At 36.7% G+C, this 144,179-nt stretch overlaps 1 protein-coding gene across 2 annotated transcripts; it reads right to left on the reverse strand.

Moving 5' to 3' along the window:
* Positions 1-32,498: 32,498 nt before the first annotated feature.
* On the reverse strand, positions 32,499-117,162 carry SLC71A2 (solute carrier family 71 member 2). Of its 2 annotated transcripts, XM_021004550.2 has the most exons (12): positions 116,522-117,158; positions 89,389-89,484; positions 86,141-86,203; positions 80,437-80,564; positions 78,538-78,652; positions 65,619-65,837; positions 64,668-64,781; positions 60,656-60,727; positions 55,187-55,299; positions 53,114-53,211; positions 45,633-45,790; positions 42,823-44,554 (listed from the first exon to the last, which is right to left on the reverse strand). In XM_021004550.2, the coding sequence occupies exons 1-12, from the start codon at positions 116,684-116,686 to the stop codon at positions 44,351-44,353; spliced, it is 1,545 nt and encodes a 514-aa protein (XP_020860209.1). In that variant the 5' UTR covers positions 116,687-117,158; the 3' UTR covers positions 42,823-44,350. The 2 variants fall into 2 exon arrangements, with proteins under 2 accessions (XP_078009143.1, XP_020860209.1); XM_078153017.1 differs by lacking the exons at positions 42,823-44,554; positions 45,633-45,790 and adding an exon at positions 32,499-32,620 and having other exon boundaries at positions 116,522-117,162.
* Positions 117,163-144,179: the final 27,017 nt, after the last annotated feature.

Below are 144,179 nucleotides of genomic sequence, written 5' to 3' on the forward strand. Positions count from 1 at the left end.
GCAATTGGCATTAAGTGACTTGCCCAGGGTCACACAGCTAGTAAGTGTCCAGTGTTTGGTCTGAGGCCAGATTTGAACTCAGGTCCTCCTGACTTGAGGGCCGGTGCTCTATCCACTGCACCACCTAGCTGCCCCCCCCCTTCTTTTGATTATAGTCAGTTCTAAGGGAATTCCACCTTTCTGTCTTGAACCCTCCTGAGTAATCAAGAAAAACTCAAATGGATTTAGGATATCATCACTTTAGACACTCCTTCTAGCCATGCCTTCTTTACCATGAGGCAGAGGCCACACCCCAGTAAAACATCTCAGCAGAGGGGCTAAACCAGGTTGAGGGTAACTGACAGGCCTCAAACCTGTCAAAGAGTTAGGGTGTGGAAGTATGTGAAGTCTTCTCTCCCAGAATGGGCAGATGAGAACAATTTATTCCAATGGCCATGAAGATGGCTGAAGCAGGAGCCATGGAGCATTTAGAGCTTGGTCAGACACTGCATCCTGGGCTATTGCCAGACTTTTGTGTTGCCACTAGACTTCAGTGACTCAGGAAGAGAGAGTAAGGTGGATGACTTTGTGCAATTCTGCCTCACTTAAATCCAATTCACTCACAAGTCAAGACATCACCCTGGATATCATTGGTCCCCTTTGAAAACGAAGGATGAACAACACCTTCTGCTGTGAAACACTCCCAGCAATTGGAATGCTGGTATTTGTTTTATTCTTTTGTAATTTGTGTATCTGACATACCAGAACGATAATAGTAACAATAATAGCAGGTATTTGTATAGGCTCTAAAAGTTTTAAAAAGAGTTTTACATGTTTATCTCATTCGAAAAACAGAGAACCTGAAAGGGTGTTACTTACTCCTGTATTCTTTGTCATGGTGAGCATCACAACAGTTTTAAGTAGAGCTGACCTAAAATCCTAGACCATCTGATAAAGTTATAGGAGCAGTCATATCACACTAGCTGGAGTGCTAACCCAATCAGTGTTACCAGTAGAACCTAATTCACTAGTATTTCAGGGTTCCTGGAAGGCCTTCGCAGCTACCATAGCAGCCTCAGGGCACACAGTCTGGAGGAAATTCCCCTTCTCTACCACTGAGTTGGTTAGGCTTTAAGGTAATTATTACTGATGTTATTGTCAGTAATTTATTATGATGATTTATTTATTATCAATTATTTAATTATTTATTACTATTAGGAGATTATTATCATCAATAACAATATTACTCTAATCCCATTTATCATATCATTAGTGATTTGTTATTATTGGTAGATTATTTATTGTCATCAATAACAGTGTTATCCCCATCCCATTTATCATATCATCATTAGTATAGGAGGCTGAAATTAGTTTTGCTCTATAATGGTGTTATTAATGCATTGTCATTAGCCTTTAAGGAAGAGTATTACTATATAGAACCCCAAATATAATAGGTTCAATCATTTAAATTTAATATACTCAAACAATATCTACAAAAGATTTTAATAGCTTGCCTACATCAAATCATTTTGAGGCTTAGGATTTGGGGTGTTTAAATACAAATGATTTAGTCCTTGCCGAAGTGCAGGCATAAGAAACTGATCCTATGACCAGTGGGTTTGGATGGGTAGCAGGGGTCTAGTATTATGTCTATATCTGAAATATTATCCTGGGCTCCTGCTACTCCTTCTTAAGAAAATTGAACCAATAGTAGGGACCCACTGGATTTCATTCAGTCTCTCCTTAGCTCCACTAATTTCTTCAACTGTACATTCAAAGCAAAAATTATAGCAGCACCTTTAGTGCAGCAAAGAACTTAAAACAAAGTGAGTGCCCATTAATCGGTTCCCCAATTTGACAAATTGTAGTATACAATACAAGGATGTGTTGGAGCTAGCTCAAATCAACCTGTTGTTAAATTTTTAGTGTGAGCATTTATTCCTCAGAAATTGGTAAGCCCTGCAAATCAAGGCTTGATTGATTGTTTAGGCTTAAGAAAGTGATGGAGAAAACATTAATAATTCAGAATAAACTTAAAGTATGTCTTGCTATACATTTTTTTGGAGAGCCAGTTGCAAAACATTTATCAGCACACCCTATATGTGAATATAATAAGATAGTGTTGCACTGTAGAGACACTTGGGGAAACGTGTAAACTGAAAGAAAGCAAAGTAGGTTAAACCAGAACAGCTTACACAATGACCACAGTAATGCAGAGGGAAACAACACTGAAAGACATCAGAAGCCTGATCTATACGGGGACCAACTGTGGCTTCAGAAGGCTAATGGTGCAACTTGCCCTCCTCTTATTAGAAAGGTTGTAAACCACAGGTTCGAAAGGAAGTATATGTTTTCACACATGGGCAATATGTTGTTTTGCTTAAATGTACTATATCATAAGAGAGGAAAGAGGAGAGAGGAAGGAAGAAGAGTCATCAGGAAATGACAGCAAGGTTTTTTTAAAAAAGGACACAAATAAAACATTTGTTCTTTAAAAAGAATAAATAGAAGTACTTCCTCTGCAATCACAGGATCTAGGGCTTGAAGGGGCCTAATCTAGGCATAGGATCACAGGCATAGAGGTGGAGGAACCTAAGAGACTTCCTAGTACAACCCTTTCTTTTTATAGGAAATTAAGTAAATTACCCAAGGCCATCCAAGTTAGAAGACAACAAAGGCGAAATTTGAACACAGGTCCTCCAACTCTAATCCAACCCCCTCATTTTAAAAAGGAGCAAACTGAGGCCTGGAGAGATGAAGCAGCTTGTACCAATGTCACCCGGGTATTAAGTAGCAAAGTCTATATTTGAACAGAGGCCCCCCTGACTCCTACTTCAGGGCTCTTAGTATTACACCTGTTCCTTCTAAAAGTGTATTACTCTAGGGAGCAGCTAGGTGGTGCAGTGGATAGAGCACCAACCCTGAAGTCAGGAGGACCTGGTTCAAATCTGACCTCAGACCAAATGCTTGACACTTACTAGCTGTGTGACCCTGGGCAAGTCACTTAACCCCAATTGCCTACAACACACACACACACACACACACACACACACACACACACACACACACATGCAAAAAAAAAAAACTTGGGTGGAACAAAAGTGCATTACTCTATATACCACTATACAGTAAAGGCCTTTTCTCTGATGGATGGCTTATTTATCAAGAGACAGCTTTTTTCAGGGTTTTGTTGTTGTTGTTGTTTGCTGTGATGACAATCTGGAGATTCTGCAGCGTCTTCCTTGCATTTGTTTTGCTCATTTCATAGGGGCCAAGCCTACTGATTTGTTTATAGCAATGCTTCCTGCTGTCATCACCATATCAAGGGGGGTAAGATTGACTTGGAAGAGAATGCATCTGAGACTAATCTTAACATGCCATGGTAGTTTATAGCCTTATTCCTCCCACTCTGACTTTGCTGACTGGAAGCAGGTGCTCCCTATTAGACACAAATGATGATGTAGTTCTCACAGGATAAGTTCACCTTGTGGATGTTTCATAACATACTCAAGCCCTTTGCTGCATAGAAACTTTGCTCTATAATGGCTGATTTCATCTGATTCACTGTTTATAGCAAATTCAGTTTAAGGAAAGGAAGAAAACTTGGTGAACAAGAAGATTCATGAGCATGGGGTTTTATTTTTTTAATAGTATTTTATTTTTTCCCAATTACACATAGAGACAATTTTTAACATTCATTTTTTAAAAATTTTGAGTTCCAAATTTTCTCCCTTCCTCCCTCACCTCACCCCTCCCTAAGACAGCAAGCAATTTGATATAGGTTATCTATGTGCAATCATGTAAATCATTTCCATATTAGAGCATTGAATTTCAGTCTACACAGTGCAGGAAACGTTCTCCAATAGCAAATTAGGCATCTGGAGACACATATTCACTGGTTCAGTTCACTAGGGTAGTATTTAGTGTTATTATTATCTTTATTTTACAATTGAAGAAACTGAGGCAGACAGAGGTTAAGTTCTTGCCCAAGGTCACACAGTAAATGTCTGAGACTATATGTGAACTCAGGTCTTCCTGACTCCAGGCCCAGCACTTTATACACTTCACCATCTAACTGACCAATAGTCTGACCCTATTCTAGGGCCTTAGAGATAACAACTCATTTCCATAGCACTGCAAGGTTTACAAGCTATATATCTCCCAACCATCCTGAGATGGAGGTAATGCAAAGGTTATCAAATCTGTTTTACAGATGAGGAAGCTGAAATTCCAAGAAGTAAAGTGACCTATTCCTGTTCATACAGTGTCCCAGCAAGAATTCAAACCCAGATCCTCCTGGTTTCCAATCCACCAGTCTTTTCACTATCTCACACTGGTGTTGAACTGTCATAACATATGAAGTGATACACTAGGGCATGAATGATTAATACAGGTCAAATTCCATTACAATGAAAGCTATTAAATTTGAATCTCTCATACAGTGTAACAAAAATATTTTCAGCAATATTTTCTTAACTCATCAAGTATTCATTGAATGCCTATTTGCTACAACAATACTCCAACATAGTGAAATTCCTTCAGAGTGAAAAATTCCCTTAGAATTTATAGTAATGGGATTTGACCTGTTTCAGAATGTTATATTAATGTTTATCACATTTTGGAGCAATTAAAGCAATCACAATTTATTGTTCTAGAATGCATCAAAATATACTTCCAGTGCTGATGATAATAGAACATGCTTCACACTCATCTTACCCCTTTCCCCCCAAAGCCTCTAAATTGCTACAAGGGAGAGATTTAAGGGAAATTAGACTCTGGTTTTTCAAGCTAATCACTCTGTAAATCTGAGAGAGAAAAAGAAATAACAGGACTCGAGGGCTAGGTCTTTTTTTCCAAGTTGAGAGAAAAAAAATCCATTAGCTAAAGAATAGGGAAAAATCACAGAGTAATTTAGTGTTATGGAATGGAGTGCTTGCCTGAAGCATAGGTTCATCCTATATAATATGTCTTTTGGCTGGCCCCAAAGTTTAGATTTCTTAATTTGAGAATTAGTCTGGCAAACTAGAATGTCAATCTTGAGACACAGCCAGAAATACACCTACATCTCACTGGTTAGACCAAACTAAGCCCTAGTGGGGGAAGCCAGAGTACATAGCACCTGAAATTAAGTGAGGCAACAGTCAATTGCTAGGCCACAAGCATAGATCAAATTCAGGGTCAAGGCAGGTTGCTGGCATGTTCAATCGCTAAAGTCAGAAGAGGCAAGGATGAAGAGTTATAAGGTCAGGCAAAGAGCTGTAGGTTACTGGTTCAGAGGGGAGTCAGTCCTGCAGAAGAAGAATTGCTCCAATATATAGACTTAGGTCTGATGTGAACTTTTACCTTCAAAGTTCCAGGGCGATTCAGTTGTCCTCATCTTCTAGTTTAAGGACTCTTAACCCTTTTGTGTGCCGTGGACCCCATTAGCAGTCTGACACCTATGAACCCCTTCTCAGAATAACATGTTTAATGCATAAAATAAAACCCATAGATTACAAAAGAAACTAATTATACTAAAATACAGTCTATTGACAAGAAATCTGTGATCTAGCAGCTGGTCTAATAACTACAGTAATTTCAAAGTAATGATGAATGCAAACAATATTTCAAGAGAAATGCAACAGCTATAATATGGTATGAAGACATATGTGATTTTTATTGGTGACAAAGTCACAGGTACTGCTAAGATTACTTGTGGTTTATTGCCTGCATACATGATTGAAGGATATGCTCAATTTAAGTTAGAGCTTAGCAAAAATAAAGGTGTCATTTTTCCCATCAAAGTTCATGGAGGCCCTGAAAATGGATCCCAGGTTAAGAACCCCTCTTCCAGATGGATATCTCTAAATGTGGTTGTTAAATAGACCTCACTAGTGTTCTCTGGAGTTAAGGAATCATTCTTACTCCATACCACTCCCCTGTGTTGCTGCCCCCAGGGCTAAAAGAATGATCTCATTCTCAGGCACAGGACCTAGATTTTGAGCTGGAAGACCTCAGAGGTCATCTAGTTCAACACCCTCACTGAGAACCAGAAATGTTAAGTGAGACCTGACCTGAAAGCTTATAAGGATTGGGAAGGAAGTTCATGATGTCATGGGAATTGGGGGAGGGGGGGAACCTTATAGGGTAGAGTCAATATCTGTCAGACTAGTCAGGAGTGGCCGTATTATCTTCATCTGACCTTTGTAGCCCAGGGCCAAGACTCTAAAATTTCCACTTATCTATTTTTAATGCTGAAATATCATAGTTGATCTATGTGTGGACTCACTCATTACTGGCTATAAAGCTATATTAATGTTTTTCAGGAGAGTGCTATACCCTAAGCTAAGTATTATATTATTATCATCAGTACTGAACCATATCCAATTGGAAGGATAACGTATATTCTTTCAAGAAAATGGTCATGAGAACCTAAATGAAGGTGACTTTTTCCCAAAAGTATGACTGTAATTGATGAAATTGCCTGACATCTCACATACCTATTAGTGATAAACTAAATTCTATTTAAAAATGTTTAAAGTTAGAATGCAATACTAAGGAAAAAAATTATTTTTTTAAATAACAATGCTAGGAAATGGATATTAATGTTCTCTTCCCAATCAAAAAAGAATTGAGTGTTTCTCCATTCTTTTACACTAGCCAAGGGATAGTAATATGACAGAATGTTCACAGGCAATTTTGAAATGTAATTCTTTTATTTTGTTGCTGTTATTCTAGATTCTCAGGTTTGTAGCTAGTAATTGGCCAGATGAAGAACTCCACTAAGTAAATTTTTGGCCGCTTGCCATTTTCTAAGTGTGCTGAGTAAAAGAGAGAGCAGAAGATATAAAATCTGATAACTCTCTCATTCCGAAAGAGGGTAATATTTTCTACTATGGGGACAAGAACAGGACAAGAATCACAGAAGCAAGTCTTTTGGGTTAAGGTAGCACTACTTTCTTCCCTTGCTGTAGGAGTTTTTCTGGCATACATGTACTCTGAAATGAAGAATATTAAGCACTAAACTTAGGATGGAACAATGAAAAGCAAAATTAAAAAGCACTACTCAGAAATTTATTTCTTGAGTGTTTTTTGTCTTATTAATAAGCTGCTTGAGAGCCTTAGCATAGAAATATTCAAAAGTACCCAGTCCCACAGAAATTCAATTTCTTCTTCCATTTTAAAAATTAAAGGTCTTCAGCAGCAATAAGGAACTCTTTGCAGGATAGAATCAAGAACAGCTGTATAACATTGCCAGCTAGTGGTCAGTAGACTACGGAACACAGTAACTCAAAACAGCAGGAATTCACTATTTTGAAAATACTTAATGGCTATTTAAGAAATAATAACCATAATCATTAAAGCAAGTCTTGAAAATTAACCTCTAAGCAGAGTGCACATTAATTAACCTATGAAAATAGTAACATTTTAAATACATTTCAACAGTTTAGGATACATTTATCTTTATGGAACAGACATTCTTGAACAACCTAAAAAGAAAAAGACAGCTCATTTAGAGGATACAGATAGCTGCATTATTTTGTTACTGCAGACCATTGGAGAGCCCTGTGTCAGGGGCACAATTTTTGCATGGAATCATGGTTACAAATGATTCAAAAGAAAGACAGTAAAACAGACAAAGATAAAAACCCAAGGAAAGGCTGTGAGGGGGAAGGGATGCTGTCTGAGTAGAAACTTAAGCTGTGAAAGAATTAAAATTAAAGTTATTTTAATTTTTAAGGCAAGAAGGCCTTAGGGATACTCTATCCACACTTCTTTTTATACATGAGAAAGCTAAGGAATAGAAAGAAGTCGTGATTCACCCAAGGTCACAGTCAGGAACAAAACCAAGATAAGAGCATGGTCTCCCAACTCCATGGTCTTCACAGCAGAGCAGCCTGCTACACTCTCAAGTGCAGCTTGAACCAGATGAAAAATTAGGAAATATTTAACAAAATAAAAACAAAACATAGATAATATGCATATGTGGTTCTCTAACTGGCTCCTGTAGAGGGCCGGCTTTGGGGAGTTGGAGGGCTTAGGCCAGCCCGGGTCTTACCTGTAGGTTGTACTAAGCCCAACAGCTGTGAAACTCAGGATGTCTGCTCACCACCCCTCTGTTCCCTCTCTTGAGAACAGGATGCAGGAAGGGAGGAAACAGATAGGCTACAGCATAGGATGCAGGAAAGAAAGTATCAGACAAGGTACAAGTAAGGAAATCATTTAATTAGATTTGTACTTTTCATGGAAAATAATGTTACTATTGCTTGATCCAGTGCTATATAAGCCTGAGCCCTCAGATCAATAAACGAAGTTTGTTCTTCACTGCTCCCACCTGGCCCGTGATTCTTTCTCTCTTCACACTCTGCTGGCATCAGACCACAGACGCAGGCACAGGCGCTTGAGGTAGGCTCCCACTTCCATTTAAGCTTGACATTACTGCTTCCCTGCTACACTGCTGTTTTCTCCTTCACTTTATGCATTTTTCAGGGGTCTAAAATATTTGGGATTGTCATCCTTTAATACTTTAATGGATATCTGATCCCATGGACAAGGTATTCCCTTTCCTGTGTGCACAACACAACCCATCCATGCCTTCTCATCTTATGTGATTTTTGTTGATGTCCTCCCAGAAATCTTCTACAAAGGTTCCCCCCTTCATACTGGATTCTTTTCTCTGTATCTTTTGACATTTTATAGACACTGGAGGAGCACATGACTGTTCATCAGTTATCCCTCAATCTCCCTACCTGATCAGTCTGCTCACTTTTAAAATGACTCATCCCTTTGGTCTTATCTTCTATATGACACTTCTCCTATGCAATGTTTTATTGTTAATAGCTTGCAGTCTATTTATATTCATCATGTACCTCCCCATTGATCTTTAGATAACCCATAATTTTAATTCGATAGATATTGAGATGGTTCCATGACTGTGCATCTACACTGGAAGAATAATATTAATGTTCCAAAAGTTGAGCCATTCCTCAATGGATAAGTGGTCAGAGGATATAAATGGTTCTTAAAAGAAGAATTACAAACTATTCTTATCAGTCTGAAAGACTGTCCCAGACTTCTAATAACAAATGCAAATGATAAGGACTTTTATGTTTCACACCTAGAAAATTTGGAAAAGACAGCAAAAAATATGTCAGCCATGTTGGAATTGTGGAAAGACAGGCACACTAACGCACTACTTGGAGGAGCTGTGAATTGGTCCAACCATTCCAGAAAGCCAGTTAGAATTATGCCAAGAAAGTGACTAAAATGTTGCTACCCTTTGACTCAAAGATCTCACTGCTAAGCATAAATCCTAATAAGGTTAAAGATAGGAAGAGAGATCCAATATCTATAAATATTTATTCTTTTAAAAAAAATTTGCTAGCAGGGCAGCTAGGTGGCCCAGTGGATAGAGCACCGGCCCTGGATTCAGGAGGACCTGAGTTCAAATCCGGCCTCAGACACATAATACTTCCTAGCTGTGTGACTCTGGGCAAGTCACTTAACCCCAATTGCCTCACTTCAAAAAAAAAAAATTTACTAGCAAAGAATTAGAAACAAAATGGAAACAAAACAATTGGGAAATGATCAAACAAATCATAGTACATGAAAGTGATGGAATATCACTGTACTGTTAAGAATTGGTACATATCATGGGAAATTTTATATGAATCAATACAGAGTGAAATAAACATAACAGTAAAATATATTAAAATAATTATTAGAACAATGCAATTTAATGACCAATCTCAACACTAGAGAAAACATATGAGAATGCACATTTCTACCTTCTTTGAAGGAAGAGGGTGACTATGCATATAGAACATAGCACATATGGTCAGACTTGATTAATGTGTTAAGTAGTTTTGCTGAACTTTTTCTTTCCTATTCCCTTCTTACTTTTTGAAATAAGGAGTGGCCCTCTAGATATAGGAGGAAAAATATATACATTTGCAAAATAAGATGACATAAAAACAAAAGATCAACCAAATTATTTTTTGAGTTGGTCCCTTGTTTCAGGTAAAAATTTGGATGTCTTAAAATGCATGAGAGTTTTCTAAATGTAATCCAGCCCAATGTCATCCTTCTATAAAGTTCTGGGCTCAGATTATTGTCTCTCCAAATTATTAAGCAGCCAGCAAGCATTTAGGGTAGCTAGGTGGCATAGTGGATAGAGTGCTGAGCCTGGAGTCAGGAAGACCTGAATTCAAATCCAACCTCAGACCCTTACTAGCTGTGTGACCTTAAGCAAGTCACTTAACCCTGGTGGCCTCAGTTTTCTCATCTGTAAAATGATCTGGAGAAGGAAATGGCAAACCACTCCAGGATCTTTGCCAAGAAAATTCCAAAATGGGGTCACAAAAGAGCTGGACACAACTGAACAATGGCCACAGTAAGCATTTATTAAGTGCTTACTCTATGCCAGGCACTATGTTAAACCCTGAGGATACAAAGAAAAAACCAAATTGTCCAAAATATAAAGACTGACGGATAAACTATATGCTATTTTTTCAACTGCATACCATTGTTTAGAGAAGAGGCATTCTTCATCCATTTGGTTTTTCATATGTGGATAGTTAGGTTGATTTCTGTTGAGTGATGATGAATCTCATTAAGAAGGCACTACAACACTCCAGACTTTCATGCAATCAGTGCCATGTGTAAACTGGTATATCTGGAGGTCCTCACCATCTATAGGGAATCCCTCTTCTGGTATCCTGGTCACCATGCCACTTCCAGCACTTTCTCTGTTGTGACCCTACATGGGGTCTCCCCTTCCCTCCCGACCTTCCCTTTCCAGCATCCCTTTTAGCTCCTGGAGGGCAGGGACTGTCTCCCATATCTTCAGCATTTAGCACAGTGCCTGACACACAGTAAATGCTTAATAAATGCCCTATCTCTCTATCATCTATCTCAAATTTCTTACTCCTGGATCATGTTTTCCAACAAATCTTTCCCATCCTCTTCTGTGACTACCCTTATGTTAAAGTCACTGATATTAAAGGAAATGTTGATTACTTTGTTGGGTTTTATCAAGTTCTTTGTAGAATTTCTCTTCCTCCTTTCCTTCAGCAACTTTTTTTTAACTCTATCTGTGATATTATTGGTATAGGGACTTCATGAGAAAATTTCCTCTTCCAATACAGAGTAACAACAACTTAGCCATTTATAGTCTTAGAGTTGCCTGGGGCCCTAAGAGATTGAATGACTTTGCCAGGATCATTCAGTCAGAAAGCATCAGAGGCAGATCTTGAACCCAAATTTTCCTCCCTCTGAAGTCCACTCTCTTTCCACTATGCCAATCTTTCATGACATTGGCACATAAACTTCAATTATCTTCGTGGTGGTCTCTCTCGTGATATTTATCATGAGCACTGCAAGATGAGAACTACATTTCTTGTTGCCTTTGGATATATGATTAAAAACCAACTTTTTTTTTTACAAAGAGATCCAAAGGGGGGAAAGTAGGAGGAGGAACAGATTAAAAATGCATTAAAAAAAATTTATTTAAAAATTTTTAATTATCTAGTTTTGTAATTTCTCCAATTATTTTAAAGTAAAATAATAAGCCTTCATGATGAATAAATGTAATAACAGGTTTGAAGAGAAAATCCTTTAGAATAGTTTAAACTAGTTCAAGACAATTTAAGTTAAAGAAACAGGAAAACACAAAGTAAAAGACCCAAATCAGAAAGCGTGATCCACTCTGTTGTTCTATTGGATATACAACTACTGTTACTGGTGGAAAGACTGTTGTGTTTGCTTGATATAAGACTTTAACACAGATTGCAAGGAATCTAATAAATCTAATAAATTCAAAATGTATAAGCCTATAAATTTGCAGCTAACGTGTCTCAATGCATAGAGTGCCAGGCCTGGAGTCAGGAAGATCTTAATTCAAATCTGATCTGAGATACTTACTAGCTGTGTGACCCTGGACAAGTCACTCAACTCTGGTTGCTTCAGTTTCCTCATCCATAAAATGAGCTGGAGAAGGAAATAGCAAATCACTCCAGTGTCTTTGCCAAAAAAAACCCCAAATGGGGTCATGAAAAGTTAGACATGACTAAAACAACTGAACAACAACAAAAAAAAAATGGCAAGACAAAATAATTTTTTTCAGAGAAAATTAGATTCTTAATAACCAAAAACTTTTTTTAAAAAGTCTGACATCTTATATCACAAAGAGAACAAAAAAAAGAAAAGGAAAAAGACCCATTTGTACAAAAAGATTTATAGCAGCTCTTTTTGTGGTGGAAAAGACTTGGAAATTGAGAGGATGCCCATCAATTGGGGAATGGCTGGAACAAGTTGTAGTATATGATTGTAATGGAATACTATTCTGTTATAAGAAATGATAAGCAGGCTGATTTCAGAAAACCCTGGAATGACTTACACGAACTGATACAAAGTGAAGTGAGCAGAACCAGGAGAATGCTGTACACCGCAGCAACAATATTACACACTGACCAACTGTGAATGACTTAGCTATTCTCAGCAATACAATGATCCAAGACGATTCCAAAGGACTCATGATGAAAATTACTATCCACCCCCAGAGAAAGAACTGAGTCTACATACATAGCAAAGCATTTTTCACCTTATTTTTTCCATGGTTTTTTTTTTTACTTTTAGTCTGTTTCTTCTTTCACAACATGACTAATATGGAAATAATGTACATGATGGCACATATATAATTCTACATCAAATTGCTTACCATTTAGGGAGGGAGGAGAGAAGAAAATTTGTAACTCAAAAAAAATTTTAATGAATGTTAAAAATTGTTTTTACATGTAATTAGGAAAAAATAAGATGCTATGTCTTTTTAAAAAGTCTATAACATCAAAAGAGCTCTTTGCATTTTACAAGGTTGCTTGCAGAACTGCTGAGGGCCTCCTTTGTAAGAGAAAGAAAGTGTTGTTACCTGCAACTATAGATATAGTCAAAATAATCCTTAAGAAATCATATGCAGGGGCAGCTAGGCGGCGCAGTACATAGAGCACCAGCCCAGGAGGACCTGAGTTCAAATCTGGACTGAGACACATAATATTTAATAGTTGTGCGACCCTGGGCAAGTCATTTAACCACAGTGCCTAGCCAAAAAAAAAAAACAAAACACAAGAAGAAATCATATGCAAAACTGTTTCAAATGGTTCCCCTTGTATATAATGCAGAGGAAAGGAAAATTTTCCATTTATCTTTAGATCTTTGTAATCAACTAATGATAAAATTAAAATCTTGCATTTTAAGTGAGCAAAATACCATGTATAAGTAGATATTCATTTAATTACATTACATACCTTAGAGACAGGGATTGGATTTGTTCTAGGGAACTCCTGGATATAGAAACTCTCTCTGCCATTGCAGTTGTAGACACTTGCCTTGAGCTCTAAAAGATTAAACAGCCTACATGGAATCACACAGCTAGCATACACCAGATGTGGGATCTGAACTCAGCCCTTCTGGTTCTATGACCAGCCATCTTGGCTCATTTTTTAATGATCTCATGCTGTTGAATTGCTGTTAGGAAAAATTCATTTTTCTGAAAACCTAATTATGTTAATCGCACATCAAGAGAAATTTTCAATCTGACAGATGTTGGAATGAAATTATGTAGAATGTGAAAATGGTATTGGATTTTGCACCTGCAAGACTTCATTTGATATTCATATCTAACACAAGCCTACCAGTATTAGTTAAACATATGGCCTCTCACATATTAAAAACTAGAAAAGCATATCAGTGAAACCAATTTGACAAGCAAGGAATAGAAGCAAGTGAAAACAGTAGTCCAATATTCAATAAACCCATGAACACAAACTACTGAGATCAGCTAGGTGGTGCAGTGTTTAGAGCACTGGGTCTGGAGTCAGGAAAACCTAAGTTCAAATCTAGACTCAGGCACTTACTAGCTGTGTGACTGTGGGCAAGCAGCTTGACCTCTGTTTGCCTCAGTATCTTCAACTATAAAATGGGGATAATAATAGCACCTACCTCCTAAGGGTTGTTGTGAGGATCAAATGAGATATTTATAAAGCCTTTAGCACAGTGTTTGACACATAGTAGGCACTATACAAATGCTAGCTATCATTATTATTACTTGGGGAAGAACTCTCTGAAACCAAGTTGGCAGGAACTCCATTTGGACTACCATCTTATACCATATACTATAAGCTCAAAACAAGTAAGCAACCTGAATATTTAAGGTCATGCCATAAAAAAATTAAAGACAAAGAACTCAGGTACTTTTTAAGGACAGTTCCCATCCTTAAGCATGGTAAGCCTGAGTGATTGGGGGTATAGTAGTGCCCTCAACAGAAAAAGAGAAATCTGAAAGACGGGTACATTAGGGGGAAAAGACAGTAAATTCTTTTTGGGGCATGTGTTATAACTTAAAGGGAAGGGTCTGCCAGATGCCAAAGTTTATTATTTATCATATATCTAATTATATCAAAATGCTATACTTAACATTATTGCTCATTTGACCCCAGGCATCTCCTAAGTTAAATGCAATTAATCAATAATTATTTACTAAATATTTAATACGTACAAGAGAACAACATATACAAAGGCAAAGACAAAACGAAAAGAAACAGACTTTAAGATACATAATTACACTCTATTAGATAATTCAAATAATATTTTATATATATAAGTACACAATATAAGGTGATTTTGTTGACAGAAGGGTACTGACAAGTAGAAGAATGAGAAAGTCCTCAGGTAGCAAGTGAAACTTAGGCTGAACCTTGAAGGAAGATGGGGATTCCAATGGACAGAGGACTGGGGAGAAATCATTCTAGGGATGCAAGATAGCTTATGAGTACACAGCGAAAAGAGATGGAATGTCATGTACAAGAGAAGCATGGGCCAGTTTGACTGGAACATAGAATCCATGCTAGGGAGTAATGTGAATCCAGTGTGAAAAGAAAGGCTGGAACCAGACTGAGAAGGGATTTAAAGACCAGAAGAGAAGTCTGTATTTTATGCTAGAGGCAATAAATAAGAAGCCATTCATGCTTCTTCAGAAAGAAGGTGACAATCAGAACCATGCTTTCGGAATATCAATTTGGCAGCTATATGGAGAATAAAATGGAGAAGGTAGAGAACAGATGCAGGAAACCAATTAATTTAGAAGACTATTACAATAGCAGCTTGATGGCACAATGGATAGAGTGCTGGGTAAAGAATCAGGAAGACTGGAATTCAAATCCAGCCTCAGACACTCACTAGCTGTGTGACCCTGAGCAAGTGACTTAACTTCTGTCTGCCTCAATTTCCTCAACTATAACATGGGGATAACAATAGCACTTCCCTCACAGGGTTGTTGTGAGAATCAAATGAGATGTTTGTAAAAGTGCTTAGCACAATGCCTGGCACATAGTAGGAGCTTAATAAATCACTATTCCCTTGCTCCCTAGTCCAGGCAATGGGTGCTGAGGACCTAAATTTGAGTGGAGAGTAGATTTGTGCTTGGGGGAAGAACCCTAACAACTAAAGGAATCAAGAAAGGCTTCCCAAAAAATTATATGTATATTAAGTAGATAGATTGATAGATAGATAGATAGATAGATAGATAGATAGATAGATAGATAGATAGATAGATGGCACAGGGTGAGTTGATATCTGGAGAATAAAATTAAAAGGTGAGAGAGGATTATACTGGGAGAAGGAGAAAGGGAAAGGTAGAATGGGGTAAATTATCTCACATAAAATAGACAAGAAAAGGCTTTTACAGTGGAGGGGAAATGGGGGAAGGTGAGAGGGAATGAGTGAATCTTATTCTCATCAGATTTGGCTTAAGGAGGGAATAACATACACACTCAATTGGGTATGGAAATCTATTTTACCCTACAGGAAAATGGGGGGGGGGGGGAAGGGGACAAGAGAGCTGGAGGATGATAGAGGGAAGGGCAAATTGGGGGAGGGAATAATCAGAAGCAAACACTTCTAAGGAGGGAAAGGGTCAAAAGAGACAGTAGAATAAGGTGGGGGGCGGGATAGGATGAAGGGAAATATACTTTTCCACAACATGACTACTATGGAAGTGTTTTGCATGACTACACATGTATAACCTGTATCGAGCTGCTTGCCTTCTCAATGAGGGTGAGTGGGGAGGGAGGAAGGGAGAAAATTTGGAACCCAAAGTTTTAAAAACAGAAGTTTAAAAAAAGAGCCTGACAGTTCAATAAATTAGACTGTCAAAAAAGAAAAGAAAAGGAAAGAAAAGGAAAGGGGGGGGAGAGAGAGAGAGAGAGAGAGGAGAGAGAGAGAGAGAGAAGAGAGAGAGAGAGAAGAGAGAGAGAAAGAAAGAAAGAAAAAGAAAGAAAGAAAGAAAGAAAGAAAGAAAGAAAGAAAGAAAGAAAGAAAGAAAGAAAGAAAGAAAGAAAGAAAGAAAGAAAGAAAGAAGAAAGAAGGCTTTCCTTAAAATGTAGCACCTGAGGTGAGCCCTGTCGGGAGCTAGAGATTCTAAGGGGTAGAGGGCAAGAGAAGCCCAGAGAAGCCTTGGTAGTCAATGCCATCCAAAAAAATGTACAATACTAGAAATCAAAGTCAAGTTACTAACATTCGAATTCTCTAACCATTAGAACTCTAGTTTTGTCTCAAAAATCAAGTCAACAAGACTTTATTAAGGACCTACTATGTGCCAGCCACTGTTCAAAGTGCTCATAAAATGAAGTATTTTCAGTTGGTTAAGGGATCTCAAGGGTCACATTTGCCTCTATAATGTACCCAGATGGACCATGGATAGTCTAGTAATATAGACTTTATATGTGGCTACCTGACATATTTGCATATTCTTGGGAAATTCTTTAAGATACTATCACTCCAAGACAGCCTTTAAGAAATACATATTTTGGGGGCAGCTAGGTAGCGCAGTGGATACAGCACCAGCCCTGAAGTCAGGAGGACCTGAGTTCAAATCCGGCCTCAGACCAAACACTTGACACTTACTAGCTGTGTGACCCTGGGCAAGTCACTTACCCCCAATTGCCTAAAAAATAAAAGTACATATTTCCCCTCTCTATTCTGGCACTTAAATGACTGAAAAATGATGCAATATGGAAGCAATTGGAGAGAAAGAATGGACTTGAATATCCAATAAATTAAGTAAACAGCTAACATAGAGGTGCAGATGATCCATACACAAATAGACTTAGCAGACTTAAATTCTGTATAAGAGAGAATTTCCTTACAATTACAACTGTCCAAACATGAAATGATTTGCCTCAAAAGGTAGTGAGTTCTTTGTCACTGGAGGTGGATGAGAATAAGCCTATTGACCTGTCAGAGAAGCAGCAGAGGGGTTTCATGCTTCAGCTGGCTATTAGACTGGATGACCTCCAAGTTTCTTCCCACCTTGATTTAACCAAGTGTTGGGCTGACTATATAATAGCTAGTACTGCTTCTAATTCTGAGTTTCAATGGCCTTTAATGGCCTTCAGTATGACACTTCTTTTGATATAAAACTAATTTGGACAAATCTCTATCCTACATATCATTACAGCATCTGATTTCTGGTGTTTGTTTTCCCTAGTTCCTATCACAATGTCTGGCATGTATTAGATGGTAAATAAATGCCTGTTGAATTGAATTGAATATCTAAAGGAACTCAAAAGGAACAAAACGCTAAAGAACTCAAACAAATAAAAACACTCTGGACTGGTAGATGGATAAAGTGCTGGACCAGGAGCCTCAGACCCTTACTTACTACCTGTGGAACCCCACACAGGTTACATAACTGCTATCTGCCTCAGTTTCCCCATCTGTAAAATGAAGATAATAATGAAGTACCTACTTCCCAAGGTCATTATAAGGATAAAATAAGATGTTTGTAAAGTACTATGTAAATGCTATTTATTATTATATTATTCTTATTAAAACCACAATGCCCTTAAAGAGCTCAACAATGCTGCCCTTAGGTAACACAATCATTTATTTAGCAAAATGATACTCTTCTGCACCTCTATCTCTGTGTTCAGACATTTTGAACTAGGTGTCTAGTAAACATCTTAAACTCAAAATGTCCAAAACAGAACTCATGTTTTCCGTAAATTTCCTTCCTTAGGTCTCCCCTCCTTTTTTCCCTATTACTGTTGAGAGCAACACCATCCTCCTAGTCCCTCAGCTCCGAAATGTAGGAGTGAGTCATCCTGGATTCCTCACTATCTCTCACCCCACCTCCCCATATCCAAGCTGTTGCCAAGCCCTTTCAATTTCACCTTTGCAACATCTCTTTTACACACTCCTCTCCTCTGATGGAGAAGGAAATGGCAAACCACACCAGTATCTTTGCCAAGAAAACCTCAAATGGGGTCACAAAGAATCAGACAAAACGTAAACTAACCAAACAATAAATCTCTCCTCTGACACTGCCATCACTCTATTACAGGCCCTCATCACCTCACACCTGGGACTATTGCAATAGCTGGAGAATCTGCCTGCCTCAAGTCTCTCCCTACTCCAGTCCCCTCACATTCAGTCACTAAAGTGATTTTCCTAAAGAGCAAGTCTAATCATGTCTTATACAAGCCCACCTCGGTAAACTCCAATGGCTCCTTTCTGCCTCCAGAAGCAAATACAAAATGCTCTCTTTGGCATTCAAAGCCATTAATAACCTCGCCCCTTCCTACCTTTCTATTATTCTTACATCTTACTCCTCAGTACATAGTCTTTGTTCCAGTGATACAGGTCCCCCTGGCCATTCCACAAACAAGACACTCCATTTCTCAGTTCTAGGCATTTTCTCTGGCTGTCATGCCTGGAACACCCTCCCTCCTCCACAGTTTCCTGGCTTCCTTTAAGACCCCACTAAAATATCACTTTTTACAGGAAATCTTCCCAATCCAGTTGCCCCCCCACCATTATCTCTTATTTATCCTATATGTAGTTTGCTTTATATATATAGTTGTTTGCACGCTGTCTCCCCCATTAGATTGTAAGCTCTTTGAGGGCAGGGACTGTCTTTTGCCTCTTTTTGTATCCCCAGCATTTAGCACAGTGCCTGCCACATAGTAGGCTCTTAATAAATGTTTTCTTGATTGATTGTTAAACTAGGAGGTACAGAAATACCAGTGAACTCCATTTCAGCAGTTTTAGTGACCAGAGAAGAATCATTGTTTACTGCACTTTGTGGCTCACCTTTGTGGCCCTACCTCAGGAGATTAGCTAACAGACCAACATCAGATAGCTCTGGAAAGGATATTTCCTACAGTTCTGATGCTGTCAAGTCAGATTTGAAAACAACCAGAATTCCATTCACAACTCTCAGAATTGGTGAGCATGAAAATCCCCCATAGGCCCTCTCTACGGTCTGCAACTTGTTTGACACAGGCTTCGTGATCTCAATTCCATAGCAGGAAGCTCTGTAGTGTCAGTCATAGCCCATTTCCATAGTTTCTAACAAAGATGAACTGTCACAGTAAAAATAAGAAAGAGCAGGCCCAGATATAACAGGATGCAAAATGGTATCACTTTTGTGTTGCAAATATAGGGTGTCCCCAGGCAACCTACAGTTAAGATGGGAGAAGACACAGAGAACCACTTAAAAGTATGACATAGCCTGACCAAGGTCACCACTGACTGCCAGGTCAATTGTAAGCAATAGCCAACTGGGTAGGCCTAAGTTTTTGTTACTAATAACATAGCAAGAAATTTATCTTATGTAATATGACAAAAGGTATTGTAAACTAATAAAGTGAAAAACAGCAGTATGGGCGCCTCTGAAAAATCAGACTGTGCTAGGAAGTTTTTAAATTTAAAAAAAAAATTTTTTTTCATCTATCGGTAAAATAAGTTTTACCACTTATAAGAATCATCCGTCAATTGGAGAATGGCTGAACAAGTTGTGGTATGTGATTGTGAAGGAATACTACTGTGCTATAAGAAATGATGAGCTCAGTGATCTTAGGAAAAACATGAATAGACTTGCACGAGATAATAAAGAGTGAAATGAGCAGAACCAAGAGAACAGCAACACAGTAACAGCAATATTGTTTAAGAACAACTTTGAGGGGCAGCTAGGTGGTGCAGTGGATAGAGCTCCAGCCTTGGAGTCAGGAGGACTTGAGTTCAAATTCAGCCTCAGACACTTGACAGTTACTAGCTATGTGACCCTGGGCAAGTCACTTAACCTCAACTGCCTCACAAAAAAAAAAAAAAGGAACAACTTTGAGTGAATGAGTCATTTTGACTATTATAGATACCCAAATTAACTACAAAGGACATATGAAGGAAGATGCTATCTAGATCCAGAGAAAGAAGTGATAAATAGAAGTATGTTTAGAATGATTTTACATACATACATACATTTATATATATGTGTTGTGTGTGTGTGTGTGTGTGTGTGTGTATTGTATCTAATGATAGCCATCTCTAGGGTGGGGGGAGGGGAGGAAAAAAAGAAATTTACTTGATAACTTTATTATATATTTAAAAGGAATAGCAAGTTTTACATATTAGATTTGCAGTTTTATGTGCAATAATTTTTTATTATAGCATGTTATGGAAATGCTTTTTATTCCATAAATCAAAAATTAAATATATAAAAGTTAAAAAAAGCAGATCATACATTTCTTGAGGCAGTTGGATAGACATTTAGCCATCAGCCCCTGGACAAGTCACTCAACCCCTCTCAGGCTCAGTTTCCTCATCTGTAAAATGGGGATCATAATAACCTCTGCCTGCAGTGCTATATGAGAAACAAATGAGATAACTTATGTAAAATATTTTAGTAAATCTTAAAGCATTTATGTAAATGTTAGCCACTATTATTGTTGTTAAATTAGTATGGTATAATCAAGTAGTACCAACTCAAAGAGAAACAGATTCCTATGAGCTGCATACTTATTTAGAAAATGACAAATCAGCATTATCTATGTTATATTGCATTTTTGTTCATTTTATTAAAAATTTCCCAATTATATTTTAATCTGGTTCTTGCTGCACTGGGGAGTTGTGAGGGCTGCTTGCTAACCATGCCACGAGTTTAACATCTCTGGAAAGAGCCCTAAATAAAGGTGAAGATGATCTGGGTAGAAACTTTGCTCTGCTACTAAATTTTTAATTGTCTGACCTTAGACAATTCACTTAGTCTTTGAGGGTCTCAATTTTCTCACCCATAAAATAAAAAGGTTGGATAAGATGATCTGTAAAGTCCTTTCTAGATCTAAATCCTCTGAAAACCTGAGGTCTTATGAGCCTTAAATCAATAAAAACTTTAGAACTATGTCTCCAAGTTATGGCAGAAAACAAACATATTCTTCAGACACAAAAACATTTTCTTCAGTTGTTTTCCAGTTGGGTCTGACTTTTAGCGATATTTGGGGTTTTCTTGGCAAAGATACTGGAATGGTTTGCCATTTCCTTCTCAAGCTCATTTTACAGATGAGGAAACTGAGGCAAACAGAATTAAGTGACTTGCTTGGGATCATATAATTAGTAAGTGTCTGAGGCTGGATCTGAACTCAGGAAGATGAGTCTTCCTGACTACAGGCCCAGCATTCTATCCATTGTGCCATTTATGGAAGCATTTTTATTGTTCCATGAATGAAATGTCCTTTCACAGAATGAAAAACCAGGGAGTTCATTAATCCCTTTTGCTGGGAATTGAAAACCACCAGCTACTATCCCAAATAGATGCCATAACTTCTGAACACAAAGGGTTAAAAATTGAACAACAGAAACCAAACAAAGAAACCAATTTTCTGATAGATAAACTTAAGAAGCTGGTAAAGTAATTCTCTCTATATGTCATCAGCAAACTATTTGGGAACTGCCCAGGATGAAAGGTGTTGTCCAAATATAAGTTATTATTGTTTCTAGGGCAAAAAGAGTTTGTACCATTTTAAAATAATACAACCAGGCATTTTTTTCTTTCCTAAAACAAATGAAAAATGTCTCTGACTCAAATGCTCTCAAAGTAGATGTGAAGCTTTAATTTAACATTTGAAGGTCAGTACCTTCAGGCATCTTCTAGCTCTAATAATACATTGGATTTTGTAGACAGACATTACAGGGCCTCAGCCTAGATTTTCTCCCATGACCAAACTGCTTAGTCATAAGTGAGCTCTAGTTTTTATGGAGACAGATGCCCTAAGTCCTTCTGAGACAACATGATGAGGATTTCATGCTATGATATAGCTAGATAGGAGTGGTATTTTCCATTCCCAACCTTGAATTACATGAAATTGCTGTTAGAAGTGATTGCCAGGGCAAACTTTTGCCAACAGCCTTCACCTTCCATAACAATCTCTAAAAAACCTGTCACTAGAGTCTTCTAAGCCACAGGGATTAATGGCCTGGAAAACCAGTTATCAGCACTTGTATCAAGTCCAAATTAATTAAAGGAATGCAGGAATAAAAGAAGCTTAAAGGCAAGAATTTTAATTAAACACAATACCTAACAGTGGACATTCAAATGCTAACTTGATCAAGTTGCTATAATCATGTTTCAATCATGCTTTTGTCACATATTTAAAGTGATATTTGCCACTCCCTAGCTGTATAACCCAGGGGGCAATCATTTCTTCCTCTGCATTTCATTTTCCTCTGCTATCAAGTAAGAAGGTTGTGCTGAGAGATCCCTAAAGGTCTTTTCAGCTCAGACATTCTATGTTCAAATAAATCTATAATTCTATGTTCTTACTTGGGGTATAGTTTAGAATGGACTTTGGACTGTTCCATCATATTAACCTGATCAGTGAATCACAGAGTCAAAAAACAGAAATAGATGCTGTAGAAGGTGGCATCAATGCAATAATTTAGTACATGCCCACTCATCTAGAATCAGCCTTCATGAGCAAAAATCAATCACACTTGGTATAGGACAATGTCTAAAAGAACAACCTCTTTATTTTGTTTGTCCCAGCTATGAGATGAGCTTCCTACTCAGAAGAACAACAAGGTAAGCACAAAGGTCAAATGAAAATTGTCACATATGATGATCAATGTCAATTCCTAAAAGCAAATTCAAATTCAAAGTCCTTGTATTAAGCTAAGTCCAGATGATGTTTTGGGGGCGATTTTTTTTTTGTTTTATTAAGCCTCTTTTGTACTTATGGTCTTGTTTTTCTCCCTTAAAGCATCAAGGCATTTTCAATTTTAATGATGCTTTGATTGTTAAAAACTATGTCAAATCAATCAAAGTGCTAATACCATAGAAAGAACAATAATTGTCAATGTAACCATTTCAAGTCAAGAAAAAACAGCTTGGAGTTATAGCAAAATGGCTGCATGAGAGGCCTTTTTTTAACTTTTATTTTGAACTTAACAAACAACAAATAAAACAAGTATTTCCATATTCAAAGTAAAACAGAAAAAGAAAATAGTATATGATAAGTTCAACTTATGTAACATGTAACTTTCAAAGATATCCTGCCTGTTTCCTTCTAGCCTTCCTTCTATTTTCTTCTGTGCATTTTTTTAGATGCTGCAATGACCCTCTTTTATTATTTTTATGAGAGAAATATCTCTACCTGACTACATATGGTAGACAACTGCTGCCAAAATAGATTTACCACAACAGAAATTATAGAGGTAAAAACCTAGGTTTTATTATTATGATCAAGCATAGGATCAGGCCTCAGAGAAAAAATAAACCTGAACAATCAGGATTCGGCCTCTTATAGGCAAAACCATGTCAGAGTGACAGAAATAATTCTTTTACATATTGCCATCTTGTTAAAGAAAAGACAGATTCAAGAATCCTAGGAAGATGAATAAGGTAGGAAATTATCTGGCTCTCCCAAATTCCTCCACAATTTAAAATAATGCCTCAAGGTGAACGTTAGTGCAGCAGAAATAATTAAAAGTCAGGGTTAAGCAGTTGTCCAGTATAAAACAATTTTTGAGGACTTTGGTAAATACCTGACCTCCTGGGGTAGTGGTCTGGTCTAAAAGTGCAGATATCTCCAGGCAGATACTACCGATTAAACCCAATAACAAGCCCGAGGAGGTGGGAGGTGGAGAGGGCTGCAGTGTGTGTGGAACCGCAGCCTCTCAGCTTTAAGAACTTTCACCCAAAGGACAGTGTGGGGGTCAAGTAACTGATGGGGAAAAACTACAGGACTCTCTGATGGCTGGTACAGGCAGAGGGGCTGAGGTTCCCTTACCAGTCAGGGTCCCAGACTTTGGCTGTGGGTGAGAAGCACATGCCAGTGAGGGTGGTCACAGAGGGGCAGTGGCCCTGTGGCTGTTGTCACTCACAGGAAAGCAGAGTCCCTGGTTTTGGTTCCAGGGCAAAGGGTAAGCTGAAGCTTGCAGTCACAGGAGAGACTGCAAGGAGTAAGAGCATTTGCAGTGACAGCATTGTTGGGGACCTTGGTCATAGCTCAGAGGCAAAGATGAGTACATGAGATCAGGCCTCCAGACAGAGCTGAGAAAAAACAACAGCATGAAAAACTTGAAGCTTAAGACACTGGCCCCTACACCTTGGGACTAAAGCCCAACTCTAACACAAAGTTAACGGTCAAGAAATAAGCTGCTTTTAAAAAAAATGTGTAAGCAAAAAAGAAAGAAGCCAACCACAGATAGCTACTATGGTGATAGAAGAGATCTGGGCTCAAACTGAGAAGACAGTGAAGTCAAAATAGCAACTTCTACTTCAAAGAAAAATGTAAAATGGTCACAAGTCTAAAAAGAGTACTTGAAAGAGCTTAAAAAGGACTTTTAAAATCAGAGAAGTTGAGGAAAAAATTAGGGAAAAAAATAAGAATAATGCAAAAAATAAAGAAAATTATGAAAAGAAAGCCAACAAATTAGAAGAAACCCTTTAAAAATTAGAATTGGGCAAGGGGAAGCTAATGACTTTATAAGACACCCAGAAATAATAAAAAGAAAATCAAAAGATGAAAAACATAGAAGAAAATGTGAAACACCTCATTAGAAAAACAACTGACCTAGAAAACAAATTAAAGAGAGACGATATGAGAATTGTTGGATTACCTGAAAGTTATGATTTTAAAAAAAAGAGTATAGACACTATACTTGAAGAAATTGTTAAGAAAATTTGTCTTGAAGTTTTAGAACTGGAGGGTAAAATAGAAATTGAAAAAAAAAATGCACCAATCACCACCTGAAAAAGATCCCAAGATTAAAACTCACAGGAACATTATAGCAAGGTTTTGAAGCTCCCAGGTTAAGAATAAAACACTACAAGCAACTAAAAAGAAACAATTTAAATGCTGTGAAGCCACAGTCAAGTTAACACAAGATTTAGCAGCTTCTACATTAAAAAACTGAAGGGCATGGAACAGGATATTCCAAAGAGCAAAGGAGCTGGGTTTGCAAACAAGAATAACTTACCTAGCAAAGCTGAGTGTAATCCTGCATGGGGAAAAAATAGATATTTAATGAATTAAAAGACTTCCAGATATCCAGGAGGAAAAGAACAAAACTAAACAGAAAATTTGACCTACAAGAATCATGAGAAACATAAGAAGGAAAACATGAAAGACTAATTATAAAGGATTTAATAAGGTCAAAGTGTTTACTTCCTATATGAGAAAACATTATAACTCTTTAGAATTTTATCATAACTAGAATAGTTAGAAAGAATATACACAGATAGGATGTTTGAGGTTGAGTTGATTATGATGGGATGATCCTAAAAAATAAATTGGTAGGGAGAGGTAAAAATAGAGCAATTGTCTCATATAAACAAGGCATGAATGGAATAACTATTACAGAAGAGGGCAAGAAGGAGTTGAGGGCTGGTAGTGCTTGAACCTTATTCTCATCAGAACTGGGTTAAAGAGGAAAGGCATATACATCTAGAATAGTATAAAAGTTTTCTTAACTTACAGAGAAATAGGAGGGTGAAGGGATAAGATAAGGGAGGGACTCTCAGAAGGGCACACAAACTAAGAAGTTAAGAGGGCAAAGGGATAAGATAAGAGAGGGACTTTTAAAAGGGTGGCTAGATTAAGGAATAGTAGGGCAATGGGAGAGGATAACTGAGGGATTCTTAGAAGGGGTACGGAATAGAGAGGCAGTGGTCAGAAGTAAATTAAACATCTGAGGAGGGATAAAGAAAAAGAGATAGACAAACAGTGAGGAAAAATAGGATGAAAGGAAATACACAACCAGTAAGCTGAACTCACGCATAAAATAGAAATGGATAGTAGAATGGATTAAAAACCAAATAAAAAAATAAAAAATAAAAATAAATTAAAAAACCCAAAATCCAACAATATGCTGTTTACAAGAAACACGTTTGAAAATGAGAGATGCACATAGAGTAGAATTTATTATGCTTCAACTGATGCAAAAAAAGCAGAATAACAATCATGATCTCTGACAAAATTAAAGCTAAAACATTTAATTAAGAGAGACAAACAGGGAAACAACATTATGATAAAAGGTATCATAGATAATAAAGAAATATCAATACTAAACCTATAGGCACCAAATGCTATAGCATTCAAATTTTTAAAGGAAAAGTTAAATGAATTACAGATAGAAATACATAGCAAAACAATTATTGTGGGGGACTTCAACCTTACCCTCTCAGAACTAGATAAATCTAACCAAAGAATAAATAAGAAAAAAAAATACAAGCAAATGAATAGACTCTTAGATAAGCTAAGAGAGAACTAAATGGGAATATGAAGGAATATACCTTTTTTTCAGAGATACATTGTACCTTTGAAAAAATTGATCATATATTAGGACATAAAAATTTCATAGTTAAATGCAGAAAAGCAGAAATATCAAATGCTTCCCTTTCAGATCATAATGCAATAAAATTATATTTAATAAGGGTCCATGGAAACATAGATTAAAAATTAATTGGATACTTAATAACCTAATCTTAAAGAATGAGTGGGTTAAAGAAGAAGTCATAGAAAAAATAAATAATTTTTATTAAGAAGAAGGATAATAATACTACAACATACCAAAGCCTATGGGATGCAGTGAAAGCAGTAATCAGAGAAAAATTCATATCTCTAAATCATTAAATCACATAAATTACATCATAAAATAGAGAAATATCAGACCAATGAACTGGGTATGCAACTAAAAGAAAATAAGCTAGAAAAAGAACAAATTAAAAATCCCCAATTAAACACCAAATTAGAAATCCTAAAATTTAAAGGTGTGATGAATAAAACTGAATTAATAAAAACAATGAATTAATAAATAAGTTGGTTTTATGAAAAAAACCAAAATAGATAAACCACTGCTTAATATTTTTTTAAAAAGAGAAGAAAACCAAATCACTAGTATCAAAAATGAAAAGGGCAATACACCACTAATGAAGATGAAATAAAAGCAATAATAAAGAGTTATTTTGGCCAATTATATGCCAATAAATTTAACAATTTAAGAGAAATGGAAGACTATTTACAAAAATATAAACTGCCTAGATTAACAGAAGGGGAAATAGAATATCTAAATAAACCCAGTGTAGAAAAAAAAATTGGTGAGTAGCTAGGTGGCACAGTGAATAGAGCACCAGCCCTAAAGTCAGGAGGACCTGAGTTCAAATACGGCCTCAGACACATAACACTTGCTAGCTGTGTGACTCTGGGAAAGTTACTTAACCCCCAATTACCTCACACACACACACACACACACACACACACAAACAAAAACTGGACAGGTCATAAATGAGATTCCTAAGGAAAAAAAAAACATTAGGACCAGATGGATTTACACATGAATCCTGCCAAACATTTAAAGATCAACTAATTCCAATATTAAATAAATTATTTGGAATAATAGGCAAAGGAGTCCCACCAAACTCCTATTATAAAACAAATACGGTGCTGATACCTAAACCAGGAAGAGTAAAAAGAAAAAGTAAATTATAGCTCAATTTCATTCATGAATATATATGGAAAAAACCTAAATAAATTACTAGCTAGGAGACTACAACGTGTCACAAAGATTATACTTTATGGCCAAGTGGAACTTATACCAGCAATTCATGAACAGTTTAACATAAGACAAAACTATTACCAATTATTGATTATATCAATTAAAAAGTACAAAAATCATATGATCATATCAAAAGATGCAGAAAAAGCTTTTGAAAAAATGTAACACTCATTCCTATTAAAAACCTTTGAAAGCATGGTTATAAATGAATTCTTCCTTAAAATGATAAGAAGCATCTACCTAAAACCATCAGTAAATATTATTTTTAATGCTGATAAGCTAGAATCCTTCCCAGTAAGAACAGGAGTGAAACAAGGATGTCCTTTGTCACCAATGTTATTCAATATTTTATTAGAAATGCTAGCAATATATATCTCAAAGAGATCATACAAATGGGAAAAGGACCCACATGTACAAAAATATTTATAGCAGCCCTTTTTGTGGTGGCAAAGAATTGGAAATTGAGAGGATGCCCATCAATTAGAGAATGTCTGAGCAAGTTGTGGTATATGAATATAATGGTATACTACTGTGGTATAAGAAATGACGATTTCAGAAAAACCTGGAAAGACTTGTATGGTCTGATGCTGAGTGAAATGAGCAGAACAGGAGAACATTGTACCCATGTTGTGCAATGACTAATATAGATAAACTTAACCCTTCCCAGCAATACAAGGATCTAAGACATCTCCAAAGGCCTCATGATGGAAAATGCTATCCACATCCAAAGAAAGAACTATGGAATTTGAATGCAGATCAAAGCATACTATTTGCTATTTTTTTTCTCTTTTGTTGAGTTTTGTTTCCTCTTTCTGGTGGTTCCTCCCATTGGTTCTAATTTTTACTTACAACATCACCAATGTGAAAATATATTTAATAGGAATGTACATGTATAGCCTGTATCAGATTGTGCGCCATCTTGGGGAGTATGGTGAGGAAGAAGGGGTAGAAAAATTTTAAATTCAAAAGCACATGGAAGTGATTATTGATAAATCAAAATAAATTAATTTAAAAAATACTAGCAATAGCAATAAGAGAAGAAAAAGAAATTTAAGGAATCAGAATGAGCAATGAGGTAACAACCATCTCTTTTTGTAGACAATATGGTGATATCATTGGAAAATCCTAGAAATTCAACTAAAAAGCTAGTTGAAACAATTAATAATTGTAGCAAAGTAGCAGGATATAAAATAAACCCACATAAATCATCAACATTTCTATATATCAGCAGCAAAACCCGCAAGAAGAGATAGTAAGAGATACTCCATTTAAACTAGCTATAGCTGGCATTAAGTATCTGGGAATATACCTGCCAAGACAAACCCAGGAACTACATGAACATAATTATAAAACATTTTTTACACAAAACCAGATTTAAACAACAGAAGAAATATTAATTGTTCATAAATGGGCAGAGCCAATATAATAAAAACGACAATTCTACCTAATCTACTTATTCAATGACATTCTAATTAAATTACCAAAAAAAAATTACTAAGCTAGAAAAAATAACTAAATTCATTTGGAAGAATAAAAGGTCAAGAATATCAAAGGAATTGATGAAGAAAAAAAAAGTAAAGGAAGGAGGTTTAACAGTGCCAGATCTTAAACTATATTATAAGGCAATAATTGTCAAAACTATCTGGTACTGGCTAAGAAATAGAAAGGTGATTCAGTGGAACAGAGGAAACATACAATACACAGTACTAAATTATTTTAGTAACCCTATGTTTGACAAATTTAAGGATTTAAGGTTTTGGCATAAGAATTTACTATTTGTTGAGAAAACTGGAAAGCAGTCTGGTGGAAGTTGGGTATAGACAAATACATTATACTAATTACCAAGATAAAGTCAAAATGGATACATGACCTAGGTATAAAGGGAAATATCATAAATTGGAAGAACATGGTATATATTACCTATCAGACTTATAGACAGAATAATTTATTAATAAACAAGAGATAGAGAACATTGTTAGATGTAAAATGGATAATTTTGATTAAATTTAAAAGGGTTTATGTAAACAAAACCAATGTAGCCAAGATTAGAAGGAAAGCAGGAAACTGGGGGGGATGGGATTTTATAGACAGTTTCTTGAATAAAGGTCTGATACCCTCAAATATATAATTTTGTCAGATTTATAGGAATATGAATCATTCTCCAATTGACAAATGGTGAAAGGACATGAACAGGCAGTTTTTCAGTGAAGAAATCAAAACTATATATATAATCACATGAAAGATGCTCTAAATCATTATTGATTAGAGGAATGGAAATTAAAACAACTTTGAGATATCATCTCACTCCTATCAGATTGGTTAAAATTATAGAAGAGGAAAATGACAAATGCTGGAAGGGAAATGGAAAAACTGAAATACTAATACACTATTGCTGGAACTGTGAACCAAACCAACCATTTTGGAGAGCAATCTGGAATTATATCCAAAGAGTTATCAGATTGTGTACATCCTTTGACCCACCAATACCACTATTAGGTCTGTTTCCCAAGGTGATCAGGGAAAAAGGAAAAGAATCTATATGTTCTAAAACATTTATAACAGCTCTCTTTGTAGTGGCAAAGAACTGGAAATTATGGGGATGCCCATCAATTGGGGAATGGTTAAACAAGCTGTGTTATATGATTGTGATAGAATACTACTGTGCTATAAGAAATGATGAGCACGCTGATTTTACTTTTTTAATTTAACATTTTATTTTTCCCCAATTACATGTTAAAAACAATTTTTAACATTAAAAAAAACTTTTGGATATCAAATTCTGTCCCTCCCTATTGAGAAGGCATGCAATTTGATATTGGCTATAAATGTGCAGTCACGCAAAACATATTTCCATGTTAGTCATGTTGCAAAAGAAAACAGACAAAAAAAAAAAAGAAAAATAATGAAAAAGTGTGCTTCAATCTGCATTCAGACTCCACCAGTTATTTCTCTGGAGATGGATAGTATTTTTCATCATAAGTCCTTCAAAACTGTCTTGGATCATTGTATTGACAAGAACAGCCAAGTCATTCACAGTTGATCATCATACAATATTGTTGTTACTGTATACAGTGTTCTCCTCATTCTGTTTGTTTCACTTTGCATCAGTTCACATAAGTTCAGGTTTTTCTGAGAATATTGTGCCCATCATTTCTCATAGCACAGTAATATTCCATCACAATCATATACAAAAACTTGTTTAGCTGTTCCCCAATTGATGGACATCCCCTCAATTGCCAATTCTTTGCCAACACAAAAAAAGTTATTATAAATATTTTTGTGTATATATAGGTCTTTTTCCTTTTTGTTTTTCATTTCTTTGGGATACAGATCTAAATGGTGGTATTGCTTGGTCAAAGGCTATGCATGGTTTTATAGCCCTTTGGGCATAGTTCCAAACAAGCAGGCTGATTTTAGAAAAACATGGAAAGACTTGAATAAAATAGTGAAGAGTTAAATTAGAAGAACCAAGACAATGTCATATACAGTAACAGCAATACTGTTCAAAGAAAAACTGTGCGTGACTAAGTCATTCTGAGTATTATAAATACTCAAATCAACTACAAAGGACCTATGAAGATGCTATCCACCTCCAGAGAAAAAACTGCACCAAATACCTTTACAGGTGTGTACTTCCGGGGATGTGTGTGTGTGTGTGTGTGTGTGTGTGTGTGTGTGTGTGTGTGCGTGCGTGTGTGTGTGTGTGTGTAAAATAGTGGCTTTCTCTAGTGTGAGAAGGGGAGAAGAATGGAAGACATTTTAGAACTTAAAATGTAACCTAAAAAATCAATTACATTTAAAAACAGAAAAAACAGATTTATAACAGGATACTTGCTTCAGTGTCATAAAAATTGGACAAACTTAAACAGTCATAATTGCACCCATCCCCTATGGAAATGAACTTTGTTAAACAAACTCCGCAGGTAAAGTAAGTGAGGTTACAGATTAAACCACATTTAGAGGGTTCACAAATAGGCTAAAAGAAGAAGGAATTTACATGTCACCAAGAAGTTGGAGCCAGCTAAGAATTCATGTTCATGAGAACAGACCCCCTAAATCTAAAAGTTATAGAAAGAAACTTATTAGGTCATTTGGTAGAGGAGCAAGAGCCAGAAGGGGAATGGCTCCCCACACCCCGCCCCAATTCTGGAAGATTTACATGATAAAGGCTTTTAACCAAGGTTTCCCACACAGGAACCCCATAGTTAAGCAATTTTGTCAAGAGGGCATCCTAAAAGCAAGTAGATTGAGATAGATAGGAGTAACTGTAACCCTAAACAGAAGCTTAGCATAGACCCTTCAAAACTACCTGGGTGTGGTAACCCAAAACAAGAATGCTTTGGATGGATTGGAGACCTGGGGGAATCAGAAATACCTTGCTTATAAGACATCTCTGGCATTCCTAGAGAGTTAATGAGGTCAAGAAATATCGTGGATGTAAACAAACGTTAATTACATAAGATTGGATTTAAACAATTTTATTGTTAATTAAACAATATTATAATTAATAATTATAAAAATTAAACTAATTTTTCCTGAATGATATAATAAATCATTTTCTCCACAGAATTTTCTTCTGGCTTCTTACCTAAGGATTGCTTAAGACCCCAAGTAAATTTTCACATCCCATTGAAGTGAGTTTAATAGAAGATAAGCTTTCAGTTAAACAAAAGTCACAGGAGGGATGGCCCTAAGCCCCAAATAATAAAAATTTGTAAACAGAAATAAAAAATTCCCAACAGACTTCTTTTCTTTCCACTTCCCTTCACATCCACTGTCCCTGGAAAAGAAAAGGGAAAACTCATAATAAACACACATAATCAAGCAAAACAAATTTCCATTTGGAAATTGACCCATGTCCCAAAAATGTATGTCTCATGTTTTATCTTGAGTCTATCACCTCCTGGCAGAAGTGAGCAGCGTCTGCATCATGAGTCTTCTGGAATTATGCTTGGTCATTATTGCACTGATCAGAGTTCTTAAGTCTTTCAAAATGGTTTGTTTTAACCATGTTATCCTTATCGTATATATTGTTCTCTGGGTGTTGCTCACTTCACTTTATATCAATTCATAGAAGTCTTCCCAGGCTTCTTTGAAACTGTCCCCTTTACCATTTTATAGCATGATAGTATTTCATCACATTCATATGCTATAATTTATTCAGCCATTTCCCAAGTAATTAGCACCTCAACTAGTTTCCAATTCTTTACCACTCTTGTAATTCTTGTGCCCAAGCCATGGTTTGTTTTTTTTTTTCCGGCAAGGCTCTACTTTAAGTTATTGTGAGGTCCTTGTCTTCCTCTTGGTTTAACTCTTGGGCAACAGATACTGTTTCCTATGTTTCATGTTTTGTTTTTTGTTCTGTTTACTCATATTTTCAGCATTAGTTCTTGATTTGAGATTTTGTGCTCTGGCCAGTCATGTCTGATCCCTTTGAATGGGTTCAGTAGACCTTTTTGAGTCCTATCTCCCTTACAGTCTGAATGTACCTGCCACTGACAATTGGATTGGAATGGCTAATTTTAGATGTCAAGTCCTTGACTTCTACCTCAGTCTCCTAGATTTCTGCTAAAGATTCTGGCCTCATTCAGACTCTTTCTTCATCCCTATGTCTACTACCCAATTGTGAGTTACTTCTACCCTCTGCTCTGGCCCTGACAGGCCCAAGAGAGACACTGGAGAGATCACATCTTAAGTTGCAATTAAATTCAAGAACTAGATATAAAAAGTTATATCATAAATGAACTAGACAATGCAGCAATTAATACAGAGTCATTTTTATTTAAAAAAAATAAGGGTGACAAGAAGAAAGTGGTATTTTAGAAGATTAGTCTGCTACCCAGGAGCATGATGGTATAATCCTTCAGGGGGGAAAAAATAATATTCAGTGAATTAGAGGACTTTCAGACATCCCTGATGAAAAAAACCAGAGCGGAATAGAAAATTTGTCTTTAAAATGCAAGATGCAAAAGAAGCATAAAAGGTAAACAGGAAAGAGAAATCATAAGGGATTCAATAAGGTTAAACTGTTTACATTCCTACATGGGAAAACAATATTTGTAACTCCTAAAAAACTTTCTCATTATTAGGGCAGTTAGAAGAAGTATACATAGACAGGAGACAAGAATGTGAGCTACATATGATGGGACAGTTATCTAAAAAAATAAAATTGAGGGATGAGAAAGAGGAATGCACTGCAAGAAGGGAAAAAGGAGAAGTAGAATGTGGTAAATTATCTGACATGAAAGAGACACAGTAGAGCTTTTACAATGAAGAAGAAAATGGAGGAGGCAGGGTGTGAGTGTATGAACATTTCTCTCATTGGAATTGGATCAAAGAGGGAATAACATACATACTCAGTTGGGTATAGAAATTTATCTTACCATACAGGAAACAGACAAGATGAAAGGAGAAAGAGAGAGCAGGATAAAGAGGGGAAAATAGAATGGAGGGAAATATACAGTAATTATAACTGTGAAAAAAATCTTACAGCAAGTTTCTCTGATAAAGACTTCATTTATCAAGAATATAGAGAACTGAGTCAAATTTATAGAAATAAAAGTCATTCCTCAATTGATTAATGGTCAAAGGATATGAACAGGCACTTTTCAGACAAAGTAATCAAACTATATATAGTAATATGAAAAAATGTCCTAAATCACTATTAATTAGGAAAATGTAAATTAAAATAACTCTGAGCTACCACCCCAAACTTTATCAGATTGGCTAATATGACAAAAAAGTTAAAAAATATGTCAACAAATGTTGAAGGGGATGTGGGACAATTAAGACACTAATGCACTGTTGGTGAAGTGGTATACTGATTCAATTATTTTGCAGGGCAATTTAGAACTATGCCCAAAGTGCTGTCAAAACACGCATACCCTTTGACCAAGCAATACCACTACTAGATCTGTATGGTTGAAGAAGTTACTGTATATAATGGTGATGGAATACTATTGTGCCATAAGAAATGATGAGCAGGATGCTCTCAGGAAAATCTAGAAAGACTTACAGGAACAAAGTGAAATGAGCAGAACCAGGAGAACATTGTACACAGTAACGGCAATATTTTATGATGTTCAACAGTAAATGACTTAGCTGTTCTTGGCAATACAAGGATCCAAGACAATTCTGAAGGATTTATGATGAAAAATGCTACCTACCTCCAGAGAAAGAACTGATGGAGTCTGAATGTAGATCAAGGCATGCCTCTTCTTTATTTTTCTTGGGTTTTTTGGGGGGTTTTTTTATCTGTGTTTTCCTTCACAACATGACTAACATGGAAATGTTTTGCATGACTGCACATGTATAACCTATATCAGACTGCCTGTCTTCTCAATGGGGGGGTGGGGAGACAGAAAGAATTTGGAACTCAAAACAATTTTTTAAATATTGAAAATTGTTTTTATATGTAATTGGAAAAATTAAACATAAAAAAAAAGAAAGCTCATTTTGAAGAATAAGAGTTTACAAGAGAAACAAGACAAGGTGTCTCAAAAGTCTTAGTGCAATTTTAAGTATAAATAGCCTATCATTGTGCCTAGAACATAATAAGAATTCAATAAACAGTTGCTGAATGAAATTCAATAATAGTCTAATAAACATTTATTAAACGCCTACTATGTTACAGGCACTGTGCTAATCACTGGGAATTGAACAAATGCAGAATACAAAAATCATAAGTGGTACAAAGTATCAATAATTTTTAATACATTTTAGAAACTGGTCTGGCTAAATTGGAAAGCATATGTTGGATAGAAATAGAGAAAAAAAAGTTGGACAAGTAAGCCAGATTATGAAGTCTTGAAAGTCAGGCAATAGAGTTTGGACTTGATGCAGTAATCAATATAATTATTGTAGGTCAGCAAAAAGCAGAGGGTGTCATAAAGAAAGTGGGTTTTTTTGGAAAATTAGTTTGCTTTCAAAAAGCAGAATGGATTACAGGCCTGAGTCACCTGCAAGAATTATATTTTTCTTGCTATTGATATATTTTGTTTTAGATCATCTATATTATATATCCCTTTCCCACTCAGCTAGCTCTTATATTGCTTCCAATCTGCCAATCATTGAGTTGCCAGGGAGATTCAGGATCCTAGAAGTTTACCTGTGCCAATCAAACAGATTTTTTTTACCCAGAAGTCTCAGAAATACAGGTTTGTGAGAACCTTGGGGATAAAATGGCTGTCACAGAAACGGTATCTTGTCAAGTTATAAGGAAGAGCAATATTCAGTTGGTGTATAAGAGGCACATGGCCTCTCATGGAGCACCATTTCTCCCACCCTGCAGTCCTTGTACAATGGAATTCTTGCAGGTTGCAGGTGCAAAGGATGGCAATCAATAGCTGCTGAGCCTGTGAAAACAGATGATCATATGAGGCTGATAAGCCTCACACAGATTACTCACTCCTCTCTTTTCCCTTCCTCCATTCTTGCCTAGGAGAAGCCCCCCCCCAACCTTCCTCTTCCATTAATTCTTCAAACTATCTGTTTCTCTCTTCTTAGAAAGGGGCAGAGTTAAGGAAAGAAGCCTAGTCTGCTCCCCACTGACTGCAGCCCTCAGACATATAATCAAACAACAAGCATTTTCCTACTAAGGGCACAGGCACTGTTTGGGTAGAGGATACAAGACAAAGAATGAAACAATTCCTGCTCCCAAAGAGGTTATGTTTTACTTTTACCGGGGGCAATCTCAAGGACACATAAAAATATATGCTGCCTTACTATAAAGTTAATAAAAAAAAATTTTTAAGTTGATAAAAAAAATAAAAACAATAAAAAGTTAATAAAAACAAATATTTCCAACCTAGTTAAATACAGGTTTGTTTGGGGAGGGTACTGGCAGGTAGAAAAATCCTTCCATGTGCAGAACAGTGAAATTAACGATCCAAAGAAACTGTTCCTTAACTGTTTACTGCCCTTTATTATCTATACATTTATCCTCCCTTGATATAAAAGAAAAGTTGTCTGAGACCAAAATCTCGACAGGCTATGATTTAATAATGCTGGCTTGGGGCAAGACTCGAGAAAAGGTTTTATCCCTTTAAAGAGACTGGAGACAGAATTCCTTAAGAGCACCAAACTGAGACAAGCTGAAATAGGCTGGAGGAACAGCTCTGCCCTGCACCTGGAAAAAGTGTACAGACCAAATATCATCCCCTATTCTAGGAAGGGTAACAAGGCCTACTATTTATTTAGCACCTGCTATGTGCACCTGCACTGTGCTACTATCTTACAAATGTTATCTCATTTGATCTTCACAACAACCCTGGCAGGTAGGTGCTATTATCATCCCCATTTTACAATGAGGAAACTGAGGGTGACAGAGGATAAATAGCAAGTATCTGAGGCTAGATCTGAACTCAGGTATTCCTGATTCTGAACCAGGAACTCTATCCACTACACCACCTAGATGCCAATCATTAGTAAGAAAAACTATTGAAGCCATATATTATTGTTAATATTATCCAGGACCAGTACTACACACTGAACACACTTTTTCCAGAGGGAGAAAGGTAATAATCTCTTTATATATAAAAGCTCATGTCTCATGGTAACAAAGAATATAACAGAAGGAATTAACCAATACATCAGCCAAATTTAACAGTATATACATATATATATATATGTATATATATATATATATATATATACACATATATATATATATATATATATATATATATATACACACAGTACTCCAGACCTATAATTCCTATCTCTGCAAAAAAAGGAAGTTGCTTTCTCATATCTCTTCTTCAGGCCCAAACTTGGTCATTATAATTACAGTACCCAAATTCTATTTTTTTTTGTTCTTTCCATTTACATTGTTGTAGTCATTGTGCATCTTGTTTGCCTGATTCTGTTTTTGTCATTCAGCCACAGTTCACTAAGGCTTCCCATGCCTCACTGTTTTCATAATATTCCATTACATTCACGTGCCACAATTTAGACTAGCCATTCTCCAGTTGATGGGCATTTACTCTGTTCTTTGATGCTACAAAAAAGGACTACTACGTATATTTTGCTGCATGAGTCCTTTCTTTCTCTTTGACATACACACACACACACACATATACATATGCTTAGTAGCAAAATCACTGAGTCAAAGGGTATGGACATTTTAGACACTTTATTTGCATAAGTTCAAATACATTCCAAAATCAACCACTGGGTGATTGAGGTCTACTGTTTCTGATTCCTCCTTACCTAGACTATTCCACTGATCTACTTTTCTATTTTTTCATCAGTAAAAAAGATATTCAATGATCATTACTTTATAATTCAACGTCTGAAAGTACTATTGCCCTTCATTCTTAATTTTTTCCGCATTATTTCCCTTTTGACATTAGACCATTAATTCAAGAAGCACTGACTGGGAAATCATAGGACCTGGGTTCAAATTCTGACATTGATGCTTACTACTTTCATGACTTTGAGAAAATCACTTATCATCCCTCAGCCTTAGTTTCCTCATCCGTAAAATTATAGAAACAGACTAGATGTCCTTTGGGTCCATTCTAGCTCTAAATCTTTCGATCTAAATGAATTATTACTTTGTCTGACTTTGTAAAGTATTACCTAACATTAATAGCTAGCATACATATGTGTGTGTATATATATATTAATATATATGTATAAGTATATACGCATTTTTTACAGAGACAGAGAGAAGGAAGAAGGGAGTAAGAATACAAAATACTTTATATATTATCTCACTTGATCCTCACCAGAAGTCTATGAGGTAGGTGCTATTTTTATCCCTATTTTACAGATGAGGAAACTGAGGCTGAGCAGTAAAATGACTTGACTAGGGTCATACAACAACAAAAGTAAATGTCTGAGGCAGAACTCAAATTCAGATCTTCCTGACTCCAAGTACAACACTATCAACTATTCCGTCTAGCTGTCGTAATAATAGCTAGTATTTATATTGCACTTTAAGGTTTGCAAAGTACTTTACAAATGTCACGTCACCTAATCCGCACAACCCCATTTCGATTCTCACAAGAAGCAGGTGCACTTCCTTGGGAGGAGAGAAAATGCACGCAGTAAAAGAAGCCAGAGCAAGCTTTATAGTTAGTAATTGCCTAACTCCTCCCTTCTGGATCAGGATGGGTCCTAATCCTTCTGGGTTACAATCTTCCTTATATGCCCCACCCCTAACATACATTACATGCCTAGAATTGTGTTATCACTCCCTGCCCTGGAGGGAGAAGTCAGCCTGTCTGTGCTGATTTCTTATCTACTTATGTGGAAACTTAACTCATTTCTCACACTCTATACAGCAATAACAAAACAGAAAAGAAAGTAACAGAAAAGGAAATCCAATTCAAAATAACTACAAAACACATAAAACATGTGAGAGTCAATCTACCAACACTCAATACACAGAAATACAACTACAAAATATTCTCAAGAAATTAAAAATCATAAATAATTGGAGTACTTATTGCTCATGGTTGGACCATGCTAATGTAATAAAATGACAATATTACCTAAAATAACTAACACATTGCTATCCCAAACTACGTAAGAGTATGCTACAAAGGTAGACAAAGATAATTTTAAAATTTGGAGGAACAAAAGTTCTGAAATATCAAGGGATATAATGAAGAAAAAAGAAGGAATGAAAGGGATTGTAGTTCTAGTACTCAAATTATATGAAAAAGCAGCAATCCAAAACTATTTGGTTAATGCCTCAGGGGAACTCCTCCAGCAAGTCAAGTCAACAAGCATTCATTAAATGTTTACAGGAGGCCAGACACTGTGCTAAGCACTGAGAAGAGAAACGGAAGCCAGCAGAAAGACAGCATGCCACATATGGAAGGAAATGGAAGAAAAAGACTGCTAGCAAACTAGAGCTTTGGGTTATCCCTTTGTGACATAAGCTCTTTATGCCTGAATTCATTTTCCGTTGAATTCCCCCATGTGCTTGTGGAACAGCATGTCGTACTTTGGGTGGGGTATTCTGTACCAGCCTTTTTTTTTTCCTTTTACACACCCTTTTTACCCCCTTTTTCTAAAAGCCTCTTAAGGTTGAAGAGAGGTGGTAGGCTATAGATGCAGAGTGTGTTATATGTTGGTGAGATGTGGGTAATGCACTGGTTTATCTTGAATTATTATAATCTTTTGTTACAAAAATAAAAAACTATTTGGATAAAATAGATAAGAATCAGAAACATTCAGATTCAATAAACCTAAAAACATCAATTACTTGGGAAGAAACTCAATGAGACAAAACTTCTGGAAGAAGAGGCAGAAATTAGAGTGAGACCAACGAGTACTTGATGGCACAGTAAATACAGTGCCAAGCCTGGAGTTAAGAAGTCTCATCTTCCTGAGCTCAAACCCAACCTCAGACTCCTATTAACTGCGTGACCTTGGCAGGCCACTAAACCCCATTTGCCTCAGTTTCCTCATCTATAAAATAAGCTGGAGAAGGAAATGGCAAACTACTCCAGTATCCTTGCTAACAAAACTCCAAAAGAGGTCACAGCTGGATATGACAGAAAAACAACTCAACAACAGTACTACAGAGAGTGTGAGAAATTTAAAAAATGGTGGAAAACATGGATCTAGCCTTGGTTGATTTTATGTTCTAACTGGAGAAGGCAAGATAACTCTACGTGAGATAGCTGGTTTTCTATCTATTGAGCCAGTTGGCTCTGTGACTTGGAGCAAACAAGTTATTTTGTCTATTATAAATACCCAAATTAACCACAAAGGACATATGAAGAAAGATTCCATTTGCATCCAGAGAAAGAACTGATAAGTATTAGTATGTATAGAACAAGTTTACATATATATGCCTATTTGTGTCTAATAGTAGCCAAGGGGAGGAAGGGAGGTGTTGAAATTTACATGAAAATTTTGTTGTATATTTGAAAAGAACAGCAAGTTGTGCATGTACAATCATCTTTTTATTGCACTATGTTATGGAAATGCTTGTTTTATTCCATAAATTAAAAATAAAAAAAAAGAATGTCAATTAACTGATTTGGCTGACTGGAAAACGTATACACACACACACACACACACACACACACACACACACACACACACACACATACAGAGACAAAAAGGAGGGTTTTCACCCTAACAAATTTTGTGAAGTTTCTACCACTACCACCACCACCCCACCACCCTCAGAAAAAAGGAAATCTAGAGACATTGGATCATATGTGTTGAGCTTAAGAGCACTTTGTTCAAACACCTCATATTTTTCAGATGCGGAAACAGAGGCTCAAAGAAATAAAGGGATTTGCCCAAGATCACTCAGGATTCCAACTTAGGGCCTCTGTTTCCAAAGCCAATGCCAAAGGCATAGAAAAACACTTTAAGAATGCATAAGCAAATGTATGTGAATGGGTATAAAACTATAAACATTAGTACAAAGAGGAGAACCTTTACATTTATTTGGTTGCGTCAAGTGTGCCTTCAAAATGGAATAAATTATGCAGGAAAACCTGAGGAAAAAGAATTATTCAGTGACCGTATCAAGGACAGAGTGCCCGGTGTGGTTTCAAGGTAATCAATAGCAAAAGGCAAAACTAGTTAAGGGGTGCTTTTGTAAGGTATACTGTCCCTTCTAAGAAACTATTCTGTTCATGTGAAACAGTATACTGGAGAGAGAGACAGGGAAAGGGTTTTTTTGTTTTTGTTTTTTTGCTTTTAGGCAATTGGGGTTACACAACTAGTAAGTGTCAAGTGTTTGGTCTGAGGTCACATTTGAACTCAGGTCCTCCTGACTTCAGGGACGGTGCTCCATCCACTGTACCACCTAGCCACCCCAGGGAAAATATTTTTAAAATGAAAAGTTAAATCAACTGTTAAGAGTACCTAAGGTTGCTATCACAGATTCAACATTTTGATGCCTAAAAGGAGTAGGAAAATTAAGATTATTAGATTGTTTTTAAAAGATTAAAAGATTGTTTTTAATAAAAATTGGCATACAAATAAATAAATAAATGTTGGCGTATAAAAAAAAAATCACAGCTTTCAGATGGCATTTAAACAGTTTGGGAACAGAAAATAAAACTGTGGCAAAAATACGAACACTTAAACCAAGTTAGGAAAGCTGCCTCCTTAAATTAATCTTAGCAGTTTTTATTTGAAGTTATTTTCCTACTACTTTCAGGAACCAAAATGTTCATCTCTAACAGCAGCAATAGCACACTTCTTTTGATAGTTGATTTAATTCTTTTCCTTCCCACAAAAATATCTTTTTCTGCGTTTTCACAACTAAACTGTTCCATGTGAATGAAGCAGTATCTTAAATGGACAGCGTAACTTGTATAAGATATGTTTTGCTCAAACCTGGCAAACCATATTCATGATGTCAAATGACATTTTCAAATTAAAATTTTACAGCATAGGAATGGCTGCAAAGCACAACTCCCCCAATTTGTAAGATTAAATGCTTCAATTTGCCTTCTTGATAAAACATGAACACTGTTAATTTACTTGAAATCAACTCAATAGGTCATCCATGGATTTACTTAAACGGTGTGACATGCATGGTATATCACAAACATTTTCAGACTTTTTCAATGTATCGATCACTCATTTTTTTCCTTTCCTTTTTCTTTTTGATCTTTGAAAATATTATTCATCATACAGAATGCTCTCTGGGAAGGGAAAGGAAAAGAATACTGGGGCAAAATTCTGGTGATGTAAAAAAAAACAGTAAAAACTTGTTTCTAAAAAAAATTTAAAAAAAGAAAGGAAAGAGGAAAAAAATAATAGTGTGAGTCCAAGAGATCTTAGAGATTTCAAAGATTTGTGAATCTGGAGACCTAAAATGAAAAGATGGCCAGATGCCTATATATAAAAAGAGTCCATGAAAACAAACTTGTGAGAACTTCAATATCCATCCATATAATAGCAAGGAAAAGTCTCATTTCATGTGGCTTATCAGAAATTTATATAAAAAGAAAACTATTGGTATTATTTGCTTTAAAGAAACAAGAGACTTAAACATTGAAGTTGTAAATTTATTATGCATTAGGAAGCTTATTTACTTAAAAACCAAGAGCAGAGTACAAAAAGCCTGTTACCTCTTTTCAAGGCAGAACATGTTTCAAAATATATTTTTTTCTTTTAAATGTATTCAGTCAGTACACAATCGTTTATAAAAGCTGTATATATATATTTTTTTCAGTCAATACCCTCATTACATTTATAAATACAAGATTTACACAGCACCCCATCAGGAAAAAAATTAAAACTCCTTACAAATATCTACATATATTTCATACATATAAAACATTCATAGGAGTGCTTCATTAGAGTAGGATGTTGTTCAATGGTCCTTTTAATGGTGCAGCAAAATACATATAAATTTGTGTAGATTTTTTTCCCCCATAAAACATCTCAAAAGTTACTGAGGGACTTGTAGTGAAACTAGGCCCACTAAAGCATCACTCTTTCAGAAAGGAATTTTACATGAATGTTCCCATGAGATTCAGCAAGTGAGATAAAGAGACTGATATGAAAGCTAAATATGATAATAAATGCACATCACAGAGCAGTTAAGGCAGTAGTGCAATTAATGGGAACAAAGACTTCACAGGTCAGGTAAGGGAGATGGGGAGAGGGAACTGAGTAATAAGTGTGCGCAAACTTGGATATATATTCCCTTAGCACCCAGTGATTTTGTCCCACACAGTTAGGAAGGTTCACATTTACTGAGCCTTGGAGGAAAGGGAGTAACTTCTATTCAGTGTGCCCACGTAAAGACTTTTCTTTTCCTTTGAAATCATTTTTGAAACTTTGAATTTGGTGGTTCAACATGATCTATATTTAAAGAACATTTTCTTTCTATGTCATAGAAAACAGAACATTATTGCTCTCTGTATTATTACTGCCCACTGGCATGATGAATTTTGCTGTAGTCAAGACCTGGGAAGGATGAAATAAAGACACTGCAAACTGATGTTAAGATGATTCCCTTCCTAAAAGTGACTGTAAAGTTTAGCCCTCTCCCCAAACCACGTGACTGAATGGGATATACATTCAAGGAAACTAGCAGAAACACAGAAATGAACCTTAACTGTCTCTTGTAAAGGAAACATAGTCTAATTTAAAGCCTGCATGGTTTGCTTCAAGCAATTTCAAAAGGTTGTAGTCATCATGACTAACTGCATTTCTCCTTTTAAAGGTAGTCGAACTCCTCTCTCTGCTACAGAGGTGCCCCTTACATTGGAGTTTCAAGGTTAGGGCTCTGGACCACCATTAGAGGTGCATATCATTTGCAGATAAGAATTTCAAATCTTACCTTGTTCCTAATATATCAACAGAATGGGGGGAGTGGGGGAGGGTGAAGATCAGTCTCAAAAACTCAGCCCTGGGAAGGTGTCAATATCATCACCACAGGGTCCTATAATTTTCATATTCTTTCAGCCCTTTCCACAGTTCTCTGGAGTGGTAAGCTTGCTGTAGCTCCCTCCTTCTGCAATGTCCACAACTCAGGACGTGGATGTGCAGTCTCCCCCTAAGAAGAGAGTTCTCAAACACTGCTATCTTGCAGCAGGGGTTCAATGTCCTCATCACTGCCTCGTTCTGGGTTGGTGGGCAGGTTGCCACTGACGCTGCTGTTGTGCTTCCTATTACTGCTGGCTTTGCTGTGTCTGGGGATGAATAAGGCAACCAGGAAAGCCAGGAGGACTGCAATTGCACCAAACAGGAAAGGTGGGCCGGGAATGATGGCTCCCTGAGATAGCCGGAGAAACAAGAAGAAAATAAAGTGGAATGGAGTCAACTGTAGATGACAAAAATCTGTTCTTTCCAAACATCCTAAATCACTCAGATCCTTGCATGTGTTTAGCATTTCTGCCTTCCCAAAATATATGAAGTCACACTTTTCATGTTTGCTTTCTGCACTAAATGACTGCTCTTAGGAAGAATCCAAAATGGAATTTTGGGGAACCAAAGCAAGCTACACTATCCAAATTAGACTATTTCTTCATCTTATAATCCCTCATCCCCATCCCAGAAGTTCATGTCCAAAATTTCTGTTGTTCTTCAGTCGTTTTCAGTCATATCCGACTCTTAATGGCCTCATTTGAGGTTTTCTTACAAAGATACTGGAGTGGTTTGCCATTTACTTCTCCAGATCATTTTACAGATGAAGAAATTGAGGCAAACAGGATTAAGTGATTTGCCCAGGGTCACACAGCTAATAGGTGTCTGATGCCAGATTTGAACTCAGAAAGATGAGTCTTCCTGACTCCAGACCTAGCACTCTATCCACTGTGCCACCTAGGAAGTATAAAATGAATTAATCTTCTACTTTATCTAACATAAAACTTCTACATTATATTTCTAAATAAGGGTACCTATACTAAATGCTCGGAATGGGAAATGTACCAAAGTAATATAGTAGTCTTCTAGTTTCAAGGATCTAAATCTGAGAAGTTAAATCATTTTAAAAACTAGATTGATTGAATGATTGAGGCTGTCTCTCCCCTACCTTACCCAGGCTGAAAGCACTCTATCTCAATAATGATCTGCATGGAAGCTTTTACCAGCTAGGGCTGGAAATGACCCACTCCTAGTAGTTTACCACACTGGTGCTAGACTTAGTGTGGACATTCAATAGGTTTCAGTCCTTTGAATACATGTCATTTTTATGTAAAGTGAGTGTGTGTGTGTGTGTGTGTGTGTGTGTGTGTGTGTGTGTGTGTGTACATACATATAAGAACTATCCAAAAGTCCTGGAACAAAATTTTATTGTCATCTAGATAAAACCAGTTTGTTATAAGCTATGAATTTATTACTAATTAATTTACCTTACTGCCAGAATCATGAATGGCACTTTCTTTAGAACTCTGAACTGATTCCAATTCTGTTAACTCCACATGGAACAAAAAGAAGATGAAGCCATACAGTGCTGGTCCAAGGCCATTACACAGACCTCTAATTCCAGTTATTATTCCTTGGGCAACTCCTGCAGCAAAATAAAGGAAAGTGAGGTCATGGACATTTTCACTGACAGGGTTCTATGTCTGCAAAACGACTACATCATGTCTCAAAAGTCTGGCATAATATCATAGTCCTGTGGATTCTGTGACTTGCTGCCATGCTTCCTGATATCAGGAAAAAGAAAGGTTTTAAAAAGTTTAGCACAGGGCTTGGCACATAGTAAGTGCTTAATAAATGTTTGTTGATTGATTATATACCTAGTCTCACTGCCTGGATTCGCCTTCATAAATCCTGAAGCAGACTAGAAAGTCAGTGAGGTCCATGGGCAAATAATGGCTTTATGAATCTATCCCTCCCCAACCACCACCAAAAATCTCCAACAGAAGTAGCAAAACAATCCTTGGGCAATTCACACATAACCTATCTACTAGTTAACCACTCCCCTGACACTTATAGTGAAGATCTGCAGAGCATATCAGAAGTAAAAGTTTCTGGAGCTTTCTAGGGCTGATAAGATGTCAGCTAATAGCTTATGTTATATTTACCGAGCATAGTAAAACTCACAAGTCCTTTTTTCTGCTCACTACATCAACTTGGAAATACATCTCATTCCTTTTTCATTGCCTGTACTGGCTCTATCCACAGTATCTGTCATTGGCCACAAATACACAGTGTCCTCAAAGGCTTGGTATGCTTTAGTAGCCTAAAACTTCTGGAACATCCTATATATCTGGACAGACAGAAGGAACAGTATGTGACCACATTCTATCTGAACTACTATTAGTAGTAATAGTGGAAGTTCAAAAAAAATAATAAAACTCACATTTATATGGCACTTTGAAGTTCACAAAGTACCTTCCTTGTCAAAATAAGGATGTGAGGGAGGGGAATCTTATAGCATATTAGAAGGAACAGTTTGTAGCCAAAAAAAAATTTTTTTTAAATTATAATAGTTAGTAATTACATTTATATAGTGCTATAAGCACTGTATGATGCTTTATAAATATCTCACTCTATCTCCAGAACAACATACAGGGAGTTAGGTCCTATTATTATCCCTATTTTACAGCTGAGCAAACTGAGGCAGACAGAGGCAGTAAGTGACTTATCCAGAGTCAACAAAAGAATTAATAAGTGTTCGAAGTTATATTTGAACTCAGGTTTTCCTGACTCCAGCTCCAGTGCTCTAACACAACCTGGCTACCCCATATACCTTTATACTTAAAATCTGCCTCATTTATCTTCCCACTGTACTTACTTCTTTCTGTTACAAATGCTGACCACCCTAACTCAAGGCACTAGAATCAACATGGGGCCTATCTGGCCTGTTTTATGATGAAGTAAAAGAGTCTTCAGTTATGTGCAAACCTGCAAAGACAGCAGGATTGCTTTTCTCAGATATTCAAATCCATCTCTTCCTTGGGTTCCCACAGATACTACTATTCAATAAATGAACAGCCCTACCTTTCAGACATGGCTGTCTCCTCCATTTGTTCCCATGCAAACAATCTCACGTATGCCCTTATCTCATCTGGGCTGCTGAATTGTTTAATCTTGTCCCAAATTCCTCTACTGCTCAATGCCAGATTCCCGGATTGTTTTACCTTGAAGTAAGCACCAAATGTGTCCTTGATGTCTCCTTATATCTCTCTGCTTCTGACCCTGATAAAGTCTGCTCACTTCCCATCCCTCTTGGACTTCTTACATATCTACAACTGTATAAATATGTCATTATAGTCACTGAAACTTTGAGACCCACCGCCACTTGGGACTGAATCCTCCAGCTGCGGTTTTTTATAATAAACTTTAAACAATTTACCTACTACTCAGACTGTGGTCTTTTGTGTTACCATCACAAGTTTGTATCCGAGTCATACTTTAAAATTACAAAGCACTTTACATGCATCATCACATTTGATCTTCACAGTAACACTAAGAAAGAAGTTGCACAAATATTAATATCCCTATTTGGCAGATGAGGAAATTGCAACTCAGAGTAATCAGTAAAAAGCGATTTGTTCAAGGTCACATGCCTAGTAAAGGGGAGTACTGGAATGCAAACCCACATCTTCTGACTCCACGTGTAGGGCTCTTTCCACTACACTAAATTGTCTGAACTGCAATAACCGAGAACCCCCTAGAGTATGCAGGGGTGGGGAACCTGAGACTCCAAAGCCACATGTAGCCTTCTAGGCCCTCGGGTGCAGCCTTCTGACTGAATCCAAACTTCATGGAATAAATCCACTTAATAAAAGGATCTGTTCTGTAAAACTTGGATTCAGTCAAAAGGTTGCACTTGAGGACTCAGGAGGGCCACATATGGCCTTGAGGCCACAGGTTCCCCACCCTTGCGACCTATACCATAACAGAATTTTCTGCATTCCTTTTTTTTATTCCTCCTCTAGTTATTACACTGAAGCTGTGTATCAGAATGTATCACAAATATCAGTGTTTGCAGCTTTCAGACTGGTAAGATGCCAGGTACATAAAAACCATAGTTTTTATTCAACTTTCATTTTATAATAATAGTATTGACAAGCATCTCTATTAATAAAGCAAGTCTAAAAGTGTATCCCAGGGCTAAAATGTAAAGAGCAATCAAAACTCCATCTATTTGCTTCTGAAACTATAGTTGTGTATGTGCAGAGTGGTTGCTAACTTGTTTCTCTACCACTAGGTGGCGCGCATTCGCTCTATATCTAACACTGCCCCACCCCTCATTTTTTCAAGAACTGGACTGATTTGCGCTATTTGGGTGAACCTTACATAACTGCCTGGAAGAAACACAGAGAACGTTTTGCCTCACATGTTTGCTTTTTTCAGCTGATGTGAACAGTTTGTCTAATTTCTGTCCTAATTCAAATCTGCTATAGAGTCAGAAAATAATGAATTGACTATATCCAATATATACAAAGTTCTGGTCCTCAGCTCCAATTTCATTATGGATATTTCCAGTATCATGGAATAAAGAACATTATCTTTCCATATAATAGGCACTCTCCACTATCTTCCAACGATTAATTGGGGGGGGAGGGGGAGATAAGGAATAGGAAGAATAGAGTAAGAAGGGAAAGGCCTAATTGTGACAGTATTAAAAGTTAGAGAGGAGGAGAGAATATTAAATCATCAGTGCCTTGATCCTGAAGAACTTGTTCCTTCATCATTTTATCTTTAGAATAGTCTTAACATCTTACTTAAGGTTTTCTCCACTTGTCTGTCACATGCAAATCTCAAACTGGCCTTTTCTCTGTCATAATACTCTACAGCAGGAGTGGGGAACCTGTGACCTCGAGGCCACATGGGGTCTTCTAGGTCCTCAAGTGCATCCCTTCGACTGAATTCAGGTTTTACAGAACAAATCCTTTTATTAAGAGGATTTGCTCTATGAAGTTTGGATTCAGTCAAAAGGCTGCAACTTGAGGACCTACCGGGCCACGTGTGGCCTTGAGACCACAGGTTCCCCACTCCTGTTCTAGATCACTATGTGGTATCTGCTGCTACTGGCCATATCCTCCTCTCTTCCTCCCCTGGCTCCCAAAATACCACATGGCAGAACCCTTCCAGGGGAATTTCTCTGTATATTTCTTTATTAACTCCTCTTTCTTTTTCCAACCCTTTAATAACCTCAAAGATCTCTCCGTAGCCCTCTCTTGTCATCTCTTTGCACATTCTCCCTTGCCAATGCCATCAACTCCCAATGCTTCAGTTACTGTCCCCACATGAATGACAGATTCTAATCTCTGTGTTCAGGCCCTACAATTTCACTTAAGAACACCAGTCCCACATCTCCAACTCCCTACTAGATGTCTCTACCTTGATGTCAATACCTCAAAACCCAATATCCCCAAGACAACTCCGACTCCAAAACAACCACTCTTCTGACTACTCCATATTTCAGTTAGCTGCACCACTCACACTCAAAACCTAACTGGTGTCTGACTCACCTTTTCTTCTCCAGTCCCAAAGCCAACCATTTAAACAGTACCACCAATTCCACTTCTAATTCTCAAATTCAATCCTTTTAGATTTCGAGACGGAAGGGACTTTTGAGATCATTTACTCCAACTCCCTCATTTTACAGCTGAATAAAATGAAACCCGGAAGCTGTCTTGACCAAGGTCACACGGCAGCAAAGCAAGGAAACAGAACCCAGGTTCTCTGACTCCAAATCTGTCACCCCTTCCAATGCCACCTCCCTCCTTGCTAATCTCACTGTTAACCACTCACCTGGACTACCGAAACAGTCTTCTCTCTTTTACTCTCTTCTGCCTCCAACATATTATCTGTACACTGATAACAGATGTATTTCCTCCTTATGCACAAATATGATCAAATCAGTTCTTTACTCAGAACAGTGAGTAGTTAGCCACTAATAACTCTGCCTAGCAATCAAAGCCTTCTACTTTCCCAGCTATATCTCATATTATTTCCCTCCATACTACCATACTAAAGTATCAGACCAATGTATCATACTAAAGTAAAAAAGTAACAATAATAATAGTATTTATATAATGCTTTAAAGTTTGCAAAGTACTTTACAAATATAGTCCCTTTTGAGCGTCACAAGAACCCTGGAAGGTGGGTGCTATTTTCATCTCCATTTTACAGAAGACAAAAATGAAGAGGACAAAAAGTTTAGTGACTTGCCTGTGGTCACACAGTAAAGCATCTGAAATGGGAAATTGTTTTGCTTGACTACACAAATTTGTTACAAGAGTTTTATTTTACTTTTTCAATGGTGGAGGGAAGGTGGAAGAAAAAGGAAGACTTTCTAACCAAAAATTGAAAAAACATTAAATTCAAAAGAAAATATGTTGGGGATACTCTTTGACCCAGTAATATTATTACTAGGTCTACAGTCCAGGTCCAGGACTCTCCTCTTTTAAGACCCAACTAAAATGTCACATCCTCCACCATTCACAAAAATTTCAATTGCCTCCTCCCCCAAACTGGAAATAATTCTCCTTTCTCTGACCTCATATGCATCCTGTAATTCTTCTAGAGTATCATATTCTACTCTGTAGAGGAGTTATTACAAAGTATTACATACTTAACTGTGTTGTATCCCTTTTGCAACTGTATTGTATCCCTACAAGATCCATCATTGAAGGCAGAGACCATATCCAATCTCTGTATTTTCTCCCACGACCAAGCACAATGCTTTGCACTTTAAAAAGGTTATTGAATGAACATATGATGCACCTCTTTAATCTACTTTTTCTACTCTCTCTTCTAACAACAAAAATCTTTGTTTCCTAAGTCAATTAGCAAATGACATGATCTTTTAACAAACTATATCGCTTTATCTATCATGATCCATACTGACTTAGAAGACAGAGCTAATCAAAAATATAAGCAGTTATTTTTGATGATAAAGAGTGAAAGTGAGAATTCAAAATTGAATGGAAAGAAAGGCAAGATAGCTCCACTAGCCTTTTTAATATTCAAAACTAGGGATTATAGATTTTATAAAAACATGAAAAGTATGAAAGCCAAGCAGAAATAAAGCAGGTAACTGCAGGAAAAATAGTTTTGTAGCAAGTTGATAAAGGTCTCATTTCCAAGACAGACAGGGAACTGATTCAAATGCATAAGAATAAAAGGTCATTCCCCAATTGATAAATGGTCAAAGGATATGAACAGGCAATTTTCAAACCCAAGCTATCAATAGCCATATTAAAAAAAAATGATCCAGACCACTAGTAATTAGAGAAATGCAAATAAAAGCGACTCTCACCAACAGGATTGGCAAAAGTGACCCTCCAAAAATGAAAATGATAAATGGGGGGAAGGGGAGAACACGAGGAGAGGAAGCAGGTATTCCTACAGGAAAACAGGTACATTAACTCACTCACTGTTGGTGGAACTATGAATTGATCTAGCCATTCTGGAAAGCAATGTGGAACTATGGACAATAAGTTATTAAACTGTGCATGTCTTACAACTTAGCACTACCAATCCTAGTATACAGAGATCAGAAAGAAAATGGAGTCGTACGTACAAAAATATTTATAGCAGCTTCTCTCGTGGTGGCAAAGAACTGGAAATCAAAGGTGCTGATGAAGTTGGAAGTAGCTAAACAAATCACAAGCACGTGAATATGATGGAATACTATTGTGCCATAAAAAATGATGAAGGAGACAAAGAAACCTAGGAAGACTTTTATGAAATGATACAGAGAAGTTAGAAGAATGATTTCTACATGGTAAAAATAATCAGCTTTGAATGGCTTAAGAGCTCTGGTCAACACAATGACCAAGCACGATTTCAGAAAACTTATAAGGCATACTACCCACTTCCTGAAAAAGAGGTGATGAAATCGTAGCACCTATTGAGATATTTTTTCTGGACATAGCCAATGGGAAATTGTTTTGCTTGACTATACAAATTTGTTACAAGAGTTTTATTTTACTTTTTCAATGGTGGAGGGAAGGTGGAAGAAAAAGGAAGACTTTCTAACCAAAAATTGAAAAAACATTAAATTCAAAAGAAAATATGTTTGACCCAGTAATATTATTACTAGGTCTACATCCCTAAGGAGATCAAAGAGGAAAAGGACCCCAAAATGTACAGAAATATTTATAGCAGCCCTTTCTGTGATACCAAAGAACTGTAAACTAAAGAGGTACCCACCAACTGGGGAATGGCTGACCAATTATGCTATATGAATGTAATGAGCTATAATAAATGATTAAGTAGAAGGTTTCAAAGAAATCTGGAAAGACTTGTATGAACTGACATGGAAGTAAACAGACCCAGGAGAACAATTTCTAAAAAACAATACTATGGTAAAGACAAATAATTTTGAAAGACTCAAGAACTATGATCAATGCATTCATCAACTATTATTTCAAAGGACTCAAGATGAAACAGGCTACATACCTCCTAATAGAGAGGTAATAGACTAAGAATGCAAGCTGATATATACATATGTATACATATATATACATATATGTACATATGTGTGTGTATGTATATGTATGTGTGTATATGTATATGTGTGTGTGTGTGTGTGTGTGTGTGTGTGTGTGTGTGTGTGTATTTGGGGGGAATGAGGATATGGCCAATGTGGAAAATTGTTTTGCTTGACAATATATACTTGTTACTTGGGTTTTGTTTTTCTTTTTTCTGGGGGAAGGAGGAACAGTGGGGGAGGGGGAGGAGAGGTTAAAAGGAGAGAAAACAGATCTGTGTTCAATTTTTTAAAAAGTAAAATTAAAAAGCAAAGAAAGAGAATGGGGGGGGAAGTCAAGCAGGAAAACAGAAGCTAAAGAAACCAATATATAACTCTACAAGGGCAAAGTAAATGAACTAGCCAAGCAATCCAAGATATAAAAATTGACCTCACCTTGCTGGTCTGACTCTGCATTTCGTGAAACAAGTGCACTGACCGCTGGAAATGTAATACTTGACATGGCTGCTACAGTTCCTGCTGCCCACATCATCCTGCAATGATAATGTGTCACTGTGCGATCAAATACTCCAGTCACATAGAAACTAAAAGAATTTTCCTCCACATTTCCTCTGTACCCATGTTGGGGAGTGAATGAATACACACAATATGAGCTTCCCAGTGTGAGTTGTGTTTTTCATTTCTTTTGATTCTTTGCTTTTCCTCTGGAAAGACATAAGCTCAATGCAATGGAGCTCTCTTCTGCTTACATTCATCATGCTTTCCCTCTTCTGATCTAATGAGCAAATTACAAGAAGGAAATTCTTTGCTTTGTACCTCGAAGTTTCCAATTTTCCCATTTCCCTTCAGGCTACCTCATTTGCTTCTACCCACCTAGCAAGCCAAGAAGGAATCGAGGGTGAAATTTAATGCTGGCAGGCTAGCAGAATTCACAAGGGCATATTGTTGAAGTGTAACCAGTGGAAATGTTGAATGAATGGATCTGAAAATTCAGGATAATACTCCAGATTCTTCCTAATGTACTGCCTTTAGCCTCTAACAGCTAGGACTGGGATCTCCAAAGAAGGTAGAAATTAAGGGCCAAAAAAGGAGACCAACTCTAATATTACGAAGGAAAACTGATCCTTTAGACTAGACTTTTTCTCAACCAATTGTATCCAAGTTGAAAATATGATGGAAACCAAGTCCTTATTTCTGGCTAAAATTAGTGGCCAAATGATATGCACATTATTAAAGAGGGGGGGAAAAAACTCTTGCTCCCTTCATAAAGTTTACAGTTAAGAATAATGGGGTTTTGGAACAGCTAGATGGCACAGTGGATAGAATACCGGCTCTGGATTCAGGAGGACATGAGCTCAAATTCAGCCTCAGACATGTAACATCTACTAGCTGTGTGACCCTGGGCAAGTCACTTAACCCCACTGCCTAACACACACACACACAAAAAAAAACGAATAATGGGGTTTCTAGTCTAGTACATAAGTCTAGCCCTAAAAGGTAATAAGAGAGAAATAATGAAGTTATAATGAAATGCTACATATTAAAAACAATGGGAAGAAATTATTTTTTATTTTGTAAGATAATTAACAATTCATAAAAATAGAGAATCACATGCTGACCACCTATATTTAGGTCTCTAAATTGGTTCAGCAAGTATTACTTGATGTACCAGAATTTCTGTGTTAAGTATGTGCAAAAGTATGTATTATAAAGGAGCAGGGCTAGCTCTATCAGTACAACAAACACAATTAGCAACATAATAAACCAGAAGTCAGACAAATAATGAAGAATTGATGAGGATAAAAATATGGCACTGTTCTGACCTTGTAGTAATCCATAAGATCTTTCTGTATTGCAATCTAATTTATTAGGCAGTACCATTAGTATCAAAACATATATGATCTATTTCCTGAAGCAACTTAAACATTAAGAATATGCAAAATGTTTAAAAGTCCCACCCCTCAAAAAAAAACCTTGAAAAAATATGATACATAAAAATATTTTTTTTAACAAAATTTAAATGCTCTAGCACTACTTTTTTCTCAAATTCAAATTTTATAAGAATAGCAATATGGACTAGACTTGTGGTTTCCTCTATACAAGGAACTTGAGGACAAGGAAATTCCCTCTACAAATGTAGCTCGGCACTTCCACTACAACTTACATCCTTATTGAGTTAAGATATGGAGAGGTAAAGTGGTTCAATCAGCCAGAGGTGGAATTTGAAGTCAGCTTTTCCTAGCTCCCAGACCAGCTCTCTGTTCACTATTCCATACTGTCTCTTAGCATTTCTTTTCGTTTCAAATTCAAAACTTACAATCTTATGAAATCCTAAACCTGTGAAATCACTAAAGTTGTATTATATTATAAAATTTGCACATATGCCATTTATAGAAGCCGTTTCCCATTCTTAATTCACTAAAACCCAAAGATCATTCACTTCAAGCCAAAGCTCTTCTAAAGGGCTTATTTAGAAATACACGACCACCAGAAATGCTAGATCCTTACCATGCCTGGGATCCAAAACCATACCAAGCCAACTGGAACATCTGAAAACCCAACCCCAGGAGAACAGTGTTCTTATTTCCTATTGACTTCATCAAGATGCTAAGAAATACCGTCTGAAAAGTAGAAGAGAAAAACTATGAGAAAATCACTTCAAAACATTTCAAGTGATTTGCCGCTTTATAAACAACATGGATATCACAGAATACTACCAAATTATACTAGAAAGACAACCACAAAAGACATTTAGTGCTTTAAAGTTTTCAAAACTGCATACATACACACACACACACACACACACACACACACACACACACACACACACATTCATTTAAGATGATGTATAATGCATTATGACTCAGGATACTTAATAGATAGGGTCATACCACCTTAGAAAATGATGACTATTTGTTTGATTCCAAAGGTCCAGAATTTAGATACCTTCTGAGTTTTGCCAGGAAAAAGGATCCAAAAGCTTTTCCTTATCCTGGTCCCTCTGCACCTCTCCAGTCTAGGGCTAGCCAAAATATAGCTAAACATTCTTCTTCTAATGCTGAACAGGAATTCATTAATTATTATGATCTAAAATTACATTTCTAATTACCTCTGGAGAAATGTTGTTTATTTGTCAACATTTATTAAGCACCCACATGAAAAAACGAAATTGTATGGAGTGTAACTAGTTTTACAAAGCAGGAATTCAATAAATTAAAAATCTAGTGAGAAGACAAACATAAACATATCTATGCTAATATTCCATACAGATACTTCACGTTTCAAGGATTCATGTTTTTGTAAATATGAGTACTCCTTCCAATAACCCAGATCACAACCCAGATACAACTTGCTAAAAGACGGCTTTAGAGAGTTTCTATGGTAAAAGAATTCATCTACATACAAACAACTTGGTGATTGGCCTCTAATAATTCACCGGTGTTTGGATGAAGGAGATGGCATTTGTCATGCTCAAAGTTCTTCCAAGATGGCAGAACCTATAAGTTTGTGCTCTGCTGCCATACAGTCTTTTAAAAACCTAGAGTCATCTCCATTCCACAATGACGCTCTGAAGGAGGCCTCTAATACACATATCTTACACAGAGAATTTTAGAGGTTGAAAAGACCTTTGAAAACATCTGCTTAAGACAAGAAAATTGATGCATGCATATGATAGGTGTACTGAAACGGAGCTGAAAAGTACATATTTTGGGGTTAACCAACTGACTGAAGTTATTATCAGAGATAGGGAAATACTGGATCTATTATTTCATTCATACATGGAATTCCCAGTTGAGGATACTTCCTGTAATGCAGGTCAGAATCTTCTGTATATAAAATCTTAAACAGATGAGTCACAACACTGTGAGATAAAGTGACTTGTCCAGGATCACATAACCAGTTTAAGTCAAAGGGAGGACTTGAACTGCCTAAAAGTACTCCTGGAGTTCTCTGTCCATTACACCAGAGTTGTGTAAGACTCTCAGATGGCTACTGATACAGTGCAATACAACATAGTTAATATTATTTTGTGGAGTCAATTTGCTAACCACAGGAATTAGTTTCTATTTGAATTTACCACTGAACTCCATGATACCTTTTTATTATTAAGAACAAACAAAAAAAAACTTCAGTCATTTAAATTAAAAATTAAATTGATTTACAAATGCAAACACTCAATCTTCTGAATTTAGCATTTTACACAAAGAATATGACGTTTGCATTTATTAAATTTAATTTTTTTTTAATTTGTGAATTTAAAGACATCAACGTGGACATTTCCATACATAAAGAACAGAAAAGAAGATTGTATATGCAATGGTGAAGCTTTATTATGCACATCTTTTTTTAAGTCTATATTCAATTTAACATAGTAGGACCAATAATGCCCACTCGTCAATTATTTCAGAACTTCCTGCTTGTAACTATTCCCTCTCCAAATCTACCCTCCTTCTTAAACCCACCTCCTTTCTCTCCACCTGTTTCTGTTACTCTTTTAATGTATTTTTTAATTTTATTCTTATTCTGAATTTAAACATTAAATAAAATAGCCAGTTCTTTATAGTTCACCAATCAAGAAGAATGTATTAAACACCTACTATGTGCCAAGCACTATATTAAGTGCCAGAGACACAAAGAAAGTCAAAAGACCATCCCTGTCCTCTAGAAACTGACAATCTAACAAGGAGAAAATGTTCAGATATGTACAAACAAGCTATGTAAAGAAAAAATAAATAAGAGAGGGAACATATTAGAATTAATATATAGAAGAGGTAGAGAACTGAACGTAAAACTGCATAGAACATATTCTTTTTAAGTTTGTAAGTTCAATCACTCCACCTTCTCCTCCATATTTGTACATTCTTCTCATGCATGTCAATTAAGAGAACTAGTAAGTTTCTTCCCTGCTTCTTCCTCATTTCTTCCCTAGTGTATTTTATTTTCTGTTCCTTTTCTTTCCCCAAACAAAACCAAACAAAACCATACCTAGGACTCATGTTTTTCTTCCTTAGCTCTTTCTCTGCCATTCAAACACAGCAGGGTTCTGAAGACAAACATTTCTTTTCCCCTTATTAGCATGTAAGCAATTCTTCCTCAGTCAGTCCCAACCAACTGCTCAAATGTGTTTACCTTTGTCTCTTCTATTTGCATTTCAAAGATTCAACCCAGCTGTGGTCTTTTCATCAGGAAAGCTTCAAAGACCTCTTTCATTAAGGTTCAATTTTTTTTCTCCAGTAGAATTATACTCAGTTTTATAGGGTAAATTATTCTTGGTTGTAAGGGCATTTTGTCTTTTGGAATACAGTTTTCCAATATTTTCTCTCTCTTAATCACAGCTCCAGAATAATATTCAAGTCATCTGTGATCTTGACTGTGATTCCGCCTTACCTGAATTCTTTCAGTTCTAGATGTTTACAGTATTTCTTTTCTTTGACCTAGAAGCTCTGGATTTTGATGAGGTCAATCCTTAGTATTTCAGATTTGGGATAGGCAGTTTTCCATTATGCTTCTTAAAATATGGCATCCAGTTCTTATTTGATCACAGTTTTCAAGGAGACAACTAATTTGTAAATCGTCTCTCCTCAACCTGTTTTCTAAGTGAGTTTTGTTTTGTTTTGGTTTTTGGTGAGGCAATCAGGGTTAAGTAATTGCCCAGGATCACAATAAGCGTCAAGTGTCTGAAGGCCAGATTTTAACTCAGATCCTCCTTACTCCAAGGCTTGGAGCTCTATGTCAGTTTTTGATATCAAATACATTTTATACTCTTTTTATACTATTTTATACATTTTGTACTTTTTTTTCAACCTTCTGACTTTAAATTTTGACTTCTAATGTTTTTGCTCTCTCATGAAATCATTTAGTTGTCTGTTCTACTCTATGTTCAGTGACATCATTATTTGGGTAAGGTTTTCTATCTTCTGTTCTAAGTTAATTTTTCTCTTTTTAATTTGTTTCTTGAGATATTTTCTTCTTTTTTTTTTTTTTTGGCTAAGCAATGGGGTTAAGTGATTTGCCCAGGGTCACACAGCTATTAAGTGTTAAGTGTCTGAGGCTGGATTTGAACTCAGGTCCTTCTGACTCCAAGGCCAGAGTTCTATTCACTGCGCCACCTGGCTGCCCCACAAGATATCTATTTTCTTTTAATCTTGTTTCATTTCTTTCAGCCACTCTTGTACTAGACTAGTGGATTAGTCATTCTTTTTGCTAAAGCTCTATTTTTATCTGTGGTATAACACTTTTTTTCTGGAATAACCTCTTGAGCTTGTCTTAACTCATAATATTTCTTCACTGTGTTTAATAGTTTCTTCTGTTTGCTCACAACTCCAGGTTCAGTTTCTGGATTAGAACCTTTTGCCTTTACATCCCAAGTTAGTTGAGCACAATGCCTGGTCAATAGGAAGCACTTAATAACTCCTTGTTGAGTACAAGGTTCTACCTCCTCAGCACTTCCCACTCTTTCTCTTGGATGGGGTGGACAGCCCAGCTTGGGCCTGCTTCCCAGACTTCTAGAAGTCAGGGCCTATACAATTTGGGATAGGATGACTGAGACCAGGCCCTGTACTCTACCACAGTCCTTACTTCGCTTCTTCTCCTCGTGACCTAATGCAAGTATTGGTCTTGGCCCTTTTCTGTCTCTTCATCATATAAGCCTGCAAAGGAATCTGGTTCTGTCTCCTGCTACTGTCCTGACAGACCCCCATCAGATGCTAGAGTTCTAAGATATTTGCTAGTGTACATGTGGGAATCTTCTGTAACCTTTCCAGTCACCATCTTAGCCAAAAGTGCACTTGTCTTTATTACTAATGATCTACATACAAAAACTCAAGTCCTGTGACTTAAGCTCAGCACCTTTTCCACACTACCATGCCACAAATATTTTATCCTAGAGGCAACCTAGAGTCACTGAAGTTTCTTAGGTAAGGGGAGTCAGATGGTCAGATCCACCCTTAAGGAAAATAACTTTGGCAGCAGCTGTGCAGAGAATAGAATGAAGCTAAGGACAGACTAAAGGGAGAAGACCACTTAGAAGGCCATTGTAATAACTAATACAAGGGATGATTAAGGGCCTGAATTAAGGCAGAAGCTGTGTGAGCAGAGAGAAGGAGCCAGATATGAGATATTGTAGAGATAAAAACAGCAAAATGTGGCAAATGACTGGGTACATGGGTGAGGGATAGTAAAGACAATGAAGGACAATTCTGGGAATTACAAATCTAGGAGACTTGAAGAATAGTGGCACCTTTGAAAGAAATAGCAAAATTTGTAAGAGGGGTAGGTTTGGGGGGGCAAGGAAGTGAGGCAAATTCTACTTTGAACATATTGGAATGGAAATGTCTCTGGGACAGGCAAATAGGTTAGCCTATATTCTGTCTTTCAATGTGTTCATGATCCCATTGGTGTGCGTATATTCTGTTACAAATGAGAAAGTATCTACATTTCCTCACCCTGTGGGATTCTTGTCTGTATTCCCTTCCATTATAACCTTGTTAAAGGATCTACCTCTACATAACAGAAAATAGCAAATTTATCTGAAAAGGAGGCTATATCTTACCTTCTACAGTCCCATGTTTATGATATAGGAAAAAGGGAAATGAATCCTGCCAAGTACTCATATTATACATATCCTTCTAAAATCTACTTCAGTTCCTCAAATTTAGTGGATGTCACTCTTACTCAAATTTCCTTCCCTCTTTGAGCTTCTAGATAGTCTTTCTTGGTAGTAATATTATTTGGCAAGACAGATTTTCACTACACCAAACAGAAGTAATGGAACTAAATCACATGCTCCTAGACAGGCTGCTTATACTATCTGGAGATTCAAGACTTCAACTGTTATAAAATCTGCCTTGAGTTCACAAGATGTAAAGGTCCTGAAGAAGTTACAAAATATAATCTGAAAAATACGAAGAAGCAATTCAATAATTTAATACCCAATAACTCCAATATGCTATCGAAAGTGTTTATTTTGACACTTACCTGAGCTACAATAGACAGGATTCCTACCATGGCAATAAATGCTGCAATTTTAGCTGATCCAAAACCTATAATCTGAGAAAGTTGATAAAAAAAAAAGATATTAGTAATGTTGATATCCTAATGGTAAAAAAAAATGCCAATTATTTTTTCATCTACAGGAAAACAATGCTGGGATAAGGCTCACAAATGCAGTATCTAAATGACTAACCAGAGAATTCTGAGATGTGAAAATCTAAACTTAAACAGGGTTCATTCACAAGGTGTATACATAAAAATTATTAAATAAAGAAAAATATTCAATGTATTTTTTAAAGATATAAGTCTGCTCCTTCTTGTTTTAAATTTTTTTGAGGGGAGGGGACATTCTTATGAATTCTAGTACTTATATCAAATTATTAAAAGACATAGAAACCATCTGCCAGTTTAACCAAAGCATTTGCCAGACAAATCCTCTAATACCTTATCAAGAAACATCACATACATGGATGAAACATGTATTTTAAAGGTCACTGAAAATTGTTTTGGCTGGAAAATTAACCACCCTACTGCCACAAACAAAACACAGGTAATATTATTATGAAGTAAATTAGGCACAGGGTGGGGAAGGGGCAGGAAGAAGAAAGAATTTGGAACTCAAAAAATTTTTTTAAGTGAGCGCTAAAAAATTTTTTAATGTAATCGGGAATACGTAATGAAATAAATATTTATTTTTAAAAAAGTAAATTAGGGATTATTCTACCATTGAAAAGTAAACCAACAAGCTGGGAGGTCAGGGGGAGGAGGAGCTGTCTTCACTCTCTAAGACATCCCAGGACAAGTTAAAATGAATGCAGATCCACCAAATGCTCATATCTTTAACCTCACAGCTGTGGTGCTGGTAAGTTAGAGGAGGTGAAAGGATTATGGTATATAACATAAAATCCTCTAGCATTTAAAGCCATTATGGAACAACTTAGACCCTTCCTATCTTTCCAGTCTTCTTAAACTTTAATTCCCTCCATATGCTCTACAATCCCTTTCTGTCTCAGAATTCTTCAGGCTAAGACAGAAAATCCATAGCAGACTATTACCTAAAACACAGAAAACAGAATTATTTTTTTTCTTCAACAGGAGAGAGAGTGTCAAGTTCAGAGAACACCAACTTGGCCAGTGTGTCTGGAATGCATAAAGGAGATTAATGTGAATAACTATGGAAAAGAAGGCTAAAACCAGATTGCAAAGGGCTTTAAATGTCAAGCTATGGATTTTCTATCTTAGCCTAAAGAATTCTGAGACAGAAAGGGACATGTTCCAATTGCATAACTATGTTTTAGGAAGCTCTGTTAAATATAATAGAGGGGAAATACTGGAAGCAGGAAGAACAACGAGAAGGGAATTCAAAGAGCTGAGGTGAGAGGTATGAGGGACCAACTTAAGACAATGGCTATTTGAGAGTGAAGAGAAGGGGAGAGACTCAACCCGGCAACTTATTGAACAGGGAGGAGGGGAGAGGAGAAGTGAGGGAGAGTAAAGAGTCAAGATGACACTAAGGTCATAAACCAGAGTGAATGGAAGGATAATGGTGCTCTCAACAAAAACGGGATGATTTGGAGTAAGGACAAAAAAAGGCCCCCACCTACAGCTGAAGGGTAAGAAATGATGTTCGGGGCAGCTAGGTGGCACAGTGGATAGAGCACCAGCCCTGAAGTCTGGAGAACCTGAGTTCAAATCCAGCTTCAGACCAAACACTTGACACTTACTGTGTGACCCTGGGCAAGGCACTTAACCCCAATTGTCTAAAAATAAAAAAATAAAATAAAAAGAAATAATGTTCCAGCAAAGTAGAATGAGAAGTCATCACACACTAGAAAACAAGGTGTTAGGGAAGCCAAGGAAAAACAAAATATTCAGTAGGAAGGGGTAGTCAACAGTGTCAAAAGCTGTAGAGATGTCCAGAAGAGTAAGGACTGAGAAATGACCAGTAGAATTAGCAGTTGAAAGATTTGTTAAGTAGCTTAGGGAGAAGAACTTCAGAAGCCAGATTATAAGGAACTGAGAAACAAGGAGATGAAGAAATGGAAACAATAAATAGATAAAGCTTAACCTAAGAGTTTGGCTATGAAAAGGAGGAGAAATATGATGACTTCAGAAATATGATAGCAGACTTCAGAAAAACCTGGAAAGACTGGTATGGTCTGATGCTGAGTGAAGTGAGCAGAACCAGGAGAATGTTGTGCATAGTAACAGCCACGCTGTACAATGACTAATATTGATAGACTTCACCCTTCTCAGCAATGCAAGGATCTAAGACATCTCCAAAGGCCTTATGATGGAAAATGCTATCCACATCCAAAGAAAGAACTATGGAGTTTGAATGTAGATCAAAGCATACTATTTGCTATTTTTTTCCTTCTGTTGTGTTTTGTTTCCTCTTTCTGGTGATTCCTCCTATTGGTTCTAATTCTTCCTTACAACACATGACTGATGTGAAAATATGTTTAATAGGAATGTATATGTATAGTCTATATCAGATTGCGCACCGTCTTGGGGAAGGAGGTGGGGAAGAAGGAGAAGAAAAATTTAAAACTCAAAAGCTTATGGAAGTGATTGTTGATAAATCAAAATAAATTAATAAAGTTTTTAAAAAAAGGAGGAGAAATAGCTTATAATAAGGAGATGGCAGGAACAAGGAAAGGATAGGGGAGAATTGGGCATGTTTTATAGGTAATACAGAAGAAGTTAGCACATAAGCAGAAAATGGAGAGACAGAGAGCTTGGGGAGAAAAAGGGAGGAGGAAGAAGAGTACAAAGAGGATGATGAAAGAAGCTGGATATGGGGAGTAACACAGGGTTGAGTTTTGGTAAGACATGAGTAGCAAGAGAACAAGGAGGCAAGGGATTCCAGGGCAGAGGTCTCATAACTGAACAGCTTCTCTACAGGGTTGTTGTTTTGAGTCACTTCAATTGTGTCCAACTCTTTGTGACCCTACTTGGGGTTTTCTTGGCAAAGACACTGGAGTGGTTTGCCATTTCCTTCTCCAGCTCAGTTTACAGAGGAGGAATTGAGGCAAACAGGGTTGCCCAGGGTCACACAGCTAGTAAATGTATGAAGCTGGATACGAACTCATGAAGATGAGTCTTTCTGATTCTAAGCCCAGGCCTCTATGCTATGGGGCACAGGAGGAAAGGGAGGGATGACTAATGGTCACAATCATGATTCAGAATAGATTGAGAAAAAGTGAACCACAGGAAAAGCTGGAAAGATAAGAACCCATAATCAAGGAAAGCAGTTTGTTTTTCTGAAACAAGCTCTAAGGTCAAGGCATACCCTTCTACCTCGGGTGTTACTTCAATAAAACTTAACAAACTTCTGAAGAAAATTAACTTATCTGGAATATAAGCTTTCAGATAATTTTTAAAAGAAAGATGTAATCTTCCTTTTCTCACTGTATAGTACTGAGGGCTATTTCCTGCTGGAATGAGTTCTACCTTTTAAAAAATTTCTAATCTGTGCCTAAGTGTTTCTTTCAGTGAAAGCAGACTTAGAAATTTTCTCTATCCTTTTTTGGCAGAAATAACATAGGATGAGTTCTGACTCTGACCCTAGAGGAAAACAGGCTCCACTTAGGAGTCTATACTGGAATTAAGGAGATAAGCATCAATGTAACAGGTCACCCAGGCCCAAGGACATAATACCATTGTTCTTGGGCTGCAACACCAGCTTAGGCTCTCCAGCTGGCAACAGGTTCAGCCACACAGTCAAACTACTCTGTAACCTCTGAACTGAAGGCTAGTTTTCAAAATAGTGAACACTGACTGATGAGAAGTCCAGCAGTATGGGTAGGAGCCAAAACCCTTCAATGTGATGGGTATAGTAGAGGAGTTTGATTACCAGGGGCTTTTAACAGCAAGACGGTAAATGGGACATTGGTGCGTCATGGCTGATAGTCTGGTGTTCTACCCCTTTCACCGACGTGACAGATTAGTGAGCCCTACCATACGCAAACAACTCAGGTATTCAAAGGCTACTCACCTGTCTCAGATAGAGAAAAAAACTAGAATACTGCCCGGCTTCAGGAAGGTATGAAAGAAAGACAGTGATACAGATCAGCAAGACTGTGGAATCTTTTCCCACTTTCTTCAGAGACTGAACAGGAGGAAAAAAAAGAAAATACACATGTAAGTATACTGTCAATGTCCATGACACTGATATTCCCTGATATTTTACAGTGAGCACCAACGCTATGATCCCTTAGATAAATAAAGAGTAGTAGACAATAAAAATAATAAAGGTAGATAAATCAAGAGCTGACTACGTTACCAAAAAAGAAATCCATGGAATAATGCAACTTAATGATTACTCCATTACAATCTTTTCATCAGAAAAATATGTAAAAAATGGTAATGACTCAAAACTCTGGAAATGCTTGTTTTTGGTCTCTTGAAGATCCAGAATACCCTATTTGCTGTCTGTTAAATACTATTGTTGTGCCCCACGCTGAAAATCAGATAATAAATTCTGAAAAGGCAAATACCCTTGGAGACTATCAAAAAAATCAAAAACCTCTCCTTCATTCATCATAGAGTTAAAAGCAATAACCAGCAGGCTAGTTTCATTACTCACAAATTCACTTTTCATTCAATATTTGTAAAGAGAAGAACAAAGGAACTGTGGCAAAAGGAAAGCTACCACAACCCTAAGGCGAGCCACTGGTGACACTCCTTCTCTGCTTTCTCCTTATCCTTGAGGCCACTTCATATCTTAATTTAAAAAAAAAAATCATCAGAGCAAAGCTCAAATCCTGTGTGGATCCAGCCTTACAGTCACTGATTGTCAATAATCCATCCCCTACTTTTCTCAGTGGAGAGATACCCAGGATCAAGTAGCATTGGTCAAGGCTGTAGAAATTTTCTTGATTCGTATGGCAAGGTCGCAAATTATGAAAATCAAACATATGCTGTTTCTTGATTGATAAAGTTTTACCGCAAAAGGGTCTGCCTGCTCCCATGAAATTGAAGGTCCCCAAGAAGCAGGCCTCATTTTTTCAGACAGAGACTCCGGGACAGCTAACAAGATGAAGCAGATATCCAAGAGAGCCACCACTGTGGCCACAAGCACAACCAGGTTATCTCCATAGCTGGCAGACAGATATGCTCCAATAGCAGGGCTGGTTACCAAACTTGCTGCAAATGTGGCAGATACCTGCAAGAAAATGCATCCAAGAATTCAGTGATTCCTAATCTTTTTCAAACAGCAACACTGTATGCTATTAACTTGGTTATTTTTAAACTCCATGATACCCCTTCCTTCCTCCTGTAAGTATTCTACAGCATATATGTCTATGAGTATAATACACGCATCAATATACATACACATAGAAAGCGGTGATACTTCAAGTGAATTCAAATAAATTTTGTTCTGAATATGGTCTAACAATTCTAACAGGAAACACTATAAAGTGCTATATGCTACAAGTAAAGGGCTGGGAATCTTCCTAACATTAAAAATAACCACCACAACAATGTCCAGAACATTTCAGTAAGGATAAATTTTTAATTAGATTAGAAAAAAAATCATAACATATAAATTTCTCTAGAAACTAATTTATGAGTTAGCCAAGTTCTTTCCTCTTTATTCCACTGCTCTCATTTTATGACCATTTGGGGTTTGTTGAATATTCCACTAAAATGAGAGACAGAAAACAAAACACAAGCAGTTCAAGAAAGAATATTTCAAAGTTGGAAAGGCTGATGCTTTTAATTTACAAGGACTACCTATATTATGAATTTCAATTATCAGCACTACTCTTGTCTTCTACTACCAAAGATAAAAGGTTGTGTTGTGATTTCTCTTTATATTATGTTTCTAGGAAAAACTGGAATTTCAACTTGATTTCTGACATTCAGAAATATATATATTCAGCAAATAAAGCAGGCCACAGTATGACCCATCACCACTGAAAGACATGGCCTGAGTCCATCTCTACCCTATAAGCATGAGACAGCAGTACCTATAAGCACAGAAATCACATCCTAGTTGGCCCCAAGCACATTCTTTGCATATCCAACCCCTCAACATCTTCCACTTTCTTTAGTTTCGTTTCTGAGAATTCCAAAGGAGCTGTAATCTAGACTAACTTAAGAGAGCACATTTAGCCAAAATGATAAAAGAAGTTCTCGTAGGGCTCAACAAATGACTATTTGTTCCTGAGATCAACATGTTTTGAAGATGAAGCTTCAGTAACTGACTTTCTCTCTCTATACAATGCGTATGTGAGGAATCCCTTGCAGATCTAAGGAGGACACTGAAATCTGTACATACTCTCCATAATTTTTCTTCTTCATTCCTGCCATTCTCAGTATCTGGATAATTTTTTCTTTTGGAATAACTTCTCCATTAATTGATCTCTTCTTCACAAGCTTCTGAATCATTAGCTTCTGTTTGGCATTCACAACCTGAGCCCCACCTAATCTTGCTCATATTCAGCCTCAGAGCACATGACTCCTCTCCACTCCCAACGTGGCTCAGTCACATTGGCTCTCTTGATATTCTACCACCCCATGACCTGCTGCCATGCCTCTGCACAGGCTAGGTCTACGCCTGTGATACACTCGATCCTAACTTCCACCCCTTAGAATCCTTTCGAGACTTGGCTCAGGTGTCACCTTGAACAGGAAGCCTTTCCTGATTTTCCAGCAGCTAGTGCCTTCTCCTCAAAATTAGTGTATAAATTTATACTCACGTTGTCTCTTAATGGGAGCTCCCTAAGGGCAGGTACTTTCATTTAGGTCTCTATATCTCACAGTGTCTGGCACATACCATATGATTAATAAGTGCTTGCTGATTGTCACTTCCCACCCAACAACCCATTCCCACTGCTCCTAGCAGCTGTCCCATTAGCCCCAATGACCTTGACCTTCACCTCTCAAAGCCCAGATGCCTCCCATCTGGCCTCAGTCATGATTGGACTACTGCAGCCCCACATAGCCTGGGGCATCCCTGGCTCAGACTGCACCTTCCCATGTCACTGTAGGGAGTGAAGACTGGGCCGGATGCCCCAAAAAGCCCTCCTGGTTCCTTGGCCTCCACAATCACCTCCTCAACCCTGCTGCCTCTGCCTCCCTGACTGTCTCTGCCACATCTCAAAGCCACTGCTGCTCCTGGACCAGATCAGTTCCTGATGCAGTCAATCTAATCCCAGGTAGGAGCTAATGTCCTTAGCTACCCTGGCTCAACCTGCACCTGTCCTCGTTGCCACTGCTACTGACTCGTTGGAAGGAGGTTAAGAGGGCCAAAAGATCCCAAATCTCACCCTAAAGTCATCACCATAGTCCAAATAGAGCAGCCTCTGACAGGAACTGGCCATGCTGGATGTTAGGAGACTTCAGGGCCTGTTTTTGTTTTTCCATACCCTAAATGAACCCCTTGTACACTCCATTAGACATATGGCACCCTTAACTGATGTCAAGGACAGCCTGGAGAAGGAAGACACTGGAATAAAGGAAATCAGTTTCTCTAAGAAGCTAGAACAATAAACCACGGAATGGGAGATGAAAGCCTAAACTAAGGGTAATGTGAATGGAGAAATGCAAGCAGATTTATGAGATGCTATGGGAGGGAGATTAGACTGAAAAAAATAAAATTTAATGTAAAAAATAGTGTAAAAGAGAAAAACAGTTGCTACAAGGAACAAGATTGAGCATATAAAAGTAAGAAGGATAATAATAGCAGTAGAAAAGGCAGGCCAGACCCAGAGTTGAGGGTCATCAGGATATGTGGGTCAGAAAAACAAGAAGGCAAAGGAAGAAGACAGCGCATAGGATCAAGACTATGAGGTGAGTAAGCTCCAAATGGATTCATAACTCAAATACAAAAAGTTACATCACAAGCAAATGAGAGGTAGAAGGGGAGGGGAAAGAAGAAATTATCTTTTTAGAGTGATGGATAAGGAAATCATTCATGTCCAAACAAGAGATAGGATCACAGACTATAATTCAGAGAATTTGATTATATAAACTTAAAAGGTCCAAACAAGAGATAGGATCACAGACTATAATTCAGAGAATTTGATTATATAAACTTAAAAGGTCCAAACAAGAGATAGGATCACAGACTATAACTCAGAGAATGTGATTATATAAACTTAAAAAGTGTTTGCATAAATCTAATACAGTTAATATAAGAATAGAAACTTAATTGCGAAAAAAAATCTTTGCAGCACGTTTCTCTGACAAAGATGTCATGTCCAAGCTATCTAGGGAGCCGACTAAAATTTATAAGAATAAAAGCTATTTCCCAATAGATAAACGGTCAAAGGTTATGAAAAAGTAGCTTTTCGAGAAAGAAATCCAAGGTATCAATAGCTATCAATATCTAAGCTATCAATAACTAAAGAGAACATGAGAATAAAAAATCTAATCACTAATAAGTAGACAGAAGCAAATTAAAGCAACTCTAAGGTTCCACTTCATACTGATCAAAGAGGCAAAGGTGATCCAAAAAAATGAAAATGACAAATATTACTGTGACTGTGGGAAAATAAGCATTGATGCATATTGATAATGGTGGAACTGTAATTGGTCCAGCCATTCTAGAAACCAATTTGGAACTATGCCCCAAAATTTACCAAATTGTGCTTGCACTAACCCAGAAATACCAATACTAGTATTTTAGCCCAAAGAGATTTTTAAATTTTTAATATTTTATTTTTTCCCTAATGGCATTTTTAAAATTTTTTCAACATTTTTTTTAAAAGTTTTGCACTCCAAATTCTATCTCTCCCTTTCTCCTGTCCCTTCCCTCTCTCTGAGACAGCAAGCAATCCAATAGAGTTCATACATGTGCAATCATGTAAAACATTTTCATATTATTCATTTTGTACAAAAAGATTTCAATTTTAAAAAAATAACAAAAAAGTGAAAAATAGCATGCTTCAGTCTATATTCAAACAGCATCAGTTTTTCCTCTGGAGGCAGACAGAATGCTTCATTATGAGTCTTTTGGGTTTGTCTTGGATCATTGTATTGCTGAGAATAGCCAAGTCATTCACAACTTTTCACTGTACAATATTGCTTTTACCGGGTAAGACGTTCTCCCGGTTCTGCTCACTTCACTTTCCATCAGTTCACGTAAGTCTTTCCAGGTTTTTCTGAAATCATCCTGCTTGTCATTTATTATAGCACAATAATATTCCATCAAAATCATATACCACAGCTTGTTTAGCCATTCCCCAATCGATGGGCATCCTCTCTATTTCCAATTCTTAGCCACTACAAAAAGAGCTACTATAAATATTTTTGTATAAATAAGTACTTCTCCATTTTTTTTTGGTGTCTTTTGGATATAGTCTTAGCAGTGATATTGCTAGATCAAAGGGTATACACAGTTTTATACCCCCCAAAGAGATTTTTAAAGAAAGATCTATACGTTCAAAAACATTTTTAACAACTTTTTTTTTGTAGTGGCAAAGAATTGGAAACTTAATAGGCTATCTATCAATTGGGAAATAGCTGAATAATATGTGATTTATGAATGAAACATTATTGCTTCATAAAAAATTATAAAAATGGGAAAATATATTCTAATAAATTTGAATCATTTCCCTGTATCTCTTAGAAATGAGACCTTTATCAGAGAAACTTGCATCGAAGTTTTCCCCAACCCCCCCTCCCGCCAAAAAAAGACCCTGGATGACAATGTGTAATGGAAAAGGGAAATATGTGGCCAAAGATTGAGGGAATGAATGAATAAAAGTGTGGCATGTGAATGTAATACAACATTATGAAGCCATAAGCCAGGATGAATAGAAAAAATCTGGAAAAATGTAGGAAGACTTACATCAAGAGATGCAAAGCAAAGAAACAGAGCCAAAAGAATATCCAAAATGATGTAAATGAAGTCAATGAGGAAAAGCAACAAAGCCTGGGTCAACTAAAATATTGTTACCACATTATTAAAGCTAAAGGAAAGGAAGGAAAGAATTTATCAAGTGCCTGCTTTGTGCCAAGCACTGTGCTAAATACTTTACAAATATTATTTCATTTGATCCTCACAACAACCCTGGGTGATAGGTACTATTATCCCCATTTCACAGTTAAGTAAGCTGAGGGAAACAGAAGTTAAGTGATTTGCCCAGGGTGTAGTAAGCATCTGAGGTTGAATTCACTTACTGACCCTAGGCCTAACATTCTATCCTTCCTTTCTCTTAACCACAAGCAAACTAAAAGTGGAAAGTGAACTAGCCTATCAGACTATGGGGATATTAGGTTTTGGAAATATCTGCTGGGTCAGAACAAGAGGTATCAATAACATTCTATTTAAAGGAAAAAAATTTTAGATGAAATCATTTTCATGTAGGAAAATTTAAAGGGCTGGGCAAAATGATTCTTAGGGCTCCTTCTAGTTCTAAAAATTCTGATTCTGTATTTTTTCAAAGCATTTTCCATTCTATTATCTTTTTATCCTCAATAGCCTGTGAAATGGGAAGGCACTGTGACAAGTCAACAAGGATTAATTAAGTGTTCAATTACTATGACCAAGACATTGCGTGCTAAGTGCACAGTGACCAATTTTACAAATGAAAACTACTGTGGCAGAGAATTTAATGACTTGCCCAAGTTATTACACATGGAATAGACTAGGACCAAATCACATCACTCTCAAGCAAATGTTCTTTCTCATTAACCAGCACAAAAATATGACAGACAGGTGTTAATTGCTGTTGAAATTGAGATGGAATCTTTTATTCCCCAATAACCCATGAATGTTTAAATATAAAAGATACAAAGGGCATACTTAATGTTCTAGAGTAAGAAAAAAAAACAAAAAAACCATACCTGCAAATCTGCTATGGACAGTAAGAAATATTACTAATTGTATTTTCACAGCACAGCTACTGGACAGTTCTTTTTTTCTCACATCATAAATCATTAAAATAACAGTAGCTCAAATCTTCATGATTCTATTATTGACAGCCATATTTTAACAGGGAAAAAAAAGCAAGGCTTTTTGATTAAAGAAATACAAGGAACTTATATTTCTACATCACCTAAAGGTTTGAAAGGGTTTTTTTATTAATGTACGTATATACATACACGCACATATGATTAAGTGTATTATGTGTATATTTGTTTACTTATTAATTTATTTACCTCTCATTTGATCCTCACAATAACCTTGGGAGGTAGGTACTACTATTATTATCTCCATTTTACAGCTGTGGAAATGTATCCAAAGTGGGATTCTAAATTAGGTCTCCTCTAAGCCCAGCACTCCATCTATCACAACATCTAAGCGCTCCCTACATATTTCCACTCAAATTCCCTTTATTCTGGTTGATTTCTCCCAGTGAACTGACTTCCTATAGTTAATAGATTCCGTACTTCAGTACAGAGAAAAAGAAAACGAAGGTGAAGATAAAGACCCTGGAATATTTCAGCATGGTGACATAATAAGGCCAGAGCTATGATTCATGAAGGAGAAGAAAGAGTTAATTATTAGATTTAGAAAAGTAGTCATAGTAAGGACTTAGTTGCTCTATAACCTTTCCTTTCTTTTTGCAAGACATATTCATTAGTAAATGACAAGCTGTCAAAGTAACCAGGCTTACTACTGTTAATGATACTGCACACTTGACAAATCATTTTCCCTGAGAGGATGGCTTCTGTAATGAGTACGGGTCAACTGAAATTCACATTTTAAAATCCAATTTATGCATGCATAAAACAGATTTCAAGTTCGACCACTTCAAGTTCAAGCAGCTCTTTTGGAGCAATGCCCACTGGAATTTTTTAGCATAAAAGAATACAATAAAATGAAGTCCTCTTTAAAATTCCATAGTACACATGATAGAAACTCAGCACTGGAGACCACTTTATTTCTCCTAGGCATCTAAAGGGTTAGTGACCCTGCATGAGTCAAGCACCTTTCTATCTATATACATACATGTACCTGGACTCATATACTTTTTACATATGTGTTGATAGGTAGACCCCCAATATTTTATATGTTCTGTAGTTTTCTTGAAAGAAATTTCCTTTCCTATAGCTAGGTTTTGTTGCTAATACACAGAAGGCTGTTTGTGTGAGTCTATTTTATATCCTGCTACTCTCCTGAAATAATTTTTCAATGAATTTTTAGTTAAATCATTAGGATTCTCAAAGTAGATTATCATTTCATCTGCAAAAGATAACTGTTTCCTCTTTGCTGATGCTTACTCTCTCCATTTCTTTTCTGTTTCTTATTGCTATAAGCTGTATTTTCTACCACTATATCAAACAATAAAGGAGGCATTGTTTGATATTTTTAAAAATCATATTTTACTCCAAATCTTATTGAAAAGCCCTCTAGAGGGGCAGCTAGGTGACACAGTGGAGAGAGCACCAGCCCTGGATTCAGGAGGACCCGAGTTCAAATCCAGCCTCAGACACATAACACTTACTGTGTGACCCTGGGCAATTCATTTAACCCCACTGCATAGCCCCCAAAAAAGGGGGGGGGGGAAGCCCTCTAGAATTTCTCTGTTAAAGATGCTACTTCTTAGTTTTCAATATACAAACTGCAATATGAACAAAAAAATTTATTCTTACACTTTCTAATTTTTTAAAATATAAATGGATGCTGTGTTGTATCTAAAGTTTTGGAGGGGGTTACTGATATAATCATGGGATTTTCATTGGTTTGTTATTAATATAGTTACTATGTTTATCATTTTTCTAATACTGAATCAACCCTGCATTCTTGGCAAAAAATAAAAATAAAAATCTAACCTAGTCACAAGTGTATAATCTTTTTTAATATGTTACTGTAGCCTCTCTTGCTAATATCTTAAGCAACATTTTTATGTCAACATCCATTAAAGTGGTTCACTGTTTTCTATTTCTGTTTTGTCTCTCCATGGTTTAGGTATCAAGACCTTATTAGTTTCTTAGAAAGAATCTTATAGGATCTCTTCTTTTTCTATTGTTGCAATTTATATGATACTAGAATTCTTCTTTGATTACTTGATAAAATTCACTTATAAATCCATCAGTATCTGCCTCCCTCCACACCCCTATTCATACCCTTTCCATACAACCCCTCCCTCCCCTTTCACTTATGGTTTGTTCATTTATAGCTTCTTCAATTTCTTTTTCTGAAATTGTTATTTAAATTCTCTATTTCTCATTCTGTTCATGTTGGTATTTTATATTCTTGAAAATAGTGATCCTTTTTTTTGTTGGCATATAAATGTAAAATGTATACTTTTTTTTGTTGGCATATATAAATTTCCTTTAGTTCCTCTTTATTTGCTATGAATTTTCCTTTGTCATTTTTAATGGTAATTTTTCTTGAAAAAAAATCAGATAAGTGAACAGTTTATTTCTGTTCCATCTCCTCCCAAAGAAACAACTTTTGGTCTTATTTCATTAGGAATTTTTTCAATTTTGTTTTTAAAATTTCTATTTTCTTCAGTTGGGTTTTTTCTGAATGTTGACTTTCTAGTTTGCTTTTAAAGTTGCCCTCCCTTCTTGATGAAAGTGTTCAGAGAAATAATTTTCCCCAAGGACTACTTTGGCTGCATCCTAAAAATTCTGGAAGTTGTTTCAGTTTTGTAATTTTCTTTGATGAAATTACCTTTAATTTCTATGATCTGTTCTCTGATCCATCAGGTTCTTCTTTAGGATTAAATTTAGTCCTCATTCAAGTTTGAATACTTTTTTTAAAAATGCCTTTTACTGAGTATAATTTTATTGTGCTTTGAGGAAATAAACAATTTGTTTAATATTCTGCTTTTCTATATTTGTTTATGAGGTTTTTTATGCCCTAGCATATGCAATCTTTGTAAAGATGCCACTTACAACAAAGAATATGTATTCCTTTCTATTCCCAGAAATCTATCCTTTTTCTAAATTCTATTACAATCCTGAACTTCTTTCTTATATCTTTTTTTTATATTTCTCTAGGTCTCCAAAGGGACATACTGAGGTCTTCAACCATTATAGATTTGTCATCTATATCTCTCTGCAAATCAACTAACTTTTCTTCATTTTGTCATTAGGTGCATATATTAAATACTGATATTACTTTATTTTCTATGATGCCTTTAAGCATAATGTTTTTCCTTGCTCTTTTAACCATGTCTACTTTTACTGTTGTGTTTGTCTGAGAGATGATTATTATCCCTGCTTTTTTTAACTAGCCTTAGACATAATAAATTCTGTTCCAGCCTCTAGTTTTAACTGTGTAAATCTTTGTATTATGTTTTTAGTAAGCAAAATATTTTCATATTCTGGGTTTTTTTTAATCCATTCTGCTGCCCTCTTCTGTTTTATGAGTGAGTGCATCCTGACATTCATAGTTATAGTTAAATGTATTTGTCTCCATCATACCCTCAATACTTCTTTTTTCTCAACTCCCACCACTGTCTTTGCAGAGAAGATGAAAAAACAAGTGATGAACATAAGCATCTCTTTATCTAATCACAAATACTGATTCTTACACTTTTCGTTACTTCCTTTTAATCACTGATTTAAGATCTACCCTCTACTACAAGTAATGTTTCTCTTGTTTGTGTCTATTCCTTCCCCAATCCAAAGCTTTCTCTTAAACATCACTTTTCCCTCTCCCATCCCTGCCTGTTTTCCCATGTACAAGGTCTTTATTATGAACAAACATTTTGGAGCATGATGTGATAGCTGCTTTTTAGGACTATAGGGAAATAGGACTGTTTGCCCCTACACTAAATTTTATCTATGAATATTTTCGCTCCCAGGCACTCTCTACCCTTTCTAATCTCCTATTCTGAGGTAACCTAAGAAGAAACCAAATAATCACATTTAAGTTAACTCACAGTTCTAAATTCCTCTCTGGGTCTCCACATCTTAATTTATACTACTGAGCTTTGCCAAAAGCTATTTTCCTCAAAGTTCTTTTCCCATTTACTTCTAGGTTGATGGCTTTCTTCCAGATGGTTGATATTACCATAAATCTATATGAAACATTAAAATGTGCAAGCACATATTTATATATATATATATATATATATATATATATATATATATTTCTAGATATTTCCCTCATGTTTTGAGACAATAAAAATGTATCAAGTCACAAAAAGTACTACAATAAGGATGTAAAAAATTTTAGCTACACACACATATATATGTATATATGCATATATGTGTATGTGTGCATATATAGACACAGAAATAGTTCACTCCTTATATTTATAAATGTGAATCTTTTGTACTAACACAACTATAGTTAATTCTAGCTCAACAATCACCAAGTCCTGATAGTCCTCTTATCTGGTGAAAAATAATCTTGAGAAGATTAGCTCACCACACCTAAATTAACACGCTACATTAATAACTGGCTTTATGGATGGATACCCAATTCCCAGATGCAGCAACAGAACATTTTCTACAGGGCAAATGTTTGGCAGAATAATGGCCATACTTTTTTGGTATTCATATTTTATATGCCTTTACGTAACAGGGCTCATGATGCTCCTAAAACCTCAGGCAGGAATTCATTACTGTGTCAATAAAGTAAGGGACAAATGACCTTTCAATCCTCACATTCCCCAGCAGTATACACAAGTAGTAAGCATTCTTATTACCATTTATAAGACAGGAAACAAAAGCACAAAGAGGTCAAGTCATTAATCAAGATCTCAGAGTCAGTAAATGGGACTGAGAAAAGAACCCAATAAAGTGCTACGCAAGTAATTCATTTTCTGAATTAATAACAAAAGTATTTTGCTTATTGGGAAATCATGTGCTTGTAACTTTTAAAGCTGTTTATTCATGAATAAGGTTTCTGTGTTTTAATATATAACTACTTCAGCAAAAAAATGCAGCACAACCAATGTTTCTCACCATGCTAGCAAAAAAAAAAAGTCAAGATAAACTCATATAAGGAGACAACAAGCATGCTGAGCAAGGTTTAACAAAAGTTCAAGGCTTGAATCTTAATATCTGAATTCCTTAAATTTCAGAGTTCACAGGTCTCAGAGACCTGAAAGGCCACCTACTCCATCCAGTACCTGAAAAAAGAATACCTTTTACAAAATACTCAATAATTACTCAATTGGCCTTCACTTAAAGAACCCCAGAAGGAGAGAAACTACAACCTCCTGGGCAGTTCATTCTACTTTTCATCAGTTCTAACTGTTACAAAAGCCAAATCTACCTATCTGAAACTTCCACTCACTGCTCCTACTTCTACCTTCTAGGGTAAAACCCTAGTCCTTGAACTAAAAAAAAAAAAATTTAATAACTGTCATTTCAATACAACTGGTTTCCCTTGAAATCTTATTTATCTTGTTGAGAAGGGGTCATAGGCTTCATCAGACTGCCAAATGGGGCCAGTACACACACACAAAAAAGTGAAAAACCTTTGCTCTAAGGCTATATCAATCAAGGGAAATCCCTCTTTCTTCCAGTAGCATGCCAAATACTCAAAGGGTCATCATCCCCATCAAGTCTTCCCTTTTCCATGCTAAACATCCCTGGCTCCTCCAACTGATCCTCATGACATACTTTCAAACTCTTCATCATCCTGGTTGCCTGGCTCTGAATATTCTCTAGTTAATTGATGTCCTTCTTAAAATCTGGCATGTGTTACTGAACAAAATATTCCAGATATGGTTTGTCAAGAGCAAAGTCAGTGAAACACTATACTTTTCTGTCTCTGGCCTAGGCATACGGTAGATACTTAATAAATGTTGACTGACTGATTGATTAGCTTTCTTGGTTACCACAGTGGAAACCACTAAAACCCCTATGTCTTTTTTCACCAAAATACTGACTAGCAGCCTTCTGTGAAGCTGATTTTTTAAAATCCAAGTCTTATGGGGCAGCTAAGTGGCGCAGTGGATAGAGCACCGGCCCTGAAGTCAGGAGGACCTGAGTTCAAATTCAGCCTCAGACCAAACACTTGACATTTACTAGCTGTGTGACCCTGGGCAAATCACTTAACTCCAACTGCGTAAGGTACAGTACAGTAAAGTAAAGTAAAATAAAATAAAATCCAAGTCTAAGATGATTATCCATATCTATATATGTGTATATTTATCTCTATTAAATCTGACCATACTGGATTCACCTCCTATCGGCCACAATCTTTTTGAATTCTAATAATCATTTACTATATGCTTGTTATCTCTGCAACATGGTTTCCAACTATAATAAGGTTTCAAATTAGCTGTTAATTTCATAATGTAACCTTATAGAGAAGAGTGTTCACACTGAAGGAATTTAAAGATGTATAAATGGAAAGTTATCACCTCCTATTCAAGTTAAATTAACCAAGAAAGGATGGTTTATAAAATGTTCTTCATTGTGATCACTACCACCACCATCATCAGTATTATCATGATGTATATTTCAACAGCCTTTTAAGGTAACAACAACCTTGTGAGATAGTTTATTACCCAATTTTACAGATGAGACTCAGAGAGCTGGACTGATTTGCTCAAAGTGAAAAGGGGAGTGAGCCAGGACTTCAACCCCAAATCTACTCATTACAAATCTACTGCTTTTTTTCCCTACCCCACAGTTGATTATTCTTATCTATTCTAGGACAATATAATAAGTTCACACTCACTCTTTCCCTTAAAAAAAAGGGGGGGGTTACTTCACAGGTTCTTTTCTTTAAAAATTCCCTTATGACCTGCCCCCAAATCAACTTTTTAATACTCTAAAACAGAATGAATAAAGAAATGGGAGGTTCTAACTTTGTAACACGAACTGGCTCCTTGTTCTCCTGGCAAGAATTTTCTTAACACTCTAACAATCTCCTTTGTAGTGAATTCAATTAGTATTCATTCATAATTTTAAAATTGGCATTGTGTTGATTTTCAGTAACAGTACAAGGTAATTTACTGATTACAAAACAAAAGGTCCATCTGATATCTTACCAATCCATAGGCTGTACTTCTCTCGTGCTCTTGAGTAATGTCAGCTACATATGCAAATATTACAGAGAAAGTAACCGAAAAAACTCCGGAGACAGAAATCATAGCAAAGTACCACCTACAAAGAAGAAAATTAAGTTAAAAACAAAGACTGCCTTGCAAACAATGGAAAATCCTAATATTCCCATGTTATTTTATTATCAAAAGAAAACAAATGTATATGTACTTATAAATTTCCATAATTAATATTCACAAAATCTTTTTTCCCCACTGATTATGAGATATGACTTATTTACTTAGTTAACGGAAATAAAATTTTTTGTAACTCTCTAGGACATAAAAAACATTCCTCACTCATAAAAATGAAATTATTTTCTTGACAAATTGCAAAAACGTTATTAAAACTCAGAGACTGACAATTAGCAAAGGTCAGCAATCTTATTATAGCTTAAAATATAAATTAGTTCTGCCCACAATAAACAATTTACACCCAAACCATTTTTCAAAGTGAAAATTTTTAAAAGCGTTAATTTATCAAAGTCTAGATGCCTATTGGATAGATGTGTCCATTACACTGCTTCCATTAAAGAGAAAAAAATATATACCAAAGCAGAGAGATATAGAAGTATGAGGGACAAGAACTAACTAGAAATTTATTATCCTTATGTTCAAAGTATAAATTGGGGGTGATGATGATGATGATAATGATATCTAGGATTTATACAGCATATTAAGGTTTAGAAAGTGCTTTACAAATTATTATGTCCTTTTATCCTAACAACCACCTTGGGAGGTAAGTGCTATTATTTTCCCCATTTCATAGATGAGGGAACTGAGGTTCAGAGAATAACTTGACAGGGTCACAAAGCTTTTAAGTGTCTGAGGCTGGATTTGAATCCAAGACTTCCAGGCTTCAGGCTCGGTACTTGTCTTAATCACTGCATCACACAGCTGCAATCACAGTCTAGCCCTTCTGACTCAGAACCATACATTTTTGGTAAGAAGAGATAAAATGTTAAAAGGCACACATTACTTGCTGGCCCAAATGGGAAGACATCTTTGCTCCTGAACAAAAACATCATAATAGTTCTTACTCTACTTGCCTAAAATTCGAAATCTTTGGCTCAAAAAAGAGAAGAAGTTCGTGGCAGAACAGTTTAAAAGAAAAAAAAGTTCAGAAAGAAAGAGCCTGCTTGTAACACTAAAATTTTCACATTATCTAAAATGAAGCCTTGGATGTTGCCATGTAACATCTTATGAAAAAATCTCTCTAGGTGGATTGTTTCAGAGAATGTTTTAGGCTAAAATGGTATCTTAAAGGATCTGTGATTTCATCAGCATGAGATTTGTAATGTGCAAAACACGAGTCTCTTTTCACAAAGAAAAAGACTAAATATCTGCTGCAAACAACTACAAAAACTGAAGGTGCTTTTAAAAACAGAAACAGCATTGGGGTCACAGGAGTTATTTTAAAACTTTTAAAGTATTCATTTCAACTCTCTAAAAACAGGAATCTCACAAGCTGCATGCACATTGCTTATAATAATTACTAACAACAACTAGCCTTTAGCTAGTGCTTGCTATGAACCAGGACTGTGCTAAGCACTTTACACTTAATATCTCATTTGATCCAAGATCCCAACAGCACAAAAATGCAAGTAGGACTTCAATCACAAGTTTGACAAAATATCCTGCCTTGTAACACTTATAAATGTGAAGTATGAGACAAGTCACTTAACGTCCTAAGCCTTGGTTTCCTCATCTGTTAAATGAAGGGATTAGACTAGATGGTCTCTAAAGTACCTTAAAATTCTAAATCTATGATCATTTCCTAATTACATTCAGTCTCCAAAGAACCCAAAAAGATCATTCAGGTCACCTGGGAAAGGCAGTGTCACTTACCATGGGCTTATTCTCATTAATGGAATTGGGAAACATGTGAAGAAAACTGTAACTAGAAGAAAAGGTTTTCTTCCCCATACATCAGACAGAGCACCTATAAGGGGGGCACTCAGAAAGGATAACAGTCCCTAAAAATAAGGAGAAAGAGACAAAAGTGAGTGCATACATAGTGTTTGTACTCTGAATCTAGTATCATTTAAAATCTTTTATTTGAGTTTTAAGTTTATGTGTCCCTAACACAAAATCATTTGAAGTATAAGCCCCTTCAACCTCTCTTCATACTTCACTTAAGAAATTGTTCTAAGCAAATATCAATGGAAAGGGAAAAGGACAGGGCTAGAGTAGTTTTCAAAAGAGATTGGGAACAGAGATGCAATTTACATACAACTGATCATACTAAGAGACTTTAAGGCACATCAAGGTTTTGTCTTGTGACAATTTTTGAGAAGCCTAAGAAGAATAATTCAATTAAGTTTTAATTCAGTTGGGATAAAAATGCCATGTTTGGCCCCAGGGGAGATAGAAAGTTTAAAAAAAATAAAAGTCCCATGATCACATGGCGCCTACAGTCTGAGAGAGAAATAAGACCAACATATGGATAATAATAATGCAAAATATCATATGTTAAGTGCATCAGAGAAGTATAAAAAAGCAGTAAGTTTGAGAGGGAAAATCGTTACCACCGGGGGTTCAGGAAAGCTTCAGGTAAAAGGTGGCATTTCAGTTGGCTTTTAAAGGATGGATAAGAATTCAACAGGTATAACAATAAAGGAAGTCACTAGCAGTAGAGAGAGCAGAGGGAGCAAAATCACAAAGAAGGGAAACGATAGAATGTTCAGGGACAGATACTAGTGCAATTTGGCTTAAGCATAAAAAATGCATTTGGAGGGAAGTAATATGAACAAGGTAAAAGCTAAAAAGGTAGAGAAAGGGTATACCAGACTGAAGAGGGCCTAGAATAGCAAAGCCAAGGAGTCTGAATTTCATTTGGTAAGCAATAGGGAGCCATTAATGATTTTTTCAGTAGAAGACTAGATACCTCCAGATCTTTCCATAGTGAACAGTATTCTGTCAATATACCTAAAAGAGTAGCTATTAAAGGGAAGGGGACAAAATTTTCACATTAAGCATTTCTGATAAATATAAAATATATCAATGACAATACAGCAATGATAAAAATATCAACAGGGGAATGACAAGAGTCATTCCACAACAGATGGGTAATCAAAAGAAATAAATATAGTTTTCAAAAGTGCAAGCTACTGGGGCAGCTAGGTGGTGCAGTGGATACAGCAGCGGCCCTGAAGACAGGAGGACCCGAATTTAAATCTGGCCTCAGACACATTAACATTCACTAGCTGTGTGACCCTGGGCAAGTCACTTAACCTCAATAACTGCCTCACAAAAAAAAAGTGAAAAAGTAAAAAACAGTGGGACATATATGTACTAAGTGGAAATTAACATAAACAACAGTTCCCATCTGGGTTGTATGAATGGAGACAATAAGAAGCCTAGATGGATTTATGCTACATTTCAGTCATAATGACCTGAGAAGTTACTATGAAAGAAAGATAGGAAGAGAACACAGGAAACACAAAGACATGGGGGAAGAAGCAGAGGTGATCTCAACCAAAGTTGCTCCAATGATCACTGGTCAAACTATTATAACCAGAAGAAAAATCTGTCACTACTTAGAATATATAATGATAACATAGCTCCAACAATTACAAAAGTTTCAGGAAAGTAAAGTTCCCATTCTGGCTCCCTTTCCACTAGAGACAATGAGCAAAAGGGAACAGACACAATCAAGCATCACAATACATAAATTATGGTGCCCAAATGATCCTTGTGTACCAAACATCACAAGCTACTCTTAAGGGATTTCTATCAAAGAAAGAAAAGGAATTTTCCTAAGGAATTCTTAAAGAGAGAATTAACTGTTATTCCCAGGACTAAGATGCACAAAAGATGCTTAAACCTGGAGAGAACTATCAGCCTGCTAACCAATGTGGCCTCTTAACATTTACCATTTCACAGGACTGAGTTCACTGAGCTCATTGTGTCTCAAGGCACTACCAAGAAGATGGGGAGGGGAGGAGGAAGAGGTTGACAAATACATATTCTGGTCTTTTACTCCCTCAAAATCCAACCATTAGGCTAAGGGTAATACAGGCATGTTGTCTCCCCCAATTAAACTGAGCTCCTCAAGAACAGATGATCTAAATTTTCTCTTCATATCCCTACATGTACTTTGATCAATGCTTTGCATGTGGGAGCCTAATAAATATTTTTCCATTCCATCTATTCCTTCTTCCAACGCTAATATGAATTTTATAAATGAATTTGAAAGATAAGTAGCAGCCCTGGGGAATAGGAAAAACAAAATATCAATAATCACTTGCTCAAAAGTTTCATTTTTATAGAAAGAGAAACAAACCACACTCTGATTCCCTCACATTAAGTCATAAGGCACATGCATTGTGAAACAGTTTGAAATCTGGACTTTTTTTTTACAAGCAGTTTTCTCATTTTGGTTCATTACAGTGTTTTACAGCAAAACTTTCATTTTCATTTCTCAAATTAAACTGAAAAATTTTGCTCTTAGGAAAATTTATTGTTCTCACATACCACAACAGATAACAGCCTATAATCTAGGGGAGGAAAAGGAATTTAAAACAACAACATACACAGACCTCAAACTTAGTGCCTAGAAAAGACACTGTAAGTCAACAAAATGAAAATTCAATTTTATTCTCCTACAGGATAATTTTCCTGGCCAAGGGACTAATGCACAATTTTTATAGAGATGGTCACAAACACCTTAAAGATTACTACTAGATATAAATTCATTATGAGGCAATACTTTCTATCAATCCTATACAATTTAGCTTAATTTAATTTAAACAATCCTCAGAAAGGGGGTAATAAAGGAAGTAGTCAACTGTTAAATCTTAACTGTCAAGAAAGGAAATTTGTCTGAGGCTAGGAGGCAGATAAGTCCTTGGGCATACAGAGGAGGAAGTTCTCTTGGTCCAGAAGCATACAAGAAAACAGCATGAGCAGTTATCTAAAAGACTATGAATTACCATTGGCTGAGATTTATGACTTTCCTGGGAAGACTGAGAATCTTGGGACTAGACTGTTCAAAATTATTCAGCAGAACTGTTTGTTATGGAGTTCTTGTGAACTTGAGGGAGGGACTTTCCACCCAAATTTAGGGGCACCAAGTACAGAAGGCAAGAGTAAGACTGGTGACCACAGACCGCAGAGCAAAAGAAAAGACTATGAATGCCTGATTAGAATGCAAATCAACTAAACTGAAGGGTAAGAATTAAGTCCAGTCAACAGCTCCTTTCTTCTTCCTACTCCAAGAGTTTAAATCTCAATCCCTTTCTTCAGAAACCCCCTAGACTGGAAGGGTATTTGAATGTTTATCTTTGTTTTTATGTGACTTGATACTGCTGATAAATTACACGTCCATAATAGTGATTTTGCCTAAATCTAAAAATTTGTAGTCTGAGATTGAGAGCAGGGAAGGTAGCCCAGGGGAACGGAGATTTCTCTTAGAATGACTCTGGCGTGTGTGCTGCACATCAATTAGAGAGTTTCTGCAATTTTGGTAATTACTGTGAACATTCCAGAGCACACCCACCAGACTGCCTTTTGACCCCAAGTCAAAAGGCACTGGATTGTGGCAGCTAGGTTGTACAATGGATACAGCACTATCCCTGGAGTCAGGAGGACCTGAGTTCAAATCTAGCCTCAGATAAGTACTAGCTGTGTGACCCTGAGCAAGACATTCAACCCTGACTGTCTTCAAAAAAAAAAAAGTACTGGATCACACCCCTACACCAAGATACAATGACAACAACAACAATAATAATAGCTAGTATTTATACATGTTTCCATATATACATGTGTTATCTCATTTGAAATCTCACAATAACCTAGGGAATGAGGTACTATTTTTACCCCCAGTTTAGAGATGAGGAAACTATGGCTCAGAGAGATTTAATAACTAACCCAGGGTTACAAAGCTAAGTATCTAAAGCAAGATTTAAACTCAGGTCTTCCTAACTCTCAAGTTCATCATTCTATCCTCTAAGTTCAACACTATAAAATGGGCCACCTTGTCTCTAGAAAAGAGGTTACACTTACTTTTAAGAAGGTCCTAAAGAAACAAAATTTTTCTCATCTTTAGAATTTTTTCCTTAAAGAGATTTTAATCTGTTCTTTTTTGAAACAAACATTTAAGAATGAAGATGATGAAAGCTACCCAAGGCTGATGATGGGCAGAGCATAGACTGAAGGACACGAGGACAAGGGAGTCATGAGTGGAATATTTTAAGTCATTAACTAAAGAGTCAAGAATTTTTAAAAAAGGGGAGGGAAGTAAAGCAGGGTGATAAACTTGAAAGGAACAGTGCAGCATGAAGGAGGACAGAATCAATAAAGGATTCAAAAACAGGGAAAGACAAAAAGAGAAGGGAATTTCCAAATTCAAAACTATGAAGATGGCACATTTTTAGGGGACGCCAGGGTGCTTAAAGGGATATCAAAACAAATATTCAAGTTCTAAAAGCAAAGATGAGGTGAAGAGTAACACTGTAAGCCACATACTGAGCTCCTTAGGAAAGGGCTAAGTGTGGTATGAATGTCAGTAGATACCTCTTCCCTTGTTTTGTCCTCAAAAAACACATCCCTCCAGTTAAGCCAGTCAATTATTGTACCCTTTACACACCACATTCATCCCTACTTCTATGCCACCTTTTCTCCCCTCCCTTCATTAATCCAAACCCTTTCCATTGCTAAGGCCCAAATCAGGCCCCACTATATCACCTTCTACCACAACTCTAGCCGACACCAATTCCTTTCCCCTCTTTGCTTCTCTGAGACTCCCAACCACAGTGCCAACCAACATCTGCCTTATCTCATGCTGCCAATGTCACATGGATAATTTTATTTCCAACAAATTTTTAAGCTCCCCAGCTGCACAGCTGCCTCTCCTATTTGAAGAAAAAAAAATTCCCTTGGAGGTAAAACAGCTTTGCACATGGCTCATTTCTATGGTAGACGAGGTCTGTGAGGTATCCCACAAAAATGTGCACAGGTCACAGTTTGCCGCAGAAGCAAATGGTAAATCCCAAATGACACTCCCTTGTGGGAAATCTGTAAAGTACAACTATAAAGCTCAAGATGCCCATTAATTTACGGTGTTGGTGTTTTAGGGAGATGTAGGAATACAGTGGATAATAAGACTAGATGCTGGATTAAGGATTCTGAATACTATGATTCTAATTCAGCTTTGCTAAAATGTTCTGTTCAATATGATTAGCTGCTTATTCCCTCTTTGCCTAAGATTCCATGAGTAGGTAAAGGTAATAACACTTATCCAGCTTCCCATATTGTGGGAGGAAAGAACTAAAAACTCCTGTAATTTGGAAACCCTTTACAAATTACCTAGCAAATTATTCATGAAAATCTAGTAAAACTACATCAGGTTCAAACTGTTATTTTAAGATATTAGTAAACTTGATAAATGAAGTTGCTTTGTTTTTCCTATGTAACTCAGGTCAGAACCTAAACCTAGATCTCCAGATGAAACATCAGTTGTTTCCCCAAGCATTACCTGAATCCCCTAGAGGTCTTATTTATAATTCTAGTTTCAGTCTTTATTCAACCCACACAAACAAGTCTTTTTTACCTTCACACCCTGAATGAGACCATTCATGAGGAAAGTATGTTGAGGAAATGTTTCATGTAGGACCTGCCAAAAGAGAGAGAGAGAGATGGTCAAATAAATTACATCACAGGTTGAAAAACAAACTTAAAAGAACAAAAAAGAAACCTTCTTTTCAAAACATACAGAGAAATTTTACCACAAGGTTTTTCTGCCATTATCCTCAAACGTACTGTCTTCCTTATATCCACCAAAACTCATCAGCATTTAGCTAAATATGGTAACTATCATGACACCTCTTTGTTCTGCGCTGTTCACAAAATCCCTGATTTATGTCAGATCAGGTACTATTTAATTTTGTCAACAAGAGATCCAAAAGTTTTCAGCTGGAATATACAAGTATGGGAATTGCTGAATGGTGCCAGAAGTCACACAACCATGATGATCAGGCCCAATACAATATTTATAGTATCTCATCACTGCAGCAAGGTCATCCTTTAACCCTCTTCTATTACACTTCCCAGTGGAGCCGTTCAAAACTTTAAGGTCTCAGTTTCAGCCTTCTTCCTCTGTCCCTCTCAAGCAGAGAACACCTCATATTTTGCTGAATATTAGAAGATATTTGTCATGAGCTCTTTCTCCCTCCCCCAATACTACAACTCAAAAACCCCTACAAACAAAGGTCTACTGACTCAAGTCTTTCAATAACTCAGATCTGGATCAATCACAGTAAACCACAACTGAAAATGAATGTGATTAATTATATGAAGAAATTCACATTTATGTATATCTGTGCACTGCCATCAAAAAAAAAAAAAGGCAATTCTCAATCTGGTCCAATACCTTCCTCCCATTTGATAGGTAAGTCAACTGAGATCCCAAAAAAGAATGATAAATTTCCAGGCTAGGTAACCTTGGGATTTGGTCAGCCCAGGAGACTAGCTGAATAACTGGTTTGGCTCCCTTGTTCCTGAGGCTTAAAATGTATCACTTTGTTTGCAATGATTTAACAGTTAAATTCACTGCTAAAGTAGGGGGTATGTAGTACAGAAGGGAGCCTCAGGTAGAGACTAACTGGTCAGATACAGTACCTAGGAAAGCTCTGGATAGAGCTGTTATTAGGGGGTGTATGGTGAGCCCTCTCAATGGGATAAGGAGTGACAGCCACTAACACTCTGGGGTTAGGGGGAGAGATGCTTAAGAAGCTTGACAGGGAGAGAAGGAATATAACAAAAGTAAGTATTCCTTGGCTCTTAATAATGGTTTTGAAAAAGCAGATCACCAACCACATTTGGAAAATGAAGATAAGTTGGTTTTGTATATTTAGCAACTGGAGGGAAAGGTGAATGTACTTTTGATGTTTGAGGACTTTGCCTGGTGGCACAGGGAAGAGGGCACTGAACTTGGAACTAGGATAGCCCTCAGCTGAGACACCTACTAGCTATGTGACCCTGGACACATCACTTCGCTCTTCTCAGGCTCAGTTTCTTCACGTGTAAAACAGGGATAATAAAAGCACCTACCTCCCAGGATTGTTGTGAGGACCAAATGAGGTCATGTATATAAAGCACTCTGTGAACCTTAAAGCACTACAAGAATGCTAGCTTTCTATATCTTAAGGCAGAACCCGTTTATAGACCTAGTAACAAAAGCACAGGTGAAAAGGACAATGACAGTATGGTTGGGAGCTAGGGAGAAGGTACCGATAACAAGTACAATCTCTGACACAGAGGTTTCACTGGAGAATGTCTTAAACCATTAAACTCTACTGAAATTAGAGTTATAAAGGAAAATAAAGGGAGCAGAAACAAAGATGAGGACTGGGAATGAGTGCTGGCAGGATCCTTGGGCTTCTGTCATTACCACCCTACCCACCCCTACCTCCGGGGTAGTGACTTCTTCAATATGGGAGCTGTAGTGTGAGCCAGCTTTCACTACCAACCAACTTGGAAGGCTGCATAAGTTCAAACAGCAAACTAATGCATCATTAGAACAAGCTAATGAAGATGTGATCTGCTGGGGGTAACTCCTAAGCTTTGTCAGTAATAGAGTTCACTGGCTTGGAGACCTAACTGAAGATGTGTTCTCTCTGCTGAAGTAGGAGACCCCAAATAAAGATTTCCCCTTTGCCTGGTGGCTAAAATGGGGAGTTTGTTAGATTTGGCCCCCAAAAGATAAATTCCTCTTTAGCCATTTATCCAATAGGAAATATCAAAAGAGGAAGTGAAATCTTAAAAAAATATATTTTTAATGGATTTGGTAAACAAGATTTATGCTCCCTTAACAGAAGTCCTGCCCCCTATCCATAAGGCCACCATGTGTAGAGTATAACTAATCTCCCCTTTCGGACAGAGCCCTACCTGAATGGTTTCAGGGTTTGGGGAGGAAAATAATCAAGGGAAAGAATACCCTTGCTCAAGTGGAGGTCATTCTCAGTTGTGGTAGCTGTTTTGGGGTTTTCTTGGCAAAAATACTGGGGTGGTTTGACATTTCCTTCTCCAGCTCATTTTATAGATGAGGAAACTCAGGCAAACAGGGTTAAGTGACAGCTAGTAACCAAGTCTGGATTTGAACTCAGGTCTTCCTGACTCCAGCCCCTCCTACCCACTATACTACCCAGCTGCCGTGAAATAACTTACCTATATGCAACATGTATTTCTACAAATACTTACTAAATACATAGAAATAAAAATATTCCCCTCCTCCCCTTAGGTAACTCAGCATAAATGTACATATTATTTAACTAGCTAAAATAACAGGTTTCTTTATAACAAAAGACAGGTCACGTTCTTATTAATTTAGAAGATCCTTAGCTTTCCTCAAATGAAAACGTCTCTATCTCTGCAGCTCTGGTATCTACTGTACTGTTTTCCTTCTGAGCTATTTTCCACAAAAGAGAGAGAACACAAACACCCACACAAGCTAAGTACTGTGGACCTGCCCTATAATACTGCCAAGACAACTCAGGCTTTCCCAAGTATAGCTCATCTTCATTATAATGTCCAAATAACAATCAGTAGAACTGATGCAAATGAATACAAAAACAGTGAGATTTAAAATCACTGGCAATAGCTATTGCCAAGCTAACTGCTACCAGTCCATCAGAGTCTGTCTGTCCCTCTCTCTCATATAAACACAAATACATGTACAATTAACCCACCCATAAACACAAACATGTGCAGGTGTGTGCACGCCCACACACACACATACACACACACACACACACACACACACCACACACACACACACACACACACACACACACTACTTACTATGAGCATAGGAGTTGTAAGCAGACCCCAAGCAAAGAACTCAAGGAAGATGACAACAACTGCATGGTATACACTAGGATGGCCAATACCTTGATGCTAAAATAAAAAAAAAAAGGAAAAAATATGAAAAAATTGTGACCAAATAATACATGACTTTCCAAAACACGACAGATTTCGAAAGAGTATTAATATTTTTTCTTTTAAACACAGGATAAAATAACTTGGGGCCACTCTATATCTCTAAACTATCCTTCATACTTAATGTCATTATGCCAGACACCAAGCTGGCATTGTATAAAATGTTAACAGCAAAGAAAATTATGAAAATGTTTAAAATAATATACTATTCCCTTATTTTTATTTTAAAGCTATACTTTAGAAATACATTACACAGTAATAAAACATTTACAAAAATAAAGCATTTTTATAAGACCAAAAACATAAAAGGGAATAAGAGCATAAGACTTTACTAATCAAAAATAAAAATCCTTTCTAATCATCTTGATTAGAAATATCTGTACATCTTCTACCTTCATATCAGAATACACCAATTTGAAAATGCAAACACAATACACTATTAAAAAGTCCTTCCCCATTACTAGCGTTTTGCTAGGGTAAAAACTGAAAGTAAAAACTGAAAAAGTAAAACTGAAATTTTTTTTAATCTTCTAAATTCATGGTAGAATCAAATAACTATATTATGTTTTTACTGACAAATTAAATATAACTCAATGGGCATTTTAGCCTTAATAGAGCATTTTGTTTTAAATTTTCCTTTATAAGCATTTAACACCTTAATACATAGCACTTAGTAAGAAAGAAATAATGCCATACCAAAAGAACTAAGGTCAATGTTTATTAAACAAATTTTGGTCTATTTTAAAATCTCTCTCACCCTCCTGTAATCCCTATTTCTTCTAAAGTTTTCAAACTTTGCCTTTTGCCATATAGCCCCTCCCTAGTCTATTGGTTCCAGGTGGATCACAGGATCATATATTTAGAGATGAAGAGATCTAGGACATGATCTATTAAAACCCCACAATTTGACAGATAAGGAAACTGGCCCAGACATGTTAAGTGACTTGCCCAATTAAGGTCACACATGTAACAATTAGCAGAGCTGGAATCTGAATATAGATTCCTTGCCTCCAAATTCCATCTTTCAACTGATCTATGAAGGTAAAATATTTCCACTAAACAATAATAGCAGCTAACATTTACATTAAGCCTACAATGTGCAAGGCACTATGCTAAGCCCCTTACAAATATTATCTCATTTTATTCTCACAACAAACAAACCCCTGGGGATACCACCCAGATGAAGAAGCCAAGAGAAACAGGGTTACACCGCTAGTAAGTACAAGACTGAATTTGAATTCAGGCCTTCCTGACTCCAGGCCCAATGTTCTATCCACTTGACCACCCAGGTGCCCTAAATACATGCATTAAATAATACAGTGTTCAAATTTCAAAATGCATACACCAAAAATAGTTTTAAAAATACTTCTCGTACACATCATGGTTTTATATCAGTATAAATTGCAACACTTCGTCTCCACTGACAACAAACACAACTCACCTCTTCACAACAATCAAAACCTGAGTGCTACAAATTACAGTAGCCAAGTTCAATCCCAAAGCAAAGATGACAACACAGCTCAACCAACTTCTCTGAATAAGAGAGGGACTATGGGTATGGAATATAGCATACAATAGCAGACTTATTTAAAGTTGGTAAGTTTTACTGAACTTTTTGTTTTCTTGTTTTAAAATTCTTTAAATTTAAATAAAATTCTACATAAAGGGATGGTTTTCTGGAGGGACTTAGAAGGCTTCACTTGGAAAGGTAAGTGTTAGAAAGGCAAAAATATTAATAGAAAATTATTTTTTTTTCAAATAAAGTAAAATAAAGTGGTTAAAAGGAAGATTTTTGAACCACTCCCTAACTGGGTAAGGAAAGCGAAACATCAAAAAAAGAAGAAAAATAGATAAAAAGATAAAACACTAGGCAGGGCAAGTAAATAGGAACACGTCTATTCCTTCTATGTGACAGCTTCTCACATATTTGAAGACAGGTTTTACCAATGTTCTTTCTTCTCTCAAGATCAAAATTCCAAGGTCCTTCAATTGCCTCTTACATAATATGGTTCTCATGACATAGATTCCAAACTTCTTACCATCTTGGCAACCTTCCTCTGGAGACTCTCCTTTGTATCTCTTCTCTCCTCATCCTCTACTATGCTCTCCTGAATTAACATATAATATCACACACAATACAAATGTGTGCATTACAATCATTATGAGAAAGCAACCATTGTCAATTTCTTTTCAGTATTTTGGAGAAGCTTTTTTTCCCTCTAAAAAATGACCTCTCAGAAACTGACACAGCCCCTGTCTTAACTAAGGAAGTACTTTCTCACAAGGCACCTCACACAAACTATTGTGATAGGGTTGGATTTATGCTAAAAATCCTTTAATAGTACAATCCTTTTTCTTCTTCTCTAGAGTCACTAAAGGTTATAACCCTTCATTACCCAAAAAAAGATTGTGTCCTTAACTGAAAGCAAAAGTAACCAAAAACCAGGGTAATGTTGACTAATACGGTAAAAAGAAAGAAAAAATTCCTCTACTCAGTGATAACACTCAAAAAAGATCTTTAAGGATTATCTTGCCTGAAAAACCAAAGCAAATTTCTGTCAAATTAGGAAAGCACAAGTTGTCATAAGAAAGAACAAAGCAAATATGATGAATAGAGAGAAGCAGACATAACAAGACTTACATTAACTGATGCAGAGTAAAACAGACAAGCAAATATATATAGTGACTACAATACTGTAAAAATGGAAAGAAACACAAAATAATCAATAATGAAAGTTGCAGAATTACCGAGAAAAAGGATGGCCCCAAAGAAGAAATATGAGAAGATACCTCCCCATCTTACTCCTTGGTAGAACTAGCAGGATCATAAAAGGAACACTGAATATATTTTCAAACTTCTTTAATGAACTGATTAGTTTTGCTGGGTTTTTTCTCCTCTTCTTCCTCTTTTTTATTTTTTTCTTTTAAAAAATATTCTTTGTTATATGAGATGGCTCTTTAAGAAGGGGGAGGAGAGGAATGCAGAGAAAAATTTAGGCAATGAAAAAACAAGAGATATTAATTTTAAAATTTAATAACTAAAGAGAGAGGAGCAAATGTTCACCACGACTAACAGATGTTCATAATTACACCTAGTATACAAAACAAGTACTCCCAGGAGTTTCGTTAAATATTTGAAACTTTAACCAAGGCCATGAGCTTCTGCACTAAAGTCTTCAGAAGCCTATTCAAACTGTATTACCACACACACCCCTCCAGAAAAAATTACAACTCAGAGAGGCAGCAAAATGGCTAAGGGAGGGATTGTATCTAAGTCTGGTTTTCTTTCATTACCTTCAAATGAGAAGACGAGCCCCACACTGAGTCACAGAATATAAACTGAAAGAAAATAAAATGTTTACAAGGAAGTCACTATAGAAAAATAGCATAAAACCAGAATAAGTAACAATTATTAATACAAAATAAAGACTATGGGTAAAAGAATGTCTGAAAAAATTATAATTCAGCATTAACTATAGCCAGACCCTCAGAAATGAGGATGGAACTCCTCTACAATTCCAAGAACAGAATGAAAACATAATAAATAAGTCAATTAAGAATAGAGTGGGGGCAGCTAGGTGGCACAGTGGATAAAGCCTTGGAGTCAAGAGGACCTGAGTTCAAATCTGGCCCCAGACACTTGACACTTACTAGCCATGTGATCCTGGGCAAGTCACTTAACCCCAACTGCCTCACCAAAAAAAAAAGAGACAGACAGACACAGTAAAGCAAATGAATGGTACAATAATAACAGTCAAGTCAAAAGACAGTATAATCAGAAAAATACAAGTCTGTAAATCCAAAACCAAATAAGCTCAGACAAAAATGCTAAGTCTCATTTGTCTCCAATAAAAATATAATGAAACAAAAAAATCTGGATAATTCTTTAAAAAGCACAAAGGAAAATTGCCACAAAATATTAGTACCTACAGCAGACAGACAAAATCCACAGGTCACTACAAGAAGATGCTATACCCCAGGTTTAACTTACCCAGAAATGTGGTTGCCAAGATGCAGGGCTCACAAGGCAAAAACAAAAGTATTTTAAACAATCAGAGACACACAGCTTACATACCAGAGAACTACAGTCAAAACTGCCTGGGATGACTTACTATGAACAAGGTAGAAGCGGAAAATCTGGAATATGATATATACTAAGGAAAATAAATTCAGCTTGCACCCAAGGATTACATCCTTAAGAAATGAGCATAATCATATCCTATCAATTTGTGAACTGACGTGTAAGCATTCCTTCTGATAAAATCTGAGTTGGACATTCCTAAAAATGCAAACAGCACACAAAGGAAATTTAAGGAGAAAAAAAAAGTAAGCAAGTTTTATCAGTTCAAAAGGGCTAACTCATAATCTAATGTTTTACATACCAAAAGAGGGGGGGAAATTGTCCCTTGAAAGTGTCCTTCCCTGGGTTTTCAACAAGAAACACTCTTGAGTGACAGTTCTCAAACTTTTTGGTCTCAAGACCTTGTTACACTCTTAAAAATGATTATGGGTCCCTCTACACACTTAAAAACTACTGAAGACTCCTAAGAACTTCTGTTTGTTTAGGTTATATCCATAAATATTTACCATATTAGAAATTAAAACTGATACTTTTTAATATTCATCCATTTAAAATAAACCCATTATGTTAACATAGCATTTTATGAAAACACTATATTTTCCAAAACAAAAAAATTAATGAGAAGAGTGACACTGTCTTCATATTCATGCAAATCTCATGAAGGTGTTCTAGCTTAATAGGGCACAGCTGGATTCTCCTATCTGCTTCTGCATTCATTTTGTTGCAATGTTGTTTCAGTTGAAGTATATGAAGAAAATCCAGCCTCACACAGATATGTTAGTTGGAAATGGAAGAAGTACTTTAATAGGCAAATAATTTTGACCTCAAGGATCCCCTGAAAGGGCTTCAGGGATCCTCAGTTCCAAGGCATACTCTCCTAGAAACCTCCTACCATGCTTATGCGTTGAACCACTGAGTTCAGCTAGTCAACAAGTAGTTCTGAATCTGACCATATTATAATCTAACCTATCTCTCTAACTTCTTCACAAGAATAATATGACATATGATCAAAAACTTTGCTAAAGTCTAAACAAACTATATCTGCAAAATTCCCCTCATCTACAACTTTGGTAATTCCGTCCAAAAAAAAAAAAAAAGGAAATGGGGTTAGTCTGCCATAGCTCATTCTTGATGAAGCCATGACTCTTCATAATAACTGCTTTCCCCTTCTAACTATTCACCAACTGCCTATTTAATAATCCTTTCTAGAATTTTTCCAGGAATTAAAGTCAAACTGATTGGCCTAGATTAGTTAGCAGACTTGATTCTCTCTCCTTTTTCTGAAAATCAGGACAGCATCTGTTTCTCTAATCTTATGGTATCTCTCCTGTTTTTCATGAGCTCTGAAATAGTATTGACAGTGACTCAGCAATGATATCCCCCAGCTCTTTCAGGACCTGAGGACACAGCTCATATGGGCCAGGTGACTGACATGAATTCATCAAGAACAGTTACAGTGCTCTCTTAAGATATCCTCACTCATCCTGGCTATCAGCTCTCTATTACTCATTTCTGTTGTATCATTTCCAGTGTAAAAGGTCATTCTCCTTTGCAGAGAAAACAAATTAAATAAGAGAGGAGTAGCTCTGCATTCTCCCTATCATCACTTATCCAATTCACCCCAAGCAAAGGTCTTATACTTTCTCTGACCCTCAGAGAACGTATGTATTTTCCCCAATATAACATTTTTTTTTACATCTTTAAAAAATATTTTATTGTGCAACATGTTATTCTTTGATCACAATCATTTGTTTGGCACAGTTTGGCATTGAAATCACAAGATTTTGACACATGTTAAATTTTTTTGGTCATGGAAACCATATATTGCATTGGGTATTAATTAATTAAAAGCATTCCTTTAGCAGAAAATCCATTTTTTCCAAATCTAGCCTTGATTATAAACCCTAAGTTTTCTTTTTTTAAATATATTTTTATTTTGCTAAATATTTCTCAAATACATTTTTTAAAATTTTTACTAACATAACTCTTAAGGGGGAAAAAAGCCCTTTTTGTTGGCTTTAACTTCCCTTGCTAATTTCACAGCATTGTGAAATTTAGCATTCATCACACAATGCACAAAGTAACATGTCACACTCTTGTACACGAAGCCCACCATTTGCTCTTATATCATTCTTCCATACATTTGTTTCTTTCTTTTTCATCTAAATTGGCTGTTGATCCTACCTGTTAGTATCTACATCTGGTCTTTTCAAACAAAGCCCATTTTTCCTCCTCACTGAAACTGTTTTCCTCTGTGTCTTCAGAATCTCATCTTGTACAATTCCCATTCCTCCTGGCCTAAATTTCCCTGAAGCATTTACATCCATGGGATCTTACCTAGCATTCTTTGAAATCCACTGAATCTGCTTTCCCAAAAATCAAGGGTGTGTCTGGATAACTGAAGTATCCCATCATTACTATATCCTCTATGTCAAGTGCGTGATATTTCACAAACTCCTCAACTATTTCTTCATTCTGTCCAAGTGGTCTATAGTATACTCCAATGACAATATCACTTCTATTTCTTCCTACTCCAACCTCTCTCTGTCAAGCTTCTCTTGTCATGTTATAGGTGAGGTAACTAGAGACCAGAAAAGTTACATACCCCATCAAAGAAGCTGAAAAGCAGAACTGGAATTTTAACCCAGATTTTCTTTCTCCTATCCCAATGTGGTCCAAACACCACAGTTTGCTGCTAAAAATCAACAGGTCATTACTTGCAGTGTTAACACTGGATTTTCTAAGCAAACAAATGGGCTCGACAAAAATACCACGCCAATAAATGAATGCAAAAAGAGCGTTCCATCTTGCTCTCTTTGCACATGCCCTTTGCGAAGGCTCTCTTCCATGAAATCAGCTCCACCTATTTATAATCCCTAGCTTCCTTCAAGACTCAAGTTTCTGTACCCTCCCTCTTATGAGGTAAGCCTTTTGTGATATCCCTAGATGTTAGACATTCTCTCCCACTTTCTATTATCTCATTCCCTCTGCAAATTCAGACAAGTAGGACAGTATTGAAAATAACACAATGTATAATGGGCATCATATTGCTTGCCTCCTCGATGGGTGAGGGAGGGGCTTGAGGGAAGAAATTTGGAACTGAAAATAAAAATTTGTTAACAAAGAAAATAGCACTGAATTTATTGTATCTTTGGAGGGAGAAACAAGCTCTTCTTTTTCCATTCTGATTTGTATATGGAAATTCTCATTTTATTTGGTGCTTGTTAATTTCATAATTTTTATGAAAAATAAATTTTAATTTTAAAAATTTTTCTTGTATTTATATCTTTTTAGTTCACTATATTCCCCAGTGGAATATAACCTCCTTAGTGTCAAGGATGAAAGCATAGATTCTTAACCTGAAATTAATGAACTTGGGTTTTTTTAATATGTTGATATATGTTATAATTGGCTTCCTTAGTAACTTAGGTATTCTATTTTGTGCAATTAAAAACATCATTCTGAGAAAGGGGAAGGGAATAAGCATTTATATAGCATCTACTACGGCCAGGCACCACACTAAGCCCTTTAAAAAATATTCTCCCATCTGATCTCACAACAACCCTGCAAGGTAGCTGCATTATTATCCCCATCTTACAGTTGAGGAAACTGAAGCAAACAGAAGTTAAGTGACTTGCCCAAGGTCACATGGTTAGTACATGAGGCTGGATTTGTAAGAAGGTCTTCATGACTCCAGGTCCAACGCTCTACCCACTGCACCACCTAGTTGCCTCAAGAAGAGGTCCCTAAGCTTCATCAGATAATTGCTGCTCAGTCATTTCAGTCGTGTCTCATTCTTCATGACTCCACTTGAGGTTTTCTTGGCAGAGACACTGGAATGGTTTGCCACTTCCTTCTCCACTTCATTTTTACAGATGAGGACACTGAAGCAAACGGGATTAAGTGACTTGCCCAGGGTCACACAGTAGCAAGCTTCTGAGGTCAAATTTGAATTCAGGAAGCTAAGTCTTCTTGACTTCAGGCTGGGCACCTTACCCACCACACCACCTCACTGCCCCCTAAGTTATCAGACTGACAAAAGAGTGATACGAAAATTTCTTTTAAAAAAAGATTATAGGGGCAGGTAGGTTGCACAGTGGATAGAGCACCACCCCTGAAGGCAGGAGGACCTGAGTTCAAATCTGGCCTCAGATCAAACACTTGACACTTAATAGTTGTGTGACCCTGGGCAAGTCACTTAACCCCAACTGCCCTTAAAAAAATAAAAGGTTATGAACTCCTGCTCTAGAAAAGCATTTGACAACCTGACCCCTTCCTATATTCCCAGTGTTCTTACTCTAGGATGTATTGACAATGCTGTTCCTCACCTAGGACACTGCATCTTCCAACTGACTCCTTGCATTTTCATTGGCTGGTTTCCATGCCTAGGATGCCCTCACTCCTCGCCTCCTGGCTTCCCTGGTGGCTTCCTTCATGATTCAGCTCCAATCTCACCTCTACTGCAAGAGGCCTCTCCCAACCCTCTTGTTTAAATCTGTGTGTTTATAGCTGGTAGAATGTGAACTCCTTGAGAGCAGGAACTGGGGGATCAGGAGAAGGGTGGTTTGTTCAGTTTTGTTTTACTCTTTTTGTACCCCCAGCACTTTGCTCAGTGCCTGACATATTTATAATAAGCACATGCTTGATGACTGGCATCAAATATCAGAGAATAAGGAGACAAAAAGAGGAATTGTTATCTGTCCTATACTTTGAGTGCGTGGGCTCATAGGTTTTAGGCTTTATATGAATTTCAGCAATCATTTGGTTCAACTCCCTGATTTTATAAGGAAATTGAGATCCATAATTACATAGGTAGTAAACAGCAGAAGGAGAATTCAAATCCAAGTCCTTGCAATTCCAAATGCAGTCTAGAATTCCAGATTCTTTGCACTGCCCTCCACACCAAAGTATTACTATAATCTCCCTGTTTTAACAATGTTGCAAAGAAAACTATTTGCCAATCCCTCATCCTCCCTTTCAGGATACTTCGGCCAATAGAGGTTAAATAACCAATTGTTAAATTTTCAGCATAAGTATTTACATCTAGGAAATTAGCAAACCCTACAAATCTGGGTTTGATTTACTGTTTTGTTGATTAGACTTAATAAAGTGATGGAGAAAATGTTAATAATGCAAGGGGGGAGGGGAGTAGAGCCTGCTGTACCAGCATATCTCAGAATAAGTCTTTCCCCAAGTGTTTGAAACAACAAAGACTCTTCTAAATTTATAAGTCCACATGCTTCTGAAGCAGTTATCACCAAGCTTTTTTGGTAGTATATCAATTTCAGTTTAAAGTTTCTGAGCATTCACTATAAATATATAAGTAGACATTTATTTATAAATTATATATACATACTATCCTAATGTATTATACATACTGTAAAATACAAAAAAGTTAAATGATGTGAAAGACAAAATAAAATCTCTTAATAGCATTCATTTACCATATAAAAAGGCTTTTTACTCACAAAAATATTAATATTTTAGTGAGAACAATGTGATTTAAGAGGCTTCATTATTTTTTAAAATCATGGTTTGATACTTGGTGATAAGGCAATTCAAAAGTCGGTTCGAAGTCAAGTTTATTTCTATACTTGGTGTTGACAGCTATCCCAGTTGCAAAAAACATCTCACAAAAAACATGTGGATCCATATGGAAGACCTCTGTGCATCAATGGTTGCTAAGCTTACTAAATCACTACATTTACTTTTCAGCTACTCAGTGGGTGCTATAATTTTAACACTGGAAGATTTAAAAGCAGGTTAGAAAACACCATTTCCAAATGTTTTGTGTACAAATGTAATAAGCCTTTATACATTATATTCACTCATTGGTTCTGGCCAGAAATGTTTAGTTTTCAAATGTCCTGGTTTCATAATATCCTTAGTTAATATCTCCAAGAACAATATATAATAAGGACGTTAGTGAAAGTGAATGTTCCTACAGCACAAAGGCTAAGCTGTTTGAAAACCATGATCATCCCTGAGTTTTACATTACAAGCCATCTCAAAACCATCCTGGACCATCACAAATGTTCTAAAGAAATAAACCTTACATTGCCTCTCCTTGCAATATTAAGGTTGTGTTCTGATTTAAACTTTTGCTCCATTTAATTTTTTTTCTGGCAGATTTTGAAATGAACTGGTTGGCCATACTGGACAGTAATTCAATAGCGTTCTGTAGTCAGTGCACCAGTGATAGAAAAGAAGTAACATCTGAAAAGATTCTTTACTTACAAAGGTTAGTTTATATAGAAATATTGTTTAAAATGAAGCAATGTATACAACTGAATTTGAAGTGCATTTGATTTTTAATACAGTGCTTGTCATTGGCCAGCAGAAAAATAAATATCTTCTATTTTAATTAATGATTCATTTTCATTGACTTGGTTCAGTGACTAAAAAGAAAAATGACTTGCTATCTCACAGGAAAAGAGCTTATAAAATTCTCCTACCATTTTTTACCATATATTCGTGTTAGCAAGCATTTCACTTTATTCTGGTTCTAAACCAACATAAGAAAATAAACATGATGCAGAACCAGATTTAATATTGTGTTTGGTACTTAGCCAAATACTGCACACCTTTGTTAAAATAAAAAGTCCAACATTGAAACTAAGTATACAGATATGGATATAAATGTAGCTACCTACTTAATATCCATGTACACACAGATATAATTATGTTGGTAAACACATTCCAAGTTGTAACTTACTTCATTAAAATGTAATTTATATTAAACAAAAGTATTGCAAGTAATAGTAAATAATAGGCCTTACGGATTACCTCTTCTAATTCTTACAGAATTTTCCATGTAAAATACTCATAATTGTCTTATTATTAGTTTTATAATTCCATATTTAATTACAGGCATAATAAAATGTTATATTTTGTCATTATATTATAACGTAAATTTTAATTTAGATCTTTTGGAACAAATTTATCATTATAGTTACTATAAGCATTTAATGAATAAATCTAAAAGAACATTAAGAGTAGTACATTAAGTTACTCTGGAGGTTCACAAAACATTGTTTTTCTGTTAAACAAACTTGCAGAATTAAAAAAAAAAACTTTGGAAACCATGCTCTAGTGCCACTTACAATCCACCTGGCAGTTTTCAGCCTCAGAACCAGGTGCTCTCAAAATTAATAGATGGCTAGACAAGAAGCAACTCTGGACCATTAAGCTATGTGTTGCCTACCCACAGAGGGAGGGAAATCTAAGCCAGAAGATCCAGATCCTATGCTTGTGGCAGTACAGGTAAAGGCAACGTACATAATAAATATGTGCTCTGGGTCACAGACATCTTGAGGATTTTAGGCAGAGAGAGATGATAGCACGGGAAGTGTCAGAGTTAAGGTAAAGGACCCAGCTGGTATTACAGACACTAAAAAGTGTGAATCATTTTTATTTTCCAGGCTAGCCTTGGACTTAATGTGATTTCTGAGAAAAAGAGTAGTCTTCGCTGCCATTCCTTCTTCCCTTCCCAAAAGAGAAGCACGCAAGCATGCAAGCACGAACACAAACACACACACACACTCACTTACTCTCTCTCTCTCTCTCTCTCTCTCTCTCTCTCTCTCTCTCTCTCTCTCTCTCTCTCTCTCTCTCTCTCGACTAGTCCAATATACCCTCAAGTTTTTCTAAGAGGAGACAGTACTTTTCATTCCACCATTATGGGTAAAAGATTTAAAAACGCAAATAACCTAGTAGAGGTAACAACAGTATGAATAAGTTTCAAAGTAAGAGTAGTAAAGAGAAAAGGGCTGCTTGGCCACCTAAAACTTAACTAGAATATCCTCAATCTAACCAAATTCTACCAATCCTTCAAGGCCAAACAACTAAAGTCCCATTTATTCCATGACTACTCCAATCAAAACTGACTTGCCTCTCCTTGAGCTTCTCACACATACTACTCAATCTCACATAAATCAGAGATAAAGCACGTTCCTATTAATATCATTTGTTATTGTTTCATATGTGTAATTCTTGTTCCTCTTCTAAACATTTTAAGTATTTGGAGCTTATTACCATAGATTTCTGTAATCGCAGCCGTGTTCAGAATAGAGGATTTGCTCAATAATGGCTTACTGACTATTTGCTAGAATCTAGGTCACAAATCTTTTTCCACAGTCGAGAATCCTTTACATCATAAATTCATAGGGCAAAAACTCACTGAAGGAATATCCAACATTCTCATACAGAAAATTTCTAAACTGTTAAATTCTGTGAGCATCAGCTTAACGTTTGGAAATCTGACAGTGGCTGGTACAGCCCATGAGTGTAAGTTTGTTTTTGCCCCTAAGACAAAAATAAAAACAGAATTTTAGCACAGGAAGGGGCTTGAAGATCCAGCCCAATACCCTAATTTTAGAGACAAGAAAAGTGGATCCCTGAGGTAAGATCATTTGCCTAAGGTCTCACACTCACACACACACACACACACACACACACACACACACACACCCGGTTAGTAACAAAGTCAAATGTATAAGCTCCCAGTTCAGGGCTCTTAATACTTCCCTGAGTCTATTCAAACTATTTGGTGATGAATAATTATCATTACTTAAATATAAGACCACATAAGAACACAGACTAAAATCATATGCTACATAAAATTGCAGGGTGGATGTGTCTCTCTAGAAACTATATTTCATGAGTAGCATATGGTTAAATCTATGTAATGACAATTATATATATATATATGTGTGTATATATCTATATATATCTCTCTATAACTATATCTATATAGATATAGATATAGATATACGCCAACAAACAAAAAACACTAGAGCAGTTATCTTTTGAAATGCAATGATATAAAAAATCAGGTGCTAACTAACCAATTTCTGGTTTTTGTTTAGTATTCATCTTTCTATAATCTTTCTAAAATCTATATTTTAATGTATTCCATCATAATTGACAGCTAATCTAATCATTAGACAGCTAGATATGATTTTTCACTAATATAATATGTAAAAAAGGGTTAAAATAGTTTTGCTATACAGATAATTTGCCATTGTACTTCAGAAAGGCCTGAACCATTTAAATCTGCTTATTCTAATGTAAAATGCAATGACTACAAGGACATATTAGTAATTACTCATGCTCTTCCAATTGATAATTTCTGGGGCACAACTCAGTTAAAACAAATATGAAAACCATCCACTTTACTACAAGTATTTTCATAAGCTAAATATCTTACAACATAATCACTTATTAGCCCAAATTCATCTTTTTTCCTCAGTTAAATGTTAATTTTTAAAATGCCTATTCTTCCTGAAAGCACTTGAGTCAAGAAGAAGGAAGATTCCATTACACACACTGAATTATATTTAGAATAAAAAGATGAGACAAAATAAATGAGCTGACTGAAACTTTCTTCTCCAACCCGCCCACCTAATTTAATGCCGGAACAACTGCATAAGGTGAGGACAAGATATTAAATTTACTGTTCTGCTGTTCAAGTCACATGGCTTAAATAATTTTCTGAGGAGAATCAACTGCTGAAATAATCTCGGAATGCACTGCTTGTAGGTGAGAGCTCAGTAAATATCTAGTGAATGCTTTATATCTTCCCGAAATTCTGGGAATTTCATAATGGAACCAAACCAACTTGATAAACCAACAGTACTGGCATATAACCATCACTGTCTACATGTTTGCAGACTAAGGCTGTTGCAGACTAAGGCTATCTCAAAGTCCCTATTTTGCATATCTCAAAATATGCAAATCAATTCCATTCAACAAGCATTTATTAAGCAACTACTATTTGCCCAGAGTACAATCCCTGCTCTAAAGGACCTCACATGATGCATTACTGGAAGAAAACAGCACACACTGAGATAAATCTTGCACAAGCTATGCAAAGAATAAATGCAAAGTAATTTCAGGAGGGGAAAGAACTAACAACTGGAGAAGATCAGTAAAGGCTTTCTGCAGGGAACATTCATGTATAATATAGACACCAACATCTTCTTATACAATACAGTATAACAAGCCTCTTATACTCCATGGTAATTTTACAGCCTTTTCTTAGCTTGGCAGGTTTGCCCCAAACAAAATGAAATATAATAGTTTCAGGCCCTGGCACATCTTTCACTGAGGAGAAAAGTGGTGGGAATGAAGCAACAGCAGCAACCAATCAGGTGAAATAAGAGCTTCAGATTCTACTTATAGATGCCTGGGGCAACAGAGCAGCAGCCTATTCGCCCCACAGGCTTTCTTAGAAGGAGGGATTCCAGCCAGGTAAACTCGGCAGTTGGCTCTTCTGGATCAGGCCATCTGCTGACAAACTGGAGAAGACAAGATTGAATAAGAATTCCAATAACTTTGCAAAGAAGCCCCAATGAATGGCTTACGATGGATGGGTAATTCAGTAAAAATTTTTATAGATTTACAAAGGACAGAGAGTACCTTGGACACGCAGCTGGTACTGAACAGATGTTTACTGAACTGAATACTACTCAATGGCAGGACCAGCAAGAGACAGCACAGTATACAGCCAAGAGTACGGAATTTGTAGTCAAAGGACATGGGTTCCGGGTTCAATAGCAGACACCATCTCTGTGACCTGGGGAAGTTACATTACTTCTCTGACCTTTTCCTTAATCTGTAAAATGGAGGAAGTGAAGGGAAAGGTCAGACTACATCAGGGATGGGCCACATGTGGCCTCTAGGTCCTCAAGTGTGGCCCTTTGACTGAATCCAAACTTCACAGAACAAATCCCTTAATAAAAGGATTTCTTCTGTAAAAGTTGGACGCAGGCAAAAGGCCACAGCCAAGGACCTGGAAGGCCACAGTTCCCCACCCCTGAACTAGATGATCTTTGATCCATTCTAACACTAAAGCTATGAACCTAAGTATCCTGGGATAATGGCAGCCTAGAAGATGAAAAACTCCCTCTCGGTTGGTCTTTCCAGCTTCCTTATACCCATAAGACCTACCAGCTCAATGGATAGTTGTATAGTCAAGGTGGCAGAATATAACAATATGGCAGAGACAATACCAAGGAGGTCAACAAGAGAAAATCTGATGTCCACCAGAGATAGCAAATGAAGGTGGCTGTTCTTGTAAAAGAAAAGAATGAACACTTTAGTGATAAATAAAAACCTTGGGGATGAATACTGGATCTTGAATTTCACTTACATAGCAAACTCCCAGATGAAGAAATTCCATCTACCAAGACAGGTCCAAAATGTTCTCTGCAGTTTTTAGTCTTAGCCAGTTGCCTAGAACATTGAGAGGTTAAGTAACCTGGCAGGGTCAAAGAGCCTGAAGGTCCCAGAGGTGAATTCAGACTTTCCTAGCTCCTACTCCAACTTTCTAACCTACTGTGCCACTACTTCTCTTGAAACTTTGTGGTTTTAAAAGATTATCAACCTATAGACTGGCAGAGATGAGAATACTTAGTTTCAAAGAAAAGGCTCAAAGTCAAGCTGTTTGGTGAACAGGACACAAATTGATTCAAACCTTTCTACTATGTCCTCTACACCACTAATTTAGGAAAAACACTTATAATAATCTTCACCAGATGGACAACCTACTGATAAGGAACCCAAGACATAATGAGGGCAGTTTAGAATTGTTCCTCAGTCTTTCACCTAAGTAGCCCATAATTACTTTTTTTTGTGCCATAAAAATGTGAGATCCTTGCCCTCTCTCCTACTTCTACAATCCAACAGCTATGAACAGCTTTTTAAATCAGGTAAAGATTACACATGCTAACAGAAAGAATATTCATTATGTACCAGATTTCTCATCTATTTCAAAGTGCCAACAAGGTATCCTGATACAGACAGGCATCATACCTCAGGCCTCCGCCCAATTCCCAAAAATCTCCACATCTTTCTGTTTCCAGGATACATCAGTCCCCACCTCTTTGCAGCTCCATTTTAATGTGCTATCTTCTCCCATTAGACTGCAACCTCCCTGAGAGCAGGAATTGCCTTATTTGCTTTTATTTGTATCCCCAGAGCTTAGCACAGTGCCCAGCAAATATTAAATGCTTAATAAATGTTCTATCTACCTGCCTACCCATATAACAATAGAATACACTGACTACAAGAGGACAGAGATGGTGAGAAACATGTCAATTTCCCCACAAAACAGGCTCCCTCAAGCTTAGCACAGTTCCTGGTACATAGCAGGTGCTTGATAAATGTTTATTGACTGACTGGCTTCACCAATCTTACTAAGGGCACCATTAGTCCCCCCAGCTGGAATCTCCCCAAAGTCATTTTTGACTCCTACCTCTTTCCAGATATATCCAATGCTCAGGAAGCATTTTATTATTAACTTCAAAATGTCATTTCACCTCACCCCCTCCTCTCTAATCTTACTCCCACCACCCTTGCCTTCCTCATATCACTTCACATCTTGATTATAGTGCAGATACCCTAAGACAAACTTCCTTAACTGTGGAGTATTCTCCCCTCCAATCCATCCTGAACACTGCTCTCATACTGCTTCAGTATCAGGTATCTCTGATTTCTTAAGTGTGAGTACTTCCTCCACCTGAGAGTTTAAAGAACTGCCCCAAAGGAAAAATTTCTTCCTCCCGAATGGACTGAGAAGAGCTTCTCTAAACTTGGCTTGGGTTGAATTCAGAGCATGGTAGTGTGTTAGGCTTGGAGTCAAACCTGGGCTCCATTTCCACAGTCCATCAGCAAGCTGCCTCTCCAGCATGGTAGGCCCCTGCCAGAGCTTATACTCCCATGGGCAGGGTCACCATGAACCCAAAGTCACCTAAACACCATTAAGAGGCAACCAAGGATTTTCTAAAATACCATTTTTCATCTCTAAGCATTCGTTCCTTTTGACCCAAAGATCTTTGGTCGGGTTTACACAGAAAAGACAAGACCCAAAAATATTCAAAGAAGATTTATTTCTGAAAAGGAAAATCTAGAAACCAAATACATGCCCAGCAATTAGGTAAAGGTAAACAAACTAGATACATAAGAAACAGTGCCGACTCTGGAGTCAGAGGATATAAGTTCAAATACTGCCTTGGATGCTTATTTCCTGTGTGAGTTCCTTGAGAGCAGGGGCTGTCTTTTGCCTTTCTTTGTATCCCCACTACCTGGCACACATGGGGATTAATACAAATATACCTCATTTTATTGCACTTCACTTTATTGTGCTTTGCAGATAATGCATTTTTTAGAAAGCGAAGGCTTGTGGCAACCTTTCTGTAGCAAGTCTATCAGCACCATTTTTCCAATAGCATGTGCTCATGTTGTTTCTGTGTGTCATATTTTGGTAATTCTCACAACATTTCAAACTTTTTGGTTATTATTATATCTGTTATGGTGATCTGTGATCAGTGATCTTTGATGTTACTATTGTCACTGTTTTGGGGGACCACAAACCATGCCCATATAAGACAGAGAACTTAACTGATAAAAGTTATGTGTGTTCTGACATTCCCCCATCTCTATCCCTCTCCTCAGGGACTCCCTATTCACTGAGACACAAGAATATTGAAACTGGACCAATTAATTACACTACAATGGCCTCTGAGTATTCAAGTGAAAGGAAGAGTCAATCAATGGAGCAAACAGCATTGTTGTCTTATTTTATAAAATTGCCTCAAATACCTCAACCTTCATCAATCAACACTCTGATCCATCAGCAAACATCAACACTGAGGAAAGACCTACCAGCAAAAAGACTGCATCTTGTTGAAGGCTCAGATAATGGTTAGCATTTTTTAGCAATAAAGTCTTTTTAAATTAAGGTATGTACATTTTCTTGGACATAATACTATCGTACACTTAACAGAATACAGTATAGTATAAACAAAACTTTTATATGTACTGGGAAAACAAAAAGTTTGACTCACTTTACTGAGATACTCACTTTATTGAGATAGTTGCTTTATTGAAGTGGTCTGGAACTGAACCCGCAACACTCCAAAGTACGCCCATAAACATTAGTTGACTTCATTTGACCTGTGACCATGAACAAGTCATTTAAACTGCTCAGCCTTCAGTTTACTCAATGATAAAATGAGGGAGGGAATGAGTAGAGAGTGGACTAAATGCTCTCTGAGGTCTCTTCTAGCCCTAGGTCTATTATGCCAAGATTCTACTAGACTATTAGCATCACAAGATCAACAAATATTTAGAACTCAGAAAAATATACAAAGATTTGTGATATATATGCCAGTGAAGAAAGCAGAGACATAAGAACAGTATACACAGTGCTGATGTGGAGGCATATACACAAATAATAAGGACTGAGATAATACTAAGAAATAATATCACGGCAACCTTCTGATCTCAAGTCCTTCACCTCATCAAAACAAAAAAACCTTACACAGGTTTCATCAATGCCAAGGAGACAAAATCCTGATTTGAAGTCCTTTGGTTTCACTTCAACCAAAATTACCTCATCAAGTTTTAAAAGGAAGACAAAGTCAGTGAGGGCTCCTCCTTAGATTAAAAAGTGTTTTGTTTGTGGTGACCAAACTAAGAGTGGAAAATTGTTTAATTCAATTAAGAGAAGTAACTTTTTGTTTACCTTTGACCAAACTGTTAGGAAAGCTTTAAAAAGAGGTAATGATTGGTTTCACAAAGATATTTCTCCAAGAGCATACCAATATTGATTCATTGTTGTTTAAGCAAATTAAAATCTAAAAAACTTAAACTTTGCACCTGTTTTTTGTTGCTGAGAAATTTTGTCTTTTCTTTCATGATTATTATAAATAAATAGGAATATTATAAATGTACAATAAGTCATATAAACAAATACTATAAATACATATGGGGGGAGATGACTCTAACTGGATCTCCTCACTCCAAGCAGGAATACTGGATAATAATCATTTAGCTAAAATCACTGGATATTAATTTTTAAAAGTGAGTATTTGCAAATCAGCTAAAAATATTACATAGCAATAAATTAGCTAAAAACAGTTTTTCTTCCACAACTAAAGCAATGTAAAAAAAAGGAAACACTAAAAGGGACAAAACAAGTCAAAAACAATGGATAATTTTGTTACAGAATGAATGAAAAGTTATTAAGCACTTTGCTAAAATCTGGGTAAACTATGTTCACTGAATCCCCTTCATCTACAAGCTCTGCAGAAGATGGAGCTGACATAGGGGATGCCACACTATGTACAAGGAGGAAAAGGAAATTAAGCCCATGAAGTAAAGGAAGAAGAAAGAGCTGGACTTGAGATCAAAGAATTATACTTAAGTTAAATCCAGTCAGAGAAATAACCTCAAGCCACAAAAAAAAAATGCTTTGTGGAATAAAAAGGGTCAACAGTAAGATTGCACTGATTTCCATAATTCAAAGATATTTCTCTAAACATTTTCTTTGATGATGGTAATTCTACCCAATCCATTCAGCTTAGAAAGAGTTGACTTTCAGTCCCATGACATTCATGTGTATCTGTGGTTATCTGAAACCTACAAAAACATAAAGACAAAAATTTTTAAAGGGGACTATCATGAAACTACCAAATGAGTAGCATTTTTGTTCCTTGTCTCATTATAGGATACAATACCATTAATATTGAATATCGATGCTATTGGTTGGAATAACAATAATAATAATAACAACAACAATAATAATAGCAACTAGCGTTTATAAAGCACTCTAAAGTTTGCGAAATGCTTTACAAACATCTTATTCTTGGGGCAGCTAGGTGGCGCAGTGGATAAAGCACCGGCCCTGGAGTCAGGAGGACCTGAGTTCAAATTCGGCCTCAGACATATAACACCCACTAGCTGTGTGACTCTGGGCAAGTCACTTAACTCCAACTGCCTCACAAAAACACACACACACACACACACACACACACACACACACACACACATACACACACAAATATCTTATTCTTACAACTGGAAGATAGGTACTATTATTATTCCCATTTTAGATGAGAAAACTGAGGCAAACAGAGGCCAAGTGACATGCCGTGGGTCACAAAGCTATTAAGTGTCTGACACAGTGGTATGCTGCTGGTAAAGCTTTAACAACTAGGGGGTGGGGAATATGTGCCCATGATGAACTTTTAAGTTTAGTCTTCGTTAACATTTTCTCCACCACTTTAAGTCTACAAGGGGTGGGGAACCTGTGACCTCGAGACTACATATGGCCATCTAGGTGCTCAAGTGCAGCCCTCTGACTAAATCCAAACATCACAGAACAAATCCCCTTAATAAAAGTATTTGTTCTGTAAAACTTAGACTCAGTCAAAAGACCACATTCAAGGTCCTAGAAGGCCACATGTGGCCTCAAAGCTGCAGGTTCCCCACCCCTAGTATACAATCAACAATGAAATAAATCATCCCTGATTTATAGTATTTGCCAATTTCTGAGAGGTAAATAAATGGTCACAATGAATCGGCTCTGTGACTTGGCTCTAACACACTACTACAATGAAGTCATATTTGAATTCAGGTCTTCCCAATTCCAAATCCAGCACTCTATCCAATGCACCATCCAGTTAACAATTTCACATCAGCATTTCCTTAAATTGCCTTTTTGGAAAAAGAATAATTAATTACTTATACTAGAGTACTATTATTTATTTGTTTGGTCCAAAATTAATACATTTGTGTGAGCCTATAGACTATTCTAAGCGGAGGAGGTACATACGAATTCCTGCCAAAAGTGACTTATCTTCTTTAGCAAATTATCTACTGAGCCCCAGATATTCTTCCCTAAAAACCAACTAACCAGATCCAACTTTATTGGCACTATGGCACTGGTAGAAAAATATTTGAGTGAATATGTAAAAATGTAAGAGGAAAAACGGAATTAACGATACAGTCATGAATAGAAAGAATGACATAAAATAGACAAAATTAAATTAGAATCAATGAAGTTGAACACCAATCCTAGTCTTACCATAAACTTACTTTGCCACTTCCAGTAAATTAAGCTCCCCGGCTCTATGTACTCATATTTTCCCAAAGTGAAATACTATCACTATCTTAGCATTACTATTTAAGAGCCGTAATAATTACTGGAAAACATTCTATATTCATTAGAAGAGTACAAATATGCTTTTTTTCTCATTTGAAAGAATAAGTGGCCAACAGTAAGGGTAAAACAAACAGAATGTGTTAAGGAATTAGATTCCATTGAAGCTACAAAAGGAAAATGGCATGTAAATGCTTTAAATAAAGGAATTTCCTCCCAGATGGTGAAGCAATAAGATGCCAGGAGACAGATGAGACCAAATGTCCTCAACCCACTCCCAAACTCAAATGAAAGAGAAGAGAGAGAAAGGGAGGAAAGCAAAGGGGGGAGAGGGGAAATGATTTTTTTTTTTGGCAAGGCAATGGGGTGAAGTGACTTGCCTGGGTCACACAGCTAGTAAGTATCAAATGTCTTAGGCTAAATTTGAACTCAGGTCTTCCTGAATCCAGTGCTGGTGCTCTATCCACTGCACCATCTAGCTGCCCAGGGAGGGAGAGATTTTAAACTGAAGTATCAATTCCCAGACCAGGGATTATTAACTAGATTTTAAAGGCGTGTGTGAGGGAAATGGCAAGAGACCAGAAGAGCAAAATGGAGGTCTTAGACACATAGCTTCCTGTTTGGCTTTTTTTGCCTAACCTCTTTGAGAAGGCTGTCTACAACAGGTACCTCCTCTTCCTCTCTCACTCTCTTAACACACCTGAACCAGCCCTGACTCACTTAAATCCAATTCACTTGTGAGTCATGGCATCATCTTCCCGATGTCATGGTACTCTTCGAGAACAAAAGGCAAACCACACAACAACAACTTAACACACCACAATCAGGATTCTGACCTCAGCATTCAACAGAAACTGTTCTCTCCAACTGATCTCTATAACTGCAAATCCAGTGGCCTTTTCTCAGTCCTCATCCTCGTTTACCTCTCTGAAGCCTTTGATATCCTCTTCTCTCTGCTCTCTCTTGGTTTTCCTGCTACCTGTCTCTTTTTCTGGATCTTCATCTACTTCCAGCCCACTAATCCTGGGTTACCACTAAGGTCCTGTTCTGGGTCCTCTCTGTTATTTTGCTTGGTGATCTCATCAGTTCCTACGCACTGAGTTATCATGTCTATGCTGATGATTCTCAGATCTATTTATCTAGCCCTAACCTCCAGACTTGAGGTCTACTGGATATCTCAAACTAGATATCCTTTAGACATCTAAAACTCATCATGTCCAAAACTGAACTCGTTATCTTTCCCCCAAAACCCTCCCTTCTGGGAGTATCACCATACTCCCAGTTATTCCAGCTCACAACTTACATGTCATCCCTGACTCTTCACTCTCTCACCCCACCCCATTTCTAACATATTGCTGAGTGCTCTCATTTCTACCTTTGAAAAATCTCCCTTGAATATGTCCTCTTTTCTCCTCTAATGCTGCCACCACTCTGGTACAGACCCTCATCACCTCATTCCTGGACTATTCCAATAGCCTGCTGGCTAGTCTTCCTCCCTCAAATCTCTCCCCACTAATCTATCTTCTGCTTAACTGTTAAATCGATCTTCCTAAAGATCAAGGATGACTAAGTCAAAAACACACACACAGGCTCCCTATCACCTCCAGGATCAAAAAGAAAATCCTCTGTTTTACTTATAAAGCTCTCCATAACCTGGCCCTTTCCTAATTTTCTAGTTTCTTAGACCTTATATCTCCTTGCTGACCCATACAGACAACATTTCCTCTAATCCAAGGGTCTTCACTGGCTCTTCTCCATGCCTGGAACGCTCTCCCTCCTCATCTCTGCCTCCTGGCTTCCTTCAAACTTCAGTTAAAAGTCTCACCTTCTGCAAAAAGTCTTTCCCAATACCCCTTTAATGCTTGTGCCTTCCCTGTGTTGATTATCTCCAACTGATCCTGTATTTATCTTGTTTGTACATAGTTGTTTGCGTGTTGTCTCCCCTACGCGACTCCTTGAAGAGCAGAGGCTGTCTTTTGCCTTTCTTATATCCCCAGTGCTTATTACAATCAGTGCCTGTCACAGAGAGACACTTAACAAACACTTGTTTCCTCACCGAACAGAAATTTATAAGACCAAAAGCCATTGCCCAATAGAGAAGCAGTCAAATTATAAGAACAAACATTTCTCAAAAAAGAAATTGAAAAGCATGAATATATTAAAGAATACTCCCTATCACTAATAATAAAATACATATCAAACAACCCTGAGATTTCACCTCACATGCAATAAATTGCAAAGATGACCAAAAAAAAAGACACAGTCAATGCTGTGGGAAGATAAGCACACTAAAGCATTGCTGGTGGAGCTGGGAATTAGTACAACTATACTGGAAAGGAATTTGGAATTATGGAAATAAAGTGACTAAAATATCCAAACCTTTGACCCAGAGATTCCACTGCTAGGAATATATCCCAAGGAGGTCACTGACAAAAAGAAAGGATCCACATACACCAAAATATTAATAGTAGCACTTTTTGTGGTAACAAAGAAATGGAAATAAAGTTCCAGCTTCTCCAGACTGGAGAATGGCTAAACAAATTATGAGACGTGAATGTAATGGAATATTACTCTGCTGTATTTCAATGCAAATGTGATCAATATGGAGAAGCATGGAAAGATCTACATGAACAGATACAAAGTGAAGTAAGCAGAACCAAGAAAATAATATGCGTAATGATTACAACACTGTAAATGGAAACAGCAACAACAAGAAATTAATTAAAAGTTACAGAATTGCAAAGCAAAATTACCAAGAGAAATGACTATATATTTCCCCACAATCCTCTGCAGAGGTAGGACGTCTGCAGGTCTGGAACACTGAATATTTATTTGACGACGCATTGACTGATTTTGTCAATTATTTTTCCCTTCTCTTCTTTTTTCTTTAAAAAAAAACCTATTATAAAAAAAACAAAAAAAAAACCCTATTATAAGACATTGCTCCCAGAAGGGAGGATTCAGAGGGAAACTTATTTAATGTATAAACAAAAAATTATCAATAAAAACTTACTTGAAAAAAGGCAAACAACCTAGACATAATGGAGAGTCATAGCTTCATATGTAATCCTTTTTTTCTGTTCTTTGTATACAGAAAAGAACGTTCATGTTTGTCAGTTCATCTTAAGTTCAAAATAAGAAAAACTTAAAAAAAAAACCTGCACTCAACGATAAGGCAAACTACTTTGCCCAAATCACCCTCTGTGTGAGCAGAAACACACTTAGACAGAATCCTACTCAACCCCACCTCCCAAGCCCTTCCCCACTCCATCCCAAATTCAAACACTACAGAAAATATATTGAGTGTTTGTGAAGAAATATCTGCTGTGTCAAAAAAAAATTTTTTTGATAAAAAACAAAAGAAAACGAAACATTTGAGAAGCAAAAAAATTGCATATGACTAAATTCAGCAATGAACATATTTATATATCGCATTAATGCATAAAATGTGTGGATGCTCCCTTACCACACAGCCAAGTAAACATGCCATTCCCCTTATTAAGTATAGCCAACACTCTGGAAACTTGTCCTAGTTATTCACTGTCAAATGGAGGTCAAGCCTTCATGCTATATATTCCCACATCCAGTGATACTAAGAAGGAATTTAGTTGCAATTAAAAATTCTCACGTGAACTTCTTTATATTACTTAAAAGAAAGTATTAAGAAAAATAAAAATTAATGAGACCCCCCCCAAAAAAAGTCAAAGTTTATTCATGTGGATACAATTTACTTAGGAGCTTACTATCACTAACAGAAGTCAACTGACCAGCTCTAGGCCATCAAGAAACAAAAAAGTTCAACTGGATGCCAATTATCCATAGAAAGATTTACCTTTCCCTTACACTGTCCTGTAAATTTCTGAGAACTGAGGTTTTTTGTTTTTTTTTAATCTGTGAAGTTGAGAAAATAATGTTGTATCAAAGGAAAAAAGAGCCAACAGTTTAAGATATATGAGAAAACTGTAGACCCTTCTAGTTACTTTTTTGTTGTTTAGTTGTTTCAATCGTGTCTGACTCTGTGACTCCATTTGGGGTTTTCTTAGCAAAGGTCCTGGAGGGGTTTGCCATTTGCTTCTCCAGCTCATGTTATAGATAAGGAAACTGAGGAAAACAGGGTTAAGTAACTTGACTAGGGTCATACAGCTAGCAAGTGTCTGAGGCTAAATTTGAACCCAAGTCTTCCTGACTCCAGTCCCAGCTTTCTATCCACCACACCACCTGGCTGTCTCTATTTTCTAATTACTACTATACATAAAAAGATACCCATTCCAATTATCTACTTCTACCATAATAATTCTGTGGTATACATTTTGCCTTACAACATCTCAACATATCAAACATCTATGTACAAACTTTTTTTAAGAGTTGGAAGAACTTTCAAGATTCTTTTCTAACCCACCAAGGCACAGTAATATGTTAAGTGAAATAAACTAACGGCCTAACTAGGTCTCAAACCAGTTTATATTCCTAAGCAGTGACTTTAGATCTGCACAGGTTACTAAAACGTTTGCATATACAGTTAATCTCCACATTCCAATTTGTTTACCTTATTTTTAAAAAAACCTTTTTACATGGCTTCAAAATTTCTACAATCTCTTCAATGCTAGAGAATTGTTTTAAAAGCAAACAATATGTAGGGATTACTAAATAATACTGATCTATCATTTCTCTTCCCCCAAGCATAGGCTAAAGAACACTTAAACCACTCCCTCCAAAAAAGAGACTGCAGGTTTAGAGTTGTATAACTGTGGACCACAAAGGCCCAAACTGGAGGCAAAAGGCTATATGCCTAGACTGCCAATGAAATGAGAAAAACTTTTTGAAGCCGAAAATGATTTGGGGAAGGTCATTTCTCTGGGAGATCTAGACTATTTGACATAGTGCTAAAGCAAGTTGCCACTTTCTTTCCTGGCAAAGAGTTCAAAATTTTGCCTCCATGTCAACTTGACCCAGTTTTTTGACAAACCTCAGGAAAGATAAAACAATACATAGATTAACTTCCTAACAGACTATTTCCATAGACTAACTAATACTAACTTCCTGGCACGGTAGATTTTGAAGACTGAAGCCAAATGCACTGGTAGAAAACGGTTCCTGTGTATTTCAGTTTTGGGTCCAAAAACTGGGTCTTCAGAAAAGCACTTTAAGGTTCACTACCCCAGAAGCGTATGCAACCAAAAAAATGAAAATCCAGGCTTGAACTCAAAAGTTCTTAATCCGAGGATCTATGAACTTTTTTTCATATTTTGTTAATTGTATTTCAATGTATTAGTTTCCTTTGCAATCCCATGTATTTTATTCATTTAAAAACCTCACTCTCAGAAGGCGCACATAGGCTTCACCTGACTGCCAAAGGGTTCATGACACAAAAAACCCGGCTTTGACGAAAACATTTAGGTGTTTCGTTTCTCCTTGTGGTAATCATTTTTCTCGTTATGGGATGTGCCCGTTAGTAGGTGCAGTTTGCAAGCATTCCCTCTCATATTTGGCATCCGATACATGGAGAGACATCAGCTCATGCCTAACTTAAGACCAACTTTGGAGAGAAGAAAAAAAAACCATGCCCTGACTCTCATAGAAAACATGCTTAATCCCTGTCAGGTGCTCCATGTTGCAACGCACACAAACTTTAAGGCAAAGCTCCAGAAGAGGAACTTTTTTTTTCCCAATTGTAACTTTCTTCCTTCCCATTTAATACCCACAACGGTTTCTTCTCCCTCCTGATCTGGAAATTAATTGGGTCTGGAGCTAAGACTCCGGGCTCAGTTCCCAGGTACCCAAGAAGCTGGATGGAAGTCGCGAAAGCATCCGCGGCTGGGAGCGGGGGCGAGAGATGCCTCCAGCCGAGGGCAAAAGTGCTTGCGGGAGGAGTTTGCAATTATCTGCCCGCCCACCCGCGTGCCATAGCTCCGGGCCGCGCACGCGTGCGCTCCCACCCCCTCCGCCCCCCAGGATCCCCAAGCGCTCACCGAGCTGCTGCCCCCCAGCTTCGCGCCGATCCTCCTCACCAGCATAATGCGGCTACTTCTCTTTTTGCAGATGCCGCCTCCTTCCTCCTCCTCCGCTGATGCCGCGGGTGCCGCCGCAGCTGCCACCGCCTGCTCTTCTTTCTCCGGCGGCAGCTCGGGACTCATATTGGTCCCATTTCCCAGCCGGCTGGGAGGGACGGCGAGGCAAGCAAGAGGAGGGGCTGCGGCTGCGGCGGATTCCGCTCCCACCCCGGGACCCTCTCGAGCTGGCAGCGGCCTCCTCCTCCCGCCAGCGCTCGTTCCGTCATCTGCTTCGCTAGGGCCAGCTGCGCTCGCGCTGAGCTCGCCCGGCGGCGGCGGGGGCGCCAGCGGCGGGGCGCAGTAAGAGGCAGGCAGCCCAGCAGACCACTGCAACTGGCTGGGGCCGGGGGAGGGGCGCGGGCTCCCAGGCGCACGCGCAGTGCCGCGCGCGTTACCCGGAGCGCCGGAGCGATGAGTCCCCAGCACGACCGGAGGAACCCTGCGGCGGCCGCCTCGGGGATCGCCCTGCCCGCCCCCGCCAGGCAAGCTAGAAGACCGAGACCCCGTGGCTGAACCCGGGACACTGCTTCCTCAAACTTTACACGCCTCCGGAAACGCGTCGTTGCATCCGCTTACGGCCAAAGCGCCCACACGCCCCCCCCATCTCTCCTTTTCAATCTCCCTCTCTCCAAAATAAGGGGAGGAGCGAGTGCTGGCTCTTAGGGCGGTGGAAGCGTGCAAAGGAGGCCCAGGGCTACTGCGGCTAAGGCAAGGGGCTCAAATCGAGAGAACTACGCAACTCTTTGGGCTGCCAAGTTCAACGGCTTGTAGAATGCCCTCCCTTCTAGATACTTTATGTTGGAGATAATACATGCACATCTGAGTATATAAACTATAAATACAATTGCATCTCCTTTGAGATGGAAAGATAGCAATGTGTATTCAGAATCAGTGATGTGGAACATCCTTTCCTGAAGTTGTGGATTGATTACAATATTTTTGGATAACTATTTGTGCATATTTTTGACCACTTCTATGTTGGGGAATGGCCTTTGGTCTGTTTGTTGTCTCTATGTCTAAGATATTAAACCCTAATCAAAAATATTTGATATAGAGATTTTTTCACTAGTGGATTGTTTCTCTTTTTTATCGTAGATGTCTTAATTTTGTGCAAAAGTTTTTCTCTGTCATATAATCAAAATTATTTTATTCTTTATAATTGCCTCCATCTCTTGTAGGTTAAGAATGTATTCCTTCCCCAAAACTGTGAAAGGTATAATAATATTGAGTAGAATCAAGACCACTTACCCAAATAAAAACTCAGAGGTATCTCCAGCTAGAAAACAGAAGGTTTTATTCTAGCAAGTCTCCAGCGAGAGTTGGGTGTCTCCTACCCAAAGCAGACTGGAGTAGTGAGGTGAAGCACAAACAACAGCAAGTAGTATACATACTTTTAGACAAATCACTCCAAAAAGCCCCCCTCCCCAACCTGTTTGTCTCAATCTCTTTCTCCTCATTGTCTGAGGCAAGAGACCTCACAGTCTATAGTTAGAACCCAAGAGATACATTTCAGCCAAAACTTGCTTGAGAGCTAGAAGATTACCTTATTTGGTAAAGTTAAGGCACAAAACAAAAGGGGGGGTTTACAAAACAAGGGAGGGGGGTGGGCAGCTAGTGCACAGCCCCCATTCCCCAATAACGAAAGTGAAACAGGCACAGCTCATGCTGAAGCCTTACTACATTTTTGGAGCATAGCTTACATCTCACATGAGAAACTTTCATTTGTCCCACACGATATGCTTCTCTTGTAATGTTTTTGTGATATGAGCTTTAATATTCAGGCTGCATATCTATTTTGAATTTATTGTGGAATGTGTTGTAAGATGTTGGTCTAAGCCAAATTTCTTCCAGTTTGCATTTCACTGTTCCCCACAGTTCTTGTCAAATATGGAGTTCTTCCGTAAGTAATCTGTTTACAAGTTTAGCAAACACCAAAACATCCAAAACCACATGATCATCTGAATTGTGTTAAAAATGCATCTTGTTCTTTCCTTCTGACCAACCCCACCCCTCTCTTATAGTCAGTATGGTAAGTTTATAAGTAGTCAGTATGACATGGCAACAGTAAGAAGTAAGATTGCAAAGGGAAACCTAGAAGTCATGTGCAAACCATTCCAAAGTTCAAAGGAATTTAATTTACAAATTGTACCATATATTAACCAAAAATCACATACTGGCAATGTATGGTGAATTCAGGGAAAGCCATATAGACATTCCCGTTAGTGTCTTTTGGTCCTGTGACATGAAAATCTCAGACAAGTTCCAGACATCCACAGTAAGACCAGCAGGACACCAAATAACACTGACGATTTGGGGATGATGTGGATATGTTAAATGAGCTAAACCCAAGGTGGCACAGATAAGAGTTAGTCTATTCCCCTCCAAAAAAAATCTATATGAATGAGACTTCAGACTCCTGCCCTGCCCCTGCCTTAGTGCTCTTCCATACCTTTCTGAGTCCATGCTGAGTACTCTCAACCCGTGATTCTTGGTGCTTCTCCTGCTTCCCATTCGCTTCCCTACCGAGACCTGCCTTCCTTTGCCACCTTGCCCTGACTGAATGCCATCTGCCTCTATATCCCTTGCACAGCTTGTCTCTGTACCTTCTGTACCATTTGCCCTTACAACCTCTGTGCCTTATTAATGTGAGATTGCAGCCTTACTTCTGATGCCATTGTGGTCTTTCCCAGCCAGTATCCAAAGAGGTCTGAGTGCTTACCTCCATTTCATAATTTCTTAAATTATCAATTCATCAATAGATACAGGAAAAAGCCTTTGACAAAGTATAACACTTTTTTTAAAGTAATTTCTTTTTTTTTTAGGCAATTGGGGTTAAGTGACTTGCCCAGGGCCACACAGCTAGTGTCAAGTGTTTGGTCTGAGACAGGATTTGAGCTCAGGTCATCCTGACTTCAGGGCTGGTGCTCTATCCACTGCGCCACCTAGTTGCCCCAAAAGTATAACACTTTTATACTAAAAACCCTACAAAGTATAGGCATAGAGAAACCTTTTTTAATATTGTAAAATGCATGAATCTAAAGCCAAAAACAAGGATTATGTGCAATGAGAATACATTAGAGCCTTTTCCAATAAATATGGGACTGAAGCAAGAATGACCACTCTTACCACTATTATTTGATATGGTTATGTAAATTTTAGCAATAAGAAAAGAGAAAGAAATTAAAGGAATAAAAATAGGTTAAGAGGAGATTCCTGTTTCCTGAAGATATGATGATCTACTTGGAAAATCCCAGGGAATCAGCAAAGATACTAATTACATTATTAGATATTAATTGAGAGTTAATAGTTTCAGCAAAGTCTCAGGCTACAAAATAAATCCTCAAAATTCAATAGCATTTCTATATAACAATAACAAAACACAAGAAGCAATAATAAGGAAATCCCATTACAAATAGCTACAAAATTTTTAAAAATGGGGACTCAACATCCCATAGCACACAAAAGACATGTATAGATTCAATTACAAAGTGCTCAGTAAAGAAATAAAGAGTAACTTAAATAGCTGGAGGATTTTTCAATGCTCATGGCTAGGCTTTGCTAATATAATAAAAATGATGATACCATCAAAATTATTTTACACTTTTAATGCTTTGCCAATTACACTACCAAGGGGATGCTTTACAGAACTTGATAAAATAATAACAAAATTCATTTAGAACTAAAACCAAAAAAATCTAGAATATCAAGGAAAATGATTAAAAGAAGTAAAGCCAAAAAGAAGTAGCACTTCCAGACCTCAAATTATATTAAAAAGCTGTAGTTATTAAAACCATCTGGTATTGGTTAAAGAATAGATAGGGCAAAGGAACGGACTAGACAAGGAAGATTGAGAAATAATAAAACTCAATAATCTGGTATTTGATGAAGTGGAAAACTTAAGTTACCTGGGGAAAAACTCCCTATTTAATAAAAACTGTCAGGAAAACTGGAAAGCCATCTCAAATTAGAAGTAATTTCAGACTACTTAGAAGAAAATTAGGCTTAGATCAACACCTAGCACCATATTCCATAATACATTCTAAATAGATATGGCCTTGATATTAAAAATCATACCAAAAACATTAGAAAAGAAATAATACCCCTCATATACCCCTCACAGCTATGGGTACAAGATGTATTCTTAACCAAGCAAAAGAGAGAGCGAATTGAAAAGATAAAATAGATAACTTTGATTACTCAAACGTGAAAAGCTTCTTCACCACATTAATGATCAAGGATAAGAAGGAAAGTGGTCCAGTGGGAAAAACACTTTGTATCAAATTTCTCTAATAAGGGTTGGTTTCCAAGGTCTATAAACAATGTAGATAGATAAATAGATAAATAAGCAGACAGACACATACATACACACATATAGCTATTACTAATAGCCATTCCCCAATAGATAAATGGGCAAAGGATACGAAAAAAACATACTCTCTAAAGAACTGCAGTGTATTCACAACCACTTAAAAATGCTCTAAATCACTAGTTACGGGAGAAATACAAATCAAAACAACCTTAAGGTTCCATATCATACTCACCAAATTGGCAAAAGTGACCAAAAAAAACAACCATCAAATTTGGAGAGGTTGTGCAATAATAGGCACACTAATATATTTTTGGTAGAAGCTGGGAAATGGTACAACCATTTTGGAAAGCAATTTGAAATTATGTAACTAAAGTGACTAAAATGTCCATACCCTTTGAACCAGTGACTTCATTACTAGGATTATGCTCCAAGGAAGCCATCGATAAGAAAAAAGTCTCATTAACTCCAAAATATTTGTAGCACCACTTTTTGTGATAGCTCAGACTTGGAAACAAAGTAGATGCCTATCAATTTAAGAATGGCTAAACAAACTGTGGTACATAAATGTAATTGAATATTACTGTTCTGTAAGAAATTACATGTATAATGAATACAAAGAAGCATGGGAAAATCTAAATGAAGTGATGCAGGATTAAGTAAGCAGAGCCAAGAAAATAATATGCACAGTGACTTCAACAATGTAAATATAAAGAACAACATACCAAAAATCAAAAGTAAATGTAACAAAATAATAAAGGTGAAACAGCACTTGAATGAAGAGATATAAGAAGACATTCCCAACCTACCCATTTATGAAATTGGGAGGTCCACAGATGTTACACATTGCACATGTTTTCAGATTTTTCAACATATTAATCAGTTATACTGACTTTTTTTTCTCTCTTAAAAAAATACTATTTGTGATATGGAATGGCTTTCTGGAAGGAGGTGGAGAAGGAATACATGGGATAACTATGGTGATGTAAAAAAAGAAAAGAAAATGATGAACAGACTGACTTCAGGAAAACCTAGAAAGACTTATATGGTCTGATGCTGAGTGAAATGAGCAGAACTAGGAGAACATTGTACACAATAACAGCCATATTGTGCAATGACTAATATTGATAAACTTAACCCTTCTCAGCAGTACAAGGATCCCAAAGGCCTCATGATGGAAACTACTATCCACATCCAAAGAAAGAACTATGGAGTTTGAATGCAGATGGAAGCATACTATTTGCTTTTTTTTTTTCCTTCTGTTGAATTTTGTTTCCTCTTTCTGATGGTTCCTCCTATTGGTTCTAATTCTTACTTACAACATCAGTAATGTGAAAATATGTTTAATAGGAATGTATATGTATAGCCTATATCAGATTGCACACCATCTTGGAGAGGAAGGTGGGGAGGGAGGGGGAGAAAAAATTTTAAACTCAAAAGCATATTAAAGTAATTGCTGATAAATCAAAATAAATTAATTTTAAAAAGAAAAAAGAAAAAAATTAATAACTGATTTTAAAAAACAAATTTATCAAACCCCTGATAGTTGAGTTAAGTTATTTCGGTTTCTTCCTTGTCTAGTATGTTCATTGATCTTATTTTCTATTTTTCAAACAATACTAACTGCTTTTGATGATTGCTGCTTTTGTATTTGAGATCTGGATTGCTACTCCCCCTTCATTCCTTTTTATTTTGATTTTTTTCAACAAACATAAACTTATTTTCTCTTCCTCCCTCCTCCCCCACATTAAAAAGATAGAGAAAAACAAAAACCTTTGTAACAAATATGAAAAGACAAGGAAAACAAATTCCCTCATTGGTCATGCTCAAAAAATACATGTCTTACATGGCCTTAAGGCAATTACCTCTCTGTTAGGAGGTATCATGGTTCTTTATTGGTTATCCAGCATGGTGGATGGTAGTTGCATTAAAATTCTTAAGTCTTTCAAAGCTACTTCTCTTTACAATGTTGTTATTATATAAAATTTTCCACCTGATTCTGCTCATTTCATTTTGCATTAGTTTATACAAGTCTTCCTAGATTTTTCTGAGACCATTACTTTCATCATTCCTTATAGTACAAGAGTATTCTATTACACAATTTGATATAATTTATTCAACCATACCCCAGTTGATCAGCAACCCCTTAATTTCCAGTTCTTTGCCACTACGAAAAGAGTTGCTATAAATATTTGTGTACATATGTGTCTTTTTCCTCATTCTTTTGCCTCTTTGGGGCATGGTCCTAGTAATGGTATTGCTGATTCAAAGGTTACACATGGTTTAGCAATTTGTGGAACACAATTCCAGGTTATTGATAGTTTGAATGCCTTCCTTTGAAAACTGCCTGTTGATATCTTAGAAATGAGATGCTTAACAGAGAAACTTGCTGGTAAGATTCCCTGCCCCCACCCCAATTATCTTCTTCCTTCTAATTTTAGCTACATTGGTTTTGTTTATGCAAAAACATTTTTAATTTTATGTAATCAAGATTGTCTTTTTTTTACTCTGAATAGAGATCAAAGCATACTTTTTTCACTTTATTTTTTCAAGTTTTTTTTCCTCTTGATATGTTTCTTCTTTCACAAATATGATTAATGTGGAAATGCATTCTACATGGAAATACATTCACATGTATAACCTGTATCAGATTGCCTACCATTTTAGGAAGAGGAGAGGGGAGGGAGTGAGGAAAGGAGAAAAATTTGGAAGTCAAAGCCTTGTAAAAATGAATGCTAAAAATTGTCTTGACATGTAATTGGGGAAAAGTACTAAAAAAAATTTTTAAAGGACTGTCCATTTTATCTACTGTGATTCTATCTAGCCCTTGATTAGTTATGGACTCTTCCCTTATTCATAGATCTGAAAGATCTTGTTTTTTTTCTTTCCTCCTCTAATTTGTTCATATCAACTTTATATCTGTCACCATATCCATTTGGAGCCCATCTTGGTATATAATATAAGAACTTGTTCTAAACCTCATTTCTACCAGACTGCTTCCCAATTTTCCCAGATGTTTTTGTCAAATAGTGAGTTCTTATCTGAGTAGCTGAGGTCTTTAGGTTAGTCAAACAGTTGATTACAACGTTCATTGACTTCTGTATGTTACGTATCAAATCTGTTCTACTGATGGAATGCTCTATTTCTTTTTTTGTTTGTTTGTTTAGGTAATGGGGTTAACTGACTTACCCAGGGTCACACAGCTAGTTAAGTATTATGTGTCTGAGGCCGAATTTGAACTCAGGTCCTCCTGAATTCAGGGCCTGTGCTCTATCTACTACGCCACCTAGCTGCCCCTGGAATGCTCTATTTCTTAACCAAAACATTTTGATGATTATTTCTTTGTAGAATAATTGACATCTACTCCTCTATTAGCCCCCGATTCTTCCCACTTTTTCGTTATTTTGCTTAAGATTCTTGACCTTTTATTCTTCCAAGTGAATTTCATTATTATTTTTTCTAATTCTAGAATAAAGTAATCCTTTGATATTTTCAATGATATGGCCCTAAATATGTAAATCAATTAAGCCATCTATTCATTTTTATTACATTGCCCCAACATTCCCATAAGCAATTAAGATTCTTCCAATTACTTAGATATGTTTTTCTTTTTTTCTGTATAGAATGTTTTATAGTTGTAGTCATACAATTTTTCTGTGGGCCTTGAAAGGTAGATTCAGAGGAAGGAATACTTTACCTGTCATATTTATGGAGAACAGAAGAATTCATGACCAAACAGAAGATAGAGAACATTATGAAATGCAAAATGGATAATTTTGATTACATTAAATTGAAATGCTTTTGCACAAACAAAGCCAATGCTACCAAGATTAGGACGGAAGCAGAAAACTGGGAAAGAATTTTTACAACCACTATCTCTAATAAGGGCCTCATTTCTAAAATATATAGAAAACTACATCAAATTTATAAGAATACAAGTCATTCCCCAACTGAAAAATGGTCAAAGGATATGAACAGACACTTCTCAGATGAAGAAATTAAAGCCATCTATAGTCATATGAAAAAATACTTTAAATCACTATTGATTAGAAAAATGCAAATCAAAACAATTCTGAGGTACCACATCACACCTATCAGATTGGCCAACATGACAAAACAGGAAAATGATAAATGTTGGAGAAGACATGGGAAAAGTGGAACACTAATGCATTGTTGGTGGAGTTGTGAAATGATCCAACCATTTTGGAGAACAATTTGGAACTATGCCCAAAGGACTATAAAAATGTGCATACCCTTTGACCCAGCAATAGTACTTCTAGGGCTATATCCCAAAGAGAGCATACAAATGGGAAAAAGACCCACATGTACAAAAATATTTATAGCGGCTCTTTTTGTAGTGGCAAAAAAATTGGAAATTGAGAAGATGCCCATCCATTGGGGAATGGCTGAACAAGTTGTGGTACATGAATGTAATGGAATACTATTGCGCTATAAGAAATGATGAGCAGGCAGACTTGAGAAAAACCTGGAAAGACTTATATAGACTAATGCTGAGTGAAGTGAGGAGAACTAAGAGAACATTGAACACAATAATAGCCACATTATGTGATGACTAATTTTGATAGACTTAGCCCTTCTCACCAATGCAAGGATCTAAGACATCTCCAGGGGTCTCATGATGGAAAATACTGTCCACATCCAAAGAAACAGCTATGGAGTTTGAATGCAGATTGAAGCATACTGTTTGCTTTATTTTTTCTTCTGTTTTGTTTTGTTTCCTCTTTCATGTGGTTCTTTCCATTGGTTCTGATTCTTCCTTACAACATGACTAATGTGAAAATATGTTTAATAGTAATGTATATGTTTAGCCTATATCGGATTACATACCATCTTGGGGAGGAAGATAGGAAAGTAGGGGGAGAAAAATTTTAAACTCAGAAGCTTGTGGAAGTGATTATTGATAAATCAAAATAAATTAATAAAAAAATAATAAAATGCAGTGCCCAGAACTGAGCACAATAAAAAAAAAGGTAGATTCAGAGTATTTTATACTTTCTGTAGTTGTTTTAAATGGAATTTCTCTTTGTATCTCTTCTTGATGAGGTTTGTTAGTAATATACAAAAATATTGATGGTGTATGTAGATTTAGTTTATGTGCATCAACTTTGTAGAAATTATTATTTCAATTACTTTTTGTTGTTAATGTAGGATTTTCTAAGTAAACCATCATGTCATCTGCAAAAAGTGACAATTTTGTTTCTTTGTCTATTCTTATTCTTGACTGTGCTTATTTCTTTTTTTTTTGTCTTTACTACGGCTAGCATTTTATGCACAATAGTAGTAGTGATAGTGGGCATCCTTGCTTTATCCTTGATCTCATTGGAAAGACCTCTGGTCTATCTCCCCTTTTCATTCCTATCTTTTTTCATTACTTATTTTAATATCTTAGATCTTTCATTCCTCCAAATAAATATTATTAAATTAATTACTTAATTATAATTGAGGGAACACTGTTGTTAATATTTTATTAGCTCTTTGAAGTATCCCTTTGGTATTTTGATTGGTATGGCACTAAATCTGTAAATTAACTGATAGTATTGTCATTTTTATTACACGGGCAAGATCCAGTCATAAGCACTACATATTCCTCCATCTTTTTTAAGTTTCTCTTTATTTCTTTAATGAGCATTTTGTAATTGAATCTGTATGGGTATTAACTGTACTTTCATAGATTGATTCCCAAATATTTCATGCATTTTGTAATTATTTGGGGTTTTGTTTCATTTTGTTTATTAGTGAGACAACTGGGGTTAAGTGATTTGCCTAGTCACATAGATTGATTCCCAAATATTTTATGCATTTTGTTATTATTTATGGGGTTTTTTGGTTGTGTGTCATTGTCTTTTTTCAGTGAAGCAATTGGGGTTAAGTGACTAGCCCAGAGTCACTCAGCTAGCGAGTTTTCATGTGTCTGAGGCCAGATTTGAACTCAGGTCCTCCTGACTCCAGAGCTGGTGCTCTATCCACTGCACCACCTAGCTGCCCCCTATTTTGGTTTTTTTAATGAGGCTTTCCTATTTTGTTTCCAGTTTTTAAATGTCATCTTCTCCCCCCACCCCCACTCCAACCAAAAATAGTACCATTACAAATACGGATATTCATGCAAATAAATTTCTGCATTAGCCATGTTCCCCCTGCAAAAAAGGGAAAAATAGAAGAAAATACGTTTAAATCTGTATTCGGAGTCTGTCAGTTCTCTATCTGGAGGTAGATAACATGTTTCACTATAAGTCACTGGAATTGTTGGGCATTGTGTTGATCAGAGTTACTAAGTCTTTCAAAGTTTATTATCTTTATGATATTGCTGTTACTGTATAAGTTGTTCTCCTGGTTCTGCTCACTTCACTTTGCTACTTTACTTATATAAGTCCTCCCAGGTTTTTTTTTTCTGAAACCATCCCTTTTATCATTTCTTACAGCATAGTATTATTCCATCACATTCATATGCTCTAACTTGTTTACCCATTCCCCAATTGATAGTTAATGATTATGAACATGTAGTGTTCAGAGGAAAAGTCAAAACTATCAATAGCTATATGAAAAAATACTCTAAATCACTAATAATTAGAGAAATGCAAATTAAAAACAAGTCTGAAGAATCACTTCATACCCAACATATTGGCTAAGATGACAAAAAAATAATATGACAAGTGCTGAAGGGAATATAGGAAACAGGTATACTACCCTGTTGGTGTAGGGCATGGAATGGGGTTGGAGGAAGAATGGTCCATCTATTCTTTTTTTTATTTTTTTTTAACTTTCATTAATTTGTTTTATCAATAATCACTTCCATATGCTCTTGAGTTTAAAATTTTTCTCCCTCTTCCTCCCCACCACCCTCCCCAAGATGGCACACAATCTCATATAGGCTGTACATTTACACTCCTATTAAACATATTTTCACATTAGTGGTGTTGTAAGTAAGAAATAAAACCAATAGGAGGAACCATCAGAAAGAGGAAACAAAACTCAACAGAAGAGAAAAAAAATAGCAATTCAACTTTCATAGTTCTTTCTTTGGATATGGATAGCATTTTCCATCACGAGGCCTCTGGCAATGTCTTAGATTCTTGTGTTGCTAGGAAGGGTTAAGTTTATCAGTATTAGTCATCACATGATGTGGCTATTATTATGTTCAATGTTCTCTCAGTTCTGCTCATTTCACTCAGCATCAGACCATACAAGTCTTTCCAGGTTTTTCTGAAGTTAGCCTGTTCATCATTTCTTATAGCACAGTAGTATTCCATTACATTCATGTACCACAACTTACTCAACCATTCCCCAATTGATGGGCATCCTCTCAATTTCCAATTCTTTGCCAACACAAAAAGAGCTGCTATGAATATTTTTGTACATGTGGGTCTTTTTCCCATTTGTATGATCTCTTTGGGATATAGCCCTAGAAGTGCTATTGCTGGGTCAAAGCGTATGTACATTTTTTTATAGTCCTTTGGGCATAGTTCCAAATTGTTCTCCAAAATGGTTGGATCATTTCACAACTCTACCAACAACGCAATAGTGTTCCAGTTTTCCCACGTCTTCAACATTTATCATTTTCCTGTTTTGTCATGTTGGCCAATCTGGTAGGTGTGATGTGGCACCTCAGAGTTGTTTTGATTTGCATTTCTCTAATCAATAATGATTTCGAGCATTTTTTCATGTGACTATAGATGGCTTTAATTTCTTCATCTGAGAAGTGTCTGTTCATATCCTTTGACCATTTTTCAGTTGGGGAATGACTTGTATTCTTATAAATTTGACTTAATTCTCTATATATTTTAGAAATGAAGACTTCTGCTTCTGGGAGCCAAGATGGCAGAGTAAAAAGGTACTCGCTCTCACCCTCCCCTATCAACCTCTGGAAACTGAGAAAATATCACCCCAGAAAAAAAAAAAACCCTGGAACAGCTGAACTGGAAGAAAGACGGGGAACAGCAGTGCAGCAGCCCAACAAATGGGTCTCCCAGTGCCTCAGCAAAAATAAGGGAAGCAGCACTACAAAAGACCCCAGATAGATAAGCACCCTGCAGCATTCATCTGGAAGGAGCTGAAGAAAGCAACCTAGAGCCTTCCTAAAGCCCCAGCCTTGCTGATTCCAACCCAACATCAGGTAAGTTGTCAGAACCCTACAGCCTCCAACTGTCAACCAGGAGGAGATTCTGAAGCCCAGGTGGTAGAGCAGGCAAACACCAACACCTGGACCTTCAAGTGCCTTAGTGAAGGTGGGGGAACTGGTGGAAACCAGCTCAGAAAACCACCAGGTGCCTCAGCACTCTGCCAGAAAGGAATCTCCCAGTGCATTAGCAGAAATGAGGGAGGCACACTGCAGGGGCCCCAAGCAGATAAACACCCTGCAGCACCCTTCTAAAAGGAGCTGAAGAAAGCTAAAGGAAAGGAAAAGCAGGCAACCTAGAATTGCCTGAAAGTTTCAATTTTGCTGATTCCAGCCCAACACCAGGTAAGCTGCCAACATAAGAGGGCCCAGCACACAAAGCCAGTGACCAAGACCTAGGCTCCCAACACAAGAAGCTTGGGTCAGTGCCCTCTGTTCCCCAGTAGGACAGCTCAATCTCTTTAAAAGCAAGGGAATAAAGAAACCATAAGTAAAAAGAAATGTACCATAGATTCATATTATGATAAGAGTGAAGATCAAGACAGAAATTCTGAAGAGGACAACATTGTCAACAAACCCACATCTGCAACACAAAAGGGAATATGAACTGGTCTGAAGCCCAAAAAGCCTTCTTAGAAGAGCTCAAGAAGGATTTTAAAGTCAAATGAGGAGGTAGAAGAGTCCTTAAAAAATACAATTGGCCAATTGGAAAAAAATACACTGAAGAAAACAAGTCCCTAAAAAACACAATTGGCAAAGGAAAAAAAAAAGTACACTGAAGAAAACAATCCTAAAAACACAATTGGCCAATTGAAGAAGGAAGTACAAAAACTAACAGAAGAAAACAATCTGTTAAAAACTAGAATGGGACAAATGGAAAGTAGTGACTCTATGAGAGAGCAAGAATCAGTCAAATAGAAACAAAAAAATGAAAAAATAGATGAAAACGTAAAATACCTTATCCGTAAAACAACAACCTGGAAAATCAATCCAGGAGAGACAATTTAAAAATTATTGGACTACCTGAAAATCATGATGAAAAAAAGAGCCTGGACAGTATCTTTCAGGAAATCATAAAGGAAAACTGCCTGGAAGTCCTAGAACCAGAAGAAATAACCATAGAAAGAATCCACTGCTCACCACCTGAAAGAGATCCCAAATTGACAATGCCAAGGAATATAATAGCAAAATTCCAAAATTACCAGATGAAAGAGAAGGTGCTGCAAGCAGCCAGAAAGAAACAATTTAAATATCATGGAACCACAGTCAGGATTACACAGGACCTTGCAGCTTCTACATTAAAAGACCGCAGGGCATGGAACATGATATTCCATAAGGCAAAGGAGCTTGGATGCAGCCAAGGATCAACTACCAGCAAAAATGAGCATCATTTTTCAAGGGAGGAGATGGATATTCAATGAAATAGGGACTTCCAAACTTCCTGATAAAAAGACCAGAGCTCAACAAAAAATTTGATCTTCAAGTACAGGACTCAAGAAGACATAAAAAGGTAAATGGGACAGAAAGATACAATATGTTAATAAGGCTGTTTACCCTACAAGGGAATATGACACTTGCAACTTGAGAACTGTATTGTTATTACACCTGTTAAAGGAGTACATAAAGGGGTGGATATTAGTTGACTTTGATGTAATGATAAAAAAAAATCTAATCAAGTGGGTTAAATGGATCCAAATAAGTGGATATCTGATCTTAGAAAATGTACTGAGAAAGGAGGAGGCAGACAAGGGTAAATTACATTACAGGAAAAGACACAAAATCCTATTACAGCAGAGGGAAAGAAGGGGGGGGGGGTGAAGCTTACTCTCATCAGATTTGGCTCAAGAAGGGCATAACATAATCAGTTAGGTATAGAAATCTAACTTGCCCTATAGGCAGTAGGAGGGAAAAGGGGAAAGAAAAGGGAGGGGGGAAGAAGGGAGGGAAGAAGCAGTAAGTAAAGGGGAAGAAAAGGGAAAGGGATAATAAAGGGAGGAGGACTGAAGGAGGTGGTGGTCAAAAGCAAAACACTAGTGAAGGGGGAAAGGAAAGGAGAAAGAAAAGCATAAACGGGAGGGGGGAAAGGATGGAAAAAAAGATACAGATAGTAATCATAACTGTGAATGTGAATGGGATGAACTCTTCCATGAAACGGAAATGGATAGCAGAATGAATTAAAAAACACAATCCTACAATATGTTTACAGGAAACACATTTGCAAAAGAGTGACACATACAAGGTAAAGGTAAAAGACTGGAGCAGAATATATTGTGCTTCAGGTGAAGTAAAAAAAGCAGGGGGAGCACTACTGTGGTATAAGCAATAATGAACAGGCTGACTTCAGAAAAACCTGGAAAGACTTGATGGTCTGATGCTGAGTGAAGTGAGCAGAACCAAGAGAATGTTGTACACAGTAACAGCCACGTTGTGCGATGACTAATATTGATAAACTTAACCCTTCTCAGCAATACAAGGATCTAAGATACCCCTAGAGGCCTAGTGATGGAAAATGCTATCCATATCCAAAGAAAGAACTATGGAAGTTGAATCGCTAACTTTTTTTTCCTCTTCTGTTGAGTTATGTTTCCTCTTTCTGATGGTTCCTCCTATCGGTTTTAATTTTTACTTACAACTTCACTAATGTGAAAATATGTTTCATAAGAATGTAAATGTATAGCCTATATGAGATTGTGTGCCATCTTGGGGAGGGTGGTGGGGAGGAAGGGGGAGAAAAATTTTAAACTCAAAAGCATATGGAAGTGATTGTTGATAAATCAAAATAAATTAATAAAATAAATTTTTAAAAAATAAGCAAATAAACCAAAGTAAGGAAAAAAAAAAGAAATAACACCCTTATCAGAGAGACTGGTTGTAAAAATTCTTTCCCAATTTTCTACCTTTCTTCTAATTTTAATTGCATTGGTTTTGTTTGTGCAAAAACTTTTCAATTTAATGTAATCAAAATTATCCATTTTGCTTTTCATAATGTTCTCTATCTCTTGTTTGGTCATGAATTCTTCTGTTCTCCATAGATCTGATAGGGTAAACTATTCCTTGCTCTCCCAGTTTGCTTGTAAGTATCAGCCTTTATATCTAGGTCCATCTATTCTGAAAAGCGATTTGAAACAATGCCCAAAAGCCACACACATCCTTTGACACAGCAATACCACCAGTGGGTCAAAGAAAAAGGATCAAAGAGATCAAAGAAAAAGGAAAAAGACCCACATGTACAAAAATATTTATAGCGGCTCTTTTTTGTAATAGCAAAGAATTGGAAACGTTTTGTTATTATTTTGAGTCGGACTTCAATTTTTATTATTGTTACTTGGATTTTGTTATTGAAGAGTGCTCTGTTTAATAGAGTGTGTTCTTTCTTAATTTATGAGAATAATTTATCTATTATAAGTATTCATTTTTCTTTAAAAGGTTGATAGACTTCTTTGGAGCCCTATCTCCCTTGACTGTATCAAGAACTCCATCTGACTTTCTGAACATCTCCAAACCCTGCCTTCTGCTCTCCAGCCATTATTCCTACCTCCTCCCCATTATAATCTTGGACTCTACCACTAGAACAATTGCAGGCTCTGACAAGTGAGTTTTTACTTTATTTTGCCCAGATCCAAGCTGCTACCTTATTTCTAGGGTATCTCCAATCCACATCTCCCTTCCCCTACCTCTAACCTCAAACCTTCTTCTCAGCTCTCTTTCATGATTTACTTTCTCCTATTGGGATATAATCTCCTTGAGAAAGAAGACTTTCTTGCTTGCCTTTATTTGTATCACCAATGCTTAGCACAATGCCTGGTATAAATTAAGTGTTTAATAAATATCATATATATAATATTCACATATCACATATGTAATATATAATAGTTATTATATATATATATATATAAAACTAGTTACTTTTCTATACCCTTGCTATAGCTCTTAATAGATACTTTGGTTTGTTGTATGCAAGGGTATGCTGGAGCCAGCTTGTGAGCCAATTGTTAAATTTCCTGTGTGAGCATTTACACCTCAGAAATCTGCAAATACTACAAATCAGGGTTTGATTTTGTTAATGTTGGTTATGAAGGCTTAAGAAAATGGTGGAGAAAATGTTAGTAAGATAGATTATACTTAAAAGTGTATTGTACATACTTTTTTTTTCAAAGAACCAGTAATCAAACATTTACCACTACTTGAATATGATATTGATGCTATCTATCTTCCTTTAAGATTTTTTTGAGGAGAAGGAAATTTTATTATCTTGCCTCTCCTCTGTAACCCCTCTTTCTTTTTCCTGGAAAAGAAGAAAAGAAATTTATATTGAGATAATCCATTTTCTATCTAAATATATTTACCTATAAGTATATCCTTAAACTATGTATTACCTAATACTAAAGCCAAAACAAATTCTTAGACTCCTCTTCCAAGGGTATAAAATAATTTAGTCCTCCCATTCTGATTAAATTGATTATATTAAAATTTTGTCAGGATGTATAGGTTTCTACTAATGATTTCATATTTAAGGAAATCATTTAAATCATCTTCATGCTTAATTACTGAAAATTCCACTAGGTGGAAGTATAGTTTCAAATACAGCAGAAAGATTCTCTCCAGTGGGGGAAAAAAAAGCAAAGCCTTTCAAAGGTAGCACCAAAAAAGTTTTTTGAATAATTTACATTTTGTATGGGAAATACAATGCTCAGATCTAATATTTAGTTCCCCTACCCTGATTAGTGTAATTATAGAAGGCCTAAAATATCTGTTAAATCAATAGGTAAACTAGATATGAACAAGTACTTTATTTCAAAGAAGTGAAGTACTTTGATCATTGGATAAAATCAAGGGATTCCACACAAGAAATGTGTTGGGATTGTTTGAAAGAATCAGGAACACCTCTGGGCTTTTACGTGTATTTTTTAAAAATAAATTTATTATGAATTTAAGCACCCCAAGAAAGATCATTTCTGTATATACAATAAAGCACAAAAAGAATTCTCTATGGAAACATGACTTTCCATTTCATTCTGCTTGCTTTTTTAAAAAAGCATATAATAAATTCTACATGTTACTTTAAAACTAATCTCTGTGTTTCTTTCTGAACTTTTCTTCTGGGCATTTAAAAAATGTTTCAATTGAACCTAGTTATTTTACAGCAAGCCAGCTCAGAATCAAACATTCCATCAGAAGTTCCAACAAGCTAATCTAGAAGTGGTAGAGAGAATTTCTCTCAGTGGGAGAGGACTGAGTTCTTCCTCTCCTCTCCCCCAGTCACCACCACTCTGAACAGAAGATGATCTTGTAAACTTCAGGAAGATTTGGTCTTCTATCTACATTAGTAACAGAGTCCCCAGAGCATCAGTGGTTGATGGCAATATCTGCAACAAAAGTTGAAAACACATTGAGGACAAATTAGCTGTATGGAGGAAAGGCAGCCTCAGGACTCTATAAGGGCACCAGCCTTCAAAGCCCAACAGAGATCTCCAGGTAAGGGGAATTTGATGAGAATTCTATGAAAGAAAGGACTTCTAGTAACCAGAAGGTATGAATTTTTGCTAGTGTATACTCTTCACATGCTCCTCATTCTCTCTGTACTTTATAGCTGTTCTCCCCACAAACCCTGTCTGTATTTATGAGAAAGTGTACAGACTTCTGTGGATTTCTTCTTTGTACCAACTGTTATTACTATATAATCTAAGTATATATACATATAATCTAAATGAATATATATACATAATATATGTATATATGTGTGTGTATATATATGTATATGTATACATATACATATATATATATACCTTTTTTCTGCAAGGTAATTGAGGCTATTGGCTGATAATCAATGGAGACCATAACAGGGCCTTGTGAGAGACAGGATTAGAATTTTAGGCCCTTTAAGGTTACCCCAAGTATTCTGAGCAGAAAAATAGTAACCACTCTCTGGGTATCTAGCCTATCAATTCCAGGGTGGGTTAGGAGAAACACCCCTAGAGGAAGTGCTATGTAAAGATCACAAGGTTGATTACTTTCTTTACTCAAAACTTTTTTTCCTGAAATTGCTCTTGTAATGGAGATATAATCAGGGAATCTCCTAGATCCACTAAAATGGAGCTATCCCATGGAATATGCATGGAGATAGGCCTGGCCAAGTGCTAAAGAATATTCATGACTACTGAATAGTCCCCAGATAAGTCCATGATTGGGCCCTGAATCAATAAAAAAGAGACACTGAGACAAGAAAAGGAGCCCATTTAATAGACTTTTAGAATAGTGACTCTGTCCTTTCCTATCTCTTCACTTTTCCCTTTTTCTCTCCTGTCCTTCTGTTCTCCCTACCATTTCTTTACCCTTCTCCTCCCCTTGCCTATTTCTCCTGACTCTCACTGTCCTTTCTCTTTTCTTCCTTCCCTTAACTTAAATGATGCTGTTATGAAGATTAGCTGAGGAGGATACCAAACCCAGTGCAGCTGACATTATGGGGTTATAACAGGACATGTTCTCCAAAATAGTCTCTGAGGCCAACAGCCACAGTGAAAACTACAAACTTCTGGAAAATGTGAATAAACTGACCAACTTGAAGAATCTAAAAATGAAAGAAATTGTAGTACACAATAGAAATTTGAAAGACAAGTCAGAAGTATGCAGCACATTTCAGCATAATCAGGGTCATATCACTTTAATTGAGGAGCAGGTAGTAACTATTGAGTGGGCAGCCTATAAATTGTTTTCATATTCCAAGAAGATAAAAGCCAAGTGGAAGAAACTGTTGATTGTTTTTTGTTTTTGAAGAGGACCAATTAAATCATGGAATGACGTCTTGACTCATAGGTGAATTGGATTTAAGTGAGACAGTTACAGAAAGTCATCAGCCTCATTCTCTCTTCAGAGTCATCAAAGTCTAATAGCAAAACAAAAGTTAGGAGGACTCGTGATGGTTCAGCATGGATTGGATGACCTTGGCATCTTTGATGTTTGACAAAGTTCTAAGCCAGGGATGAGGAACCTGTGGCCTCAAGGCCATATGTGGCCTTCTAGGTCCTTGGGTGTGGCCTTTTGACTCAGTCCAAGTTTTGCAGAACAAATCCTTCTATCAAGGGGATTTGTCCTATGAAGTTTGGATTCAGTCAAGGGCTGCACTTGAGGACCCAGAGGGCCACATGTGGCCTTAAGGTTGCAGGTTTCCCCACCCCTGGTCTAGGCATTCCACAGCACTTCCTTCAGTCACCTTCATAGCTTTTGGAACAAATTGTTCTCATCTGCCCATTCCATTGGGAGAAGTCTTCACATGCTTGGGGTGGACATCCCCCTAATTCACTGATAGGTGAGGCCTGCTAATTAACCTCAACTTAATTTAGCCTATTTGCTGAGATAGTTCTACCAGGGTGTGGCCACGGGGCATGCTACAGCTTCTTGGAGCCACAGGTGAGAGTTGGGTGTCAGGTGGACACCAAAGGTGGATGAGCAACCCTGAAAAAGCCTCAGCAAGCCCTCAAACCAGAGGTGCTAGTCCTCTTTGAACACTCACATATCCCAAGGCCTGGGCTCATTGACCTCAGAGTATGATTCTCACTCTGGGTACGAGAGGTCCTAGGTTCATATCCTAGATGAAAGAATTGATTTGGGGTGGGGGGGGGAGTGTTTTACCAAAAAGCCTTTTCTTCACTTTCAAGATTATTTCGTAAGAGCTGAAGTATGTCACATGGAACTTATCAAAACTGTGGTTCACGGCCATAAAAGGAAGCAATGCTGTTGATCCAAGGGATATCCCAGCCCCTGAGGTTTAGATTTCATGATTGTTGTTGCCCTTTTGGTGAGTCTCTAAACTCTTTTCCTTCTGAACACCACAATTCTCTGACTTCCTCTTATGTACTCCACTATAAGCCCTAGACAGATGCTCAGACTCCAGGATCCTCCCACTTCTAGAGCAATCAAAATTTAGATTTGAGAATGAAGGGCAGACAACAATTTCTGGAGCACATACAGATAACAGGATCTGGTGCTCTGTCTCTCGCAGAAGCAAAATACACCTTTCTTTCTCTGTTCTTGAGTGGACCTTTGACTGTTTATATAAACAGTTTAACTCTTGTCTTTAATGTGTTGATAAGCTTTCTGGAATTTCAAAAATAAAATACCATTTTATAACCCTTAAAAAAGTTTGTTCTAGTAGTATTTTTCTTTCTAAAATATTAAGTAAGAAGTAGTGTAGTATAATAGATAGGGAATAAGTCTTGGATACAAAAGCCCTGGATTCAAATCCTGTCTGTGACAAACAGCTATGTGACCATAAGAAAGTCACGAAATAATCATAACAACAACACTAACAGTAATAATAATTATAACAATAACTACTACTAACATTGATATGAGATAGCTAGGTAGCAGTGGAGAGAGCATGGGCCTGGAATAAGGAAGACTCCTCTTCCTGTCTTCAAATCCAGCTTCAGACACTATCTATGTGACCTTGGGCAAGTCACTTAACCCTGTTTGCCTTAGTTTAGTCATCTATAAAATGAACTGGAGAAAGAAATGGCAAACCACTCTATTATCTTTGCCAAGAAAACCCCAAAAGGGGTCATGAAGAATTGAACATGACTGAAAAATAACTAAATAACATTGATCTAGCACTTACTATGTGTCAGGCACTGGGCTAAACACTTTAAAATTACTGTCTCATTTGATCCTGACAACAGTCCTGGAAGGTAGGTACAATTATTATTCCCATTTTGTAGATGAATAAACTGAGGCAAACAGGGGTTAAGTGACTTGCTTGGGTCACACAGCTACTAAGTGACTGGATTTGAACTAAGTCCTTGATTCCATATCCAGTGTTCTATCCACTGCACCACATAGGTATCCCATTTCTCAGGGCTCCTAGCCACTCTCAGACTATAAATTACAGAAGAGATCTTGGTCATTTTTAGTAAAGGGAGTGTTCATGCTAGGGAACCAGAGTTCTGGATACCTTTCCATAGCACAAAACAAATGAAATAATGTGTTTCAATGCTTTAAAGGTCTATAATTTCAGTGCGGAAAATCTTGTCTCTCATGCAGATTGCAACTTCTATAACTTCTCTCCCAGACCCTTTCATGACTCTAAACATTTTTTTTACCTCCACCTCAACAGATGGAGATGCTTCCATCACTACTATTCCTTCCTCCAAGTGGCAAATTTCTGCCACAAACTGCCTTTTAAGGAAGTGCCCATGCCATCCATGCTCACCAGGCTACAGCTTCCACTCCTGACTCTCTGGACTTTTCCACCTTGGCCCAATATATAAATTTCTACTCCCTCATACACACTTTTTAGCTCTTTTTAGATGTTTACACACACACACACTGTAGAATGTAAGCTCCTTGAGGACTGCCTCTCTTTCTGCTTCTGTTTGTATTCTCAGCACTTAGAACAGAACCTGGGGGAGAGTAAGCACTTAACGAATGTTCTAGCTGTCTATCTATCTTAGGTACTAGTCTCTGAGTTGTTATGAATAAAAACATTACCATCCAGGAACCAACCTGTTAATAACCCTCTACAAACTTAACTAGACTGATTCTTGGACAAGCGATATGAAGTCCATCGTTGAGACTTTATTTGAATCCTTAGCTGTTCAATAGGACCTGCTACACTTTATGCACCTCTAACAATAGGGTCATTTTACCACCATAATAAGGATTACGAATTTAGAAGGTCATAACTGTAAATGTATCAAAAGTACTACTCTGATTCTTGAATATGGCACGAAGGTAGTTCTGGCTTCTTGAAGGCAATGTTAATAGAGCTTTCACTCTGACAGTTTCTACTGCAATAGAAAATTTCAAATATATTCCCCCAAACAATTTATATCTGCTTTCCAAGGACCACCCTAGATAAATGTAGGGAAACTTGGAACCAACAGGCAAACTATTTCATGATACAAGTTTTTTGATTTGGTATCTCAGAATTTTTGCAGAGAAAATGGAGAGATACTGATTAGACAATTATACAATCATAGGAATGCACAGCTGGTTGACAGCCAGATTCAAAAAGTAGCTATTTATGGTTGAATATCAACACAGTAAAATATTTCCAGTGGAATAGTCAAAGGTCCTGTGTTGTTCTACATTTATTATCAATGACTTGAATAAAGACATAAGTGATAAGCTATTCATCAAATTTCTAGATAACATAAAACAGGGAAGCATACCTAACAAAATAGATGACAGTCAAGATCTAAAAAGGTATTGATGAGCTAGAACATGCAACTGAATCTAACAAGATGAAATCCCGTAATGGAAAACATAAAGCTTTGTTTTTGTGTAAGAAAAATCAACTCCCTCATTATAAAATGAGGGAGGAATAGAATAAAGACTCAGAATAATATGTGAGTTTTAGTGAACTGCAAGCTCACTATGAATAAGCAGTGTGATGTGGAAGCTAATAAAAATAATGAGATCGTGGACTACACTGAGTCATAGCTTCCTGGAATTCCACTGCATTCTGCTCTCATCAGGCCACATCTATAGTATTGTGTTCAGGCCTGGGTACCACAGGTTAAAGAAGATAATCATAAGCTAGAAAATGTCCAAAGGAAAGCAACCAATATGGTGAAGGGTCCATAGATCATTTGAAGGGACTGGGCATGTTTATCCTGGAGAAAAGACCTCGGGGAGAACATGATAATTGCATGTAAGTATTTGAAGGCTATCATGTGGAGAAGGGATGAGACACAATCTGTTTGGCCACAAAGGGCAAAACCAGGAAGAATGAGTAGAAGTTGCAAAAAGGTCAAGTTAGTCTTGATGTCAGGAAAAACTTCTAAACATTTAAAGCTGTTCAAAAGTGGAATGAGCAGCACACTCCTCCTTGGAAGGCTTTAAAAATATGCAATACTCCCATTTGTCATATATGTTACAATGCGGATTCTTTTTATATAATTGAATGGATTGAATGGCCACTGTGGTCCCTTCCAACTTTGAAACTCTTTAATTCTGTGATTCTATGCTGTAGGTGTTTGCCATCATCACTGAGGATTTCCACTGCAAAGTCCAAATGGAAGGATTCTCTTTAGACAGTGAAGATCTCCAGATGCTCTTATTTGTGAATGACATTGTATCCATCAAGGCTGTGGATACCAGAGAGCCTCTTAAATGAGATACATAACTGCACAAAAGATTTCAGCCTAACCATCCAGGCAGGAAAAAGGAGGCAGATTAAAGCTGCCTATTCTCCAGGCCGTATAGGTTGAATGGACAATTCATAGAGCATATGTGCATATAAATACAAACATACATATATAAATGAATTAATGTGTGTGTATAGATAGACATATACACATTTCAGTGTCTGTCCAGGGTATACATAGATGTCAATGTCTACATATACCTATGTATATACATATTTATGAAGGAAACGTACTATATTTCATATATACATACACACATATCTATGTACATGTGTGTACATATGAAGTGTGTGTGTGTATGTATGTATGAGGTGGTTCCAGAATTGAACAGCATGGGAAATTAAGACTGGATTGCCTTTAAGGAACTATATAGTACTTTTAATGAGCACCCCTTCTGTCCCACCCCCATCCCTCACCCTCCAGCTTCTCCATGAAACAAAAGCTTATCTTTTAAAAAATAATAATAATAACATTTTTCATTAGGCTGTGAGCTCCTTTAAAGCAGAGGCTATTTTTCCCCCCACATATACTCAGCACTTAGCACAGTACCTGGCACACAATAGGTGCTTAATAAATGCTTGTTGACTTGATTTGACTTGGCTTCTGATGAGATTGTATGGCTGTGAGTTACAGACTATCCCATTTCTGAAGAACTGAATTTGAGGATTACCCAAATGGAGAGGTGCATGGTGGGTGTGAGCAGGCTGCAATACATTTGCAATTGAGGGATTATGCAGAAGTGTAGTGAAGAATGTTATCAGATATGTATGCCCAGAAAAAAAGATAGGCCACTCACTTCATGAGACTAAAAGATGCTAGATGGAAAGCCTGACAGCTTCATAGGGTCTGTGAGAGCACATCTGACAGAGGACATGAATAAAAGTTACATAGAATGGGCAGGCATGGTGGCATTGCTGCATCATGAGAACGGTGAGGTCACAGATTTATCAAGGTATCAAATAATACTTATTGTGAGGGGTTGACTATTCCAAATGGAAATAAGATTTTGCTCCAAAATGTGTTCATTCCCCAAGTGCTCTCCTCTTTGTCTCTGGATTGGGATTCTAGGTTCTTTTATTTTTAAAACCTAGGGGATTCCATAGCCAAATTAGCTTGCAAAAAGCAGTGTTAGGATTGTGGTGAAAGGATAGGAAGGATAGGTTATTTTCAAGAATAGAAGCATTTTGGGGCAGCTAGGTGGCACAGTGGATAGAGTTCCAGCCCTGGAGTCAGAAAGACCTGAGTTCAAATCCGGTTTCAGACACTTGACACTAGCTGTGTGACCCCAGGCAAATCACTTAACCCTATTGCCTAGCCAAAAAAAAAAAAAAGAATATAGGCATATTTTAGGGGAGAGAGATCAGAGTAGAGAGCCCATAAAAATATACAAGTATGTTAAAAAAGAAGGGGGAAAAGGCCAAAGGAAAGCTTTATCTTCTTTTCAATTTTACCTAAGTTGCCAGTGGTGGCAATTACTCAGCCTGCCATCAAAAATCAACTTATGTGCTGACCTTAGCATTTTTACTATAAGTTGTTGATTCCTACCTTAGATGAATACAAATTTCAGAGAATAACTTGATATAGCTAATGCAAAGATAAAATGCTAAGAAACAAAAATATTCCCTAAAACAACATCCTCTTAATTTGATGTATTTTCCCCTGATTCATGTAATACTCCATTCATATCTCACAAATTTAGCATTAATTCTCTTGTACATCTTGCAAAATTTATCGGTTTAATCTTGGATGGGAAAGAAGAATATTGGATCACTAGAAGATGATTTTACTCAATTTATTTCCTAAGTATAATTCACACAGGTCTATTTCAGCCTTATTGTATAGTAACAGTTTCAGTGTTCTGGATTTTCATTTTGATGTACAACTTTTCTGACAATCTGTAACTAATACTTAATAAATTTTATTCAATTGTAACTAATAAAATAATTTAACTCAGCCTATAGCTACTCTACAAATACTTATAGCATCTACATGCACAAAAAAATGGAAAAATTTCAGAACACATCAATATCCTAATCACAATCTATGTAGAATTTTGAATGTATTACTGCAGTATGTCGGCAAAGTCCCCTCCTGTAGCACAGGTTTGAGCGCCAGGGATTTAAGAACCACACAGAGCCCACTATGGCACAATTCTTTCATCCTTGGCTTATGGGCTCACAAAAAAACATAGATAGACGGATAGATAGGTAGATAGGTAGACTGGTATAGATACACATACACATTTATGGGATAGCCATGTACAGTCTAGCATAAGGGCTCTTTTTTCTCAACTTTTTTTTTCTTTTTTAAAATTTTATTCATTTTTCAAACTAAATACAAAAAGACCAAAAAAAGGAACATTTCCATGTATACACAACAAAAAAGGATCCAATATAAAACCATGAATTTTTATTTCACACTGTCTACATATTTTAAAAAACTATGCAATAAATAAATAAATAAAATCATTTTAAAAGCTACCTTGCTTTTCTGTGCTTCCTTCTAAGTTTTCTTTTGTTTTCTGCTATGCAGTTTTAATTTTTTCTTTCCTCTCTCCCTCCCCATCTCGCCCTAAAGAAGGCTACCATTAGGCACAAATATGTGTATATATGTAAAACCATATTATACATACTTCTATTTATCAGCTCTTTTTCTGGATGTGCACAGCATCTTCCATCATAGGTCCTTTGTAGTTGATTTGAGCATTGTAATACTAATTGTCCTTAGAACAATGTTGCTGCTACTGCATACAACATTCTGCTCATTTCACTCTTATTTCATGCAATTCTTTCCCTGTTTTTCTAAAATCATCCAGCTCATTATTTCTTATAGCAAGCAGTATTCCATCACAATCATGTACCAAAACTTGTTTTGCCATTCCCCAATTGACAGGCATCCCCTCAAAGTTCTTTGACACCACAAAGAGAACTGCAATAAATATTTTTGAACATACAAGTTATTTTCCTTTTTCTCTAATCACCTTGGGAAACAGACCTAACAGTGGTATTGCCAGGTCAAACAGTATACACAGTTTTATAACTCTTTGGGCATAATTCCAGATTGCTCTCCAAAATCATTGGATCACTTCACAGTTCCATCTGTGAATTAACGTCTCAATTTTTCCACAAACCCTCCAACATTTGTTGCTATCCCCTTCAATCATTTTAGCCAATCTGACAGGTGTAAGATGATATCTCAAAGTTGTTTTAATGTGCATTTCTCTAATCAATAGTGATTTAGAACTTTTTTTAATATGATTATACATAGTTCTTTCAAAAAACTGAAAAAAGCTGCCTGTTCATATCCTTTGACCATTTATCAATTGGGGAATTACTCGCATCCTTATGAATTTGACAGTTCTTTATATATTTGAGACCTTTATCTAAGGAACTGTCTATAAAATTTTTCTCCCAATTTTCTGTTTTCCTTCTAATCTTGGCCACATTAGTTTTATTTTACAAAACCTTTTAATTTTTATGTAATAAAAATTATCCATTTTACACCTCACAATGTTCTCTGTCTCTTGTTTATTCATAAATTGTTCTCCTATCCATAAGTCTGACAGGTAATATGTTCCATGTTCTTCTAATTTTCTTATATCTCCATTTATATCTAGGTCATGTATATATTTTGGTCATATCTTGGTAAGGGGTGTAAGATATTGGTCTGTGCCCAATTTCTTTCAGACTTCTTTCTGTCTTTCCCAAAAATTTTTTCCAAATAATGAATTCTTATCCCAAAAGCTTAAATCTTTATATTTGTCAAACACAAAGTTATTTTAATCATTTGCTACTGTGTATTGTTTGTCTATTCTGTTCCGCTGATCTATCTTTCTATTTCTTAGCTAGTACTGGATAGTTCTGATAATTATGACCTTATAATACAGTTTAAGGTCTGGTACTGCTAAACCTTCTTCCTTTACTTTTTTATTTATTTATTTTTTGGGGGTGAGGTAGTTGGGGTTAAGTGACTTGCTCAGAGTTCCTTTACTTT

This window comes from Phascolarctos cinereus, unplaced genomic scaffold, assembly GCF_003287225.1.
Source record: "Phascolarctos cinereus isolate Bilbo 61053 unplaced genomic scaffold, phaCin_HiC Scaffold_4;HRSCAF=312, whole genome shotgun sequence".
Lineage (NCBI taxonomy): Eukaryota > Metazoa > Chordata > Mammalia > Diprotodontia > Phascolarctidae > Phascolarctos > Phascolarctos cinereus.

Coding starts and splice junctions, on each gene's coding strand:
- SLC71A2 (XM_021004550.2), bottom strand. CDS start 116,686: ATGAGTCCCGAGCTGCCGCCGGAGAAAGAAGAGCAGGCGGTGGCAGCT. Junction 80,565..86,140: donor GTCTCATTCAGGGTGTGAAG/GTAAAAAAGACT, acceptor CCTTATTTTTAG/GGACTGTTATCCTTTCTGAG. Junction 53,212..55,186: donor GGTTTTGGATCCCAGGCATG/GTAAGGATCTAG, acceptor TTATCATTGCAG/GATGATGTGGGCAGCAGGAA.